Raw genomic sequence first — 140729 nt, 5'->3', positions numbered from 1 at the left:
AGTCGCTTAGACGCTGAAACACACAACAGCTGGATTTTTCACAAATCAACATACAAGGGAGTCATCTGTAAGTTGTTTATATTATACATACAAATGTGTGTATGTGGTAATGAGCAAATGTTGGTGGTAATGCAGCTCTGGTGTGTGGATTGAGGTGAGAGGTTGGGAAGCTCGGGGGTATGTGCGACCTACATGTTGAGTTGTAATGTAAACCATCCATGTGTGGTTGGCTTCAGTGTGGTCATTTGTATTTCAAACAGCTAAAGAGGCCAGTGCCAAAGGGAAACATTCAAAGGGAACTGATGCTCGGATTAACGTCTTTTCGAAGTTTCACAGACAACATTCCACATTTATTTCTTCTTTTCAGAGTTAAATATGTTTTGACCGTCACTTTAATACTAGAAAAATGTCATCTTTTTGTCTGTTTCTCTTGCATCTGACATGGTAGTCTCACAGTCAACTTTCACCGAGATCTGGTTAAATGGACACACTGTTGAGTTAGTATTACATTTCCATAAAGTTGGAAGGCTTCTAAAAGACTAGTTTCTAGTAGAGGTCAAGCTACAAAAACAACTGGGTCAGTGTCGTAATGCATCCAGCAGCATCTTTTGTTTACATCACACCACAAAGACAAATTAGAGAGTCTTATTGCTCACCGTGCAAAAAGTACGGTAAGGAAGTAAGGAACTGCTTACTGATAAAATGGTCACAAAGTCACTGCATCCAAAAACATTAAAGGTAATACACAATTATACAAATTTCCGTTTGATTCACTTATTTGTAAGACGAACAATTGCAAATTTAAACAATGTAGAGAAATGACAGAAAAAGGATAAATGTTCACTTTTGGTGCTTGACACTAGACCTGCTCACTGATCATACTGAAAACTGTGCTTACAAAGACTAAGCATTAACTCATGGCTTTATCAGAGTATGACTCATGCACTCTCCCTTTCCTTGAATCCATTTTATTTTAAATTAATAACTTCCTTAATCACACTAACCTCCTCCCGATTTAGAAGCTTAATAGGCCTTTGAATCAATTAATGATCCAACCAAACAGCCATCCCACAAAACCTTCTCATCTTCTGCTTCCTTCCCTCCTCTCCTCTCCATTAGAGCTGACTGTCCTTGGGAAGTACTGATCTAGCCTACAGGGAAAAAGGCAGGATAGTTTGACTGCACCATTCATCCAACTGCTTATCACAACATTATCTCAGCATTCCGATGCCCTGAGCTGGAACGTGCTCATATTCTCAGACGACGCCTCCTGTGTTTTTTTTATTGGAGACACGGGTCAAAGTGGAGTGGCAGATGTTCCCATTTGCTCACCCAAGTAGAATGACCTGCTCCTCAAGGCACCTCCTTCCTCTCCTTCCATATCGAGTGACTGCCAACCCAAAGGCCTTTGTGGACGTTTAAGGAAGCACAGAGGAAAGAGTAAAAGGAGACAGTGCTTAGAATAAAGTTGAGATGAATTCCTAAAGGCTCTAAAGAGGAGGGATGTCCTCCATGCTCTGACAGTGGCCCCTGAGGCTGCTGAGAGCCTCCATTGAAAGCCACCTGTTGATTTGGTTCCAGATGACCCTACTGGTCTCACTGGTATTAGATGGGACAGAGAGAGGGAGGAAATGCAGAGGTGTTCGGAGGTGTGTGATCATGTGAAAAAGTGTTCATCAAAGTCTGAAAGGGGATGATCTCTGTTCATGGTCCAACCACTTTCTTACTGAATTCTTGATTCTTTATGAAATACAGCATCAGATCAGTGTGTACTAATATACACTACAGTTCAAAAGTTTGGGGTCAGCCAGGCAGTTTCATGTTTTCTGTGAAAACTCACACTTTTATTCATGTGCTAGCATAATTGCACATGGGTTTTCTAATCATTAATTAGCTTTTCAACACCATTAGCTAACACAATGTAGCATTAGAACACAGGAGTGATGGTTGCTGGAAATGTTCCTCTGTACCCCTATGTATATAAAATCACAGTTTCCAGCTAGAATAGTCATTTACCACAATAACAATGTCTAGACTGTATTTCTGATTCTTTTAATGTTATCTTTGTTGAAAAAAAAATGCTTTTCTTTCAAAATAAGGACTTTTCTGAGTGACCCTAAACTTTTGAGCGGTACTGTATATACACTAGTTGACCAAACCTGTCCCTCTCAAACTACATAAATATACTGAAACCACTGACAATAACTTTAATTTTGGTTTGTCAGATATTCGGGGCTGTAAATACATTACTCTGAGAATCCTCAGATCCCTAACCAGACATGTTGGTGTAGCTTAATACCTTCAGAATTAAATCAGTCCAATGAATAAATAACCAACCGACTAGAGCCGTATATTCTCTGCAGTTAATGGTGTGTCATATGAATGTTTTAATCCTCTCTGACTAATAAACTTCACCATCAACACATCACATGTATTCTTCACAGAAAAAAAACCCTCAGTATCAGACAAATAAAATAAAAATATCTGCAAATCAACTAAAATGAAAAGTTTCTGTCAAAGGTCATTTTGCTGAGTCAAAATCAAAACCAGATAGGATACGTGAGAGCTTCACTTCCCATCATGCCCTGAAGCTGTGCAGTCACTAGAAAGTTACAGCACTTCCTGTCTCCAAAAGTGACAGCCGTCTGGTATTATTCCCTGTCATCTTAACACCTGAGTAAGTTGTTTTAAGTCAGAAACAAATCTGACCAGCTGCATTGTACTGCAATCACAGGTGATTGATTCTCTACAGACCTGTAATGTTACAGTGTTGGTTGCTCATATCAAACGTGGCCAAAAGTTCAAATAACGAGGTCAACATTCATAAAAGTAATTCCTGTTCATCTGAATCTCAGGTTTCCAACTGTTCTGAATACATTTCCAGCATTTTTTTCTACCTTTTCAGTGAGCTGACATAAACTCAACAGCCATCTGCTGTAAGCACAACACCCTCACACAGAGCCGGCAGTGCAGCTCACGAGAACAGATACTGCACATCAGTAGGCTTCCAAAAAGTTGGCCAATCAGAACGAAAGTGGTCTCACAGAGATAGGAGCTAAACAGGCTTGTTTCCCACAGAGCTGCACTGGGGGACTGCATAAAGGATCAGCTTCAAATAAATAAATAAGGATTTTGTTTTTGAAACTTTGAATCATGTAAAGCTACTTTAATGAATTACCAGAGCAAAAATACAGAGCTGGAAATTAGTGCAATAGGTTATAATTTGAGTCTGGTTGTTCTCTTTCATGCTGTATGTCAAAATAAAGGTAACATTATTTTAAAGGTCATTCAAAGGTCAAAACAGGAGAATTGAACAGACTTAATATAAGCATGCAAGCAGCTCTATGGGTAGTACTTACTGCTTTGTGTGAAATGTTAACATGTCATTGTGAGCATGTTAACATGCTAATATGTGTGACTGTGTTAATAAAATGTTTATTTATGATGCACAATAGAAAGACAGAGAAAAATAGATAGTAAATGAGCTGACAAAATCTGTATTGTCTTTATTTTAGCCCAAATAAGCTATCTATGATGACTAAAAGTACCCATTATACACCTAACAATATAAATACTAAACTGAAATAGTAATATATTATTAGTAAGTATAATATTGAAGGGTTCTGTTTATTTCTAGCCTGGTGTTAGACAGCTACAGCAGTTGTTGTTGAGGTCCCTTTTAAATGCACTTTAAAAAAAAAAATCATCTTCTGTGTATATAATGTTGTCTGCGTTTTTTGCACTGTGTTTCTAATTTATCCTTGTGCTGCCTTTATACTTTTTTTCTCCTTTGGAACTGCTGCAGTGGTAAACATTCCCCACTGTGGGATCAATAAGTCTTATCTTATCTTATCTTATCTTATCTTATCTTATCTTATCTTATCTTATCTTATCTTATCTTATCTTATCTTATCTTATCTTATCTTATCTTATCTTATCTTATCTTATAAATTAAATTCCATGACATTTTCATTTCACATTTTTCTCTTTTATGGCATTCCACAAGGGTTTGTTTCAGGTCCCACTTAAATGTCCCCCAAACACCCGTTTCATTTCTTTTGTTCTGAGTACTCTGTTTTGTAACCCTGGCACTTTGCCATGTTTGGACTCCTCCTTGGAGTTTCAAGTATGTTCTTAGGTCAGATGCCAACTGTTTGCAGCATGCAAAACCCCAAACTCCCTCCAAGCAACCCAGATGTATTTTCATGGAGACACCCTCCATTCATCTCTTTCTCCAGTTTTTACATCCCTTATACCTTTCCTCGACTCCTGTCCTTGTGTCCTAGTCCCACCAAGGATGCTAGCAGAGGAGGCCAGGAAGAGACACAAGGAGATTGGAGTTGCTGCTGTCTTTCCTCCAGCCCACTGCTTCCAGCTGCCCATCCCCACCAATCTATTCTGCATTTGCCTTACTGTACATGATATACTCATATACAGTGTTTGCATCTTACTTACCAGCTACACACTACTGTTCAGAAATTTGGAGTCACTTAGAAATGTCATTATTTTTGAAAGAAAAGCATTTTTTCAATGAAGATAACATTAAATGAATAAGAAATCCAGTCTAGACATTATTAATGTGGTAAATAACTATTCTAGCTGGAAATGGCTGATTTTTAATGGAATATCTCCATAGGGGTACAGAGGAACATTTCCATCAACCATCACTCCTGTGTTCTAATGCTACATTGTGTTAGTTAATGGTGTTGAAAGGCTCATTGATGATTAGAAAACTCTTGTGCAATTATGTTAGCATGTGAAAAAAGTGTTAGTTTTCATGGAAAACATCAAATTATCTGGGTGACCCCAAACTTTTGAACTGTAGTGTATTTGTACTACATTTAATGCCAGAGCCTTACACCATAACAGTAAACTTCTGAATCAGTTTCAATGTTGGTCTGTTCTGTATATCCCCAGTCACTATGTATTCATTATGCATCACTTTGTATGTATCATCTATGTTTCTCATATGCCAGTGTGTGTTATGTGTTTCCTTGTTCCCCACATCCCCTCTTCTCCCGTCCCTCCCCCACCCCCTCTATCTCTTCTGTACCTCTCAACCCAACTGGCAGTGGCAGATGTGCCTCCATATGAACCAGGTTCTGCTCAAGGTTTCTTCCTGCTAAAAGGAGGTTTTGTTCTGGCCACTGTAGCCTTAGGGCTGCTCTGGAGGTTCAGGTCATTTGGGTTCTGTAAAGCGTCTTCAGATATTCTGAATTGTAATTGGTGCCATATTAATAAAATTGAACTGAAATTAAGGAAACAGATGTTCAACAAAATTTAACAATCCTGCCTCAATGCCATTGTTTAAAAGTAGCATCAATGCATTAAGTGTGGCTCAGTTGCATCATCTGTTTTGTGATATTTGTCAGATGAGCAGAACAGTGTTCATGCTCATTTACAGAATATACTGTATTTACTTGTAATTCAAAACATGACAGAATGTGACAAAAATGTAAGAATATTATTCTTTTTAATTTAAGTATAAATGAGTAATGACACACAAATTAGTAATATAGAAATAAGTAGTGACATATTATGATTGAGTGATATAGATCATATACAAACATTAGTTAATCCTGCTCCCATCTGTATATCCATTATTCAGCTAAATTGTAAATCGACTGGCACACCAAATGCTTTGTCTTCAGCCTTAGTTCCCAATTCACCACAACAGCAAACTCCAGCATTGCCAGCTACACCGAACTACCATAAAAGCATGCACTGCATCTCATCCTCGCATCATTTACAAAACAGCATAACTCCATAGCTAGTTGCAAACACTTGCACAGACCTCCCAGCACACCACAACGTGCTGACAGTTTGTGTGAACACACTCACAGCTGGATCTGTCTAAGTCTGAAGTTACTCCCTCAGTCGAGCTAAATGTAATCTGCAGTCGACATGAAAAGGGGCCTCAGATGTGAAAACTGTGGTAGGTAAGTTTAAAGATCAGCAGTAATATAAACACAAGTCATTTCCGCTCCCCTCCTCTCTCCACCCGCCCTGCCACTAGCAATTAGCAGCAGGTGATTGACAACACTGAGCACAGCTCTCAGGCTTCATTGTTGATCCCAGCTGATCATACGCCCAAAATACTCAACTTACTCTGAAAGCAAACGGAGGACTGTTCACTCTGCCAAGATTCTGACATATTAAACTGCTTTATGTTCACACAACATGGGATTTACTGAGCTTACAAAGTATCAACTTGTGAAACCTACCCACAAGAACTTACATTTTCCAGCTAGAATTCTCAGAGTGCTCTTTGGCAGTCATGAATAATTTACTAAATGAAACCAAGGTTTCAGTTGATGTAATTTGCTTTCTTTGTGATCCCATGAAGTTAAGCCTTCCTCATAAATCTGTTACAGTTTATCTCCACTGCTGCTGAACACTGTAGGTCTGATGCCATAAAGAGACTACAGAAGCTATACTGTTGGTCATATTCTATTTCTACATCTCTATTATTTTGTAGTTGTATCTGTCACCAATCCTTGGCCCTGGATATGTGACAGCTTTTCGACCAGCACCCACAGTTGGCAGTGATGTCACTTCAGCAGCACCTGTCCTGGTTGGATCCCACCTCCCCATAGTGGTTTCTGGTTTGCTGAGGTAGGCATGTCAGGCATGTCCAACTCTCATTCCAAGTAATGAAGGGCTGCTGTGCCTATGAAAGTGTTGGGACAGCTGTGTGTGCAAGTGTGTGAGTGTGAGAGAGAGTAACAGAGAGAAAGAGCCCCTCAGAATTAAGTAATTAAGAGCAAACACAAAATTGAATCACGGGATCACTTAGGTCCAGTTTGAAATTCACACTCCTCTCATTTCACAGTAACGGCATAGAAACATAGCGAAATGTGAGAGTCCCTAATGGGAAATACTGGGGCAATACAGCTTTAAAAATATTTAACACTATATTTGTATATGATTAGAATCTAGATAAATGAAATAAAGGGATAAGTGTAATATTTTAGTGCTTGCAACTAAGTAATTAAAAAACCAAGACAAGTATGGATTTGTATGGGTAAAACAAATATATTAAGTGGGTTAAGTGGTTTCTCTTGAAGAAAGTTAGGCTACCAATTCATTTTGTGTTAAAATGCACAGGTAGACGTCAGACAGGAATGCAGGTCACGTCTTGGAATGTTTTTATAAAAAGTTAATATTTGTGGTTATAGTGAAAAATGCCTAAAAATAAAATTTTCTATTTCACTTCTGTTTCAGCAAAATGACTTGAAACACATCCGCTTTGTTGGTGTACTTTGACAGTTCACTTTTGGTAACGTAGGGTGTTAGCATTCATGTATCATGAGAAATAAATTAAACTGTTCAGTTTTATTTCTCTGTTATTGGTTATAAATCAATGAATTTATTCATTGAACTTTTGAAAACAAGGCAAAAGTCAAAACTAATGTTCACAAAATTGGAATTTTCTGAATAAACCCATTTATGCATGCTCATCAAAAACTGTGGTCAATGAGTCCACTTGTCTCCATGTAGATGGTTTCAGCATTATGTGGTTTAATGTGAACCAAACAATCTGACAGCATAATTTACAGAAGAAAAATCTTGAAAGTCTTCAAGATAACTGACAGCATTAAGTTATCATTCATGACTTTAAGTGATGTTACTTATAAAATAAGCTGATTTTGTTCATGCTAGAGTGGTGGTCTGAATCCTGACCAAATGCTCTTGTAACAACAGCAGCAACCGTTGTGAAGTCATAGAAATAGTAGCAGTGATAATGGCTGATCACTGTAAGAATTTGAAAGTTAGTGTGGCAAAATGTTTGCTAGGAACTTTCGAAAGTAACAGGACCCCTCAAAGTTATGAGTTAGGTGTGCTGATGAGAATGACATAATTGTCCAATCAAAGTGAAATGAGGTGATATTGCAAGGTGAGGCATGTACATCTGTGGGCAAATCTAAAATGGTAGCATAAAAGATGGTATCACTTTACTGATGCGATTGTAAAGGAACTCAAGTGGGTCTTTTCAGAGTTGGAGGACTTTTTATGTCCCACCCATCAAATTTCAAACAATCCACGTACAAAATACTAAAACATGCAGTTGTCGTGTAAATTTACTTAAAAATAAAAATTTAAAAAAACTAGGAGAAAAGAATGTATGAAAATAATTTTTAAAATACCAAATAAATCTGGAGTTCCCCCTAAAATGCCAGTTTTCTCTTGTCCTTCCCCCCTGATGACCAAATTGAATCTCAAATAGCAGTTAAAATGAAACCTAAACCTCCTTTTTTTGTATAGCTTTTTTCATTGATGTCTCTTGTAATTAGGAAAATTTTTTTCAATCAACATAATATTTTAAATAATAATTATTATGCACGGAATATGTGTCCCACAACAACCCTGTTAGCATAACCTTTTTAGCTGGTAGAAGATGAAGAAAACAGTGAATCACATGATACGTTGGAATTTACATAATCAGTTTTCCAAAAGAATGAGTAGAGCAAAGCTGTTTCCTCTCTTCTATTTTTCATTTTTTCATAACATTGTCATCTGTGATTGAATGTCTCACTGTACCTCATGCAACCCTGTTCAGCATATTATCAAGAAAAGACAAATTCTTTTTACTTTTTGACTTTTTTCCATCAGGAAGTTTGTCCTGTTGGTCAGCAGTAACAGCTCACTATCTTGCTTCTACTCCTGAGAAAAAGCTAACATTAGCACTAATTAGCAACCCCGTTACTGTGATTAGAGTAGGGTTAGCAAACAACAAATAAAACATGGAATAAAAATGGTACCACTGATGTGTAAGCTGAGCCAGTAAAGCCACTGATAGTTCATTACCTCATATTAATGAATATGTAGCAGAAAATTGAAAAAAAAGAAGGTTTATTTTTCAAAAAATTGATGCCCACATGTCCTCCAATTCTGGAATGACCCAAGCGTTGCCATGCAGCTGCTGCCTTTGTCAGACATGTATGAAACTTCCAGTCTTTTAACCTTTTGCCACCATAAATACACCTAAAATGACCCTCCAGATGGTAAATTACTAGAAACGCACACACGCTCACTTTCACTTGCAGTGCTGTCAGAAGTGGCTGCAGCGTTGCAGTGTTTAGACAGCTTGCCTGCAGCAGTCAAACCTATAGAATCAAGGGTGGGAATGCATAGTGTGTATGGATGTGTGTGTATGCATGTGCGTGTAGAGTACAGGCAGCTGTATTCATGTACCTTCTTGCTTTTTTGCCCATATTAGTGAATGGGCACCAGCTTTGAGGGAGCTGCTGGTGCTGGTGATTGTGGTGAAGGTGATTCAGCAGAGCGATGCGTGTGACAGCTGTTTGTGAAATGACGGCTCATTTCAATGCCTGTCTGTCAGGACCGCTTTTGCAGAGAGCCTGTTCTTGCTTGTCGATCTCTTTCAACAAACTCAAAATACCAGAGCAAGTTTTTCGCTGCACCTGTGAGGCTGGGGAGGACTCAACCAGCACATGGGCGTGAGATGGGAATAAAAGAGAAAATAAGCTCTGTAATGACTGAGAGTTTTTGAGACGCATAGTTCTGTTCTTTGTAACACAAGTCCATACATGTTCTTGAGAGGATCTGTCAAGTCTTACAAACTATTTTGTTACCAACAGAAGACACCAAGTCAATCTGTAATAGAGGTATTTCCGGTTACCGGCATAACCTGATTTCTCTAACTAAACATGTGTGTAAACGTATCTGAAAAAGGATCTAAAACCACAATGTACTTGACAACCCTCTCAACTCTAAATAGTTTCTGTGCATTTATTTGGTCCTGCCACATTTTTGTTCACTGTGGGTTCATTTTTCACTGTAACTCATAAGTCCTGCACCTCCATAGAAACAGTACAACCATGACTAGAAGCACAGAGAACTCAGACATGTCTTGTGTGCAGTTATAATGCCATAAATCATGAATAAAGACAAACCTAATGTTGAATTTCTTTGATTATGCGATTATGTCCTTTGAGTGTGATAATATGGGGCTGCATGAGGGCAAAAGGTGATGAGGAGATGACAAGTATGGATTGTACCATGAATGCATATGGATGCACCAAAACACTGGCTGACAAGATGATTCTCAGTCTGTAGAAGCTTGGCAGAACAGGAATATTCCAGCATGATAATGACCCAAAGCACACTGACAAAATCACACAAGAGTTTCTAAAAAAAAGAAAAAGGTTAAAACTCTGACCTGACCAAGTATGTTGCCAAAACTAAATCCAATAGAACACTTTTGGGGTGTTTTAAAGAGAGAGGCAACACAACACAACAGCTCCTGCAAAGAGCAGCTAATAAAAATAGTCTCTGAAGAATGGTTTAAGGTCTTTCCACAAATTTGGTATCCTCCATAAGTGAGAAGGATTGAGTCTGTCATCAAAAGTAGGAATAAGGTGGACAGTCAGTAAAAAAAGAACAAAAACGGTGGACTGACTGTTGTTGCATTGAATTAGTACTGTCTGGCCTGTATTTTTAATTTAGTAAACCTTAACTGTTGATTTTTAATTTGACATAAGAGCATAACTTATTGTTTCACATAGAAGTGATGCAATTACTGTGAGGTGATACAATTTAGAATCCCTTGACATTTAAGTGACATTACACAGGGGTTGGCTGTTGTACATTGTATTCACGATATTGCAAGCATTGAAGAGGAACAGATGATGCTGTTTCCAGAACTGTGTCTTGTGTAATCAGAATATTCGACATCAGATGACAACCCAGACACAAGTCAACTAAGTAGACTATTTAAGCCTAACTTAATGAGGAAAACCGTCGCGTACATTAAATTTCTACGAGGAAATGGGGACTTTTAAAGTGCCGTAAGTTTCAGTGGAAAGAGACATTGTAGAGCCAGCATCTGCTAACCATTAGAGGTGCTGCACCTTAAGGCAGCTCTGCAATGACTTTAGTGCTCCATCGGCCCAGATGTAATTCTGGTGTCAGGTATGATGAACCGTCCTCTGTTCAGAAATGGCCATATGTACATAATTAGAACTTAGATCTCCAGCCTTTCTTTGGTGCAACACTCAGGAGAGGGCCTGGTTTGGTAAAAGTAAGCGTGTTTTGTGTAGATTTCTGTAAGTAAAATTTCAGACTTTTCAAATCTTCTGGTGCCAGCTTTAGTGGCCTCAATACCAGATGATCAAGTGTTGTGCTTTCTGAAGCACCACTGAATGTTTCTAAGTTCACATGGAATTGTATGGTTTCTTTTTCTACTTGGTCACTTCAAGCCACAATAGGGTGCTTATTAGACTGAAAAATATGAGATGAAACCAAAAAAAAAATCTTTGAACAAGTGAGAAACTGTTTGGTCTCCATTCAGAAATACTTATTCTTAAGGAAGAAATTAAAATGAGATAAATAAATTCCATCTGTGAAAGAAGACTAAATTTAACCTGCTCCCTTTAAAAATGCCAAATGGCCAAATATTACTATTGTAAGAGAAACAGGGTTCCAGTTTATACAACTTAAAAGGCTCCAGAGTCTCTCACCAAGACATAAATCTAAGGGAAACTAGACTTTGGTAATTGCCTAAATCTCTGGTGAGACCACAGCTTTCCATAAATCATAACAGGGTTGAGGTTTGAGGGCTGCAGTACTATTCCTGTAAACAACTTATAGCTTATTAGAGCCCTGGACGCCTTGTAGAGGAGATTCACAAACCAGCAATGAAGCGAGAGAACAATTCACTGTCCAACAAACACAGACACACAAAGGCTGGTAAAACAAACAAACAAACAAAAAAAAAAAAGAGGGTCAACACATGTTGATTTAACATATTTATCCCTCTGCATGTGCACTTGTTTGTTTGATTTTAAAACCACTGGTGTAGCATATGAACATAAAAGTCTAGAGTCTAATTTATTGTGACCTTGGTCTCATATTGAGGTTTTTTTTTTTTTTGTCACCAGTCATGTTTATGATGACTTTTTTATTCAACATTAATTACATTAAATTAATTTATATGTTTTGATGATGTCACTTACCAGTTGTTCATTCACTAGATTGAAACATTTTTCTGCCAAGGGTTTCCTCACTTCTTCATCAACTGTGAAACATTGCCTTTGTTTAGAATTATAGGATTTGTCAGATAGATGATGTTTCTGAAAGGAGAAGATTTTTGTGATTGAAAAGTGGCACCGAATTGTTGACAACACAGTGCAGGTGCACAGTGGTGTGCAGATCCTGCCATCATACAGACCAAGTTAACCCTTATATGCACAAGTAACTGGACCCTACACTCTTAAATAGTGGGTCAGAAATGACCCGTATAAGAATCAATGTACTTTTATGCCATTTATGTAATCTTGATTGAGAATAATCATTTATATCATTGTTTGTATTATATTTTTTGTCCACACAAGAAGGATTTCATGTTTGAAATATGTTTATTTTTCATTTTATAACAGATTTTGAGCATTTTGATAACTTTGATAATTGAAAAATAAGAATATTACACAGAACAACAATAGAAGAATGTCAACATCCATTTTGTTGACATTTCTCAGCTCTTTTCCTCCAGCTGTTGCGGCTCTTCCTCCCTCCAAGTTTGTGAACTGCATCAGCTCTTGTTTGATATTACTACTGATAAAGAGCTTTGGAGTAGTAATACAAGTATTGCAAATTCATTAAAACTATAAAAGGTAACTTAAAAATTGCAGTGATTACAAAAACATGTTTTCTGAGGAATTGCTGCAACATGAAATGATGAAAACTTTTCATTACCTCACCAGGTCATTTTTGACCTACTTATGCATTTAAGGGATAAAAGTAATCTGAGTATCCTCTGAACATTTGTGTTAAACTGACACAATAGAGTTACAAGTACTGCTTATATCCTTACACATGCAAGGAGACACATGCATTTGGGTGAGGAAAATTTCTGCCTCCAGTTTTGTGTTATTCCACTGATCGATAGTTGATGCCAGTAATGCACAAAAAATCACAGCAATGCAGTCGCAAATTCAGTAAACAAGGAGAATGCAAGCTAGTATACATGGATGGAGACAATGGGGATTTAAGCTTTGCAAATATTTTAAACGGATGAAAATACATTTAGCATTTTTGCTAGAATCCAAGGCAACACATGTTTTAGTAAGTAATACTGCACATGGACAAAATTTTAAAGTGAAAAAACCTGTAGCCCACTGTTAATTGCTGAGCTTCCAAAGTTAGTCAGACTTTAAGTAAATATGATCCTAAACCATGAAAGCAAGCAAAATGTCCATTTTAAAGATCCACCAATTACACATACAAACATGTGAATCAGCTTCACATTTTAATAATCAAGCTATCGGTACCTTAGCACACTGGATTCATATTGATTTGCTTGTATTTCTTTAAACCAATCATAGATGTCTTGGGTGGAGCTTAGCCCAGGATGTAGTGATGGTGCTCCTGCAAAATAGTGACAGGTCAGACGTTACTTACATTTACATATTCATATGTATAGGATGCAAAGATAACATGAAAACAAAAGCATTACATCACAGACGTCAGATTGCAAATGGGACATGGAGCTGATGTCAGAGGAAGGTGCTGTGTTTATGAGGCCTGAGTCACCAGGGTGAGGCCTTACAGCCAACCGGTCCACACCCAGTGTGTACTGTGACCCCATCAGCCACTTGATCTATTTCTGACTGTTGTTCATTGTAAAGTGGAGTGAACACATAATTGCATTTCATTCATTGGTGTTTGCCTAACACTGACCTTTCATATTGAGCCTGGAGAGGCATTCTCACTTTGCATATGTTATAAATCAGCCGTGTGTCATTTTGACACACTGACAGCTTACTTACAGGGCTACAGAATAGATTGGAATTAAAGTGCATTTAGGAGTGTTTGAGTTTAAGTTTCATAATGAAGTGGAAATTTATAGAGAACCTTGCAAACATTTGAAATTAATTCACCGAGTCTTTGTATTAACAGTATAATATCTACATGACCATTGCTTCGTTTTCTTCTTGGTTGTCATGCTCTAGTGGACTTACTAAAACACTAAAACAGCATCTTATCTAACACATTCCAGGCTTTAGTTTTTTACAGCTCATGTTCACATCAAAGCATTTACACTGCGGCTCCAGTTAATGTTTACCACCCAAACATTGCCCTCATAATTACTTTTACCATTTGCAAACAGGAATGTTAGCACAAGCAAGGGTAGAAATCAGCCATGTCTGCTGGTTGTTTCATTATGTTTCTTGTTCCTACATTAGTGAGCAGTCCTTCTTTGGGACCGATGAGGTCAGTGGACATTTAATGAGTTTGCTCACTAAGTGACAAGAGGGCACTGCTAAAATTATATCAGCACCTCAACAATAAAATGTGTTATTACTTGTTACATTCATGCTAATTACAAAGAAAATCCAGCCCTTAAATACAGTAACTTTTAACACCAATACGGCATATATATATTTTATATCTAGTATTTTTGTTAAGCTGCTTTTGAAAAACAACGTTTATAAAAAATATTCAAGTTTTTTTTGCGTGTAGTACCATTGAAAACCAATGTTAGGTGGTGCTTTATGTATAGTAAAACACAATGATTTGCTATAAGCAACAAAGACAGAGTGATGCGAAAAATAAATACAGAATTTTAAAAAAATGTTAATGACAATAATGGAGGTAAGTTGATGCATATAAGAATTCCATTGGCTTACAGGCTCAGGCGTAAAAAAAAAAAAAAAAAAAGGAGCTTAAGAAATTTGTGATTTACTAAGCAGGGGAATCATTCCTAGTCTCAGATGTGGACCCAGGAAGAAGTCAGCAGGTTCTTATCGGAGGATCTCAGACTGCAAACAAGTTAACAAGAGAATAGCAGCGCTGAAACCTGTCCTAGAGCCTGGTCATACATAGGTTAAAGACAATCAATAAAATCTTAAAATAAATCTGTAGCTGCTGAAAGTGGCATGGTTTGATCTGTTTTCCTGCCTTTAGATAAAAGTCTAGCAGCTACATTCTGTATAAGCTGAGTCTGTTTAGTGGTTTCTGTAAAACGATCATTGCAGAAGTCCAGCTGTGATCAGACAAAGGCAACAGAACCACTTCTGCACCTTTAAAATACGGAACAGGCAAAGTCTTGAAAATATTTTTAGACTGTAGAAACAGATGTGCAAAAGCTTCCCGATTAGATCGTTTAAAAGTTTGGGGTCATTTAGAAATGTTCTTATTTTTTAAATAAAAATAGTTTTTTTTTTTCAATGAAGATAACATTAAATTAATCAGAAATCCAGTCTAGACATTGTTAATGTGGTAAATGACTATTCTAGCTGATTTTTAATGGAATATCTACATAGAGGTACAGAGGAACATTTCCAGCAACCATCACTCCTGTGTTCTAATGCTACATTGTGTTAGCTAATGGTGTTGAAAGGCTAACTGATGATTAGAAAACCCTTGTGCAATTATGTTAGCACATGAATAAAAGTATGAGTTTTCATGGAAAACATGAAATTGTGTGGGTGACCCTAAACTTTTTAACAGTAGTGTAAACATCATAAGAACTCTTTCTTCAGTAACAAATCAAAGAAAGTTAGTGTCCAGGCTTTACATTCATCTTTAAAGATTTTATCTTTAAAAATCTTATCTTTTTTTTCAGTGCTGCATAGTGGTGTTATGGTTAGCACTTTCATCTTGCAGCTAGAAGATCCCCAGTTAATGTCCCGGCTTTCCTGGGATCTTTCTGCATGGAGTTTACATGTTCTGCTTGTGCACGCATGGGTTTTTGCCAGGTACTCCAGCTTCCTCCCACACTCCAAAACCATGCTGAGGTTAACTGGTGATTCTAAATTGTCCGTAGGTGTGAATGTGAGTGTGACTATATCGATATGTAGCCCTGTGATAGACTGGTGACCTGTCTTAACCCTAAGTCAGCTGGGATAGACTCCAGCCAGCCCAAGACCCTAATGAGGATTAAGTGGATGGATGGATGCTTTTATTTAATAGTAATGTGGGTTTTAAGCCCAATGTATAGTAGGTATAAAGGATTTATATTGCATTCATTACAATGAACACATTTCTAACAAGTTAAATTAATTTCAAACACTCAATGGATTTTTTAAAGTAGTATTGACCATTTACCACCAATCAGGCTTACTTACTCAGTATATAATTTGAGTATGTTCTCATCATTAACTGACATCTATCCACACAGATATTGACAAAGGTGATGTCTGCTGTAAGTTCTCATGCAACTTAAACAAAATTATTTTACTTTTTTCCCCCTGTGATTCTGAAACAAAAACATTACCAAAAACACAAAAATCCACCAGCTATGTAGAAAGTCTGATTTATGTTCCCAACAGCTAACTGCTGCAATTAACTGCCCAAACCTCAGCATCATATGAGGAAGTCCATGTCCACAAAGGAGTCCGCATGAGTGTGAAAAAAGCCTCCAAATATCTGCGACCTGCTAAAATCATAACACTGTTGAATCATGGGCAGCGGCTTCAGGAAACGTGGAAACGTAGCTGGTGAAGCACCGCAGGACTTTCTACAGGTGAAAGGCTGCAGCCTCTGGTGGGAAAGGTTTAGGCCTTTACTGGCTTCTGCAAGAAATCAGCCTGACGACCATCAGAGGTTCACTGTACCACCCTAGGAGCCATCTCTGTATTGTCACTTTCTGAAAGTTATGACTGCTTAAATAAAAGCATGCATGGCTGTGTGCTTGTCAAAGCTGATTTTTACAGCACTTGTGCCTTCACTATGTTGATGCATCTCACATTTAACTTCACTGAGTAGCCACGTAACCAACCATCTTGTTGCTTTTTGGCAATCCTTCAACTGCGATTGAAAGTTTAGGTCACTGGATGAGAGTTGAGCAGATTTAAAAAATGAACTTCAAACAATTTTACAAAGGTGCAGTAAAGTGATCAGAAAAGTGTTTTCTGTTCATCCAAGTATCCTCTTTAGCTGGTTTATTCTGCGTTTTCATGTAAGGACAAATTGTTTCAACACCAGTATGGAATGCAGGAAGCTCATTGCCAAAAAGACACAAACCAGAAAACGAGCACTTATCAGTCTCTGAAAAAAGAACCTCTAAATTTTCAACATTCTTCTCATTTTCTGGCTAAAATTGAGCTTTAAAAATGTCATCTTGTGGACAAGAATTCAAGAGGAGTCCAGCTCGGAAATATGAATGAGGTCGACTTAGAAGGACAAAAGCACACAACTGCTCCTTGACTTCGCTTCGTGGCTCAAAGGCAAAGTGTAATCTTAGAAGAGCTATGAATCTGAGGGAGGGGGGAGCAACATGAACGGAAGTCTTCTTTGTCTTCACTGTCATGTACCAGTTTGATCTGCTTCTTCTCACGATGAGAGCAGGGTGTCAATTAACATTCCAAGTCTTGGCCTGTCAGGGCACCATAAATCACTTGTGCCTCACCTCTTCTGGTCACACTCTTTTCCCTCTACTGTAGGCATAATGATAGGAGGGAGCAAATGAGCAAAGCAAAGGCATGACCCTCTTTACCCTTCTTACCAGCTTGTGTAGCACCAGCTGTCATCCTTTTAAAAGGGAAGCTCTGAGCCACTGCGTCAGACCTGTGAGATAAAGATAAGAAAACTACATAACATAGCACATTGCAGAGAATTGTTTTGTTACACACAAATCTTTTAACAGCAAAATTTACAAAGTTTACTCTTAACAAAAGGTTGTACATTGTGTTACAGGGTGTCCGTTCACAGCCTGCTTGCATTTTATTCTAATTATTTGCATTCTAAGGAGTATATTTCCAAAACTAATAAAAATATACTTCAGTCCTGACCACCAAATGTTCCCAAGTAGGATTCCAATCGCCTCTAAATCCCAACAGGCCTCCCTCTGGGGAATTTGTCAGCTAGTGTACTTGAATTGGACGGGTGCAGCCGGAAACCCTAATGTTCAAGCCACAGTCTTAAAATTCCCAAAACCATAGAGTTGTTTGCCTCAGGGATGAGACTATAGCTGCAGCTTTGACAGTCATGGTGCTCATTTGTCTTGCTCCATATCCATTTGAACACTGCTCTTAAAACTGAGCTAGAGACATTTTTAGACTCTGTCAGTGACTTTCACATTTTCTTTCACGTACAAAACTGTGGAAACATTTTAGAAACTAAAAATATAGTGAGAAGGATTTCAGTAATGGTGCAGTTAAAAAAAAACAACAACAAATCAAATCAATATTTGCAATGAGCAGCCTCCTCAGTACAATACTTCACTATTTTAAAAGGATTCCGCAGGTGGTTGTTTCAAGCATCTTTGAAAACAATGGTGGACAGTTGCAAAGTACATTTACTCAAGTACTTGAGTATTTCCATTGTACATTGCTTTATACTTCCACACCACTACATTTCTCTGGCAGCTTTAGTTACTTTTAAGATGATTTTTTGCACAGTGAATAATAATATAAAAAGGTTTGTGTACCAGAACTTCTCCCATCAATCATGCTCGGAGCCCTGAGATTTTTCTGCAATTTTTGCATATAAAACTGAATGTAAAATCTTCAAACCGGCAGCAGCTTCACCAGTAACTGCTGACACACCGATGCTTCACTATTAATTACCTAATCATGCCACGTATAATAATATATCAGTCAGAAGAACCAAACCAGGACTTGTACCACATTTTGTTGCTAATACTTATTTTTCCTTTTTTTTTCGTTGCTGTCTTGGTACTTTTACTTTTACAAAGGGTTGGAATACTTTGCCCGCCTCATTTCTGGAACCTCAGTGTAAATGCTGTACACATACAAAACAGGCAACAACAATAAATATGAGCAAAAAAGCAAAACAGAATGAAAACTTTTCAAAACAATTTGTTAAACTAAATAAAAAATATTAAATACAGGGTGTCCCCAAAAAAATGACATCACTTGAGATAGCCATATCAGAGTGACTACATCGTCAGGAGAAATTATACTTTACACGACTTTTGGACATAATATGTTTTATTCTACAAATTTCAAATGAAAAGTTCTGGGGGACGGTAATTTTATAATGTTCCAAAGTTATTACAAATGTTCGATGTGGTCGTCCAGATCCTTTTTTCCAACACAAACAGCCTTCCTCCTGAAACTTCTTATTATCCCACGTCCAAATCTGCTTTCCTGTTGGCGCTTGTTTATGAAATTTTCGAACAAATTCACTTTGCGCATTCACATTTGAATGAGTCTGGGCGTATTTTAATACACAGAACGCCTTCTCTGTTGCAGTAAACGGCATGTCTATTCCTAAAAGCAGAAAAATAAAAATGATTACACTTTTTTGAGGAAAAAGAGCAAACAGATTTTTAAAAAATTATTCGGTGATGTAATGATGTCAAATTTTTTTTTGGACACTATGTACAGAAACATTAAGAACAGTATGAGCAAGCAAAACCCATTGAAAACACCTTGAGATTTTTCTTCAGTGTCAGTGATGGAGGAACATTTGACTGAAAGAACTGAGAAGCTGCTGCCACAGGTGCTGAAATCAGCCTCTGTGGGGGCCATAATCTGGACTCCTTTACTGAGTTTTTTTAAATCATTGTTGCTTTAATTTGATCAGTCTTACACTCACCTGAAGTATCAAAAACATTATCACACTTCTGTACATTTGACGCAATGCTAAAGTGTATAGCTAGAAAATCTTGAATGTTCTGTTGTGCACACCTGTTTTGCTTTTAATTGTAGAAATGCTTACGTCCGTTTTCATCAGCACTTGTTTATAATCATAATCCAAATGGACATGATCTGAGTATTCTTCCCCAATATGTGCAACAGTACAGAGAGATACAGTGAGATACAGTGAGACAACAAGCCAGTGTTTGGACAGACATGTTTATGCATACAAGATCCACAATTCTCTCTGTGGCAGACCAGAGTTTAACTCGCGTTTTCCTGCCTGTAAACAAAAACAATACAACTTACATTCACAGAAGTATTTTTTTTAGTTCTTAGCAAATTCTTCTTCCTAAAGAGCTCATTTTCTTTGACACATTCCAATTAAAAATGTAGGGAAAATGGATAACTGTGTTCAAGGAAGCTTAGTTATGTTAGGGGAAAGTCAGGATCAAAACATCTAATAACAAACCATTTTCAGTGCAAATTTAAATGGCAACTGTTTTCTTAGCAGTTAGCCTGATGAAAGCTCCTAAAACTGCACCCTGGCTGGAACCGCAATTTGTATTTTAGTCAGATACTGACATCTTCAGACGGCTGAAAGGACTGCAGCACTGATTGTGATAAGCAATAATCTGCCAAGCAAAGAATTTTTACTACTAAATCTGTTGCATCTCTTTAAAAATGTTTCAACATATTGCTGAAGCATGCAATTAAAGCATTAGGATACTGAACAGACTAGATCCTGTAGCTTGTAGATAATAGATTGCAGTAAGAGAAATCTTTTTTTTTTTTTTTGTACCAGTTGGCATCAGAGTATCTTCAGCTTCACAAATCACAAAAGCACAAACACAGAGTTACGGACCATTTAATGATCTTCAGAAGTAAGTTAAACAACCATTTATTTTACAGTTTAAAATGTCCTCATGGAGGAACAGCAAAATACACTCAAAATGAAGATTGATCAAAAGACAGTTTTCATATTAATCACTGTTTAAGATTGGGCTTTTTTTTTGTATTTTCTTCTCATTTGTTTATCAAAAATTATAAGTGCCTTCAACATAACCATGAGACTATTCAGCTTGCAGTCATACAACTATTTACACCACAAAACTGACAAGCATGGTTTTACTTTCAGCATCGGTTTCACACACCTCATCTCCTGTCTCTTTCAGACTGCTTTGTTTTGTTGCACAAAACAAAAATAAAGACCCTGAAGAAAGACAATTATAAATGGGAAAAATACACAAGAGCACAGATAAAGGACATTATTATTTACAGCTTGGCTCAAGGAGACAGTTAAGGGGAGGGATGGAGACAGATGATAAACACATCCATTAGCGGCATGATGTCAAGTTTAGGTCACATTCTTTGCCTTTATGATCCTACTTCACCCCTTAAGATTGCAAAATAAAGCATGCGATGGCACATCTTGCACAAAGTGGCAGCGTCAACCTCAGGGTGCAGTCTTTAAAAAAAACTGAGTGATTTTCTGACAGCAGGGGGCAGTACAGGACCACATAGGGGAGAATGAAAACAGGAATACGTAAAAGAAATGCAACCCTACAGTACAATGGTTCCTACACTTTCATAATGTAAAAGCACTGTAGTAACAGAATTGGGTTGACAAACAATACTAAAAAAAGGAATCAAGTCTGTCCTCTGAATGACAAATACAAAGTCACATATGAAAATAGGTTCCCATCAAATGTAGTTTCAGATACATTGCGCGTGTTTAGCATATGCAAAAGACATTTTGGCACAATCAATTTAAAAAAATGTATAGAACATCACTCAGGGATCCCGTACAGATCCGTCCCACTGTTTCCCATTCTTGCCCCTTCAGAAAGAAAGAAAGAAGATTTGATGATCTGTCTTGTAAAATAATTCACTTGGTCTCTCCACATTGCTTCAGTCTTTAAATATTTATAATATTTACAGTTTCACAATTGTCCACAATACCCTTAGGCTTAAAGAAGATGCAAACAAAAATAAACAAATTAAATATTCTTTATATAGTCCCCTGTTGAGGCATTGAGTGTAAACTGTACAACTCTAAACGTCCCCTCACGAGTTCCTGGGGCAGGGAACACTTCGGGATGGAGAGTTGAGTCCGGGAATGAAGTAGAAATTTGCTGATGGTGACGGAGCAAAAGCAGGATGATTGATCAGGCTGAAATGATTCTTGATCATTTTCCAGGCAATGATTTTCTATTATCTTGCACAAGCATGACTGATCACGAGAATAATTCCATAACATGTATCATTGTATATTCAAATCTGTACAGAGTTCACAATTTTTGCTTAACATAGTGCAATGACTTCTCACATCATCTTAAAAAAGGAGAAAAAAAAAGAAATCACAATCACTTTTATGAAGGTAAAAAATATCCCATTGTCAGGTCTCCATCCATAGCTTTGTGAATGCTATGAATTAGAAAAGGCTATGCACAACACCTCCAAAAATGGCAAAAATGAAATGAGCAATCAGAAATGATCATCAAAAATCCCCATTCGACTCTTCATATCCTCCTCGTAAAGGTAGAGTTTTTGGAATTCATCATCACTGGGTGACTTAAGGACTTGGTGAAGTGAAGGAGAAAAGGTGAGTTCATGCTAAATTAGATTTTTCAAAAAGTCAAACTCATAAAAATATGAGGCAATTCCAGTTTACAAACTGGCTGAGTCCAAAAGGGCTGGTGTTGGCTTTGTTTCGGAAAAAGTGAAAAGTAATTAAACAGAGGCAATAACAATCATGAGGTGAGGGGAAATGCTGGAGATGCTGTTGAGAAGGTCTGGGGCCAGGCGTGAAAGGTGGCTCTCCGAGAATTCACAGGGTGGGAAAATCTGCACCACATAAGCTGGCTGAATATGCAAAGATGAAAAAAATATGATGAGATAAGGAACAACATCTTTATGACACAGTACTTCATTGTGACACATGGTTAAACACGAAGAAGGCAAAACAGAAGAAGCTGAAATGATCACAAACCTGATTAGAGCCAGGGTTGGGCACATTGATGATACCAGCTGCCTGTTTAGCTTGCAGGTAGGTGATGAAGCCACTTTTCAAAGCTTGGGTTTGACCAAGGACATCTTCTTGGTCTCGACCACAGGGTAGAGCCAGTAGCAAACAGTAGTCATTTTCCACCTGCCAGAGGAAAGCTTTTTTGATTATAGATGTAAATGTAGAACAAACCCCAAAACAAAGATAACTGCATTATTGTAATTTGGTGTAATCCATGTATTTTGATTAATTCTTCATACTGATGACTCATTAACTATGTTTAAAAAATAAAAATAAAACGTCCTATTATGTCTGCACTGCCTGTAGGCACCACGGTCTTATTATCACACCTGAACTTGTTTTATGGAACTTGATCAGGTTGTTTAATCTTGACTAGATCCTTGCTTATGTTGAATCTACTCTCAGTTGTATATCACTTTGGATAAAAGTGTCTGCTAAATGAAACCGTAGAATTGCAGAATTTACCGGAGTTTTAGACTGAGCTGTTCAGAAGTAATAAAAAGTAAGCACTCACAGTCATTCTGCGAGCCACACTGTCCAGTTGGGAAGCCTCAAGCCTCATCCTCTGGACAATGCGGAGAAGAGAACTTCCCTCTGGGGGTGGCAGGGAACGCTGGGCCAGCATGGTGTTGCCAGAAACAAAGTGCAACTGGACAGCAGCCTGATCGTTTTTCAGTGCCAACAGGCCCTGCCATACAATAGGATATTTCTGCACAAAAGAACACAACAAGCATTAATAAGCATATTATATTATTGGTATTGTCTTGAAAGTGCATTCCATGTACATGTGCACTTCTGGTCTATCAATCTTCCTACCGTCAAAAGCTGCACCATGTCAATGGAACGATGTCCTGAATGTTCTAGCTTAGCATCAGGCCGTGGCTGTAGTGAACTCGATGGGGGTACTGCTGGAGGAGGAGTAGGTAGGAATGCTGGAGGGCCTTTCTGTAAAGATAGATCTGGCTTGTGAGTAAGACCCATAGGGGACATCAAAGGAGACTGGTATGAGGGCGAGACCGTATCCCTTGCTATTCGGGAAATGTGTGAGAGGTCCGAAGAGGTAGCGTGGCGAAGATGGGAACTCTCAGGCTTGGAATCACCTCCTCCCCCGTGTGACTGAGACATTTTACCCCTGTTACCCAGCTCAGGCTCAGGAGGGACCTGATTAAGAAAACAAATACCACTTTTAAAGATCAATACATCTTTTGCATGAGTATATAAATATGATCCTTAACCTAAAAATGTAATTATACTTTGATGCTTCAGAAAAATTATCAAGTATTTGTTCATATAATAAAAATATATCTACTAACCTGTGAAGATGTAATGCCTTGGTTAGCCAGGTTGTGTCCTGGAAACTGGGATGGGAAGCCCCGCAAGTCCCGATAAACTGGAAAGGAGCCTGCACCTCCAGCATGCATCAGCTGAACCCCATGAGGGTGGGGAGACACCATGACAGGACTAGATGCATGGACTCCCCGGATTCTACTTTCATTGGATGCTGAATGTATCAGCTTTCCCTCTGGTGGTTTGAGAGGTTCTTTTGCTGAAAGTTCAATGTTCTTCCCCAATATAGGACTCTTTGAAGGCCCAGCAATGTTGCTTGAAGATGCTGCTCCCGTCTCTGAGTTGCGTGACTGTCTTGCTTCCACAGCAGCGTGTTCTCCCAATTGCTGGTGCATGAGGATGCGCTGGTGCATATCTCTGTACTGGTCCATGCGTATGTTTGGGTGGAGCCCTCTGTGATCACTGTGAATCATCATTACATCGGACTGGAGCTGGGGAACTGAAGATCTATTAAGGGCTTGGTTAAAATGTCTGGGGTCTTCTTCACTTACACTGTTGCTACCTCCACCTGACACTGGACCTTGGGGACTGGAATGAGACTGTAGTACCATATCACGAATGACATTAGGCTGCGGTGTGTTTGAGCGCTGCGGCCCAGGGTGGGGTGAAGAAAGGGAGTCACCTCGCCTTCCATAGTTTATCCCAGACATTGGTGGGGTGTTCATCCTGGCTTCATGACTCATTGACTGAGTGACACTGTGTGGTTGAATTATGACAGAGGACTGCTCTGAGTGTGAATGATGCATACTAGAATGATAAGTAGACATTGGTGGCATGCCATGACCCAGAACAACAGACGTTCCAATAGGCGAACTGCTAGAAGGACAGGCTTTGACAAAGGGTGAAGGAGAGTGAACAGCTGTTCGTGGAGACTGGGGTTCTTGCTTAAGGTGTAGAGTTGACCGATCATTTGCAATGCCAGGGCTAGGGCTCATGCGGGTTCCAGACAATGACGGGTGGTGAGGACTCATGACTGGGCTAAGGTTAGACTGCTGAACAGTTTTGCCAATGTCCATCTTTTTTGGCAGAGGTTCTGTCCCCAGCCCTCTCTTACCATGCTGCTGTTGTATCACAGCTTGGTTGTACATCAAGACTTGGGGGGAACTAACTGGCTGTTGAAACATCTTTACTACGCCACCCTGGGATGCTGTGTGATATGGAGCTTCAGATTTGTCACATCCAAGACTCTCCTGCTTGGTACTGGAAATAACTGGTTGAGAGTTATATGACTGGCCAGTCAAAAGAACCCCTGTGTGCCCATAAGCTGAGGGAGTTGAGGCTACTTTTGGTGTAGGTGACTGAGACGATGTGATAAGTGGGTCTTGCTTAATCTGAGATTTAGACACAGATTGCTGAAACTCTATATCACCGGCACTGGCTTGCGGAATTTGACTAATTTTGGCTCTCATCCTGTGAGGTCCTTCGGTTTTCTGACCCGAGTAACTCAGTACAACAACACCCTCTGATGTAATGACTCTTAGGCCAGGACTGGCACCTGCATTATAGGGAGCGGTTTCAACGACAGAGCGCCCTCTTGCACTACCCTCTATATCCATGCCATGGCAGCGATTATTCTCATTTGAGTTGGATCTAAATTTTTGCTTGGGAATAGATAGGCCAATGCTTCGGTTGCTAAGGGAAATTCGTGGAGCTTCTTCTGTATCATAAGGCATTGGAATTCGACTTATTACTGAGGTAGCAGGAGAAATAACTGTATGCTGGGTTTTGTCTCCACAGTTCTGTTGGGACTCTGTCAATGGAGATGGTTTATGGTGTGTGGGCTGAGGTGGTAATGGTGGTCTCTCTTCAGGATGTAACTGTCTTGAAACCACTGTATCAGAGGGATTTTCATTCTCTGACATCCGTGAAGGATCTGGCAAAGCAGATGTGACCATAGTGGTAGGAATAGAATTGCTGTTTGATGCAGATACATATTTAGGCTCCATTAGGATTTTTCTTAAGGTACTAGAACTAGGATCAATATCAGAGGCCTTGGTGTCAGGGGGCATTGGGGGATTTGTTGAAGTAGTGCCAAGTGAAGTTGATGCTGGTATAGAGGGAGTCACCACTGTGACATGACATGAAGGAGCGACATAGATTCTGCTTTCTTCAGATCTTTGAGGCCAGTCAGGTGAAAGTGGCATTTTGGCAGGCCGCACCAGGGGTACACTAAACTGGGATACAGGCTGTGGGTGAGCAGCTGGAGCAAATGTAGGAGTGCATGGTTCTGCTGCTTGGGAATGCTTTTTAGAACTGGAGCTGTTGCTAGTGCCTGAATGAAATGCAGATTCTTTAGGTACAGGCTGTTCAACCTCTGGCTGCTCTGCCTCTTTGGGCGTGTCCACGGTTATAGCACTTGTAACATCACGCCTACAAGTTGCAACAGCAGTGACCACAGAAGCTGCTGCAGTTGCCCCAGCTGTAACAGTAACTGCTTTTGAATTAATGGTTTCTGGGTCCTCTGGGATTGACTCAGGTAACTTTACCAGGGAAGGCTCTGATTGTGTAACCTCTTCAGCAGTATCCCCTTTCTTGTTAGCTGCACCTTTACGACTTCTCGACTTCTTCGGGGTTTTGGCTCTAACTTTGCCAGTTTTCTTAGGTGTTTCAAGTAGAATGGGTTCTTCAGCTGCCTTAGACTCTGTCATTGGCCCTTTTGGGCTTGGTGTTAGAGGACCATCATCTAAGTCCCCTGCAAGTATATTGTTGATCACCATGTGTGTTTCAGGTTCCATAATCTCATTGGAGGAGGAGGATATTAGGGATTCAGGGGTAGGAATGAGAGCAGTGTAAGTAGGAGGGGATGTGAACCCATCTGCATCTCCACATGTTTCTTCAGCTGTTATCGAGTCAATGGCAGCTGCAAGTTCAGTTTCACTTGCGGGATTTGCCCGCTTCTCCTCCTCAACCTCACCTTCTGGTTCGACCACGACAGGAGGCAGTGTAGTTGGTTGCCCTGACGGTGGTTCCTTATACGGTCGAGGAGGTTGTTCAACTGTTAGTTTGGCAATATTTTCTACTGCCTGCTCTAGTTCCATCTGTCGTGCTAATAGTGCAGCTGGGTCAGCAGGTAGTTCAGATTCAGCTAGCATATCTTCTTTCTCCTGTGCACTCAGCTCTTCGGATTCTTTTGGAAAGCCTATTATCTTTGTTCCTTCACTGACTTGTATTACTGTCTTGGTTTTTGTAATAGCAGCACCTTCAAAAGTCTCAGACTCATGCTCTGAACGAAGTAAACCTTTTACATCATCAACGCTTACACGGATCTCAAGATTTTTTAAACTGTGTGATTTTTCTTCAGTGAGCTGCTTGGGATTTCGTTTCAACCTTGGTGTTTTTATTTTAACAGTCTTTTCAGTCTGTTGTCTCCTCTCTGAGGAGCTGGTATCTAGCTTTTCAATATCTTCATCAGCAGATTTCTTTCCTCCAGACACTTTAAAATCTTTTTCTTTTCTATGCACTGGTGAGCTTGCATTTTCCACTCTTTCTGGTAGCTTGCCAAACAATTCAGAATCAGCTTTAGGCTTAAGATCAGACTCATCACTACTTGCCATATCAGCTTGTTCAGCTACCACTGTTGTGCTTCCAGATGGTTTGTCTATTCTACCTCCTTTCTTGCTAACTGGAGCAGATGAAGTTAATGGTGTTTGTTGAACTTTCTGAGTACGAGGGGAACGCCATCCTTCAGAGGCTTTCACAGCCTCTACAGTACTTGAGGCCTCTTTGACCTCTGAGTCTTCTTCCGTCATTTTCTTCTGATCCCCTTTTACTGGTGATGCATCTTCATTCCGTTTAACACCTCTCTTAGGGGGACGTCCTCGCCTGGCACTGGTAGAAGTTTGAACTTCTTGCTGTATTGGTTCTCTGTCAGCACCACGTTTGCGCATGCAGCGTGATGACTCAACCACATCTTTGCCACCTTGGTCATCTTCGTGTAACGTGGCATAGACTGACCTTACATTTCTCCGACGTGTTCTGCCATGGATCAAACTTGACTCAAGGTTTTGTTCAGAATCTGAAGCATGTATTGGTGACTTAGATGGGGTTTTAGACTCAAATGATATTTTTGGTGTTTCTGCTCGAGGGGATAAGGACCTTTTGAGTTTCTCTCTATCAATCCGTTCACTCTTTCGTGTCGCAGGTTTTTCAGCGGCAACAATTTGAGAAGGTTGTGAAGCACGTAATACTGACAGAGGTTTCGCCCTTTTACTCTTGGGCTGTCTGCGGTTTGGTAATGGTTTTCTCTCAGCCTCTAGCTGTGGCATACATGCCTCACTATCTGTTTCAGTTTTTTCAGATTCTTCAAAGTGTTTTGTTTCCTGATTTTCGATTTCAGGTTCTGTCTTATCAATTTCAAATTTTTCTTCAATCTTGGAACAGGCTGAGTAAGCAAATTCAGTGGTCTCTCTTTCAAAACCACTTAAGGAACCACCAGGAGTGGGAGGCTTATCTTCCACAACAGAGTTACGTCCCACTGTCAAACTATCACCACTTTTCAATTTGGTTTCACTTAGTTCTGTTTTAGTTTCAGTGTCATGTTCTGGTTCTGAAAGGACAATTGGAGGTGTTATGGTGAGTTTGGGAGCAACTGCTTTGAAGTCTTCCATAGGAAGAGTATGAGATGGGGACACTTCAAGAAGTGGCTCCACTTTCTCCTCTTTGACAAATGACACAGGTTGATCAGACAATGGAGGCACAACTTCTCTCTTTTCTGGTGAAGACAGTGATTTAGGGAAGGACACAAATGGTGCAACTGTCCAAGTTATAGGAGAGGTGGCTGATTTGTCATCAGCCTTTAGTACTGGCTCAGATTCCTTATCAGTCATCTGATTATCACAATTCTGAACTTCCTCTCTTTTAATCTCCACTACTGTTGAATCATTCTCAGCGTCAGGTGGGGAATGGTCCTTGTCTTTTTGTTGTTGAAGCTCCAAAAACCGACTATGGAAAAGGACTATGGGTTCTTGTGGGATGTCACCTCCTCCAGGTTCAGGCTGTGCCTCAGTAGCACCTGGCTTGGTAAAAGGTTTTCCACTTCCAGTTTCTAAATCTTGATCTTTGCGTTCAAGATGCTGCAAACGGCGAGAATCTTGTTCAAAGATTGAGCTGTGCAGGAAACGGGAGGCAAACAATTCCTGACGCTCTTGGTCCTGTGGCTTAAGTTCCTCCTTTTTATCATGCAGCTTTTCATCAGAGTCAGTACGAATCTTTTTCTTTATAATATACCAAGAAGGAATAGGTCGAGGTGCTAGCTCTACCTTGTCCTTATCAGAACAGCTGTGGGAGGCTGGAAAGCGCGATGGAAGAAAGGACCAGTTATCTTCCCTTGATGAATACAATGTCTTGGCTCGTTCAAGGAGGGCCTTTGTATCAGGAGTTATTGTTTTATCTGAAGCAAATGAGTAAAACCTGTTCTTTTCCAAGGAGCCTGAGAGCTTCAGATCTGTCATCCTCTCGTCACGATCCCTGAGGATGTAAGACAAAGAACTACTGGACTTGGGAGAGATATGTTTGTTTTCTCCATCATCATCTGAATCAGACTGCACTTCACCAGGTTCCAAATCCTGGCCAAGACGTTTGCGGATGCTTTCATGTTTTGAGATATCACTTGGGAATGTCATTTCCATTCTGAGTGAATCAGACTTTATCCTTCGTTCCCAATGTTGCATTAACTCTTCATCACATCCAAGCAAGGATGTCTTACGCTTCGGGAGTTCGTTGTCAGATGACTGAAAATGTCTGCCTGTCAGGTCCAAGCTGTTATTCAATGACTCTGTGTGTGAAAACTTATCATCTGTTTTTGGAGAGGATTTTCTGACTTTGTTTGTACCTGACACAGATATCTGGACAGTTTCATTGTCTTCATTTTCAGAAAACTGACCAGCTCCTATTGAAGATGGTATACTGTAAATGTCTTCGTTCACCTTTTGGGAAACTGCAAAGGTGCGCTCTCTCTTTACTCTGAGTATTTCAAAGTCAAAATTCTCTAACTTCTTTCGTTTACACCAAGTAAAGTCATCACTGGCCATATCCTGAATGGATTTTCCAACATCATGCAGGACATAATCCTTTTCAAAATCATGAGTCTCATTACTTGGTGGATGTTCAAACTTGAGTACCTTTTCAGGATCGCCAAGTTTGGATCGGAGCCATCGACTCTGTTCATTTTGTATTGTGCAAATATTAGCCTGGTCAATGTGCACAAAGTGTTCTTCTCCATCATCAGAGTCTCTACATTTCACCCTCCCTTGTTCAGTTTCAGACATACTCTGTTTCTGTTGTTCTTTTAATTCATCCATATCAAGGCTGCAATCATCTGACATCTTTATGTGACTGGAGCTGTTTTCACTTTTGGAGCCCTCTAAATCCATTCTGAGGTACAGAGAGTCTAGCTGATCTGTAGAATCTTCAGGCAGCTCGTCTAGCTGTGACTGCCGTTGCAGAGGAAGGCCTATAGAGTTGCTTTCACAGTCTCGTCCATCTTTAGGACTGTTAACTGTAACCATCCGGACACATTTATCCTTGTGGTGCTCTTTTTTATGCAAACCTCTTAGCAAAAGATTCTTATCCATATCTGTCTCCTTTGTACTGTTCCATAGTTTATAAAGTCCAGGTCTACCGAGGTCCTCTTCACTATTTCTCTTCTGTCGGTCCGTTTTCCCGGAATCTTCAAAACGCCTTTTCCTTGCAGCTAAACGGTCAATATCCACACATACACCACTGTCAAATTCCATTTCGGATTTCCCATGTTTTTTAGATTTGATTTTACCATCCTTGTCAGTGATCTCGACTAAACTGTGCACATTTTTGTCTCTGGGCACTTTTCCGTGCTTAGAGATGTCACCTTTTGATGATTCTGTGCGGAATGGAGGACTCCTCTGGTCAGCTGTAGGTGATGCCAACCTAGGACTGTCACTCCCACCTCTTGGTATTTGTTTTTCTTGGATAGCGTGGCCAATCAGTTTTCCTTCCTTTTCTTTAACACGTGTTAACTGCACCACACATGGCAGAAGGTCTAACCTGCCTTTGCTTGAGCTTTCTTTTGGGATTTTACTGGTCTTAGTTCGAAGAACAGACTCTGGGCTAACATCTCTGTCAAGTTCAGGTTCCGTCTCACAGGCCTGGGTAATAGGTGATGCAACTTTAAGCTTCTTCAACCTCTGTTTCTCACTTTTGTCCTTGTCCCCTCGATCTTTTCGTCCAGTCCTCTTGTCCTTTTCAACCAAATTTGCTCTTTCAATTTCAAAAACTCGTTCTTTTTCAAGTTTTTCAATTTTATTATACCTTTCAGAACGTGTCTTTTCAAGTTTTTCAAATCTGGGTGGAGAGATTGAACTGCAGCTGCCGCTTCTTTCAGAGGATCGACAACAAATACGTCGGTCTGAATCACTTGGTATCCTCTCAGAGAGAGAAGGAGATGCAGTGGGGCTAGCAGGACGACGAGTGGTAATGTGAGATGGGCTTTGGCTACGCTCAATGGTCCTCCTCCCATGATCACGTCCACGATCTGTTTCAAAGCGCTCCCTCTCTCTTTCACGTTCCCGCTGCAAATAGCTGTATTTGCGAATGTCCTGCTCATAAGGGTCTGCTCTGTATTCCCGATATTCCCGAGGGTCTTCAAAGTACTGTGCATCATAGTAATCTCCCTGATATGGGTCCCATTCACTGTAGAACTCCCGGCTTCTAGCAGGGTATTTACGACGTGGATCCTCGGTATATGTTCCTGGTGTTCGTACGTTCTCATAATATTGTCTTTCTGCTTGAAACTCATATTGAGTTCGTCGATCATCCCTGTCAAGAAATAATGAAAATATTATTTTAGCTTTAGTACTAGATAGTACAGAGGTAAAATTACTGTTCTTTAAGTAAACTACACAAACCTTCTTTCAGAAAGAATGTCATAAAAGTCTCGAATATCCTGCCCAGATGCTTGCATTGAACGATAGAAAGCCATCTGACTTTCCTGATTTGCAAAGTCCACCTGAAGAAAATAAATGTACATGAGTTGCAATGTTACAGCTTATCAAGCTCCGAGAACATAGACATTAGAGGACATAATTTCAGAGCAAAGCTATAGTTTAACTAGCCTTAATTTTACTGCCTCCTATCTTCCATCCTTTTGTGTCTTTGACAGCAGCTTGAGCATATTCAATGTTGTTGTAAAGAATAAGGGCCATTCCTTTCATCCTGTCGAATACAACCTGCAAACCACACAGGAAAGAAAAGTAGAGTCCAAGGTTCCACAAAGTAAACAACAGACAACCATAATAAAATAAAACAGGAATACCTTGACAACATGTCCATAGCGGCAGAAATGACGAGTAAGAAACTGCTCAGTTGTGTTTGATGCTAATCCATCTAACCAAACACAGGTCGTAGGCATACTCTTTCCAAAGCCCAGCTGAAAAAAAAGAATAAAATGTCAGAAAGCAATTATTTTATCTTTAAAACAGTTTCTAGAAATACTTCTCATTCATAATACTAAGTATGGTTGAGAAAGACAAGAATGTGTTGGTGGTGTAAAGTAATAATTGCAATTAAATCAACGTAAGTCTCACCTTTAGTCTGTTGTTACCAAGATACTCGCCATCCATCTTCTTAATGGCCTTGCAGACACTCGCAATGTCGCAGTATTGTAGAAAGGCATACTGCGGCGCTCCATTCACCTTCTTAATGTCAATATCCTTTGGGAACAATGAAAACAAAAAGTATGTTGTCAGTATGCATGACCATCTCAAAGTTTGCAGCATTGAAACCACTGAACACAGCCTGATTTACAACTACTTCACATCAATAACCTACCACTATTTCTCCAAACCGCTGAAAGATGTTAAGCAGGTCATGGTAAGTAGTGGTCTTCTCCAGGTTTCCAATGAATAATGTCCGTGTGGCCTTTGGATGAAACTCATCAATCCTCTCATCCAAGGGCCGAAACTCGTTCTCACTTTCTGTCTCTGAAAAGTGCTGAGCATGAGCTTTTGGATTTGACAATGTACATGTTTTCTTCAAAAACAGTTCAAGATTAAAACTTACCGGGGCCATTCCAGGCTGTGACTTCAATTTGCATGCCAAAAAAAAGCTTCCCCTTTGATGCTCCAAGTGCTTTCTCTTGGTCCTCTTGCTGGCGAAAAAAGACAAGCCCATAGCGCTCTTCTGAAGCTCCGTGGATTTGTACAGATGTAACTTTTCCATGTTTTTTAAATTCATGGAACAAACCATCCTTCAGGCTTGTATCTGAAGTAAACAAATTACACGTACCATTAATTTAAAAAATTAAAAAGTAACATGTTATTAAAAAACAAGTGATCACACACTGCTGGAGTACCACACAACTAACCTGTAGAGCGCACAGGAAGATTTTGGACCTTGATGCCAAAGCTTTTACGTGGTTCATCCTTGTCAAGGGAGGATAAAGGAAGTGCTGAGGGTGCAGGAACAGCAGCAGACTGCACTGAACGTGCTGGAGAGTCGTCACTGGAGCTGCTGCTGGAATCACTATAGTAAAAGAAGAACGCATCTTACCTTTAACATCAAAGATGTACAGTAAAAAGGTGGTTATTTGTGTCCTGTTGTTGCATTAATGTAACCAAGAAATAGTTAAAATATATTAAAATTATCATTTCATATGATCTAATATTTTATCCAGACAAATTTCAACAAACCTAAAGGAGATCTTGTATTTTGGAGTGCTACTCCCTCAAGCTACATGATCTGCCCCTGAAAAATCATGTAATGCATGTTATATGCTATATTTCAGTTTGTCAGGAGCTACTAATATGACTAGATTTTTCATAAACATTGACTTGAAGGTGGAAAAATGTGTGTTTTTCTTCATCTAAACTTCAAACAAGGAAGGACTGTTAAATAACATGTGATTTGAAAGGTTCTTTTTACCGTTTAAAAATGCAGTGTCTCTCTATTGCGAAGGGGAAACACACCCCTTTATTCCCCATTTCATATTCATGTGGTGCATCTGGTTATCAGTGCAAAAAGATGGATTTTCATGCAAGTGGCAAATGCATGGCTGCCTCATCCACCTTTTTTCTCAAACGATTCCCATGTCTGTCTTAGCTTTCGAGGCCCTCTGCTGTTTGTTTCCTTCTCACTTTCTCCGCCTGTGCTCAGACACTCCCGGAAGTGCTGCTGACGGAGCCTGGCCTGTGGGAGTGGGCAGGCAGCCAGCACTGGCCAGAAATTTCCAGTTCCAACTGGATCTCACGGAGGGGGGGAGTCATTACCCATACACCAGAGGTAGGCAGTGAGAAAAATATAGCAGCCGTCTCCTGAAATTCCCCCCATAGCACTTCCTCATCAAACCACATGTGTCGCTACATGTCGTTCAGAGCTGTGGACTCTACTGTGTCCAAAGGTGATGCAGTGAGACACAAAATAAATAACTGGAGAGAGGTAAAGGAAATTTACATAGTAAATCCCCATGGAAAGACATGCTTAAAACTGAGCATTTCCGCTAAAATTGATTATTCCAATCTTGTTATTTTTTAGGTCTAGGATCTTAGATGAACATTTAATTATGATGGATGATGGTGACACAGCTCTGCACAAAATAACCATGACAAATTCTAAAGAAACCAGATTCACTGGCACGACAAAACAAACAGCCACAGTTTGCGATGACAGACAACTGCTTCTAATGCCGGAGTTAAAACCACTCTCACAGTATGCCTGGAAAACATCTGAATTACATATATCCAGTGCAATTACAGTATTAATTTTGGCTGTTGTATGAACCTGACTGGTTAGTGCTTGGGTGTCTAAGACCTTACTAGCAACTAAACCCTTATATTATATTATATTATATTTTCAAACTACCTCATAGAATGTGTTTTTTGGATGACAGACAGTATTTTTTCAATGGATGCATATTAAAAACAAAAACAACTCTAACAAAGGCAAGATAGCTGAAAACTAAAACTAAGCACATTAAAAGGAGTTGTGCTACGGGTTCTAATTTACAGACTACGTCAAGTGCACCTTAGCCCAGTCCAAAGTATGTAGAGTGGTAATAAATCAATTAAAATTTTAACACAAAAGTGTGTCATCACAGCAGTTACATGTATCAAAGGTCATTTTCTAGGCTTTTACTCCTACTAGCAACTGACTACTCAGTCAACAACATCGTCATTTGACAACTTTGCTAATGATTATATAAAAGGGCAAAGTAGAATTTCCTTGAAAGAAGAAAGAGGCACATACATACTCTGTCGCAGTGTGTCTTCTAAAATGATTTTTATAATGTGCAAATACTTGTTGGGTGGAGCCTTAAGAAGTACAACAGTATTGAAAACAGAAAAAAATCAGCCCGGTGTTCCAAATTAGGTCATGTCATTGGACATGTAAGTTCTTTTATAATCCTGTTCAATGATCAGATTCTACAAATATTGATAGTAATTTGTTCTGGGCAACTGTCTGCAAAGATCTAAATGTCTATTCTTTGAATATTTTGCTTCTTTTCCCATAAAATATGATACAGGACTGCAGAATGAGCAGATATAATGACAAAGTAATAGGAGATATATTGTCCTGGAACTGCTTCCACACAGAGTTATGCTGAGCAACAAACCATTGTTGATAGAAGTCCCTGCTTACCAATGACAGAAATGAAACGCACATATCTTGCACAAATCTGGAATGGTTGGAAAAACTAATGTTGACTTAAAAACAGTTTTATAGCTTAATGTGGAACAATACAGCTGATATAAATGTATGCTAGGGAAAGGGTGTTATTTTAAGACCATATTAAACATATATTAAAGCAGTAATATTCTGTGAAATCTCAGTTCACTTGCCTGTATAGCAGTTATTTTAGATCCAGACCGCCACACACTGGGATGCCAAATGTAAACAACAGCCATGCACAAGAGCAGAAATCCTGTCAGTGAGATTAGGCTTCACTCACCTGCCACTTGTACTGCTGCTGGTACTGCTGACTGAGTCTGAACTGGAGGAGCGGCTGTGGGAACCCGACCCACTGTGGGAGCGTGGAGGACGAGCAGCCTGACTCACCAGTCTTTGAGGTGAGGGGTTTCGCGAATGCGTTGAGTGTGGAGACCGGCTACGACTGTGGCGGTACGACCGTTCCCCACGTCGACCCCTGTCCTCCCGGTAAAGGTCCCTGTGAACCACACTGGCCAAAGTAAAGGGTTCTCTAGCACGAGACTCATAGCGAGGCTCTGGCGTCTCAAAGCGGCAGGGGCTCCTGCTGTGGGAGCGGTAGAAGCCAACCCCACTGGATGCAGATCCTCCGCTTCCTCCCGTTGTTGCTCCTGTGGATCCACTTGTTCCTGTGTTTCCAGCAATGGCGCTAACTATAGTTCCACCGACTCCCGATGACACCGTTGTACTGCTTCCACTGGAGGTGCCAGACCCACTGCCAGCTGTGCTAAGAGTCCTCTCTCTTGCATCGCGATAATAGTCTGTTTCATAGTGCCGCTGACGGTCAAAACTGCTACCAGCACGCTCATGATGTCCATAGGCACCGTGATCATACGCCCGATCTCGACTTTCAGCAGTCCTAACAAACACGAAGAGAGAGCAAGTTATAGCACTGGTACATTTAAGACATTAAAGATAGCTGCTGACATTAAACAGTGGATAAACAAAACTATTAGGTGTCTCTGGTGGGTTTGTCATAATTAGACAAAGGGAAAGATGGGGCAGTGTTTTGAGAGGTTTAAGACAGATTTTTGAATCTAAAGAGAAGAGAATGTTGTACTGGCGTACACATATTACTACAAGGGGATTTAAATACTGACTGGTCAAGACAAATATGCACCATAAATTGAATATTTTATCTGTTCCTTTTACCACCATGCGGGCAACATATTACTACTACAAAAATTCAGTTTTTCATGCATTGATAAGAATGCTGAGGTGGTAACACAAGCTTTAAGCTTATTATGTTTAGAACTGTCTTTTTTTAGGGGGGATGCAGATGTGTTTTTATTAACAGTTTCTCAGTTGAAGCATCAAAGAAGTACTTACTTCCACAGTAGGAAGTATTTAAAACACAGTCAGCGTATGACACTAAGATTTTGACCAAAAGGCAAGCATTTGGTACATAGGAGAACAGAAATCTGCAGCTTCTTTTAAAGCTTATTTGGAGAATGCAACAGCCTTGTGCAAAGATTATATTTATTGAAAGGACTGACAGATTATGCTTTCATAGATTGCAACATGTAGCAACTATGACAAAAGGCATTTATTGAAGCGTTTAATCATTCATCTCAGTGGCTTTGTTGAAGGTTTTTGGAGGTGACTTATGACAAGCCAATTGTCTATAATGTTACACAATCTGACACCACTCGTTCTTCCGAAAAAAGCACTTCAAAGCATCTTTTGTGAAGATGCACATTAGAAATTGTGCTAATAAGGACATTGTGTTCAGACCTGAACATCCTCTTTCTGAATAAAGCAATCAGAATTTAATTTGGTAATTCAGCTGCTATGTCATTACAGTTTTATTACCAAACTCACCATAATGAGCAGGACAGGACAGCAATTACCACTTTTTGAATTCAGATCAAATTATAATCAGCAAATTAGCCATGATGTTACAACACAGGGCAGAACACGGTTCAATACAACAAGAAATACAAATGCTCATTATACTGCTACTTTAAAGAAGGGACTGTGTTTTATTCTTTATCCAGTTCAAACACAAGCATGGAAAAATACTGAGTTTCTAGAAAGAGTGGGACTTTAGTGGAAAACAAGCCACAACCTTCAGATATTTTTATCATTAAGTGAAAAAACATAGTAGATCTTTCAACCCGTGCAACACGACTATACAGTCAAGATTGTGTGCGTATGTATTTACAGTGGACTGTATAAGCTTTCTTTCAATTGAGGGTTATCTTGCGTGAGAATGAGCAGTGAAGCTACTACATGCTCTCTCTGTATATCTGTATATATCTGTGTGTGTATATATATATATATATATATATATATATATATATATATATATATATATATATATAGTTATAGTTATAGTTATAGTTGGCAGCAGACGTTGATTAGTTGATTAGTTTTTTAATACAATACAAAAGAGAACACAATGTTTTTGGCCTTGAATCTCAAGCAAATGTTTGTGATTTGTCCCTTCATTGAGATATTTTAGACTTGCAATTGCACATGATTTCCCAGTTTTCTTTTAGTCTACAGCCATGAGGTGTAGTGTTTTCCCACAATTTGTTCTATTAGTTGATTTGGACAAAAGAATTTGTCAAGCACTTCATATGAAAATGGATTTGTGTATGAAATATTTCAGTGTATAGTTAGTCTAGCCAGTCTAGTCTAGCTGACTCAAACCAAACATCTAAGAGATTATAATCTTTTGTGCATGCACCTCAGTAAGCTTTAGAAACCAACCAGAATACACATGGTGCTGCAGAAGACTGCTCCTGACATTTCTCTGAAGATATATGACACAAGCATCTTCCTCTGCATCACTGGTGTCCTGTGATGTCCTGAAAAGCTATTTGGTAAATGATCCATAAGATCAGTTTCTTAAAATGCCCAACTGGCCTTTACATCTGACAAAAATGTGTTATGTATATTTACAATAAATATAAATAAATAATTATTCTCCATAAATTTCAATGAACATTCACACTCACATTTTATTGCCATCTTACAGGGAATTTTAATAGGCTGAAGACATCCCCTAAGCCTTACCATGTGAACTAATAAACCCTTCTTAAAAATCCCTCTCTCTGCTCTATGTTACTGAGATATGGTCAAACTGTAAATATTCATCATAAAACATTTTACATCAATATGACCTTAAGACACACACAATATTGTCTGTCATAAATGAAAGTCTTGCATTAAGTTTTTCTAACATGGTGCACAAGAACAAAGACTGTATGGAATGTACATATTGCTCTGGATGTTGAGACTAAATTGGCTCAGGAGACAGGGATGTCTTAATTTTACTGCACTATACATAAAAGTACATCAGGTCAGGGGCAAATTCTGTTTCAGCTTATTTGATTTAATCATTATGTGTGCTGGATTCATGAATAACATCTATGGCATAAAGACATCTGCTGTGAAACTGATGGATTACCTTCACCCCTAGATGCTCTCGAAAATGCTAATTTGGTGGTACAGGCTCACTGCTCAACAGATACCCTCCAATTTCACTTCAATTTCACTTTACACAAATCAGGTTCTGCATTATTCATAGAGCTTAAAAATAATTTGGTTAGACTTTTTGGAGGAATTTCTATCAGTGTTTGATTATTAGTCTACTCTGGTGTAGGCCAAGCACATCAACTGTTTCGGGAACTGATTCCAGCCGCATGATAAATAGGTGCCTTATGTAGTGGTTCAGTCATATTGGAGCAACACGTGCAAATCCATTTAAATGCATTTCAAGTAGTTATCTGGGAAATATCCCTTTGCCATGCAAACAAACAAATTAACGAAAGTTGCTGAGCCCCTAGCTGTCCGTACAAAGTAAAACAAACCATGGAGCAAGGGTTTAGCAATACTGCTAAAATTTTCCATAGATGTGTGCCATTCTACATAACCATGCTGACATGTGCTATGATAAAATAATCTACCCTAACCTAATTGAAAGAGAAATTGGAAACAAAGCAACCAAATGTTAAAAAAAATACATTTTTGGTTATCCAGTAAATGAATTCCATATGAAGGTAATTCATCACACTAATGCAACAATAGTGCACACCCAGTATTGCCACGAACCAATCCTGCTCACTGACTTGCAACATTACTTGCAACCATATAAGAAAGTTTTGAATTAAGGGACCAGTCACCACAGTTAAAACAATGGTAGAGAAATTCTAGAATCTAATATTGCAAATGTATCTAATCTAAAATGCCATATAAATGCTATTACGTTTATTATATTTCTCAGGCGTTTATGCATAAAAATCGAATTTTGAGTCTGTACTCCTTGACAAGATTTACAGTTTTCAGATTCTATTCCTGTCACATAAAAAGAAAGCAGAGAACATTTTTCAAAGTGCAAGGTGAGAACACAACACAGTAGTAGCAGATTTTTCACTTTTTATACTACCTTTTGTCTGAAATTTTTTCAAAAACATTTAAAATTACATACAGCAGGGAAAAGTAGAAGATCCAGCACATGTTGCAAAATATTTAAATCATTAATTGATTTTGAGAATCATAAATAATTATCTAATGTTGAAAGAACTAACCTTTTTAGGTCATAAAAGATGTTGAACTATGTATTTTATGAAATTTGAATTAGAAAACGTAAGACATTAATTTGATAATTATTTATATAATTTATATTTTTTTCCTAATCCTTATTTTTACTCTTCTTCTGGTATTGCACATTAGCCTTTTAGCACATCCGCCAGACAATCCCACATCTGCATTTCACTACAGATATTGCGAATATGACAAATATTTGAACTTTAGAAGAGTTTTTAAGATTCTAGAGCTCAATCTTTTTCTTATATTGGGAATGTTTTGCCTATTAAAGGGGGACATTTTACAATATGATCATTTATCATGAATAACATCTGCAATATGGATCTATTAAAAAACAAGAGCAGGGGACACGAGCTGAAAGTGGGGTTAGGTGAGAGGAAGAGAAAGGAAAACAATACAAGGTAAGGTACAACTTTCTGCATATAGACATATAGGCAGTCATAATAACAGTCGATGCACCAGCTACTTCAGTTAGTGGGGAAAATGGAGAGAGACAGGGGTTCAAACTAGGGGGTTAGAGAGGACAGCTAAAATACACAGGGCAGGACATACCAACCTTTTGAGAGAGTGGTAACTTGACCTATAATTCCAAATACAATTTAGGGAGATAGAACTTTGTGAGCAAAAAAATGGACAAAAACGTTGAGTAGCAGAGGGAAAAAACGGTTAGCAAAAATGTTAGAAAACGTAATCCTCATCCACAGGGCAAGAGACCTCATGTGCATTGATGAGCTGGAGTGTCCAATTTAGTTAAAAACAGTGAAAACAAACTTGGCCTTGTACAGATCCAAGTTAGGGTGTCTTAATGCTGGAAAATGTCGTATATAGTTCATATATCCATTAAAATATGTGGGTGGAAAAAAATCATTGAGTCCAGTAGAGTAAATATATGATATCCAGGAGCCCATCTTCAGTCAGCTGACCGCCGATTCCCCGACAGCATTAACAGGTGTGAGAAACTGAGTTTTGATCTTTGTTTTTTTAAGTCTTGCACATTCCACTTTGGTCATACTGTGAACAGCAACAAATTCCTTCGGTAGAGGGAGGGAAATCTGAGCGTGACAGATAAGCAATAAAGAAGATGTCTCGCAAGAGTAATCCAGGTTCTTGGTTTGAGTAGAACTGTTCAGGCTGAGAGTGGAGAACATATGTACCAGTTCTGAACCTTACAAGTTTTCATGTCTGTTCTGTATCCATGATCTCCATGCTGTCCATGCCTTGGCTGAGTCAATGACAAATGCAGTTCACGGGTGCAACATAGTTCAACTTGATTCTGTGCGTAATTATATCCAAGGTTTAGTTATAGTTCCACATTCAGGAAAGGATGAGGTAATCCACAGACATGAGGTAGGTTATCTCCAGTTGTGAGGCTGGTACAATATTCCAGTCACAATTTCCAGCATTCTTCTTTGATTTGTACAATCCAATGAAGACCTGGCTGGTCCTCAGCAAATCTGCAAGTCTTGGTCGTTGAAAAGTAAAAAATAATCTCCACAAAAATAGGCAGAAAAAAAAAGTCTTTGCTCACTTGTTTTTGTTGACTCTACTGAGTTGGATCACCAGTAGAGGTCTCCCAGCTCTCAATTTGTAATGCCCTGATTTTAGATATAATCCCAAATAAAACAACAACAAAAAACAAAGAACCAAGAAAGCAACCCATACCTTTAGCATGATAGCATATCCTTTGGGTGTGTGGCCCGTGTTAATCCAACAGTGGGGAATAAATATCCTGTGTAGGTTATCCACATGAATCCAGCCCACGACAAAAGTGAACACCTCCACAAGGTGTGCACGATAACTGAAAACCAAATTAGACTAATCCAGACAATGGTGTCTTATACATATAATGTGTGCTCTTGGTAGTTTTGTTACATGAGGAAAACTGGGTGATATTAATCCAGCGAGCAAGGAACGTAACTCCAGATTAGGGGGAATCCCAGGATGGCCTCTTGACCACTCTCTCTTTTTTTTTCTCTCTCTCTCTCCCTTTCTCTCTCTCCCTCTCTCCAGCAATCTCCAATAATCCTGGGAATTTTTACGATATCCAATCTTTGCCCCGTATTTTCCGCAAATGATACATCCACCTCAAAGACAACCTTAAACTCACAAAGATAATCCCCAACCAGCACTGACTATTCATCAAAATAAGGAATACACCTGTGTACAAACATCTTTTAGAGCCTATCTCAGTTTACACCTGTAAGTATAAATTTGGAATTTACCTTACAAGGGATCTCGATTACATGTATTTTCTTGATCATGAACTCTTTTTCTCCTCTTTAAACCCCAAACCAGTAAATGAATAGGTGGTGGAAAGATGCTTGGAGGTAAGGTGTTTATCTGAAACCACGGTTCCCCCTGCCTTCAGAGAAACTTTGTCCACTTACCCGTCTAGTCTGCGTTCATAGCGTCCATCTCTGCTGTGAAGCGACGTGGGGGGCCCATACACGGCCCCCCCTGCCGCCCTTGTGAACCCTGATACATCCCGGCCACGAGAGCCTAAGGACAGACTATCGTCCAGCCCCCTCGCTGCACTAGGAATTGTGCCTGGTTCATTGTAATCAGTGCGCAGGTCTCTGTCCCCCATCTTGTTGATTGCATTGTGAGCCTTCTGAGCACTTTTAATGTCCACAAAATCCACAAAGGCTGCGACTCCACCTTCTGAACCCCGCTTGGGCAGGACCTTGACACTCTCCACTCGTCCATATCTGAGGACAAAAAAGAACAAAAGCATTGGGATCACTATAGGTTTGCAGGGGCAAAGATGCTGCATCAGGTTTTCTGAATTTTAAAACAAGGGCATTGCTTTGAATTCTTGATGAAAATGTTCATGATTAATATTTTAATTAATAATTTCCCAAATGCGGATGCTTTTATCAAATTACATAGCACTGAAATTGTGTGTGTGTGTGTGTGTGCGTGTGTGTGTGTGTGTGTGTGTGTGTGTGTGTGTGTGTGTGTGTGTGTGTGTGTGTGTGTGTGTGTGTGTGTGTGCGTGTGCGTGTGTCTGTGTGTGTGTGTGTGTGTGTGTGTGTGTGTGGATGGAGGGGTGGGAGGAAACATGGTTTTGCTGCTCTTACTTTCCGCTCTGTGGTACTTTCTTACAAGGCAACAGTAACCCAGCAACTGGACTTGAAACCTTGGCACGTTAATAAATGCATATAGCAGGTTTTCTAGGAGGAAGGTGCTCTATAAGCATATAGCTGCTGGAAAGTGTGCAGAGAAAATGTAGGCAGCATACAAAGAGATGTGACATTTCCTGATGGTGCAGTTCAAAAATGCCTTACACATTTATGTGGCCCCTTTGGTGTAGTTTTACATACAACATTATTATTCTTCTCTTTTCCCTATTTTTAAAAAAGACTGCTTAAGGTATAATGGAGTTTCAACCCTTAGATACATGAGTGATTGGACCCTACACTCTTTCACAAGTGGGCCAAAAACGACCCGTGTAAGAATCATTGTGTTTTTGTGCCATTTTTGCCATTTTGATAAAGAATAATCATTTGTATTATATTTTGTATTGTATTTTTGTCCACACAAGAATGATTTCATGTTTCAAATATGTTTATTTTTCCCTTTATAACAGATTTTGAACATTTTGCTAATTGAAAAAGAAGAATATTACACAGAACAGCAATAGAAGAATGTCAGCATTCATTTTGTTGACATTTTTCCCACTCTTTTCCTCTAGATACTGCTGCTCTCCGTCCCCCCACTGCATCCCCTCTTGTATGATATAACCAGTGGTAAAGAGCTTGGGGTAGTAATACAAATATTACAATTTCTTCAAAAGTATAAAGGGTAACTTACAAATTTTAATGGAATGATATTAAAAACATGTATTTCTTAGGAATGGCTGGAATATGAAATGATAAAAACTTTTCATTACAAAGACAGCAAGAACACAGGTCTTTTTTGTTTTACCCATTTGTGCATCTAAGAGTTAAAAAAATGCTGCTTTAGGTATAATGGAGTTTTAAATAGATGTATATAAGGGCAAGCACCCCATTGTTTCGTTAATAAGCCTGTAAATGACAAAATAGCTCGTTAAGTGATGCTTCAATTGACTGATGGGAAGCCTCTTACACAAAATTTACAAGCCCAGTGTAGGATTACAAAGCCTGCTATCATCGTCCTGCACAGAGCCCCACCGCCTCTCCCAATCCTGAGGAGTGTGATTTTGCTGTGAGAGACAGGAGGGTGCCTATAAATTTATTGGCACGCCAGTTCCCAACACTGAACAGCCCCCGACGCCATTTTAGAAAAGCTGTTCACACTGCTTACTCATTCTGCCGTCCCCCATCTTCAATGACTTCTATCACACATCGGGCTGTCATGCACCTGCACACTCTGACTACCTCTGGGTTAACGCCGGAGCTGAGGCAGCAGGAGACGCGGACCCTGGCAGCACAGCTTCCCCCTCTGCTAATGCAATGACAGGCTGCCAGTCACCATCCCCCAAACATAACGTTACGCACGGCTTTATGGAGAAAAAAAATAAAACACTATATAGGTAGCCCATTATTGCGCGTTGTGCAAGGCTGCATGAATCAGACATGTTTGTAGTTCTCTCGCTGCAACGGTCGACCGTAAATAAGAAGACAAAGGAGCGCCAAGCACCGCATTAATATCACATTCTGTATTTTATACACTCGCATGTTGGGGTATGCTGCGTGATTTTGTTGCTAATCTGGTAATTTTGGTAATTTGGCATCTTTTGTCCGATGTGGCGACGCCTACACAGTTAAAAAAAATGAAAAAAAAGAATGAAAAAAAAAAACGCAACGTTGCTCATATAGGTAGACTGATGTTTTCAGCAGTCTGGTCTCCAGCACACATGAACGGAGACCGAGCTGCTATTTCCTTGACAGCCCCGAAAAGAGAGGCGAGAGCGCGCAGACAACCGTGATAGCCACACACACACACGCACACACACATACACACACACACACACACACATCATATTTACATTTTTTTTCAGCCCAAGGAAGACAACAAAGAGCTAAAAGCCCATAAAAGGTGCAGGGGTTTGGTCTGCTCCAACCGCCCAAACGCAAAGTACGAATGAACGTGAGTGAGAAGAGACGCATTAAAATGTGGACATGTTGTCTGATTTGCCTCGATCACGCTGCAGGCTGTGCGGGAAGCACCGCGGGTTGAATGTGGCAAAGACAACCATTTTCTGTGTTCCACAAAGTAAACACAAGCAGCCTCCTACAATGTTGCACATTGGTGGACTACAGCAGCCCGTTGAATCTCAGCCAGCTCGCTACAGTGTTGCAGCCTGATGTCGCGTCACCTTCCAGGTTCCTCTGACTGCTGGTAGATGGAGGTAAAAAAATAATAAATCTGCTCTTGCACTCTGTTATACGGCTGCACGGCTGAACTGGCCACACTTTGTGCACATTGTCCGATTGGAGGCAGTTACCTGACGAACTGAGAGTCAGGTGAAACAGCAGAACCTCCCAGAGACACCAAACGCACGGCGATAGCTTGTGCCAAAGATGCAGCGTGTAAAATGCACAGCTCGTCCACGGCCAGCGGCTCGGCAGGTAGCTGAAGTTTGTTTACACTGATTGTAGCTGACAGCGGCTCGGCTACAGGAAAATGTGCTTTCTGACGGGCAGCTTTAGAGTCAACTGGTCTCCTGGTGGGAATGGACGAGCACATAGGAGGAAAGGACGGGTAAAGTTATCACCTAGCCGACAAGTTAGTGTCAAAATGGCAAAAGCATATGTCCGCTAGCTAGGTGCTTGAGGCGTGCTAGCCGTTTTCTTTCTCATCTCAGCTCAGATGCAGCACAACGTTGTTGCTTAGCTGACAGCACAGTTGCCAAATGGGACTTTGCTACAGGGGAACCTCCTGCTTCATCCCGACTTCACTAAAATGTGACACAACAGAGAGAGATGCTGGCCGTGCACCCGTCGTTACATTACAAAACGCACACACACACATACACGCACACACATTTGTACTCACCGCTTGAAGTGCTCAATAATTTTCTCCTCTCGTACATTTTCGGGTAAATTTCCCACCCATAAATGTCTGGTTTCCCGGACCATACTGTGTGCTCCTGCTCCCCGATCATACAGATGAGTTTGCTATGTCAGTTTGTCCCTGTGCAAAATACAAAAGGTCTGCAAAATAAACGCTGGACAGAAGAAAGACACTTGGCGCAAATCATTGACTGGTCGTTGTGACCCAATGTAAACCATTAGGTTGGATCCCCGCACGCTGTTTGATACTCTTCACTGTTAAAGCGCGATCTTGCACCTCACGAACGCGCTCCGGTCTGTTCCCGTGACTAGGCGCGTCCCTGACACCATGCGACCTTTGGGTGTCGAAAGAAAGCATGTAGCTTCCTAAAAAGATGCAGCAACTTCGTTTGTAATGAGAGGCACACCGCGCAGGCGTGGCTTTGTGTGTGAACTTCTTTTTTTCTCCCCGATGAGATCGTCTTCCACCCCTGCGCATGCGTGAGAAAACCCCTGGTTGAATGGTGGTGCTTTGACATCTGAGAAGCTTTGACTCACAGGAGGATCCCATCACTGTCAGTGAAGTATGGCAAGGTGAGGCACTTTGCATACAGTCAAAGAAGATGAGACCAAGTTTGGTTTATTATAATATTGGCCAGCATTTTTTGCTTTAGCAATGTGCAGAAAAAAAATTGTCCCAAAATTATCAAATGAGCCACAGGGACACATTTTAGAAAATGAACAGATAATTTAGGATTACTCTCTCTGGGCTCAATAGTTCATTGACAGTCATTGACCATAAAAAGAGTAAAGATCAATAGTTACTACAGGGTGTAACTGGGTTGGGCTGCAACCTGAACAGAATAAGCAGTTGGAAACATGGATGGATGGACTAATTACTGATGCTCTATTAGTCATTGTAATTGCTTCATTTTTCTGCAAACTTTTTAACAGTTTACATCAGTAAAACAATTACTGGTGTGAAATTCAGTCAAGGATTTAGTAAGTTGATCCTCCTCCATCTAAACAGAGTCTATACCTGCACACAGGTAAGAGCAATTTAAATAATCACAATCAGCCTTAATGGCCAAGCACATATACAACATACAAAGAATTTGGTTTCGGCTGTTGGTGTCACCCTAGGAATATGGAAAGAGAATGATAAAAATAAAGAAACTATAGAAAGAAGAATGGGGGGGGTAATAATAATAAAATAAATATAACAATAAATACAGATATTTACAGATATGACATTTGTAGGCTACACTGAATTCCAATGGTTTGATGTGACGAGTCTCAGTACAGCAGTGTGCTATGGCATAAGTTGAAATCTGTCTGTCTCTGTGAATAATATCACGCTGTCACCCCTGTTCAACAGATGAACTCCCTAATTACAGTAATAGAACTTCATGATTCTCTAAGTCATAATAACAGAATAGACTATAGTCCAGACTGTTTATTATTAAGTTTAAGAGAGAGTTTCTTTTCTTTAAATGTACTTTTTGGTACGTACTGTAGGACTGAGAGCTATTATATCTCAATGGAGGTCAAATGAAATATCAAATGCAGTAGCTTCCATGCAGTATCTGAGGACTCACTGATGGATTAGTCAGTATAAAAATAATGGGACTTATACCCTATGGCTGTCATTACATTTCAGCCCAACCCAACACCTATGGGATAAGTTAGAGTCATTAAAACACTAGACATACTGGGTATTTGCAAGAATGCTGTTTCAGCACTCCAGTAGGACTTGGAAAATATATAACAAGCATTACATTATGTTGTATCCTTTAGTTTGCCACCTATCTACAGGGCAGCGGACTAATTACTGTGGCTTGTAAACCGAATGATTCCGTTCAGAGGCTGATATTAGGCATAGTTTTGAGGAAATGGGAAAACAATAGAATTCTAGGTGTCACTATAGAGACATTATAAGGGAGGGACGTGCCACTTAAAGAATCTTTAATAGAAATCTATGGGAGAATCGTGGAGTGCTAAAGATGGTGGTTGTATTGCATATCCTTCCCCTCTCACCAAAAGGCCAACCATTTGGTTTATAAGATCTGAACCCAGAAACATCCAGCTAATCTTGTTGTTGCACTGACTTAAGCATGATTTAGTAAAACTGTGCACATGTAGTAGTAATAACCAGTGAGGAAAATACTGTTTAAACCCTAGCTGGCATAGTCACCAAACTTTATAAACATATTTGATTGATGATTCTAGAAATGCAGTTTTTATGTCCACTGAAATTGCAGTTATGACTCTCTCGGTATTAATTTTAAATGGCACCTTGCCTTGTTAGCCTGAAATAACTGCTCAGGGACGTTACCAAAATGGCTGCCAAGGGGCAAGACTTGCCTACAGGAACTCTGGTATCACCAAAAATGATATATTCATTAACCACATAACCACAAGAGTACTGCCATGAAAACAACAACAACAAAAAAATCTACTACTTATACTTTTTACTAACTAAAACTTATGAAAGTGTCAGTAATCCTATATAAAGTGGCATTCTCAAAAATTAAGAGAGTTTGGCAGATGTGGATTGGCTTGTGGGAAACTGGTTGTATGGAAGAAGCATTCAATCCCTTAAACAGGTCTGTGAGCGAACTTGATATTCAGAAGAGTAAATCCTAACCAAGATCAGGGCATTGTTAGATCTGTTGAAAACTGATATAAATATCTGTCAAATGAAAAAGTTAAGGTATGCCACAATTAATAGAATCTCCAAAGTACCCTAGTTTAACATAGGGTTTAGCATAAGAGTAATGCAACAATTTAATTTTGTTCAATTCATGTCGTGCCAGTTCACAACATATGTCACCGGGCATTTCACATAGTGAGGTGAAGACCTTACACAATTATACAGAGAATCTAAACTTTTCTTTGGATTCCCTTTGAGCAAGTTCTTGGCAACAGTAGAAAGTGACATGAGGGAACAGATATCAATCATAAAAAAGTCCCTATTAAAATATGTTATCACAGTGAGGTGTGTTGAAATTAGTCTGATTCTCTCACGCATATGTTAGCTCACTGTTACCATGTTGGTACTAGTATGCTAAAACATGATGTAGAGGTGCTATTAAATCAAGAACTTTGACCTGGTCTGAGCTCTGCTTTAAGCTAATCAGTAACATGAAACAATCAGGCCCATGTCCAAAAGTCCAAGAGCACAGTGGTGATAAGGGCTGATGGGAGGTAAATAAAAATTGCATCTTTGTGAGTTTTGCTTTAATAGACTGTCTTGTATCAGTATTTATTGTATTTCCTCATTGTGTAGACACCTTAAACATATCACCTCCAAAATGGGGTCAACGTGTAAATATAACGGTGGGATTAATTCAGTCTCAATTTCAATTCATTCTCTCCTCGGTACATTTTGCTCATACTCATTCTAAGGCGTAATGTGTTTTTTTTTGCCAGGGGAAAAAAAAACGATTCTTGCATTGTTTGGTTCAGAAAAGCTCTCTGACTACAGTACAGCATCATTCTGCTTTTGTTACTATATTAAGCATGCATGCAGAAGTGCGCTTGCGTTGAAATGCGGGGGGTACGCGAAACCGCTCTGCGCATGCGTTCAGTGTGCCTATCAGAGGAGGGCAGTCACAGAACAGTCTGGAAACATCCGGAGGAGGAAACAAGCTCTCAGTCACTTCAATGGGCATTTTCACCTTATTCGGGTGGCCGTGGAGAACGTCCTCCCATGTCTACTGATTTCGTCCCGATGTGGAACTCTATTCCATTAAAAATCTAATAAACCCATGGAAGTACAATTTCCTATTTTGGTGGATCGCCTAGACACCAAAACTAAATTCATCTTTTGTGATTTTCAGACCTGGATTATCCTGGAAACTGGACTGGTTTGCCCCTTGTAATTTTTTGACACGGAATGATGGGACTGACATAACAAAAACCCTCTCATGGAATATGTGTCCACAGCTCTCAATAAAGACACATCTAATGGGCATCACATCGGCGTCAAAGTGTGGATTTAATTCGATGTGGGTGTCAGAGAACTGATAAAATGTCACAAGAAGTCAGGCTTTAATGTTGGGTAATGTAGCCTAGCAAAGACGGTAACAATCATAAATCTCTCATAAAAGCCCCTCGGAAGTTATGAAGCGAGTTTTGTGTTAATACGAAAACTGTGTGAAATATGACTTCCTAAAATGTCTTTGTCCGCATTATGTCGGCGGAGCTCAGGTCAGTAAAATCAAGGAACGTAGCCTTTTCTTTGTCTAACGCCATTTTGTGTGACTTTACTGCACTAACGTTGTTGTCAGCCATTTTGCCTGTTCTTTTCAAGCAGACAACTTAGGAAGATGAACTAAACAGAATAGGCCCATAAGGCATGAGGGAAATAATAAGACACAAAGAAATAAGCTGTTTGGAACAGAGTTAATGGACGTTTGCAGCCGCATCGGTCGCTGCACTTTGTTCTGCATACAGTACATTTATATGCCTGACTTAGGTTTTAATCTGCGGTAAAACACGATCAGAGCCGCATGTTTGAGCATTGTAGCCCATTTCATATTATTGTAATCAGTTCGTGTATTGTGCAACTGCGTGGTTACCTTTCTTTGTGTGGACACCCTTTGTGTTCATGGCATTTATAGGCTGAAAAAGTAATTCTTAGATGGCTGAAAATGAATAGAATGCATTTAGTTGTGAGTTTTTGGTCTCTCCTGAAAAGGAGCATTGATTAGTGGGATGATAAGAATCAGCTCTTTGGACACAGCTGGGCTTGATAATAGCATTAGCATACATAATGTAAAACCTCAATTATTCTGACCTTCATTTGTCAGTAGAAAGGGATTTATATGGACAAAATCTATGTTCAAGAAATCACACAGAACCAAACATCCAGAACTGCAGGCTGAGATACTGTCAGTAGACAGAAAGAAAATTTAATTTAAAACAGAACATCACTTCCTTTAAACTATGTAAACAGACCCCAAGTAACATTTTTAAAATAAAACCTAAATTAAATAGGGCATGTTACTATGTGGGTCCTGTTCACAGGCATTGGTTGTTGATAACCCTTTTAATCAACTGAGGTTGAGGAACATGTTGTCACTTGACTGAATTCCCAAGAACAACATTTACAAAAGAAGCTTTGTAAAGTATTTAATGAAGAAAAAAAACATTGTCGGTACAAAAGCAATATGGTTTCCATGCGCTGTTCTATCTTTTATTCTCCTTCTCATGTGCTCGTGGTCTGTGCTGACGCTCTCTCTTTACGTAGTGTGTATAATCCTCTTCCTCCTATGTGCACACAAAAAACATGACAGATGAAGTTTGTGTAACGGAAGGTGATACGCTGCATAACCAAGTTGCTGGCCAGGAGCAATATAGAAGAGTGTGACGGTCACAATATCTACTAACTGTGCTCCTGCAGGTAATGATACAATCGATAAAAATAAGAAGTAGTATAATAAAAATATGTCCAACATGTTACTTGGCAGCATAAAGTATGTATTTTATGTTAATCATAAATGTATTCATCCTAATTTAATTAAATATCATCATTTTATTGACACAATAGATCCAGTCGGCTTTCTAAAGTCAATATAAATGCATGAATTGGAACTTCTTTATTTGCTCTGCATCAGCTGATAATACTTCATTTGAAACCCCCAACTTTTTATATAGGCTAACTCAGTGAAAGCAAAAGTAGGCTCAGTATTCTGAGTCAGAGATTACTTTGACCTGAATCTGTCTTGGGGGTCTTAAACCTTCTCCACCTGGGATACAAGTTTGAGAAGTTCAGTCTCATCTTGGGACTCAGTCTAATGAACACATTGATATTCTGCCCCAGTTTTTGGGTCTCGATAGACAGAAAGTGCTTTCGGCCCTGTGTGCTGCTTCCAGGGAGACTCACTGACCTGTGAGGCTGCTGCATCCAGCAGATCCTTCGTGGGGATTAGACAGCTGGCCTCACCCAGGAAACACATTAGGATGTGGAGCACGTCAGCCCAGCGCCCAACAGTCAGCATCAGGACCATCAAACCTCCGAGTCGCACCATCACTGCATTAAGGACAGCCTGGCTGCTAGGCAGACGGTGCTGCTCCTCTGCAGCACCAAGATATTAGAGCAACAGTAGACGGGAAGATCTGATTTAAGTTTAGATTATGTATAGTTGGTAAAACATAAAATGCTTAAATTCATCACTGATGCTTAAGTGGAGTCAAGACCAGAGAGAAACAACAGAAGTGATCATTTATTGCTGATTTCTTCCCTCTGTAGATGGGCCTTTACTGTTAGTGCCTGTGGCATTGTTAGAGGTCTCAACCGCATTTATTATTGTCTGATGAGTTTGCACAATTAAATCTGGTGTGATTTTCATATTTGCTGTGTGCTTCTTACCCTGCATGTACACCACCAACAGTGTGTAGCAGATAGTCAGTGGGGTCCAAAACCTAAGGGCTTCTGTTGCAGAGAGGAAATGTTGGTTGATGATTGATACAGCAGCCAGCCCAGCCACAGAGAAGGTAATGATCATAGCCCTGCACAGCATGGGCAGCACAGAGCTGCCTGATGTGAGGAGGCTGATGCAAATGCCGCAGTAGCGCTGTGAGCTGTGGAGTTTATATAGAGCTATGACATGGTGCAGCAGCCTTGTGGCCTGCCGAGCCAGGAACCAGCTGAGTCCCGCTGCCAGGAGCAGGCAAAGCCAGCGCTGGGATGACCCCTCGTGGAGGAAGCACAAACTGCAGGTTAGTGCACATCCCAGGGAGAACTGGCTTTGAACCAACAGCTGCTGTAGAAATTTCCTGGACTCCTGGGAAATAATGGAGCAGATGAACAGAGGTGATGATGTATCAAAGCAGATTACGATCAGTTTGTCATAAACAATATCATGAGTCATCATGACATGATAATATCTTGAAATTATCTCTACCAGAAGCCACAGGAACGTCAGGCTAAACAGCTGAGCATCAGGCATATTTTTAGCACATAATTAGTTTCTTACTGGTCCAGCTGTGACTGATCCAGAGACAGCTCGAAGAGAAAATTCTAGTACCACCAGTGAGGCCACACGAGAGCCCACTATGGCCAGTATCCCAGTCACAAAGAAAAAATGGAGCATCTCAGCAAGTCCAGTTTTAGGCCTCGTTTGATGACTGGTTTTCCTCTCACTTGATGTATTTTTATCATGTTTTTCACTCCAGCTGTGAGTTACATTAAAAGACATAAAATTAGAAATTAAAGTCTAAAGATTCTGAGCCCATTCTGATGCATGACTATGTTAATGAGAATGATGAAAACATGAAATCATACAAAGTGATGAGAATATTCCACTAAACACCAACAATTCACGTCTGTAACAACAATTTCCTTACCTCTCCTCTAACAATAAGTGCACCCTCAGCAGGGAGCACAGCACAGAGATCCCACATGCACCCACCAGTCCTGCAGGTCACATAACACTGAATTTGCATCACAACCAAAAACGCACAATTCACCCGTCTACACCATTTAGACACACCTGTAGCCATGTTGATGTGAAAGAATCTGAATAGATGAGGAGCTCACCTTGGAGTAAACTATCCAGTGGATTTGCATCTAGAGTCAGCCACCCGGGTATGAAGTAGGAAGTCGGAAGAAATGATATGATAAAGGAAAACATAGTTCTACTTTTAAAGTACGAGAAGACAACTCAATATCAATGTCACAGGTCTACAACATCACATGGAGGTGCAGCTAATTTAAGCCACGCTTAAGATCCATATTTTGTGGTTCTTTGATTGAGTTGCACTCATGTGGAGTATCTTCTCAGTCGTTGTGTTTGTTTCTGTTGCTTCAGCGCTGAGCTCTGCTCGACCTGAAGCCTGTTCTGCGTTCTATCTATCAAACACATATCAAAGGTCAGCTTAGTGTTGGTGGAGCAGAGGGCCTCAGTCGACTGAGTCATATTAAGATAATGGAGGTTATTGCACTACGGGAAAGACTTTGCACTCTCTATAATAGTTACGCTCTCTAGTGGTCTGCAAGCAACAACATAACATTCTTCTGAAAAGGGCAAGATGTGTATGAAAAAAAATCCTATTTTTCCGAGAGTAATATTTTCAGTCCATATTCGTGTAGCCCGAAATCTCAGAGAGCCTTAAAATCTGTATAACCTACAACACCATCTACTCTTAGACAGAATTTAAAAGGAAAAATGTGGATAAACATAAGTAACTATACTGGAGCTGCAATAAGAAAAAAAAATGCAATATAATATGTCAGTTCAAAAAAACATTTGTAATTGTGTCATTTTCAGAGTTAAACTGAGAGTACTAAATTAATGCATTTTAAGAAAAGTCTTTGTAAAGATGTGCTTGCAGTGGCTGCATGTAAATAAATACATTCACTCAAGTAGTATACTTGGACCATCATGCTACAACAGTGACATACTGCTGACATACTGATGCTGAACTGATAATAATGCAATGATGTCACATATAATATCAGTCAGAGGGACCAAACCAGGAATTTTACATTGATGTGTAGGTGCTTTTACTTAGTAGATGATTTGATTTAGTAATGATTTGAATACTTCTTCCACCAGTGAGTGTTTATAATTATACATGTGCTTTAAAACTTCTTTGGAGGGGATTGACCAGATAACTTTGGGTAAGTCTTCAGCAAGATGTTTTTTTCTTCTTCTTTTTTTGCATCACTGATGTTTGGCATTAAATACACAGTGCTTAGCAAATTTATTAGACCACCACCCAGTGTAAGGTGTTTGCCAATGATGCACTAAATTAATAGAATTGCCGATTACCAAAATATTTTTAATGGTTAATCCACCAGAGTGTACAAGCTCTTTAATCAAAATGATATAATTAATGCTTAAATATAATTATTGTTGTTATCCATGAATTTTCTAATTTACTGTTTTACAAAAAAGCATAAAAATAGTAAAGCACACTATTATTTTTTGATTGAGATGCCAAATTAAAGTTATTTACTTGCATTCCTAAACAGAAAAAAAAATTGTATTAGTGGTTTTATGTTATTCGTCATTCATTTCTGACTTCTCAGAGAATTCCAGTGCGCTGGCTCAAATTTAGGGATAAAAACGTGAATTCAGTTTGAAATTCTTCACTCCTGTTCAAAATGATGAAGCACAGGGAACTCACTGAGAAAGAAAGAGTCTGAATTAAAGCATTTCATGATGCTGGATGGTCTTTGTGACAAACAAGGCAAGACATAGTGTTCTCTCAATGTGGTCAAGTACACCTTGGTCTGGATTTGCAGAGACTCATGCTTACTAAATGCGCCAAGGAAGAGACCAAAAATGAAAGCTAACTGAAGCAGATGTCAAGCACCTCAAGATTTTAAGTACTAGAGACAGAAGGAAGACCACTGCTGATCTTCTGATAAAGATTAATGCTTCTAGATCAGAATCTGAGAATGTCTCCAGAATGACTGAAGGAACCAGGTTTAAATTGAAGGATAGCTGGTAAGAAGCTATTATTGAGGCCTGCATACATCCAAAAATGCCAAAAAATCACCAGGGAGCACAAACACTGGACTACAGAGGACTGGAAGAAGGTACTCTGGACGGAAGAGGTCAAGTTTGATTTCTGGTCAGCATCATCATGTTTATGTCTGCAGAAAAGCTGGAGAGCGTTTTGATGCTAGATGCATTGCACCCACAGTGAAACACGCTGGAGATTCCATTATGGTATGGGGTTACATTTGTTGAAACAGCATGGGCAGATTAGTTAAAATGGATGGTATCATGAACAAGAAGGTCTACCACAACATCTTAGTCCATCATGGAATCCCTTCTGGATTGAACCTGATTGGCCATGGGTTCATATACCAAGAAGACAATGATCCCAAGCAGACTGTGCAGAGACTACTGGACCAAGAAAAAGAAATCTGGAGTACTGGAACTGATGGACTGGCCAAGTCAAAGTCCACACTTGAATCCTATTGAACAGATCTGGGATTTATTGAAATCAGAATAGAATGCACATAAGTTTCATCCAGAGAAAGTCTCTGTGAACAGCTAAAAACTATCTGGAGCTCAATAACAAAAGAGACTGTCCAAAAGTCCATAAAATCAGTGGTAGCAAGAATGGAAGCTGTTATCAGGGCCAAAGGAGGTCAAATGAAATATTAAGATTTTTAGTTAATATGAATAAGGACTATTTACTTGTTCCAGTTTATTTGCCCAATAAATAACAATACAACTTTTAGTTTGAAACATGTTTTTGACAGATTTCTAAAATATTTGTGTTTTCTCGTTTTTGTGACCGGTAGTGTAATGAATTCTTTTTAAGCACTGTATATTATTTCAAGCGAAATGCATCAGAGAATGAAAGGTATAGCAAGTGTTCCATGTTGTAAGCCCAATGCTTGTCCAAAAGGTGGCAGCAGTGTACAACATTGACGTTAATAAAGTGAGTGATCACCTTCACCAGGTCCTGCAGTGACTGAAGGACAGCCAGACAACATGGGTGCAGGCTGCCCTCTTTCATTTTGGAACCCACTGATGTCTTGCAGGTTCTGCCCTGCAGTCAGCTGTAACCCCTTGCATTGATAATGGTGTACTTTGTAGTATGTTTACCTCCTGACTGGAAAGATGAAGTGATATGGATCCCAGTGTAATCTGAATGCATGTTAACTCAGCACACAGGTAAAACGTGCCAAACAACTGCCTCTGCATGCAGGGGATCTCAAGGAATAATTCTCCCAGCTTAACATGTGTATGTGTGATAAATGAAGATGATCACCTCATTGACTAGGAGTTATATTAGCAGAATTTGGTGTGAGCAACTGAGATTGCTGAATTGCTTTGTGTCCATCTCAGAATAGAAGTAGGTGATTTTATATTTCATAAAATTAACCTTAATCTTTGTGTTGCACTCTTCTGTCTGCACGGATTGTGATGAAACTGGAGGATAACAGTCCATACGGGGCTTGAACTGGGCTTTATCACTGAGAAAGAGTCATAGAATGAGGTGAAGGACAACAGCATGATTAGGATGAGTAGGTTTATGACAGACTGTCCTCAGTGAACACATGAACTATGGCTAAGACAGGTCAGTCGAGGATTTAAAAATGTTGGGGAGCAGAGCTTTCTGAGCAGGTTGAAGACTGGTTTCAGACACATAAAGCTCAGTGCAACTTTTACTGTGATGTAGAGATATGAAATGAATTTCTTCTCAGTCACGGCATTTTGAGCCAGATTATTTTAGTTCAGAGGTTCGTTTTAGCTCTAGGCCTCATCCAAGTGAGGCTTAACTGTCAGGATAGATTTGTATCAAAACCAATTTTAAAGACTTGCTGAGGATGGCAAAAATGGCCAAAGCTACTCGTCTATGTCAAACTTAACACTGCACTTGCTCCACATCCCAACAGTACACATGCCAAGTTTGAGTGGATTAGAAGTACAGTTGTCAAGATATGCAACGAACAGAGACACACTTAATTCATTAGGCGATTCATTGTGCAGACACTGCATTACCAGGTGCCAGGGAGTAAAACATATCTGCTTTGTGTGGGGAAAAGCTACTCATTGGCTGTTCAGTCTCAGGTGAGACTACTTGAAGGCATTTAAAAAAAAATTCTAAAAAGTGAAGTTATGATAAAGTATATTGTTAAAGTGGTGAAGACTTTCAGCATTCCATTCCATATTGATAAATAAGTTTACTTTATTACAAACGGTCGGTCTACAGCAGTTTTGCTCTAACAGAAACTAAGACCAAGATTTCTAGTGCTGGTGCTTTAAAAGGGTTTTATTACAATTTGATAGCCATGTTTTTCATATTTAAACACATTGCTGCATTTAAGAAGTAAATATAACTTTGCATTTGTCACATAACAGTGGGAGATTGTTGCAACTGTACACACCGAGATCCATTTATTGCACAGGTATCTAACCAAAACCTATACATTGAAGCTCTGACACAGTATTCCTGATGGATGCTACTGTAGACACCACATAAGGAACTACTATGGCTCAGCAGTTTAATAGCATTGGTGAAGACACTGTACATTAAACAGAGAGAGATGGACTGACCTCCCTGTGGAGGTAAAAAGACGCCTCTCTATGGGGATCAACAGCAAAACAATTGACCAACAAAGACAAACAAGGTGTAATATTCTTACAGTAACAATACAACACAGATTGGGGTTTGTAGATTGAAGGTGCTGGTGGGAGATATTGTTACTCTTTTCTACTGCCATAGATTTCAGTTTCCCCTTCAATTTTACTATCACAGATTTATAACTACATTGTAATCATGTTACATAAAAAAAATCTGCATTTATGAACACTAACACACAATACATGCCAATAAAAACAGAACCATATATGCAATATATGGAATGCAGTCAATCAACTGTGTGGCCCAGACTGATGATAGATGAAGATTTTGCACAAAATGACAACACAGTGCATCAGTCTGATCCTTAACACTGGCTACAGCAAAGTGAATGACCTCAAAAGCACATACCACCAAGAACATCTCACACTCGATGACCCCGCAAAAATTCTTCGCTCCGCCTCTGATTGGCTGTATAAAATATTCTGTTCAGGATTCCTTGTTGTCACAGATTAGTTAATGCAGACGTAGCAATCCTTTCAGCAAAGTTAACACCTACGTTTTCTGGGTTCTCTCTTCCACGTAGAGCTGCATCTGTTAACGGAAAACAACCAGATGTCAGTAACAGTCATCACAGGAATTTAACATGACAGCAATATTTCAACATAGTCAGGCACAAGTGTTCATCTAAGCTACAAACTTAAACCTAATTTCAGTGTCTATGTTTGTCTTTGGAGAGTTAAAGTAATGACTGAGTGGGATCTTTCTGCTCACTTTTACAATGTCAGAGGTCATGGTTTTAAGCGGAATGAGTCGAGGCTCCTGCATGTGGACTTCTTGCTCGTCAGCAACTATCCACGGAAAATCCTGCAGACGTAAATTCACAAACATAAAATGATTCTTCCTTTTTTGGAGCTTACTGCAATAGTTTTGACAAAACAAACCAGCGGCTGTTTTAGTGCACTGTGCATTTGACAACCTCACCTTGATAACCTGAACCTTCTCCATGTTGCGTGTAGCAGCATCTCTGGTATGCACTAGTACAGTAAAAGAACACCCTATGGCAAAGAAAAAAAGCAAGATTATTAACCCTTAGATGCACGAGTGATTGGACCCAACACTCTTCCATACATAAGTGGGTCAAAAATTGCCCGTACAGGACTCAATGTATTTTTATGCCATTTTTGTCATTTTGGTTAAGAATAATCATTTGTATTATTGTGTGTATAATATTTTTGTCCACACAAGAATGATTTAATGTTTGAAACCTGTTTATTTTTAAATTTATAACAGATTTTAAACATTTTGATAATTGAAAAAGAAGACTATTACACACAACCAGAAGAATGTCAACATGTTTTTTGAGGAATAGCTGGAAAATGAAATGCTATAAACTTTTCATTACAAAGACATTACAAGAAAATGACCATAACAGGTTATTTTTGACCCACTTAAGCATTTGATGGTTAATTAAGGTCCAAGATCACTTTAGAAGTGGAGCATTTGACTTTTAATAAGTGATGTGACAAATTACGTGACCTGTCAGACACAGGCGGAAACTTAGCTTAAGTTTAAGATGTTTCAAATGATATCTTGGTGTTATCATAACTGCATTATTATGACAATGACAACAAAGTAGTCACAATAATGAGTTCATAGTATTCATTTCACCTGTGATAATACTATTCTGGGAAGTCAAAATGTCTGCTGTGAATAGAAATCACTTTAAAACAAAAGTACTGTGCTTCCACAGGTAACTACTGCACTTGCCCTTGTGGTTGAAAGTAGTCTTTATTCTTTCATTTTTACTGTTGATGTTATCCGATAATGAAACCCTCTATAACTCAGGGGAAGTCAGTCAATTTACCCACTTGCAGTCTTACAAATAATGGCTGGACTGATAAAAAGTTTGGGAACTGCAGCCACAGTTTCATTTTGGGCTGAATAATACCAGGAATAAGAGGTAACCATTTAAAGATCCTTCGAAAAGTTTAGTGTCCTGTACTGTTTAAAAGTGATACGTAGGAGACGTGGTGTAGCAGGGCTACACGCTATTGAAAAAAAAAAAGACAATATTTAATTTTTCTGCAATATATTTTGTGATATTACACACAATCTGAATCTGAAATAGTTCTTTGCTTTGGATGGCATTCAGAACAGGCTTTGTACTCAGTATACACAACTCTGTGGTGCTGATTAAATTGGACAAACTATTTAATTGTGTTGTCTCATGTGGTGGCAGGAACTGTAAGACACTGCCAGCAGAGTACCTGTTTTTGGTCAACATCATCCCTCTGTAGTCTCTTGTAGTTTCATCAATATTGAGATCGCTATTACACAATTTATCACAATTATTCATTGATTTTAGAGAAAATATTTTTAATGTCACTTCCACTTTAAAATAAACAGAGGACTCTGTGCACTTCCATGTTGTGTGACATTCATTTTAATGTACAGATCTGCATTAATATGAGACGTAAAATAAGGTTCTTCTTCACCTGAACTACATGATGTACTTCCCCTCAAGTAACCATCCATAACATTACCTGGTGGATTATTATTTAAGACAGCATCGCACACACTGATCTTCAGGATGAACGCCCTCAGCAGCTGCTCCACATGTGACAGTAATGTGTCTGAGCTGTGGCAACAAAACAAAGTTAGTGACCATGATCACTACAGAATCAGGCTGGTCATTATAGCCATTTCTGATTAAAAGAGGGGAGGAAAACCTGATAGAGAGCAGTGGAGGTTGGGAAATCTCAAATACAAATCTCTCCACTGGGTGATGCTCTTTGTCCATGATGACCACTACCACCTTCTCTGCATCATTCTAGGAAGTAAATGGAGGACTTCAGCAGTGTATACAAGTAGACTGAGGTGACACTTTCCCCAATGTTAGCTGTCAGCTTAAGGGCACATCTTACCTTCTCAATCAGTGGTTTTACACAATGTAGGGTATCTTGAATATACTGATTCAGCTCTGGGTGGCATGACATCTGGAAGTGAACATACCAAAGACAGCAGACCACCAATGAGATACGAACAGGTAAGCACATCCTCAGAACTACAACAATGTAGTAATTCCACATAAAACTCTACCTGCACGGGAACATTGTATTTCTTTCTCTTCTGAAATATGCCAGAGGGATAAACTTCACGAACATACAGAATGAGATGTATAGCAACCTCCAGGAACTCACACAGAATATCAGCAACCACTGGAAAAGAGGAATAAAGTGGATTATTAAACCTCTCATATGTGAAACCATGTATTCCAAAATACCACCGTGTCCAATGCAAATACATGTTAAGTGAGTAAACCTCTGTGAAACATCACTCAAATGTCAATGATTCAAGTTAAACAGCAAAGTATTTGCTCTTATGTTAAATTACAAACTGACAGTTTAGTAGTTACAATATTAAAAATGCAGACCACACAGTGGGAACTCAATGCAACAAAAATGAATGCACCTTTTCTTACTGTGTTTCAAATCTTTTATTTTTTTCCAATACTTATATGCCCACATTTATTTCTAATGTCAGACTCAGTCCTCCTTGGCATGGAGGACTGAGTCTGAGCGAGGCAAGCCTTTGAAGGATCCTCCTTTGTTGTACCTTTGCGACCACTTCTACATCCAGCAGACACTTCTGCCAAGGGCTGACCAGTTTTTCCTGCATTTCAAAGAGCAATGGCCTGTGCACATATCTCAGACTCTGAAAGAGGAGCTTTTCCACCCTTACTCTTGGCCATGGTAACAACGCTTCAAAAATTTGGTTGAGTGTCATGCATTTTGGTCAAGCAAGAAATGTATATACTGGGACCTGACAGTTTGACCAGAAAAACAACCAAACAGTTTCTGATTGACCAGGTGTAACCAATTTTGGTGACAAGCAATCAAACATGTTGTCCAGTGGAGAAAACAAACTTTTGGGACACGGTATGTGCTCTATTTAATTCAAGTAAAGTGACATTACTGTCATAGTTTGAAATTTTTTCGGTTTAGAAACACTTGTGCAATTTTGTCGGTGTGCTTTGGACCATTTTCATGCTGGAATATTCCTGTTCTGTCAATCTTCTGCAGACTGTTAGTCATCTTGTCAGCCAGTATTTTGGGGTGTCCTCAGGTATTCATAGTGCCATCTGAAAATGTCATCTCTCAACAATTTTTGAACTCATGCAACCCCATATCATCACATTTCCAACTCTGCATTGCATTCAGCATGGTAGTCCTGACCAGGTTTAAGCCAAACGCATTAGACCCCCACCAAACAAATTCATCTTGGTCTCATCCGTCCCAATATTTTATATATTGGGAGCACATATATTATTTACATTTATAAGGCTTTTTTTCATGTTATTTACCAAACTTTCATCTTGCAATTTTGTGCCATAGAGCAAGCAAGGGTTTTCTCCTTGATTGCCATCCACTGAGGCTAATGCTAAGCACTCTCGCAGTTGTCAGAGAAATTCTGCTTTCAATTTATAACCTCTCTGCTATGTCGAATGGACATGCCACTCTGTTTTTCAGAAGTAGATTGTAAGTGTAGCGCACTCTGGCATTTCACGACATTTCGAGGGGACACCACAGCAGCTCTGATTAGTCATACTAAGCCTTCCATACCTATACCTACTGAAACTGTGTTTTGACTGGGTTCTAACAATTCTCTTCCATGTGAAGAATTGAAGAACATTTTATAACCAATGGTAATACAGTTGGCCTGATTTGGAAATCACAGATATACTGACTTGATTACAGGTTTTCTACCTTGTGTGTCAGGGATCAGAGATGTATTTACTTTTGTTGATCTTCTACTTTATTACGTGTATTTTCAATCTCGTCTTTCTGAAGTATTAGTTTTTGTTATTTCATATTTGGAAATACTAGACTTGTCAACTTAGGATGGAATTATTGAGAGTCGATGCAGTTTTAAGTCATTTGATGTCTTAAAGCTGACATTTGACCAACATATGCCGATTATTCAGCAAATTGTTCGGGTCATATAAGATAAAAGTTTATCTGTTTGTAAGCAGACCCATGTGTACTGTATTAGTTGTACTTTGTCAGAGCTGGAGAGAGCACAGCTACCGAAAGGATGTTTGACTGCTTCATGCCACCGATTAGTATGCTTATCTTACCTTGTCCAAAATTGAGGTCTTGTCTCGTTAAAGTCGTCATGTTTTGTTTCCCAACAGCTGTACAATGAGACACACGGTACAGTTCTTCCTTCCGCTAGCTAACGTTGGCAAAGAGGGTGTTTTTAATTGTGTGATATCCTTCTGTAGTCGCTGTCTAACTTGATGAATAGAGACGTAAGATGTCAGCAACAAAGCGTACAAAGATTCCCCGTAAAAATGCAGCGGAACATTCTGAAACGAATTTCAGGTATGACCCATTTAACGCCGCGGTGCTCAGCTCTTTTTTCGTGCTGTTACTAAGGCGCGTTTCAGTCACGTCATTCGTTGTTTACTCTATGCCGGCGACTGGTGATGACGTTATGTACAGGGCCCAAATCAGAATCAGGCCTTTATTGTCAAAGTATGCCAAAAACACACAACGAAATTCAGAGTGCAACTCGCTTGGTGCTTAAAAACGCAGATATAGACACCAATACATACACCACATTCAGCAATGAATGATTGTTTATTGTTTAAAAAGCACTAATAGAGGTGTTTTATATATATATGAAGATAATAAATTAAAAATACATTAAGCTCAATCTAGTGCAACATTGCTCTAAAGTGCATTGTGATTAGCAGCACTTAAAAGAGTCAAAGTGTTTCAGAGTTTAGTGCCAAGAGGAAAAAAAGCTGTCTCTAAATCTGGTTGTTCATGCCATCGTTGTCTGGTAGCATCTGCCTGAAGGCATCTGCTGAAACAGATTGTGATGTGTGGAGTCCTTTATAATGTTTCAAGCTTTCCTGAGGATGTGAGTGGTTGCGGTGCTCTCCAGGGAGGATAGCAAGCAGCCGATGATCCTCTCCGCAGATTGAATTATTTGTTGCAGAGTCTTTTTGCCTGCCATTGAACAGCCTACGTACCACATTGTTATACTGTAGGCTATAAGGCCCTCAGTCGCAGTGGTAAAAGGCTACCAGCAGCTTCTTCTCCAGATTGTTCCTTTTCAGCAATCTTCAGAAGTGGAGGTGCTGCTGTGCCTTTTTGGTGACCGCAGTGGTGTTGAATATCCAGGAGATGTCATCAGATATGTAGAGCCCCCAGGAACCTCAAGGGATGGACCCACTCCACGCAGGCTCCATTGATTCACAGCAATGCAGGATCCACTTACTTCTTCCTCCTGAAATCCAGGATGAGTTCTTTCATCTTTGTGGTGTTGGTCCAAGCTGTTTTCTGTACACTACTCTGTCAGTCTAAGGATCTCATCTCTGTACCCCACCTTGTCTCCTTCTGAAATGAGACAAACTACTGTACTGTGGTGTCATCAGCAGATTTAATGAGGGTGTGCTGGGGTGCAGTCGTGAGTGTGCAGAGAGTAGAGGTGGAAGTAAAAGTGGACTCAGCACACAGCTCTGGGGAGTGCCAGTGCTTAGTGTGATGGAGGAGGAGCGGTAAGGGCTGAGCCTGACAGACTGTAAACAGTTAGTTAGGAAGTCTGTCATCCAATTGTAGATGGAGGGGGAGAGACCCGGGTGAAGCAGCTTGTTGACCAGGATGCATGGCAGGATGGCGTTAAACGCTGAGCTGTAGTCTATGAACAGCAACTTCACATAGGTGTCTTTGTGCTCCAGGTGGCTCAGAGCAAAGTGTGTTGCCATGGAGACAGCATCCTCAGTGGGCTGTTTGGCCAGTATGAATACTGGTGTGGATCACAGAAGGGGGGAGACTAGCTATGATGAAATGTGACATGCATTTTTCAAAGCACTTCATGATAATTTGAGTGAATGCAACTGGTCTGTAATTGTTCGGGTCAGCAACTGTCATCATTGGTACTGGTACAATAACAGCTGATTTTAGGCAGGGTGGTATGATGGCCTGTGACAAGGAGGTATTAAAAATCTTTGTAAAGACCCCTGACTACTGTTTAGCACAGGCTTGCAGTACCTTGCCAGCCTTCCTTTGCCTCACCGATGCTCTTCATGTCAACTCTAGCAGAGCTGTACTGCTCCTTGTTCTGTGACCGGAAGGCAGAGTTGCGTTGTTTCAAAAGTCTTTTTACCGTAGTAGTCATCCAGGGTTTTTGGTTGGGAAACATCATGATGTGTTTTTCAACTGTGCTTGATGTAAAATAAAACAATCTCTATGTGTTCCACCACATCAGTGTGTGAGAACAAATCCCAATCAGTCTGCTCAAAGCAGTCCTGGAGCTAAGAGGTGGCAATCTCAGGCCAGGTCTTCATGATCCTGGTGTATGGTCCCATTTTCCATTGACCAATAGCTATTGTGAAGAGCTGAAGTTCTTCAGTAAAAATGCTAATACCACACTGTAGATGCTCTCTATTACAAGTATAAGTCCTGCATTAGAATTTTACTTATGTTCATTATAGAGCAGAAGAATCACCAGAGTACTCGATAAAACAGATTTTGAGGCTTAAAAAAGATGGAAACAGACTAGCTCGATAACTGAAAACTCTGCCTCGCGTTCTACTTCTGGAAGCTCTGAGTGTGAAGGACTCTGTTAGGATGATATGGTACAATAAAGTCTTTAAGGTAAAATGGAGATTGGTCATTAGCAGCTTCGTATGTGAGGAGGATTTTAAAATCTTTGTTGGATGCTGTAGAACTGATTGGTGCATTTTAATATGACAACGAGTGGTTCTGACAAATCATGAGCAGGTGAAGACTCAGGAATGAGAACAATCAGGTCCTCACTATGTCTGCACTCAGGGTGGATGCAGTGTCTGCTGCTTCTCTGTTTGATTTTAATCTTTGTAAAACTATGAGAGAATTATATTTTGTTTGTTTTGTTTTAGTAAATCTACCTATTGGAACAAAAGGCTTCTTGCAGCAAAATCAGAATTACAGTCACAGGACATCATTCGACTTTACTTTCAAAATAAAACAGTAACAGCAAACAAGTAACACATCCCACTAATGGAGTCACGCTTTAAATCTTACCCGGGGATTAGTTCCAGTCCAGTAAAAGCCTTAGGGTCCTATTTAATGGCACCCTGAAATAAATATTTCCTGTCCATTATGTAATAAATACTACGCGCATGCTCAACATTATAACCTAGATCTTAAATTACCTTAAATAGCTACATACGTAAACTGTTAGTGAAGTTAATGAAAAAAAAATCAGAACTGAAAACAGAGTTATACTTTACCTTTATGTGTGAAACTCTAGAAACTTAGTAACTGCTTAAGATCCACCTCTTTTCGGTGGCAATTCAAGTAGAACTTGACTCCATCTCTTAGTGTGTCTTTTTAATCCAGCCATCCATTATCTATACACCACTCAATCCTCATTAGGATTCACAACTATGGACAATTTAGAGTTACCAATTAACCTCAGCATGTTTGGACTGTGGGGGAAGCCAGAGTACCCGGAGAAAACCCACGCGTGCACAGGGAGAACATGCAAACTCCATACAGAAAGATCCCAGGAAGACCGGGACGCGAACCAGGAATCTTCTAGCTGCAAGGCGAAAGTGCTAACCACCATTCCACTGTGTCTTTGATTCCTGTGAAACACTTTGGTTTGACTCTTGTTGTTTTTAATATCACTACCGTCCTACAATAATTAGACTAAGTCATTTTTTGACAAAGGTTTTTTAATTCTTTTAGGTTTAGTGCGGTGTGGTTCAGCTACGGTATTTCCTGAAAAAACCTGAAAAATGACTTAGGTCATTATTTTAAGATGGTTTCCATATGTGCTTTACAAACAAATTTGACTTTGACTCTGAATAAGAATGTGGGGCTTCAAATTTTCGATCAATTGTTATTTCTTTATTTGCTTGCTTGCTCGCCTGCCGGTTTATTGCAGCTACATAGTCATTAACGTACAGTGACGGAGCTTTTATTGTGGAGGGGGCGCTGTGGAATATGATGCAGACTGTAAAATGTTATGCCACAGTCTATGGCTACTTCCGAGCTGAGACACTAGCGGAGCTGTGATTTCTCAGAGCCGGACTGTGCAGAGAAACAATGAGGTGACGCAGACAGAAGGTAAGCAAAGTGTTCTCATGTAACAAACCTGTTTTTGAAAAATGATAATGGGCCACACGGTGACCTGCATGAACCATCATACACAAGAAATGTAGATGCGAACGATAAGCACATCAGTGGAGGAGAGTGAAATGAACAGTTGTGGAAACTGCGCCTCAAAAATTGAATTCCTCCAACCATTTGATGGGAAAAGCCTTAATTTGTACATATTTGTTTCACCTTGGACTAATGGCCACAGTCATATATGTACTGTCATTGGCTGTTAGAGCTGCCAGTGGGCTTTATAGCAGCTGTAAAGCTGACTGTCATCTATTATCATTAACAGCTCACACTCTTTGGTCTGCCTACAGGTTGTGGAACTGCACAAGTCATGCCTTTCTTGGAATTCATAGCCGGAAGCATTTCAGGTAGAAAAACACCTGTGTGAAATAAGATAAGAAATGCTCTGTAAGCTGTATACATGTGGAGAAATGACATGTCCTTCCTGGTCACTGTAGGTGCTGTTGGACTTGCAGTTGGACATCCTTTAGATACTGTGAAGGTTGCAACACACTGAAAACCATAAACATGACGGAATGCAGGAATCTTGCCTTTTCTTTAGATTTACCCGAACATTTCAGTTAGAGTAATTTGTATTATGTATAATACTGTTGATTATTAACTAACTGTTAATGAAGAACAGATGGTCTTTGCTATAGTTTTGCTTTTTTACTTTGGTAATTTTCAGTGTTACATAATATTATAGGATATTAACTGTAATATTTAACTCTGGTGAAACTAGATCGTGCACTGATCTGTTAATGTCTTATTTGACGGTTGTTTTGAATGTGTTATCTAAATAACTTTGCTTTTCTAATACTTTGCACTTCATTTTTAGGTGCGCCTGCAAGCCCAGTCTGCGTATAAGGGGATATTTCACTGTGTGGCTAAAACGTATGCTCATGAAGGGGTAGGTGTCATGTGTTCTTCAGTTGTTTTACAAGATATTGCTGCATATTCAGTCTTAGCCCCAGCCTTCACCAAAAAACCCCTGACATGAAATAATGGTGTGCTTATTTACTATGTCTTTATTACAACAGCTCAATGGATTCTTCAAGGGCATGGCATTTCCGGTGCTGACCACCGGCATCACCAACTCCGTTGTATTTGGCTCTTACAGCAATGCTTTAGATTACCTCACTCAGTCTCCGCGTAGCGAACGCAGTCAATGCAAGCCGGCCTCTGCTGCACAGGTCTTTGCTGCCGGCTCCTTCTCAGGACTGGTGCAGGTAAGATCACCTGAAGTTCACTAGGTCCTTTCATCCAAACACACCTTACAGAACATAGCTGCAGATGTTACCGGCTTGTTGACTGTTGATGTGTCTGGGATCCATAGAACCCCATGTGCCACTATTTTGATGGTGTTAAATACCATACATCCATAGTTTCATGTAGAATGTGTAATTTGTTGAAGAAATCACTGAAACTTCTGTTTGCTCTAATAGGAAATGTTATTGGTATTCTGGTGTACACTGGACAAAGGGTGGGTTTGGGAAGGTTAGCAGACCTAGAAGATTGTCAGATTGCAACATGTTCCACCTCTCCAGATGGTTAAACTGTAGGCAGGGGACCACATGTCAATACCGTGGAGATCAGTGGATGGTTTGCATGTAGGTATTGAACAATGAAGGGGTCAGGTAGGCAACAGAGGGCTGATGAGATCTATAGAGTCAATTTTCTAAGAGGTTAGGAAACAGTTTTCAGACGTTACTTGATTAGTTCATGTTACACTCATCACATGTTGATTCACACCCTTAACGATTAGTGAAACTGTGGCAAAGACTGTCTCTTCTTCATTAACAGCAGATATGTGTTGGTAAAACCTGTATTCACTTTCAAATCCCCACCTAATACAAGGCAGATCAAGAGAGGAGGAACACCAAGGAGAATTCAGACGTTGTGTTTAAATAACACTTAAAGTATAGAGTAGGGCTGCAAGACATTGGGAACACTTGATATTTAGTTCTTCTCAGATATACAGTATATTGCAACATGAAAAAACAGGAATTTTCACCAGATGATGTGAATAACTATTTGGAGAGAATTAATGATTGTAGAATGATTTGGTTGTTTTTGTAGGGTACTGCATTGGCATCAAAAATGAAAACAATTTTTAAAAAGCGGATAAAAGGCCACTTGGACCCTTTGGCATATGGCGTAGCTCCTACAAAAACAACAGGTTTTTTCTTTGCATTGCATGGCATTTAGATCTGTCTTTGCCCTCATCATGCAGAGCTTTGTGGTGCTGATTTAAATGGTCAAACAAATTCATTGAGTTGTCTCATGTAGGGGCAACAACTGCAAGACTCAGCTGACAGAAAGTCTTATTGGTCAACGTCATTGTTTCTGTTGCCGAAATATTTCCATATAACTGATGTCGCCTTTCATTTTGTCACCAAATCTTCCTTTTTATGTTGAGTCTGCAGCAAATTGCAACAAACTGTGTCTTGGAAATGAAGTAAAGAAACAAAACCCTCACAGTTTCTGCAGTGTGACTACTGTGCATGCACACATCCAATAGTGGATGTTGAAACTATATATTGTGGAGATCTAGTATAAAGAGATACTGGGACCACAAAGATTTCTATGGTCATTACACCACACAGAGGTTTGACCTGAGCTGGGCAACAGAGGCCAAGATACCATGAGAATCTAAACCACATCAGTCATGTAAATTTGCACATTCTGTGTACTAACTGGAACCACAAATGGTTCTTTGAAGTGACGCCATTGAACAGCCATTTCACTTTTTAGAAGGAGGTTTTTCAAACAATCATTTCTTAAAATAGTTCTTTAAAGTACCCCCAGAGGTGGCTCAAAGAGCCATTAAAATGTTTCCTTTAGGCACCATAAATGGTGCTCCAAAGAACTTTCGCAAAAACTGTTTTTCAGGAACTATTTCCCAGATGGTTCTTTGTGCACTCAGCTGGTTTCATTTTGATAACAGGCAACAGACAATCGTTCAGGTGATTTCTAAGCGACAAGGTCAAATGTTATCCCTTCCATTATTATACACTGAGTATTTTGAGTTCTTGGTCAGACAGAAGAACGTATTACAAGATACCAAGGTGGGATGTGGGATACTGTGATGGACATTTCTCACTGTTTCTAATAATTTACAGACGAAATGATCAACTAGTCATGAAAATAATTAGAACTTACAGCCTGTAATTATATGCTGTTACCTGCCACCAAACCTATTAACTCCAAGAGCAACAAAAAAAACTTTAGTACTCAAGAATCACATACAGGGGGCGCCTGGAGAGCTCAATTGGTTATGAGGGTGACCCATGAACAGGGGCTGAGTTCAATTCCCGCTCCCAGCCCTTTACTGCATGTCTTCTCCCTACTGTCCTCTCTGCCTCTTCACTGTCCCTATCTAAAAAGGCCAAAAAAAAAACTTAAAAAAAAAAAAAGAATCACATACAGTAATTATCCCAGAAATAAACAAGTTCTTCAATTGGTGATGGCACTTTGAAGAATCAGATCAGAGAGCCTTAAGAAGTAAGCTCCACTTTCATCAAAACAGTGCTGCTTATTGGTTATGTTTTATCATAACTTCAAAGAAATAAAACCTTTTTTGAATCTATCAGGTCTAATTTGGTTGGGCTTTCATGCACTCTGCTTTCAGGTGCTGGTTTGTGCACCCATTGACCTGGTAAAGGTGCGCCTGCAGGGTCAAACAGCCGCTGACCGTTACCGCGGACCCTTCCACTGCGTTGCTGTCATCCTGAAGGAGGAGGGTCCCCGGGGTCTGTTCAGAGGAGGGCTGGCCCTCGCTCTGAGAGATGTACCCTGCTACGGACTCTACTTCCTGCCTTACGAAGTGACTCGTAGTGCTCTGAGTGAGAGCGGTCAAGAGCCAGGTCAGTTACAGAGCCTGACTCACAAAGTCAAAATCATGATATATTTATCTGTATTGTTAGATAATAAGAAATTAACTTTGATGAATGAATAGAATGGTCCAAACTGCTGTGAGTGGAGGTCTGTCCACACATTTTCTATGATGTGAGGGTCATTGTGAAACCTTCAGTTTGCACCTCTCAGTTTGTTCCCTAGCATCATCCTGCTGTAGAAACTTTCCTCTTTTCATCATCAGCTTTTACAGATGCAGCGATGTTTTTTTAATTGATTCTACTCTCCCATTCTTCCCTCTACCAATGAAATGTGACTTGTTCCACTGGCTGCAGCACAGGCCCAAAGCATGATAAATGAACCCTGTGCTGAACAGTTTGAAAAGACGTTCCTTTCATGAAATTTTGCACCATTTTGCACCATTTTTCCCCTTGGCTCACCGTAGCCACAAAGTTCTATTTTAACTTCACGGGTCCTCAGCGTTAGTTTCCAAAAATTGCATTAGGCTCATTTATATGTTCACGTACAAACCTTTGATGTTGAATTTAGCGGTGAGGATGCAGGAGACCTTTTCTGCTGTTTACTGTTCAGTGAAGGTCATAATGGTGCCTCTACAGTGCAGAACAGTGAACCAGCAACCCTCCAGAGTCTGATGAAATTTCTGAGTGCTCTTTTGCAGTCAAACCAGGTCTCTGAGCACTTGTCATGGACCATTTTCTTGGTCTTCCAGACCTCAGCTTGACTTCTATTGTTCCTGCCATTTCTTAGTTACATCAGGAGCTGATTAGGCAGCTACCTGAAAACACCTTGCTATCTTCTTACAGCCATATACAGCTTTGAATTTTCCTGATGATGACTGTGAACAAGCCAAAATCCTAACAAATGAATTAAGGTCTGAGAGCTCAAATGTCATGGGCTATTCAAACCTTTGCATGGTCCTCCTTTAATTTTTAAAATTGTACAAAACATAAAGAATGCAATAATATTTCTTAAAATGCTTTTGCAGATTATCTTTTTTTTTAATCTATTTTTTGTCCAGTGCCCAAACTATTGGATGCCACTTTATGTAAACTAGAAGTCACATGCAAATAGCAGAAATTTGGACTTTGTGATATTTAGTTTCTTATAGTTTTGACTAACTTTAAAATGTCTTCATGCTGATTTAGTATCTTTTTGACTGTTGTCATTCCTTTCTTAGCTTCAATACAGGGTGTCCCTAAAGTCTGGAGCATAGGAAATCTCTTTAACAATAATTTTTTGGCCTCGACTGATTAAATATGGCTTTGTCGAAAGACGAAAGAGTTGAACTGGTGAAGGATGGACATATCGACAAAGCCATATTTTATCTGTGGAGGCAAAAAATACATAGTTAATGAGATTTCCTATGTGTCCAGACTTTTGGGACACCCTGTATAATCTTCCATATAGAAGACCAAACAAACAGACCAGAAAAGTAGCGCTTCTAAATGTCCTGGTTTTATTTAATGTACTATTTTTAGCACTCATGCTTTCAATGACTTACATTCATTGTGAATCTCTTCTGCCCTCAGGTAGTTTTGCAATACTGATGGCGGGTGGTGTAGCCGGTGTGGTGACCTGGGCCTGTGCCACACCCATGGACGTTGTGAAAGCTCGGCTCCAGATGTCGGGTGCCGGCGGCCGGCTGTACAGCGGGGTCCTCCACTGCATGAGAGTGAGCATCAGGGAGGAGGGAGTGAGGGTCTTTTTCAAAGGCCTCCTCTTGAACTGTCTGAGAGCCTTCCCTGTCAACGCTATCACATTCCTCAGCTACGAGAGTCTCATGAAGATTTTCTATCCACCAGCAAAACCAACTCATTCTTGAGTGTGAATAGAGGCAAAATGAAATGACCTCTTGTGGAGATTTTATAATACAATTTGACTGTGAGTTTCATGTTCTTATGGTTATTTTGTTTTCCACTGAAACGGTGATTTAAGATGATGAGTACTAAAATACGGTTTAAAGTCTTCATGGAATAGGTCAACTCTCATGTGGCTAATGTCAGAAACAGAGACACTTTGAAGGTGACATATTTTGCCTTTAGTTAGGTGTCCTGTGACCTAATCAGCTTTGATTAAATATATCAGTGTTAAGCTGTTTAATAGAAATCACATCCACTATACTTGACAAAACGAGGATGGAAATTATTACATTTGTTGCACATAAAACACAAACATTTACCATTTTTTTTTACTAAGGGGAATTAAAGTACAGTAAAGGGTTTTCTTAATAAACAATACAAACAAATGTAGTTGATTTTATATAAATCTTGACAGTCATGGATAAATAAATGAGCAACTAGGTGGAAGAGAATACCCGATCTTTGGTGTTTAGTTTAAAATAGTTGAGATTATATAAAGTAAAATCAAAACTGAAACATTCCATAGGGCTCAAAGCTCTGGACATAATAGAGAGTAGACAGATTCTGATGTGTTGTCACACTTTTGAATTCCATTGAACTGTATATACATGTAAATGTTTTTAAAATTGCATTGTATTGATTGTACAAAACTATCACAAGCACCTTTTGCCTTTTTCCACATGCATATTTTCAGTCGCGAGTAGCATTAAAACACCTCAACACCTCTTCGCTGCGCTCATGTCAGCAGCATGCCGTAAGTGCTTTACTCTAAACTTCTAACTCGATGTAATTATTTCAATACTTTGTCACTTTTTTATGTTCAAAGCAATATTATAAACTGACATTCACACTTAACACAACAGCAGAGCCATATTCAGAGCTTTAGTAGTAAATGCTTCTATATTATCATCCACAAATGACGGATGTATTCATCTCATTCGTTCATTTTTGATACTTTGAAGCACATTGTTGTTCGTTGTGTAAATAATCTAGTCTACTCTAAGCAGTGGTAAAGACCTGAGGTAAAGTCATGGGCTTCACTACAGAGGCTACAGAAGACTAAACAAACCAGTGTCGACCACCACATTAATAAAATTCGACACCATGTTTGGAGTCCATCCCAGCTGACTCAGGGTCCAAATCAGTTTTTGTTTTACTTCAAGTACGCACTACATCCTGAAGTTTTTGGCATACAACTACTACTGTACTACATTTCACATACTATGTGGGACGATACTGAATTGTCTTCTCACAGACTAAATATTATGGAAGTGTGGATGTTGGCATGCATCCCAAGTAGATGCTGAGAGTTGTGCATTTGGCACCACTTCCTGAAGAGGGTGCAAACAGCCGCAGCTCAGTTGTATTTAAATCTACCGGACACTAAAAACAATCCTGTCTGAACAGGTCTAAAACCAGAGGTATTATTGTTATGGGAGACTTAAATTCTGTGCAGTATTTTAGGTTGGGGTGCAATAAGGGACCTTTTTTTAAGAACACAAAATACAAGGAGGTCAAATATGAGTATTGTCTTAGACAAATGTAACTTACAATGCGGCTTCTTATCCAATGCCAGCGTCCACCAGATGTCTCATTTCTTCCAAAGTTCTTTCCCTTTGTCTCTTTGTAGATGAAGGGTGTAAGTCGTGATTTCCATGGAGCGTATGTGGTTGACAGTTGTTATGAAAAGATCCACAGTTGGGGGTTCTCTCTGCAACCAGCATTTGGTTTGGGCTTTTTGGATACAGCACAGAAGACTTTTTGGAGGTAAATGTCGCTTTTACATAAAACTATAGGAGGGACACTGAGGTACATGAAGAAGAATGACACACCAATATTTATTCTCAGAATCCTGGACAGCAGACGACTCAAATTTTCCCAGAAAGGTCTAATATATGGACTTAGCCAGAATACGTGACCATGGTCTACTTACATTCATCTGCACGAGTTGTGAGCAAGGTTTAGATAGCAGATCTCTGATCTCATTATGAAAAAAATTTCAGACTTGTATCTATAGAAGTCCTGACTGTTGAGTTTGTATGCTTGGCACATACTCGAGAGGCTCTCAATTTCCCCATTTGAAACAATTCTATAAAATGTAGTGATACTATGGCGTGAACCTAAATAAGTTTAGGTTCCGTCTCACTGCTCTCATCAGAGTTTCCAGGTGCAGCCTTCAGGTGTTTTCAGAGAAACTGATCCTGCAGGTACGTTGTACACTTCCTGCCTCAAAATCAAACAGTAATGTTAGCAATGAGCTGGCATTTGGCACATAAAGCCACATGAGTTGGAGAAGACTGGAAACAGAATTAAAAGAGTAAATATTGGACTTCAGTTCATCAGGTGGATTGAAATGTTAATTCATATTTGCCAACACATTTATTTAAGTTGCTATGCCAGTGTTCTGTTTACAGCTTCAGTTTGAGTAGTTAGGGCACATGACCTGAACACATCCCAGTTGGGGACCATGTGCTGTGTGTTATTCCCACAGTTTATGATCATTCCCTGCTGTTTCTCACATCTCCTGCCTTCCTCTCAAATGTCACTTTATAACTAAGACAAAAATGCCTGAAAACAAATCTTTGTTCAAAAAAAATAAATAAAAAATTTTAAAAAACTAAACAAGAACATCTAATAAGAACATTTCCCTTTAAGCCTTAAGCTCAAAAATGAGTTGCTTCCATGTGCAAATATAGAATAAATGAGATATGAACGCTCTCATTAGGATCTTTGTGTGCTGTATGTAGATCATCAACTTGCTGATGACTGACACTTACACAATATGCTGAAGACAAAATATTTTTAATATCTGTGCAGTGTCCACCAAACATTACATCCACACTAATATTTTTACATCTTTGATTTGCACATTCCCAAGCATACAGTTCATAATTACCTCAACACTGATGAGCCTTTAAACAGAAGGTGCATTTTAAGGACACGGAAGATTAGTATAAAAAGATGTATTGTTCTAGTATCGACGCTAAATCATGATGTACACTTGTGTTTTTTTAATTAGCACATGTTGAGATATAAATTCTCAAACAGTAACAGGAAACAGTCATGCAGAATGAAAAAAATAATAATGGAAATGTAAAAAATGCTAAAGTCAGTTAACTCCTACGTTCAGGCTCTGTGGTCAAAATTAGGGCACCAATACATGTTGCAAAAGAAAAAAAGCTGCTTCTTGAGGCACAAAAACTGCAGCAAAAGTAGAGCATTAATAAAATGCTTTCCAAATAATGAACTGACAGCTGATAGTTAGAATTGACAATGATTAACACAAACATGTCATATCAGACAACTGATGGACTTTGTCATTGATTCAGTACAGGTAGAGACTAGAAGCAGTGTAACTGAAACCATATGGTCAGAACAAGGTTAATATGTATGTTCAATAATTGGCACCATGCAGCTGTTTTTGGCAACGTGGTTCATTTTAATGAAGAATCTATGGAAAAAGTTTCACTTTCACCACAGAAGCTGAAATCAGACTCAGTGAGGACAGAAAAGGAAACACTTACTCTCAAACTGCTTATGTGTGCATGAATGAATGTAAGTTTAAACGTCAAACATCTCAGTGATCATGAATGTATGTAGGTTTCAAAGTTTACGTTGGAACCTGCAGAGCAGGTTTTTACAGGTTCATTACAACTTAGGCTTTGTTGTTGGGCTATTGATCTTGTTTGTAATGAGAGAAATACAACTGAGATAGTGAAGTATTACAACTCTGCAACAAAAGGGTCCAAGAAACAGGCACAGTCAGGCAATCAGACCACCTGTAAATGAGTGAACAGTTTTTCTACACTAGTTAACACATTATTTGTTGATAAAACCAACAGTTTTAGCATCATTAAAGCATTTGGAACAAAGACCAAGTCCAAAGAACTGCAGTGAGTACAGTAGGTCAAAGTTGAATCAGGAAGTTGGTTGTGGTTGCTTACAGTAGTTCATTTGTGTATTAACCCTCTGAACCCTAAATCACACCACCATGTTTGAAAACCATTTATCAGAGCCAGAAAATGTTACAACAGAAGGCATTGTTGGATTTTCCACATTCAAACAATCTGAACTCTTCATGAGTGATTTGCCATTAGGTCAAAAAACTTCACTAAATCTTAGTGTAAAACCATGATATTTACTCAAAATCACTTTATTCTACAGGTTTCACTTAATAATTTGACCAAAATAATCAGATTTTTAAAAAAAACAAACAAATGAAACAAATGTAAAAAATACAAAAAATTAAAAAAGAGAGAGAGAAATTGTTTGGTGTTCAGAGGGTTCATTTTTTTTCTTTATCCTTATTTTACAAACTTGGGCTTCATCTAAAACCCCTGTGATCGTCTGACCGCTGGATATAAACTTACAGTGCTAGAGGGCCGAACTACAAAACTAAAGCCTAAGGTGTAACAAACAGGTTTTTTTTGAAAAAGTACGCATGTGTAACAAACAGCAGCTTGTTCATTTATTCCTTCTCTATGCCCATCTGTTTAGGTGGATAGGGCTGGCATCCCAGCATGCATTATGGAGCAGTCAGTTTACAAAGACTAACAAAAATACTACATGATAGAGGAAGAGCATTCCCAGAATGCAGTATTGGGTTTTCCAATGTTTTAAATGTGTCAAACGGCCAGTCTAAGCTTTGCCTGGACAAGCCTCAAAAAAGGCCTCAAACCTCAGACACCGGTGCCCAACTTACATCTTATATTGAGATGCAATTAAGATACATTAACTTTGAATTACACCATAACAAAATTTAAAAACCTACAACGTCAATGATTTACAGACACAATACATTTAGTAGCTGCTGTACCACAGATAAGAGAAACCAGCATACTCTGGAATGCAAATGTTAAGTCACTTCCTTAAAAAAAATCTGACAGACGCCCTGAGCTTCTCCTTTTAACAGACCAACACAAGACAACTAAGGATCAAGTGTACTTTGAGTGGTCATCGAGTCAGTGTGTGGACTTTTTCAATACCTTTCACGTCATTTCTGGCAGCATTGCAGCCTCTAGTGCTGAGTTTTTAGCGAGAATCAGAGGCCTGGAAGTCCTCATCCTGCAGTAGTGGTTTCTGGCTCTGTTCGGCAGCCATAGCCTGCAAGGTTTCCCTCTGGATCTGCCTGGCCTTGTTGTACAAGAAGACTCCGATGAAGACGAGGACGGTGCCGGCGGCGCTGAGGATTGTGATTTGGTTGCTGAACACGATGATACTCAGCCACACCGACAGGGCGTGCTTAACAGTACTGGCAACACTGAGGAAGAAATAGAATTGTTGCTGCTAGGATTACCATCAGATTCATGCAGTTTAACCCATTTGAACCCCAAAACCCATCGGTCGGTTCCAAAGACTTTATGTTAGGGATGTCCGATAATGTCGGCCCACTAATATTATCGGCCCGATATTGGCAGAAAGATATAATATCGGTTAATATCGTTACTGTTTTTTTTTTGCCTATCATGAAGATCGATGAAGTTATGCCTGGATTTTGCCACCATTTACTGGCGTGCAAATGAATCATCAATAAACTGCATCGTGAAGTGTGTAAACAAGTCGTGGCTGCAGTAACAAGCTGCCTGACTAACAATATGTCTGTGGTTTGGAATTATTTCCAAGCCCAAATATCATGTATCAGTATCGGTTGATATCGGAATTGGAAATTGAGAGTTGGACAATATCGGCATATCGGATATTAGCAAAAAAGCCAATATCGGACATCTCTATTTTTTGTTTTTCTTTAATAGAAAAAGAAGCAAAATGACACTGCTTAACAGAGGTAGATACTGTAAAAACAGCAAGAATAGCTGGGTTTTTTTATGACGGTCTTGGAACCACTCATCTGCGACATGCTGTTTTGATAGAAAGATTCAACAAATCTAAACCAAAAATCAGATAGTTCATCAATATCACTTGGTCTCATTTTAAAATCTGCCAAAAATATATCATTTGTGCGCACCAGATTCTGTAAAAAAAAAAAGTTTCTGTTGGCCTCAGTGTAACCAGGAAGCTCTGAGAATTCTGAGAGTTTTCGACTGTGCTAGGCTGAACTGCAGGCTGTGTTTACACAGAGCAGATAGGAGACAAGTATGGAAACCAATAAAATGTAATGTAAAATGTGCAAAATATATATATATATATATATATATATATATATATATATATATATATATATAGAGAGAGAGAGAGAGAGATAGATAGATATATATATAGATATATAGATATATAGATATAGATAGAGTAAGGTATCTATGGTACGTAAAGCAACCCTTTCTTCTACTTGGAAAAATGTTGGACACGTTGATTCCATGTATTTCAATATATGTACAATAAATAATTAAAAAACTTTTGGTGCTGCTTTTCTATGATTTATGACATTGCAACTGTTACACTGCACAGTAGACATTTCTGAGTTCTCTCTCCTTCCAGCCAGAGTTGTGCTGTTTCCATAGAGGCCAAGAAGTTTGTAGTGAAAAATTTGCACCCACAGTGTAAAATGTGACACGAGCAAATAAACCCAGAGAGTGCTGGGAGCTGAGAGGGTTAAACTGGTTTCACATACAGCAGCAGCCCACTTTGGGAAACATGCACTCAGTGGTCCACATGCTCATTAACCATTTCTCAGCACCTTCATTATGTGGCTGTGACTCAGTACATGAGACTCTGTACTGCTTGCAGTGGGAATCGAGAGTTTTGGCTCCTGTTTTCAAAGTGTGACAGTATCCTCCCCTTCAATCCCTCACAGTTATAAAACACGAAAACGTACGCATTAGAATCAAAAATCCAGCGGGGCAACAGTGTGTACAATTATCTCAGTTTGATCAGACGACTTGAATCTGTGGCTGGTATAAGGAGCAGGGACACAACATAATGAATGCTTACACAAGGGACCAGATAAGTGTCGGTACAAAGTATCGCTGTAGACTTTGTGCTGTTGTCCTACCTGAAGGTAACAGGGGATATCCTTCCCATGAGAGCATAGGCAGTGACACTCTGCAGGTGAAACAGGCAACCATCGAAAAGCAGCAACAAGATAATGTCTTGACTTAAGATGAAGCTCTGTCCACTCTTCCCAGTCACTGGAATGTCCTGTAAACAGAGACAAAGTGCAACAATCATGAACGTAAATAAACTATTGTCCCCGTCGTAACATCTACCAGAGACTGTCATTCTGCTTTTATTTTGAAAATATTCCATAAACTAGAAAAGCACTCAGAGAACGCAGTACCCCGCCAAGGCTGCTCAGTTGTATGATTTCCGACGGATGACATCTTTAATAAATTTGTGGTCTGCAGTGGTGGATTTGTAGTAGGATCGCAATCGTGTGATCATCAGCAGGCAGCTGATGTAGTGTTCACTTGCTGTCATAGTTACAGTGACGCCATGACAATATCTCGCAATGATACAGAAATCATTAACAAATCCGTTTATCCAGACTATAAGCCGCATCACTGTCAATCTAATCACTTGATCCTTGTGTCATTTCTGACTTTCCCTGAAAATTTCATCCAAATCCGTTAATTTGTTTTTCAGTAATGTTGCAAACAAACAACGGCGATCGTCACGAAACTCCACTGCGTTCCTAGGCGGAGCCACAACTACAGACTTTTGGTATAGTATACACTGTAATTGCATTTGTCTAGCTGTAACAATAATTCAGTACACAGGGATTTAGCAGTTGTGTGTTGACCTACCAAGAAGAACACCCAGGCAGGTATAAGCATAATGATTGCTGCTGCACTGGTATAGAACTGCAACTCTGGAGGGCTGACATAAGACAATGAAATTAGAGTTGCATGTATACTTTTGCAGTCGCAAATAGAAGAATGTGCAGCCTTTTACCTGAATCTGTACGTGTCTCCACTTAGCAGTTTTTTGGAGAATACGTTCTGCAAGCTGAGATCAGAGAGACAGAGTTAGGTAAAGCATCACGCTGCTGTGGAGTAGCTCTACTGAGTGCTGCAGTACCAGTCCATGATGTTGGTGGAGAGAGCGGCAGAGAAGCCGAGCATGTTGAAGCTGATCTCAGTGGCTGTGCAGAGGGCCAGGCCTGCCATGACGGGGAACAGCGAAAGGTTTACCCACAGCCCTGCAGATTGGAGAGCAAACAGTACACACAATGAAGCGAGTCACTAAGCTTATCAACACAAACCCATGATTGATTTCCCTGTGGCTGTCCTTTCAGTATGGCCTTAGCTATGCATTAATATGAAGTGAGTGATAGGGGTGTTAGAAGCATTCAGATTATGAACATTGGTTGATTGTATTTCAAGATGACAGTGGACCGGATGTTGACCCTGCACAGAGACAGCTGGTAGTTTCATTCTGTCAGTCTGGATCTCTACAGTGCCTGTTTCAACTAGCCTATGAGGCAGCATGCCTTGGCCTCACTATATGCTGTTTGAGTGACAAGGAAAAAAAAAGAAAAAAAACAACACACTATACTGTCTTATCACTTCATCGTAAGTGCAATTTCAACAGCAGCATATTTGCTCCTATGCAGTATTAACCCTTTGATGTGGAACATGGGTCAAAAGTGACCCAAATCCAATGGAAAATGGGTCTCTGATGACCCAATACTGTCCATCAAAGGGTTAAAAACTGGAAAGGTCAAAAATGATAAACACAGTAGGAACTCAATGCGACAAAAGTCAGTACAGGTTTCATCACTGAGGTTCAAACACTTTATTTTTCCAACAATTCTTGTCTCCACCTTTATTTTCCAAGACAGACTCAATCCTCGTTAGCACAGAGGATACCAAATTTCTAAACAGATGTTCTGTCCTACTTCAGAAACACGTTTTTTTCCAGCTAATTTTTGCTGGAGATGTTGTGTTGTTCTGTCTTTGTCTTTAAAATACTCCCTAAAGTGTTTGATTGGATCAAGTCAGGCAACATACCTGCCCAGATCATAGTTCACTCTTTCCTTCTTTAGCAACTCTTGTGTGATTTTGTCTGTGTGCTTTGGATCATTATCATGCTGAAATATTCCCCTTCTGCCAAACTTCTGCAGTACTGAAGTCATCTTGTCAGCCAGTGTTTTGGTGTATCCTCAAATATTCAAGGTGAAAATGTTATTTAACAAACACCTTTTGCACTCATGCAGCCTCATATCATCACACTCCCACCTCGGTCCCTCATTGTGGTAGTCCTGACCGGGTTCACACCAAAATACAGGACCCCATCTGAGCCGAACAAATGCATCCTCTCATTTGACCAAAGAATCAGCTCTCAATATTCATCAGGCTCCTTTTCATGCTATTTAACAAGTTTCATCTCGCGGTTTGGCTGACCAAAACCAACAAAGCATCTGACTTCCCATCAGAAGTGAAACACATCCTCTGGAGCCTGGGTATGTGTGTGTTTACCTGTGTATTCCCCAAGGATCAGCCTGGACATGATGACAGTAAAAATGGGTGCTGAGCTCTTCACTGTCTCAGCAAACGACACTGCAACGTTCTTCAGACTCACTAAGCCCAGAACCACAGTGGTGAACCTGACAAAGGAGATGATGATGTCAATTCTGAACTTACAATAACGCTGATCTCCGTTAGTATTTGTAAATCTATGAGCTACTAGTAGCGATTTACTAAGCTAGTTCTGTGCCTCAAAAATATGACGACCGTTCAATAAAGCCCTCCTTGAGTTGGTATTTTACATGCACACATTAATGAACATGTGTTAAGCGTAGTTATGTGGAACGAACTGTGAAGTTTAGAGAGACATAGGAACTCACCTCATGAGTCCAACAAACAGCATGATCATGATGAAGTTGGGGGGATAATCTGATCTGGACTTGTGCTGATACAGGCAACAGGGGACAAACATCTTCAGACAGCCTATGACGGTGGTGGAGAGCATCTGAACAGCACCTAAGGAGCAGAAGACAGACAACCAAATAGAACTTCAGCAGCAAACACACCCATTTTAATAACCCACTGACTTGGACATGCTTGAGTTACTTCATTACTTACTAGTACAACTTCTCTGAGCGTTACATTATCATCAGAACGAAAACACTTTTTAAAAAATTAAAAATGTGGTTACTGTGAAGAATTTAATTTAAACTGGTTGTCTCTGACATGCACCAGGAAGCTCTTAGTGTGTGTCCGTAAAAGCACCTGCAGTTACTTTAAAACTGTATCTGTTCATAGCTGCATAATCAGTTATGCAACCTTTTCCCCTCAAACAAGTTTGGTGTCTCTGAAAGTTGTTTAGCATGCCAGGGAGGAAGTTAGCCTAAGAAGTCAGCAGCATGTTTCTTTTATTGCTTCTAACTTTTTCTCTGAGCAGTCATTTTACATGGAAATATCTCACAGCACAACTGTTGTTTTTAACTCGTGTTTGGTAGGTTTGTCAGCCATTGTTGCACAAGTGGTATAGAATTGCAGTCTGGAAATGGCTTTGAAGTCATTGCTGATTAACATGTAGCCTTAATGGATTGAGTTATTTCATATTCCTTCATTCTCTACAAGCATACAAAAATGGCAGGTGTAAGCCTCTTCATGTTCTCACAGCGTGTAATTTATACCTCCAAGTATTACGACATAGAAAGCACAATAAAAATGCTTTTACACATATGAGACTTTTAATATTAGTAGTAGCAGATTATTTGTTCTTACCCAGCATGCTGGGTTCCCCTTCCAGCAGCGACAGGATGTATTTGTTGAGGAACAGAGTGCAGAAGCTGAAGAAGTACCAGAGGCCCAGGTAGGTCAGGGAGCGCCAGTTCCAGACCCCAGACTCTGCCTCGATCACTGTGGTCTCTGTGACCGTGATCTTCAGCACCTGCTCCCCTGGCAGGCTCTCACTGCGGGCCAGGACCACCCGCTCCTGCCGGGTACGGAACGGTGACAGGAGGCGCCACAGTGAGTGGCGAGCAGTCTGCCTGCTGCCTGGCATCACGCCTGCTGCCTGAGGGCCCTCAGGGGCCCAACAGGCAAGTTACAAGAGACGAGATGATGAGCCGATGACTGTTTTGATGGTCAGTCCATCTTCTTGTGAGCCCAGCAAAAATCTGTCTCTTTGTCTTGCTGTGGCTACCAGGAACAGATCATGTACTGATGTCACCCGTCCAGGAGCTGGAAAGAAAAAAGATCGTCTTCTGTCAGGTGAGAGGAAAAAAAGGGAGGAACAAAGAAAACGCTCTTTGCGACTCAAAAAAAAAAAAAAAAAAAAAAAAGATCACAGGCAGGAAATTCAAGTTGTGACACAATACTCCATCCACGTTTTTCACGTTTCTGAATAGCTACACTACCGTTCAAAGGTTTGGGGTCACCCAGACAATGCCATGCTTTCCATGAAAACTCACACTTTCATTCATGTGCTAACATAATTGCACAAGCATTTTTTTAAAATCATCAATTAGCCTTTCAACACCATTAGCTAACACAATGTAGCATTAGAACACAGGAGTGATGGTTGCTGGAAATGTTCCTCTGTACCTCTATGTAGATATTCCATTAAAATTCAGCTGTTTCCAGCTGGAATAGTCATTTACCACGTTAACAATGTCTAGACTTTACTTCTGATTAATTTTATGTGATCTACATTGAAAAAAATGCTTTTTTTTCAAAAATAAGGACATTTCTAAGTGACCCAAAACTTTTGAACGGTAGTGTATATATATTTGGTCTCATGCTGCTCTGATATTTACACAGAATAACAACTGCACAGAGCACATCTTTCATTATCATTACTTCATGTACTATTTTTGCTGTTAATCTGTTAGCTGTGTTCAGTAGCAGACAGTCGATATAGTGGTGGCCATCCTGAGAACATTACTCACACTGGAGTGGCAAAATGCTTCACTACTACTATTTTGTTTTTAAGCAAACCTCTGCACGCCAAACAGTCATCTTCCAGCTGCAAGGAAAAAGTGATAACCACCAAGCCACTGTACAGTCCTATATTAGAACTCATACAGTATATTAAGCTTTTTTCATGTAACCCACAATTGATTTAACATCTGGAGCGGTTGCTTTCTAATTGCTGATAAAGCTGATAAGTAAATGGAACGCACTTAGGTCAAAAGCCTCCTTGTTGGGGTCAGAACACCAGCCTAGATGAGACATCACAGTGTGTCCATCCAGCCCGTTGTTTAGCAGTTTTTATCTTTCGGCTGCAGGTTCTGGGTCAGTCTTGCATTGTTCAGCAGTTTGTCTCCAGAGCTCTTCAAAGTAGGTTTCATCCCTACAGTCTTTAAGAGTCAGTACAAGAGCTTCAACTAAACCCGCAGGTAAACCCAAGTCACACTTTACCTCATTAAAACATGCACAAACACATCACATATTTCCATACAAAACAGTTGCATTTCTGCAGGTGTGATCTGCAGCTACCGGTCCCACCAACATGTCCAGTGTTTGTGCTGTCTAGTTTGTCCTCTTGATGTCTTACATTATATACTGTCTTTTTTTTTTATTGTAATAGATATCCACAGTATACTACCACATGTTGACAACGCTTACACAGTTTCATATTGATAATTCACATCTGGTACACTGACATCAGTTCTTCAGAGCTGTTTGTTGCTGAGGTGAACGTGAGTCTGCACAAAGTTCCCTTAATGTGTGGATATGGTGAATTACAGTTCAACAGCGCCTCGGTCATCTTCATGCCCCGCCAGCTACAGATCACTGCCACGGACTAGTTGCTGCTAGCTTCTGCACACAGGAACACAGCGGAGCACGACCGAATGGTGAAAACGTTAGTGTGAAGATGAGCTCTTACCTCTGTGTGTTCTGGCTGCCTCTGTTCAGATCGACAAACACCCGGAGCAGCTGCTCAGCGGACTTTATGGAAGGAGGAAGTTGCACATCGGCGTTAGCTAGCTGCCGTCGGCTACAACATGATGGGAGGTGAAGGAGTCCTGAGGAGCTCTGTCACTCACACACACGCCGGTACACAGCACAGTGTTTCATACTAGCGGCCCTGTGAACAATCATGAAGCTATCTGACGGGCTCACAGAGCTGCACTCCTGACTGTGAGACGTGGGTGCTAACGATCAGTGCGCAGCGTCAAGTTAGCCCAAACACACGCACAAGGAGGAGCCTTCAAATTAAAACCTCTGTTAGGAAATTCAATTCCAGCTCATGCCTGATGGACTCCGAGTTTCTATTAAAATAACTTCCCAGAAAAAAAAAAATAAAAATAATGTGTCCATATACACACAGACACTACCATTCAAAAGTTTGGGGTCACTTAGAAATGTCCTTATTTTTGAAAGAAAAGCATTTTTTTTTTTTAAATGAAGATAACATTAAATTATCTAGACATTGTTAATGTGGTAAATGACTATTTTAGCTGGAAACGGCTGATTTTTAATGGAATATCTACATAGGGATACAGAGGAACATTCCCAGCAACCATCACTCCTGTGTTCTAATGCTACATTGTGTTAGCTAATGGTGTTGTAAGGCTAATTGGTGACTAGAAAACACTTGTGCAATTATGTTAGCACATGAATAAAAGTGCAAGTTTTCATGGAAAACATGAAATTGTCTGGGTGACCCCAAACTTTTGAAGGTAGTATATAAGGGTCATTCCAGAATTGGAGGACATTTGGGCTTCAAAATTTTTGAAAAATAAACTTTTTTTTTTTTTTTATACAATTTTCTGCTACATATTCATCAGTAATGGCTAAACGATCAAACACTTGATTAGCTCAGCTTACACATCAATGGTATCATTTTATTCCATGTTTTAATTGCTGTTTGCTAACCCTACTCTAATCATAGTAACAGGGTTGCTAATCCATGCTAATGTTAGCTTTTTCTCAGCAGTAGAAGCTAGATATTTAGCTAGCTGTTACTGCTGACCAAGAGGACAAACTCACTGATGTAAGAAAAAAATAGTAAAGAAAGAAGTAAAAAGAATTAGTATTTTCCTGATAATATGCATAACAGGGTTGCATGAGGTAGAGTGAGACATTCAATGAGGGCTGACAATGTTATGAAAATATAAAAAATACAAGAGAGGACACAGCTTTGCTTTACCCATTCTTTTGCGAAACTGTTTGATGATATTATTTCCAGCATATCGTGTGATTCACTGTTTTCTTCTTCTTCTACCAGCTAAAAAGGTTATGCTAACAGGGTTGTTGTGAGACACACGTTCCATGCATAATAATTATTATTGAAAATATTATGTTGATAAATAAAATGTTCACACAATTACAAGAAACATCAATGAAAAAATTATTCCACAAAAAGGAGGTTTAGGTTTCATTTTAATGGCTTTATTTGAGATTCAATTTGATCATTATTGGGGTGGGACAAGAGAAAAATGTAGTTTTTGGAGGAGCTCCAGACTTATTTGGTATTTTAAAAAATATTTTCAAACATTCTTTTCTCCAGTTTTATTTTTTTAGGTTTGATCTCAGGACAAGTGAATTTACACAACTGCATATTTTAGTATTTTGTACATGAATTATTCAGGACCATTTTTCAGTGCCTTGTTGAAATACAAATATTTCATGTTCAATGTTTCCTTTTACAGTTAAAATTTTACATTTTATGCAAACCTATGATCTCAGTGTTCTAGTTCCATAAACATGATGCAACACTAAACTCTCAGTTCAAAGGTAAATATTAAATAAGCTATTTAAAACTTAAATTAAATGAAAAATAATAAAGACTGAAGCAGTTCTGTCCTGGGAGTGTTGGCGCTGGTACACATCTTGCACTGTACTTTCTGACTGTGACCAGTGGAGAGCAGTGAAAACAAAGACTCGCTATTCACCCAGTACTTTAACAGTAGTAACACTAGAGCTGCTTTTTCATGCAATTCAGAGTAAAGGGAGGTCCTACAAATTAATCATTGTTTAAGTTTACCACAATAAAATTCAGACAGCAGCATTTACTGTGGGGAAAGATCACAAGTAAAATCAGAATGCTTGCAAGATCATTGTGCTTTTATTTAGCTTTAAAGGCTTCACAAAAAGTGTCTGGTGGAACCTCTCCAGTCTGTGGTTGGAACTGCAAGCAACCATCGAAAGGCATTAAGTTGGAAAATCACTGGTTTCTGAAAAAACTACTACATACCCTAAATAAAATTTTAAAAACTAACTTTGTGATTTAGTTTTAACTTGCAAATATTATTCTGGGGTTGACATAATAATTGTGGTCGTAAATGTATTATTGCCTTATCCCGACTTTAATTATGCTCTGTATTTTTCTACTGAGAACCATGACTATACTTGAGGTGTCTTATATTACACCTGCTTGTTAGCCACAACGGAGCAGAGACGGTATCAGAAACTCTTGAAGGTCAGTCGTATCCTCCTGACCACACAGTGTCCATGTGGAAACTGCTTTAAGAATCACCCTATAGCATCGCTGTCAGACCTCTGAACACACTTCAGCGGATAAGCTGCTAAATATTGGGTGTAATTTAAACTCAATTAGCTGAAAACTATTAGTTTAAAACTAATTTCGCTTGAGGTAACTTCATGAAGATGGCTGGATAGCTTCATTCTTTTTTACACTTTGAGTTCAGGATTTCAAGTCCCCCCACCTTTTTTCTCCAGCTCAATGCAGACAAGACTGATAATTGTATTTGGCCTCAAAAATGAAGGGTCAAAGATCAGTGCTCAGTTTGACTCCATGTCACTAAAAGTTATGAATCAAGCCAGAAACCTCGATGTCATTATTAACTCAGACCTGAATTTTAACAGCCACTTTAAAGCTGTTACTAAATCTGCCTATTACCACCTGAAAAACATCGCTGGAATCAAGGGTTTCCCGTCTAGAGAACACACAGAGGAACTTGCTCATGCATTTATGTTCAGTAGGTTAGATTACTGTAATGGTGTCTTTACAGGTCCTAACAAGAAATCGATCAAGTAGCTGCAGCTAATCCAGAATGACATCAGTCCTCAAATCACTACACTGGCCTCCTGTTAGTCAAAAGACAGAGTTCAAAATCCTACCCCTGGTCTACAAAGCACTGAATGGTCTTGAACCAGAATACATCCAGGACTTATTAGCTCCATGTGAAGCATCCAGAGCCCTCAGGTCACCAGGACAGGTTTACCATGTGCTCCCAGATTTAGAAACCAAAAATAGTGACGCAGCATTCAGCTATTATGCTCCTCACCTGTGGAACAAACTTCCTGAATGCCTGAGGTCTACTCAAACTGTTGGCTCTTTTAAATCGGGCCTGAAAGCCAGATTGTTTACTGCAGCTTTCTCTTTGATACTAAATCTATTTTCTTGACTTTTAATGAACTTTTCTGCCTCTATAATCTTGGACTTAATGCGCTTTTATGTATTATTTCTATGATTTTATTGTATGATCGTAATGTCTACTTTTAAATCATCTTTATAATTAATTTTCTGAATGTATTTCTTTGCCATTGTGAAGCATTTCAAACTCCCTTGTGTATGAATTGTGCTATAGAAATAAATTTGCTCTGCCTTGCCTCTCCTATCATAATATAATTAAGAATACCTTTGACTGAAGAAGAAAAGCCTATCAGCCTGACTCAGTGTGGTCCGTTGGTTGGACATAATTTCATTAGAAGTTTTTATCACTCAAAGAGATTTATACAGGCTGTCATGTTTGTTGTTTTTGTTCAACCCAAGCGTTATTTGTTTAGTGCTCAAAAGGATGATTCAAAGTGGGAGAAGTTCTAATGCTGACCTGTGGGGGGCAGCAACACACCTCTGCTGCGCACATTTCATCAGAGGAAGAAGAAGGAAGAAGGAAGAAGAGAAACTGGGCAGGTTTTTCCTGTTTATATCACAAAATGTGAAAGTGAAGTTGTGTTTGCTGGAGGAGGAGACAAGCTGGAAAGGTTGCAGGAATGTAAGCCACGGGTCCGGCCGTTTTGTCAGCTGGGAAATGGACGAGATAAGGTCAGGAGCATCATTTGTAGATTTATTTACATAGGTTTATTTTTTTCCGTCATTTAAAAATGTCACGACAAACTGTTGATGCTGTTCAGATTATTATCTCGTTATTTCCTACACAGAGGGCAATACAGAAAACAACTGGACATTTAAATGAAACAAATTGTTAAAATGTTTTCTTCCCACAGGCTGTTTATGAAATATTAGTTTAAATTCAGTGTGTGGGTCATTATCTGACTGCCAGACTCTTCTTCTGTGGAAGTAAACATGTTAGCAGGTGGGACTGAACCTGACAAAAAGTCGACAGGCAGCTAAATGAACGGAGAAATAATGTAAGCAAGACATGCATAGTTTTAAACACATTTAGAATTCATTCAGTCTTTATTTAGCTACAGTCCTACACCTGAGAGAAAATGAAAGTGAAATATAAACCTGTCAATATGGTTTATGGATTATACTTTACTTTCTAATGGAGGCGATTTTTATGGTGGAAAGAGTTGAAAAAATATTCTTGAAGTTAGTTTATTGTTGTATGTAACATGATATTAATATTTTGCCATTTTTTCCTGTACATTTTGTTTATTTTAACAATTAAATATGTGTCATGTTATCAGTCCCCTTTTTAATGATGTGCCACGGTAACAGTTAAAGTACAATCTACTATAATCCTACTTTTGGCTGTACTGTGTGTTTTATGTGCTTTGTCATGTGTTTTTATCGACCTGTACACCACTTCGGCGCCTTAACCCTCAACATATTTAACATACAGGAATGACTGACTGTGAGAAAGAACCAGCATAGCAAAATGTTAGCTTATTTCTTCTCGAAACATTATTAGTCATGCAACATCATTTAAAAATGTTAGAGCCCATTAGTATTTTTAGGAGAGTCCTCCAGGACTCCGATACATTGGTATTTTTAAAAGCAATTTTTAAAACCGAGTGATCGGGAACAAAATGATTGACAGAGTTAAGAAAAATTATAATGATAGAACAAGGCGCTTGTAAGATATGACAAAAAATGCACCTCTGCAGTCTGCAGGTACCCCAGTCAGTAGGGTTACCTGCAAAACTAAGTTATGAAGCCTTTAAGTTATGAGCTTAAAGGCTTCATAACTTCTTTATTTGCCTACTTTATCACAAAGTCAGTCACTTTGTCTGTCAGGCTTCTGTTTTAGGATGCCTTTAAACACTGTCTGCTATGATATAAGTTTGCAGTACCTTCAGCTCGGTTCCCTTCACTCTGGAAACAACCTACATAGATCTATTCTTCTTTTCATGTGTAGTTCTCTTCATGCTTGTGAACTGTCTGATGCTTGCATTTCATCAGTTTTCTCATTTATACACCTTAATCTTATATGTATGTGACAGTAAATGAAAATAACCCACATAGCTTATTTATAATTTCTCTGTTCATCAGTTGTCATTGTCTTTGGCAAATAAATGTAATAATATAACTGTATTATAATGATTGCAATTTTATACTACAAGTATTTATTTGTTAATATGTAGAGAAACATTAAATTACTTACGTTTTTAATTTGGTTGGGCGTGGACAGTTGCCTAATTTAGTGCTCAAAATGAACATTAACTTTACATCAAAGAAACTCAACCTTTGAATGATTTTTTTCTTCAGTCCTTTGTTGGGCAGCCAGCCACAGCAGGGCCCAGACCTTCTGTCTCCAAACCTTAGGCCAAGACACCAGGAACTGATCCCAACACCATGTGGACCGGTGAGATGCCCAACCCTTTATCCCAACAGCATTCATCACTATTGTGCCCTGAAAAGACAAGTAGAAATTAAAATATGTAAAGAAACTATCACGACCTGAAAGTTAAATATTTAAGTGTCTCAACCCGTTGTGCCTAAATTTTCTTAGTTCTGTTGCCTTTTTCGATTGTGAACCTGGTCTTTAACTTGCCTAGACACACAGACCCCTGAACACAGGCTTTTTCACGTTCTTTGTCCCCTGTCTCTACCATCTTGCAGATCAAGCCCTGGTCAGAGCTGTCGGGGCTTTTGAGGCTCTATTTCTGCTTCACCATAACGTCTCTACTGGTGCTGCTTGGCCTCACATTGTCCAGCATCTATAAGCAGCACATGGACACAGACGTGTCTGATGAGGACAACTTTACTGTATCTCTCATCCAACTGATTGGAATATGTGAGTGTCATCACCATTTACTGTCAGTGTCTTCAGGAAGTGGTTTTATGGCACGCCTGTTAAGTGGTGATGAGCAAATCATAAACGTTCCATTTAATCAAGTGATGAACACTGAGGGTGTTCTGTGCGTGCTCTGATGAAATGATCCCATGGTGCTTGTGGGTTCCTGGTGATTCAGTTCCCCCCAGATAGCTTTACTTCCTCATTCTCTACGTAAACCATTACCAAGTAGCAGGGGCAACAATGGAATGTCTGAACACAAGAAGAGAAGCAGCTTCTACATTCACTTTGACTTGTGAAAGTTTACACGTCAGAAAGAAACCAGCTCACGTTCTCAGTGCTTAATGGATTATTAGTCATGTGAGCTGGAATGACTATAAAATTCTGAAACCTACCAGTCGTTTCAAACTGAAGAAGCCTCTTGGATGAAGGTGAAATGCCTTCAAAAACCTTAAAGAGAAGTCCAGTTGATTTTTACTGAAGTTCCTAGGATTACCATGACCTGGATGACTAAGAATCTTCATGAGAAACAAATGCTGTGGGTCATTTCAGTATTGAGTCACATGGTGATCAGAATAATTTATTATTATTTATCTGAAGATTTATAACACTGTAGAGCTCTTACTTTTTATAGCTTTGCTGGTGCACAGATTAAGATAAGGATAACTTGTAGTTTAAATAAAATAAAATGAAATAACTGTTGTGAAATTAGATCAGAAGAGCAGGGAAGTAACTGATTAATTGGAAACTAACTTTGTAAGACATTGTCTGTAGTCAATGTTTGTCTTTTGTGCTGCAGCTGAGACTAGTTATTCAAAGATGTTATAATACACTTTTGCCAACATTATTGGCATTTTATCACCTGAATGCTTGATAAAGCATGAAACATCTTCGATAACTTAATCAGTATTAGGAACATTCAATCAATCTTTATTGGTCATTACACACTTTCTCTGCAGCCTTACATATGCTGCACAATACGATAGCCAATACAGACAACCATAGTCCATCCATTATCTATACACCGCTGGAGTCTGTCTCAGCTGACTTAGGGAGAAGACAGAGGACACCCTGGACAGATCACCAGTCTATAGCAGGGCTACACATAGAGACAAACAGTCACACTCACATTTACACCTACGGACAAGTTAGAATTTCCAGTTGACAACCATTATAAAAAAACCAAATGAATGAAAATAGTATTATAGTAGTTTTATAGTCAGAAATATGTACCGAAGGTGATAGGTTGAATAATATGAAGCATAAGCTAAAATATATGCATGTATAGAAATACATTAAAGACATAAAAACATTATATACAAGAATATATTGTATATATATACTAGCATTCAAAAGTTTGGGGTCACTTAGAAATGTCCTTATTTTTGAAAGAAAAGCATTTTTTTAAATGAAGATAACATTCAATGAATAAATAAATACAGTATAAATAAATACAGTCTGAACATTGTTAATGTGGTAAATGACTATTCTAGCTGGAAACGACAGATTTTTAATGGAATATCTATATAGAGGTACAGAGGAACATTTCCAGCAACCATCATTCCTGTGTTCTAATGCTACATTGTGTTAGATAATGGTGTTGAAAGACTCATTGATGATTAGAAAACTCTTGTGCAGTTATGTTAGCACATGAATCAAAGTGTGAGTTTTCATGGAAAACCTGAAATTGCCTTGATAACCCCAACCTTTTGAACAGTAGTTTACATACACATTATATAGAAGTATAAAAGTCAATCAATATAAAGAATGCAACACTGGAATGACTACTACCATGTGTGAGATTTGCATGATCTTGTCTCCTGCAGTGTTCTGCATCTACTACATCAGCCGTGGCGTGCTGCAGGAGAACAGGCTGGAGCTGGTGGCATTTGTGTTCACCATCTTGGTGGTCATGATTCGATCGGTGGTGAACTTCTCCGTGCTGGGGTCGAAGGGAAAGCAGGAGCTGCTGGTGGGTCGCTCTGACACAGAACACAGCATGATGAGATGTTTATCTGAACTCTCTTTGGAATTATAATGATGGAACATCTGCAAATATGGATTTGGAAGTGCAGGCACTGAAAGTTGCACATTTATTTTAATGACCTTTTGTGTGTTTCTTTGCTGATTTACAGATGTTTTTTTTATGGATATGCAAAGCAAAACTTTACAAAGCAAAATTAGGATATAATGCACAGGATTACATTAGACTTCAGTACACCTTTGAATTCATCCTGTTCACCAAAAACTGAGTGTCATGAGGTAAAAGTTCTGTCTAATACCAGGCAGAACTTAGTCTTATTAGGCAGCCCATACTAGGAACTTTATTAGCATTCTGCCATAAGGGTAAAAACACTCACCAATCACAGTTGCTGCTGGCAGAGCTAAGCAAAGGCTGCAGCTTTGGTGTTCCCTCAAAATAGTGGCGGCTGGAATTATTGTGGTGAAAGATTTACATGCAGGGAGATGAACACTGTGTTTAAAATGGAGCTGCCTTATTGCTCGAGCCAAATCTTAGGCAAAACTTTTTTCATTTTCATTTTCAATGTGGTATGTTGCTGCGAGGAGGATGTTGTTTTCTGAGGAAACGGTAACACAGAGATAGTGGATGGAGGGTGAATGCCAACAGAGATTACCTGTAACCACAACCTACATGTAGTGAGTAGGACTAGGCAGCACTGGGCTTTGTCTTATTCAGATTCTTAACTCTCTAAATATGCTTCTTTCTATCCGTAAATTTAAATAAATGGAGACTAATAGACAACAGTCAAGGTTATATATAAATCATCATATGTGACACTTTAATAATGACAGACACTTCACTTCAAGACTGAGCTTTGACCTCACCTTAACCTTGCAAATCCCTCACAGTTTCTGGACAGTTCTTAGTGCTGTCACATTTTTATTCACTGTGAGTTTCTTTTTCACTACAATATAAAATCCTGCACTTTTACAGAAACAACACAACCATGGTTAGAAGTAGAGAGAACTCAGAAATGTCTTCTTTGCACTATGACACAGTTGCAGTGCCATAAAACACAGAAAAGAATAAATTAGAGTTGAATTTCTTTCAATAGTTCTAACAAAACTTTAAATGAGAAAATCAGGAATGGAGGAAGGAAGTGTCCCCTGGTTGGAGGTTCCATATGCTATGGACAGACTATTCCACGAGGCTTATTTACAGTTTTACAACCTCTACAAACTAGGTGTGTTTCACACTACTCTGCAGATCGACTGTAGAAAAATATTTCACCATGCTGAATGTATGCTTCAACAACTTGCTGACAGCTTGCTCCTCTGTATACTCTTTTCTCTTCAATATAGCAAAGTTAAAATGCCATAAATCAGGAAAATGAAGCAAGAACAAAAGTTGAGTAAATTTAGTTAAGGACTTAATTTACAAATATTGAAAAAACAGAATCCACATGTACAGTACATATTTTTTCAAGTGCCCACACCAGCAGTACTGGAAGAAATGGCAGCTCTACGTCAAACTGTCCCTGAGTTTTGGTTACATGACTTTTGGTGGTAGTTGACACACTAATGACTTCACAATTATGTAGAGGAGCACAGGGTTTTTTTCTTTATAGATTTGCTTTCAGAGTTTTTTTTTTTTTTTTTTTTTTAACCTGTAAAAAAAAACCAAAAAAACCAAAAAAACATTTAAATGATATTTTAACCTACTAAGATACTGATAAGGTAAATATCATGTCAGCCATGTGTTATGTCTGCACTCTTTCTCTCTGGCTTCATGCAGCTCTAACAACCTTAACAAGAAGAAGAGGCAGAATATGTGTTACCTGAGAGGCAAAACCCAATGGAAAAGTCAGCTTTCTTTCTGTTGAATGGCGTCATGGTTCCTCCACTTGATGTCACTGTTGTATCAGTCCCACCTTGTTGTGGTCATAGATTCCTGTGTCTTGAGGGAATGTAGAAAAGTGCACATTGATGCTTAAGGCTGGATTTCATGGCTGTTAGCTGCCGTTTGCTCCACTCAGTCCATCCATCCATCCATCCATCATCTGTACACCGCTTAATCATTAGGGTCATGGGGGCTGGAATCTATCCCAGATGACTTAGGTGAAGGCAGGGGACGCCCTGGACAGGTCACCAGTCTATCACAGGGCTACACATACAACAAACAATCACTCTCACATTCACTACAGACAATTTAGAATCCCAAATTAACCTCAGGATGTTTTTGGGACTGTGGGAGGAAGCCGGAGAACCTGGAGAAAACCAACGGGGAGAGCATGCAAACTCCAAAGATTCGAAGAAGAAAATGATTTTGGCTTTTGCAGAAAGAGAAAACATCCCTGTTAGTGGCAGCAGTGTTTCTTCTAGTTGAAAGAATGTAAAACCCAACAGTGTCAGTGTAGCCTACACAGTCTGACACAGCCATGCCTATCTCCCAAACACAGCGCTGGAGAATGGTCTGGCTGCACCTCAGTGTCATTCTACTACAGGAGGGGAAAGGTCTGGATTGTTTGTTTTTCTTTCAACAAGTCACAGTCTTCTTGGGTGAGGCTAAGCAAAGGTTGCAGAGATGATGTTCCGGTAAAACAGTGAAAGTGGAATTGTTATGGTGGAAGATTTATACGCAGTGAGATGAGCTTTGCCATTAAAAGGGCTTTTTTTTTTACTGCACAATCCAAATATTCATCAAAACGTGCCACTTTCAGCATGTTCAGTAGGTTGCTGTTTGGAGGTTATAGTTCTTGTTGTGACAACAGCAACACACACATAATGGAAGGGGAGGAGAGAGCTGCATGAAATGTGCAACAGTCTTATACTTAGCGTCTGCATCTGTTGAGTCAGATTATCCAACAAGTAGCTGCTGTATCACTGGTTAGGTTAATGGTATGTAGACTCTTGATTAAGTGTAGTCACTGAGTCCTGTCTGAATAATGTCAGAGAGCTGCAGCAGACCCTGCATGTTTGTTTCTCTCAGCAAGGCTGTGTGGATGTCAGTGTGTCCACCCTTTGGTGCACACTAACCTGAAAATAACTGATTGTTAAAGTAACTAATTAAACGACTGACATGACTTATGGTTTAAACTTGTGTTTAGTTAGGATTTCACTTAGAAACATCATCTAGTTGAATTTTCAGGATTTGTCCACTAGTCTGGTAAATGACTAAATTCAGGCAACAATAAAGACATTACTGTCAACTTTACTATACCTGTTTGCCAATAAATGTCTATGTGAAAACATAAAACACTAAGAAAGTGACATATACTGAACAAATATAGAAATGCAGCAGGTTGTAATTCATTCAGCTACATTTTCAGTTCCACCTATTCTTTTTATCACTGAGGAATAAGTACTTGTTGTTCCAGCATATAGTATCTCTCCAACAGAATGGATGGCAGGTGGAGAGTGGGGTCAGTAACAAGTGCATCCACCTTTTGAACTGTGTAGTGCCACACATCTGCAACACATAGAGTTAAAGAGCCTCAGTGTAAAACCAGATGTTAAAAAGGGGATGAGTTCAGCATATATGCATTTGCCAGATGTCGGTTAGTAGTTAGATGTTGTAGCCTTTCACATTAAGTTTAATTAAATTAAAAAGTTACCGGCCGTGATGTGTTTGTGTCGCAGGTTCGCTTTGTGTGCATCATGAGTTTGGGCGTAGTGCACGTCTTTTGCACTCTTCTGCTCATCCAGAGGCCCAACATGATGGCGTTCCGTGTGGGTGGGGCCTTGGAGAGCCTGCAGGAGCAGTATTTCCTGCTCAACCTCTGTTTCTCCATGGTGACCTTTGACCTCCAGGCTCAGGTACGTCTGCATTCATCTACACCAGGGGTGTCAAACATACGGCCCGCAGGCCAAAACTAGCCCGCCAGAGGGTCCAGTATGGCTCACGGGATGACTTTGTAAAGTGTGAAAATTATGGAGAAGACTTAGACTTAGGCAGACTTTATTAATCCCCAGAGGGAAATTCTGTGGTTACAGCAGCTGGGTATTCAACAACAAGGGGGTAAACAACAAGACAACACAGAATATTAGGGTCAGGTATAAAGTGAACGTAATCCAAAATACAAAAAAATAAAATATAATAAAATATAATATAGAAAGAAAAAAAATAACAATATATACAAGAATGTACAAGAGTGATACAGAAATGTGCAAATGAGGATGTGCTTAATGTGCAATGATAGAAATAGGTGCAGATAGTTTACAGATGTAATGAATAACATTTAGAATGTAAAGTGTCCAGTATGTACAGGAGTTTAGTCAGCAGGCAGGGTCTGTGAACTGCCATACACGGACACTGCAAATTGTAAATTTGTAAAACCGTGAATTTAAAATAATTTCTAGATCTTTACAAGTTGTTTTGCTCAAAAGATAAAATACTACATTGTTCAGTACCGGATCCCTGTTACTGAATGTTTTGTGCCTTTGTATATACAGTGATCTCTAAGTTGTAATGTGTAAATGATAAACTGAGGCGTAATATTGTTGAAATTTAACTTACTTTTCTTAAGGAATTTCAGGTTGTTCATAATGTTTTGTAAAAAGATAGTTTCTTAAATGTGAACATTTTCAGGATGTACTGTTTTGCTCTGAAACAGAGGGACAAATTAGGATTTGTCATTATTGAAAGGTTAGTATGATGGGATTTTACTGGTCACTTGAGATCAAATTGGGCTGAATGTGGCCCCTGAACTAAACCCCTGATCTACACAAATACATGACAGGCAACCGCTCCTGTGCAAGCAACAGTGAAAATTTAGTTTGGTTTTTTTTTGGTTGTTTGTTTCAGTATTGGTTCCAACAAATCACTAAAGCCATACTTGCTCGGGACTAGAATTACCTGTTGACCTCATGTAATTTAGAAGTCATTCCCTCACATCTGTGTTTCGTGGGGCGCATTTACAAAGAGCAGTTTTGTCTGTGTTGTACTTGAACTAACATTATCTGTGGATGTGATTTGAACAGGCTTCCACATAATAACTGCTGGGCCTGCTGAAAAACAACAAAATGCTCCATGCTGCCATGCATGTCATCCATCTAATCATTCTTCAGAGTTTCACTCTTCTGATGAATTTGAGCTTTCTGTGAATAGGTCTCCACACTGTTTTGTGACTTGAGGCTCCGGAATTTGCGCCCAAAATGCTGTTCAAACTTTTACTTGTAAATGCCAACGCAGCTTCCAGAAATGCGAGAGTGATGCAGAAAAAAAGTGCAGAGAAAATACAACCAGAACTTTGCAAACATCTCTTTTTAAATCACAGCAAATCACAGAGATGCCAATTCCCACAGAACTATTATTATTACAGGACCTTTGTGTTTGCCAAATCACGGAAACGTGGATTTTGGCAGTGGAATTTTTACTTTGCAAATTACAGACATGACAGATTCACAGACATCCTCCAAAATGATTACAAACAACTAGGAGTCCCCAAGTATACCAGTTCCGAGTGAATAGGACTTAGGATATAAAAGTTGGCTTTGCTGCCATTAATGAGATGTTTGTGGCTGAACTGTTGTCTGTTTCTGTCATCACAGAGTTCATAAGGTGTGAGAGCTTTACCACAGTTCCTGGAAAGACTTTAAGCAGTTGCCTATGGCTGCATTTGTTTTGAAGAAGTAAAGTATTTACATTAATGAGAACAGCATTTTTTTTCTGGTTGTGTCAGATATCATGCTCCTCACTGACGCACAACACAACACATGCGACTGCAGCAATTTCAGGTCTGGTGATGCTTCTGTTGTTGGAGAAACTGGTGCCACTTTTCTCCTCCATGCTATTGGTTCAAAATGACTGACTTGATAAAGGCGGTCTGGTTTTAGAAGAAGAGAGACAAAAATACAAGAACTATAGACTGGATTCATTAACGTCGTATTGTTGTGTGGCATTTTCAGCTGTGTCTGTGTATCCTGATCACAACGACAGACTCAGCCATGTCCACCACCAACACCATCATCCTGGCTGTGGGAGTGGTCTGGGCCTGCCTGACTGCTGCTGTAGGCGCTGTTGCAGTGAGTGCTGTTCTATCTAGTGCTGTTCTATCTTCTGGTCACACCAAGAGACAGTAAACTGACTAGTGACAAACATATTATACAGGGTGTCCCTAAGGTCTGGACACATAGGAAGTCTCATTAGCTATAATGTTTTTGCCTCCACAGATTAAATAGGGCTTTGTCGAAAGAAGAAAGAGTTGAACTGGTATTTCTCAGTGGACGTGAAGGATGGACATATGGAAAGACAGCAGATGAAGTTAATGCACATCATTCAAGGAGGATTCCACTTGGCTTTTCCACAGTGACCAAAGTGGTTAAAAAGTTTAAAGAAACAGGCAGTGTCATGGACAAACCCTGTTGTCAGCAGAAACTAAAGAATTGGTCATGACCCCCCAAAAAATCACTTCCCTAATCCGAACCCTATCTTTCGATATGTCCATCCTTCACATCCACTGAGAAATAACCCGTTCAACTATTTCTTCTTTCGACAAAGCCATATTTAATTTGAGGAGGTAAAAGCATTATAGTTAATGAGATTTCCTATGTGTCCAGGCTTTAGGGACACCCTGTAGAGGATACAGTCAAAAGCATATGTGGTTGTAACCCCTTGTTGTTTTGCAGGTGTTAAAGGAAGCCAAAGTGTTGGTTGGAGTCTTCATGATGCAGAACCTTCCTCAAGTAGCCTTCTTTGTGTATCTGATGTACACGGTAGGCTGACAGTAACGTTTCTCTGAATCCATATTATTACTATGTGCTTTTTATAGTGGACTGGGTTATACAGATGCTGATCCATGGATGACTTAAGTCCTTTTCAGACATTAAATGCATAACGTAGATATGGGCCACTTTATTGTTCCTCACAGCATCATTCAGACGTCCCCAGCACACTGATGGAGAAAGCCGTGGTGCACACACAACATTTAGTCATGCGTGGAAGATTGGACATGACATTAAGTGCTGTAACATACAAACCAATGCCATAACAAACAGTAGACTATATCTAAATCTGCTATGTATCAAATGATAATGTAATTCAGGTGTGAAATAAATGCACTTAGTGTTGTAAAACATATATTTTTTAGAGTGCAGAAGAAGTATCAGATGGCATATAAAATAATTGAAAGTTATATTTAAGTGCATTGCTTGAATACTTAGTTACTTTCCACTGTTGCAGAGTGCCGCCACCAACACACAAATAGATGCAACGTAAGCAGCACTTCAGTTCATGACCTGTTTAAACTGCTGCTTGAACGAATCCCCTTCAGTAAAACACACTGAAACGTTGACACTGATATGACGTTCACTGTTTTGAAGCACTTTGTACACTTAGAAATGGATTTCTGCAGTGAAGTAATGCGGTTTGCTTTAATCCCAGGTTATAGAGAAGTGGTTCCATGACAACATCTACACTCTGGAGGCAGCTGCTGTCACTGGAGCTGCCATTTCACTGATGATCAAAGTGGCTTTATTTTGGGGCCTTATCAGACTGGTTCACAGCTTTGGACAAGGCCTGAGAGAGAGAAGTGAGTAAACTGGCTTCACTGCATTTCTGTTTCTGGGTTTCAGTCCTTCAAAAGTAACTCTGAGCATGAGGGGAATATTTCCATGGCAGTGTGTGTTCACCAATATATAAAAATCCTGGACCAATTTTCTTAGTATTCCTGATTGTAAGATTTTTTTCTGAATCTGCAGATACTGAGTGTGTTTATGTTGGCTAAAACGATATTAGAACACTAAATGCTACTTTTAACCTGACATTCTGTTGATGCTGTTTTTTGTTCTTGTTTTGTTTTGTTTTTTACAGTGTTTGCATCCAGCTAGTCTTAAACCAGGTCACGGCTGCATGCTGAGTGCCTAATAAGAGCATTAAGAAACTTTAGCACTGTAGTGCTAACCACAGAACTCCAATTTCTTTTCAGCATTAACGCCACCAAATCGATCACTCTACATTTTTTTTAACGTCTTTTTTTTTTATCCAAATGTGTTGTTTACTGTATTGATTTTTTTTAGACTTTGGCCTTTTTATAGAATTTTCTGTAAATCAACTCCTCATTTCCACCTGGTATTAGCACTGATCTGTACCTGAATACATAGTCTGGATAATGATATCTAATCCACGAGTCTTTGTGTTTACACCTGCTAATAAAATGCATCATCTTGATTGTATACAGTTTGTTGCCAGTGCAATATGAATGATAGTAGCTGTCGGTTTGTCAACAAACTTGGCTCATACCAGGTAGCTGTGCTGCTGTTTGCACTATATTTCTTTTCTGTTGCCAAGCAGACATGACTTTTGCTACCTGTAGCTTTTCTCAGACTTTTTTTGAATAAATTATTTTCTTCAGAGTGTGGTCAAACTGCATAGATTTACCCCTGGCTGAGATCTTATCACAGTGGGAACCTGACCAACCCCAAATGTGGTCTGACCAATCTGATCACATTCCAGTCTCAATGTGCATTTACATCTTATCCTCTTACCCTCATTTATACAGATACAGATCACACTTAACACCCATCCACTCACCCATCATCCATACATGCTTAATTCTCATTAGGGTCATGGGGCAACTGGAGTCTATCCCAGCTGACTTAGGGGGAAGGCAGGGGACACCCTGGACAGGTCACCAGTGTATCACAGGGCTATACATAGAGACAAACAATCACACATCTACAGACAATTTAGAATCACCAATCAATGCAGATAGATCCCAGGACGTGAACCAGGGATCTTCTAGCTGCAAGGCGACGGTGCTAACCACTGAGCCTCTGTGTAGCCCCACTTAAAGACCAGGTATAAGAAATATTATTTTTATAGATTTCCATCTAAAACTACATAATATGCTTATCATCTTAGACTGGGTTAATATGAATTTTTAATTTGTACTTTTACTCTAGTATATATGGTGTCCCTAAAGTCTGGACTGATGGGAAATCTCTAACTATATTTTTTGCCTCCACAGATAAATTATAGCTTTGTCAAAAGAAGCAGCAACTGAACTGGTACTTGTCACTTTTCCTGTGTCCAGACTTTAGGAACAACCTGTACATTGTAATACCTAACTCCAGCAGAAATCCATTCATAATGTAACTTTTTCATCTCAAAAGGTAATTTTTGTTTGTTTCATGGAAATAATATTCAGAGTTTACTGAGTTAAGTGTTCTTTTTAAAATTGTAATTGTCTAAATGAAATCATGTGCTCTGTAGACTACTACTTTGGGCAACACTGGAATATTTTCATTAACAGATGTCTTTCACTGAACTTTGTGCTGCACCTTATTGCAAATGTTTTTTCATCCAAAGTTCCTAATAAAATATTAAAAGAAGATTGCTGCTTTGATGTATTACTCAGTGAAAAAGAAAGCATTTGGATATAACCCCAGTTCCATGACTGGCTTCTCTGTGGATCTCAGAACTAGTCCTTCAGGCACCACATTCCCACGATTCATAGCAAACATGATCTGAAGGACAGTTTTCGGGTGTGAAGCTGTTTGATCAGACAGGACGACACACACTTCCTGGTTAAACTCTCTGTTTATTAAAGTGTTTTGGGGAAAAAATATTCATATTAGAAACATTAACAAACTTAATACAAAAGTTAGAATGACAGGTTCTCAGAGTTACAAAAGTGAAAAGCAGTACGAGAGCTGACAATGCTGAAGGTGGGTTTTTATGTGGAACTGGGGTTTAAATAGTTCAACATTTAAAACAAACCTGCCAGCATCTTTCCTAAAAAGTAGACTATTCATGTTGTCCTGGAATGCATTTTGAATAAACTTGAATGTAAAAGTACGTCACTGTATCTCTTTACAATTACAGTCGGTTAAATAGGAATTAGAGTTGTTAACACAGACTTTTTCCTCATAAACAAAAAGAATCAACAACTGAAGAATTTATTAATGTAAAAAAGTACCAAATAGATTTATTTCCATTAATACATTGTAAACCAGTTAATAAACATGTTGACTTTACAAAATACATTTTATACAAGCGTTACATTTATATACATACGCAAGAGTTAAAGGAATGATTGCCTTTTAGAGCTGAGTCTGTTTTGCAGAGTTTCAACTGGTGATGCCACTGCTCCTCTTTTCACTCTAACACAATTTGCAGAGCCAAATTAGAATGTATATATTAACATCTGTACACTAAGTCCAAACTAACATGTCGGGTAGGCCACCTTGAAGTGTTCACTTGTCACAAACTGATTGGAAGTCTAATGATTCCTCCACATTCACACATAGAACAGTAAACCACCCACAGACATTGGTCTAGAAAATACATTTTCAAAAGTTCAGCTATGGCTTAAAGGACATTTTAAAAAGCAGACATGAAAAAAAATAAAGACATCTGAACTGTGGTCTGCTTGGAATGAATCCCACCTGTTAGCGTTTACCAACAGCTGAACACAGAGATATAATGCAACATTAAATAGAATTCAATCAAGTGTCATGTGCTGCTGATGGAGAAGACGGTCAACATGGGGTTATAATGCGCACGATACAGATATGTGCAAGTGTATGATAAAAAAATATGACAAACATGATGTAAACCTTGAAAAATAAGATTTATCTATGTTAATGATACCAGTGTTTAAGGCACAGTCTGTACAGTTGGGCTGCTGCTGCCGAGTAGACGTGCTGAAAATCTGCTCTTCCCCTGAATGCGCCTAAAAACATTAGTTGACGGCATTACAGCGTTTTTCCTGACCTGTTTAACAGAATTTGAAGCGTCTGATTTGACAGATTGCTTTTCTTTCATGTAATTTCCTCTAAATAGTGCAACTTGGCCTTCACCTCCAATGAAAAAACAAGGCTTTTGCCATTTATAAAGTAGCAGTCGTACCCCTGCCGTCTGTCTCAAGGATTCGCAGACCTGATGACACCCATTAAGAGTACTGCAAAAACTGCCGTCCACAACTGACCTCTGTGCACTTTGGTTCAAGGTCAACTCAAGTGTTGTACTTCCATTTGATTACTAGTCAAAACATCTTTCTCTACAAGCTGCTTCTTGACTTCAAAGGGACAGTTTTCACAGCATACAGATCCTTCACCAATGGGGGGCCAAACTCCATTCGAAAATCCAACATTTTAATAAGCCAACACAATGCAGAACTTGACGTGTGTTTTTTTGGGTGGGGAACTTGACAGACTTTTTATTAAATGCGTTTTTCTCCTAACATTTAGTCTCTGACTAGCGTGAGTTAGATTGTCACAACGTTCAGATTTGTTTTGTATTGAGACCAAAGTGTTCCATGTCTATTAATAAACTGTAAATTATTCAAATTTGTTTTTTTGGAAAAGTTATTTAACAATCTTATTTGTATTTTTCTTAATTTTTGTTTAATAGTATTAGTATTAATATATATAGATATTTACTGTAAATGCTTTCATTTCAGTAAGTCCTTTCTCAGGTCTGTTTTTATGCTGCCTTTTTCTGAACAACACATGACAATGTAGTAGTTCCCATTCTCTGCAGACTCAACAACTGTTAGCAGCCAACACCCAGCTAAAAACAACCAAAATATTTAGTTTCACTTTGGGTCTTATTACTTCACCTTTCTTCCTGTAAAATACAGCATTAAGGCCCGCAATAGAAGCATTTTTTGGATCAGTATTCTGTGGAATTATTTCAATCCATGTGAAGGGCAACATTATTACAAGAGACCTTTTTGAACAGAGCTTGGTTCTACCTTCCATCCATAAAAAATAAAATGGCAACAGAGCATGGTCAAGGTAAAATGATGACTTCAGAAATCCTTGGAGACCTTAGAAAAATCTTGCAGCCTTAGAACTCCTCATCCTCTGAGCTGAGATAGTTCTGTTTCTTCCTCACGTTCCAGTGCAAACACTGAGCCAGACTCTCAAACCAGTCATTGACCGGGTCCCGGAAACAGATGGAGGGAACAGGGAAGCAGGAAGTGGTGATGGTAATACTGGAACAGGGATGGGGAAAAAAACGTCAGATAAGGTTTTCTTTGTCTCACACAGGCTGAATGCAGAGTGATGAAAGAAAAGCCCAGGTATTTGCAATCGTAGAACAAAAGGACGTGTTGACACCATATGCAGTAACACCACTTCCTTGTGATGAAATACTGGCAGCTCATTTCGAGAACCAGGAAGGTGATTATGATTGGATGAGTTACATAAAGAAAGAAGGTGGATGTGGCTCAGTGGACACTCACGGCCTAAAGCGCATTAAGCAGGTTGATAAGGTTACATAAGAAAACCTGTAAGTGTTGAGGCAGCAGGTGAGGGAGTCGCTCACTCTGCGGACTTTGTTTTGCTTCATTTACTTTGTTTCACCTGTGTCACCTGTGCCGAGCAGCTCGATATGTGGACTAACCTGTCTCCGTGGCAGATCTCTTGTCTCTTCCTTCCATCAAATGATACCCAGGCTGTGTTTCTAGCGTCACATGACAGCATTATCTGACAAACGACAAGGAAAAAAGGCGTGCTATTTATAAAGGAAAAATGCCAAACTTACACCATTTATCAGAACAAGAAACTTCCCAATGGTCATTGAACTACTCATCTGATATTTTTTTGTAGTTGATGCATTTGATAAATGGATTGACAACATACTAAATAAAACCAAAAACACGTTTGTGACATTGCATGCTGCAAACTTAGCAAACTCTTAAAATGACATGCTGCAAATTCGGATCTGTTGTCAGGGTTAGGGTTAGCAAAGCAAACCACTTGATCAAACATCAGTGCGGATACCTTGAGTTCAACCCCAGCGGGCACCACGATGGGTCTGAAGGACAGCGAGTGTGGGCAGATGGGGGTGATCATGATGGCTGGGACGTTGGGATGGATCATGGAAGCTCCTGCTGCCACAGCATACGCTGTGCTGCCTGTAGGTGTAGATACTATCACACCTGAAGGGGACAAAGAGAAATATTCACTGTTTCACTGTGTCAGCCAAAGAAACTCCAGTACACAAGATATTTAACTGCATCTTCCAGGTAAGAAGTCCCCCAGGCTTACTCACTGTCCAGATCTGCTTCTATTAACTCTAAATTGTCACGGCAATGAGCAAAGAAACAAATGTTAGCTGCAAGAGTGAACATAAGAGTCTTCATGCACTCTGTATCACAATACAGCCAAATTCTCCAATAAAAGCTGGTTTCATTTACATAATTTTGCCATGCGGCCAATTGTTTATCTCTGAACTTTCATTTGCAGATTCCTTCCTTCCGGAAACGAATGAGGACAGCAGCAGCTCATTGGTTGTCACAGTTGAAACAGTGCGTTTAGAACAGGGCTAAAAACAGGGGCTATACATAGTAAAATCACCCATCCTTGTAATATTTTTATATGAAAACTTAAGATGCATTGTGGGGCCACAAAATGAAAGCTTCAACAACTTTGGAGTTAATAAACTAAACTGCATTGTGTCATCAGAAGGTGGTGCTATAGGCTACACCTGGCGCTAAAGGACCAGAAACAAAACCACCACTGCGTTCCAAATGACTTCCGTTCACCTTTCAGTAACCACTGCAGCCGCACTTACAAGTACATACAACTAGGACAAAGTACTTTGTCATAATATTGCGCCTTTGACCATCTTGCTTGCAGTGTAAAATCTCCTCTCTAAGTGCTCAAGGGACAGTACATTGGACTTGATGACCTCAACAGCATGCTGGCTTGCAAACTGTAACATCAGACCAACGATGTCAAACATCCTGGCATTTTTGGCATACAATATATTACCCACTATGCCACAGTAAAACTACTCTATTGTCTGGTTGTATGGATACTGGAACGTACTCCAGTTGTTTATCAACTGTCAAAAAACCTTGAGGAAGAAGAAAAACTAAATTTACATGGTAAATTTCACATTCACAAGATAGGAAGAAAAAGGCATTGTTTTTAGGCAAGTTGTAATAATTCTTTCATGTTAGCTGGTATTGGTCATATATGCTCCTTATGTCAGAACTTACTTAGAAAAGGAGTGTTAATTATCTACAAAGCATATTAATTGTTTTTCAGGAAAAAATTGGAAACCATTTACCAGACATAATTTTTTAAATTTTGCACAACTGGGGAGGGTTTTTTTCAAACTGCTTTTACTAACCTGACTGAAAATATGGCTACTCAAATTTTTGACTACCTTTCTGGATGGGGATCTTTGCATGCTTTAAATATTTTGCTGCAATTTTCTATAGCGTGTGTACAAAGTACACCAAGTACCCTGCTGTATGGGATGTGACAGCCAACGAGAGTCGCAGAGACTAAACTTTGACCCATCCTCAGACCTTCCTGTCTGGGCTGCTATAAAGTTTTACTCAGAGTGTATTAAATAAAGTAGCTCTCAGCCCAGGAAGACAACATACAGCAATGACCAGATTTATGTATTAGCACATTGTGACTCTTGTTTGAAGGAAAGAGTCGTACAGCATTTACCCAAACCAGTGAGTGTAAAGACACTCTGCCCACTCACCATCTCCCTGTACTGTTGTAATGAGGTGTCCATCCAGGAAGAGATCGACATTGGAGAGATAGGAGGAAGGTCCTCTGTCCACCACTACCTCATTCAGAACCTGAAACACACCAAATCAAAACTAATTCAAGTTGTAACTTGGAATTTCCAAGTTGCGTTACCCTGGTGACCTCCACTGCTGGCATGATTTCACTAACAGGCTCAGACCAGACATTGTTGGATTTGTGCCAGTAAAAAAAAAAATACTTGTTGGAGACCATTAACCTCTTTCCTGCAGTTGGAGCAACATATCATTCATGACAGCAGTTGTGTTGTTTATCAGCACGTTCAAAGCCTACAGGCAGCAAGGTGAAGACGGTTGAGTCATGATGATCACACCACATGGATGTGCCTTTGACCTATTTACAATGAGCCGAGTAGAATAGAGCTGCACCCTGTAGCCGACTGATAAATATTTTGGAGAACCCAGGTCTATAATCTAGCAGGGCTGGTATGTAAATCACTCATTGGACAGAACTATCAGTTCTACAGTTCAGGTCTTGGCAATCAAAGGGTGAATAATAATGTAGAGGTACTGAAATGGTGTTAAAGGTGTAGAGATTACCTGATACTGCAGGGCTTTGCGGCTACTTTCGATGTCCCCATTGGTCAGGATGATACCCTTTTCGTCCACTCTGGCTTTCTTCTCCCAGTTCTCTTTAAGCACCCGGACTTTCAAGCGACTTCGCAGGACAATGGCAGCATTACCTTTTACACAATACATATAACCATCCATTATCTCCACACCGCTTAATCCTCATTAGGGTCTCAGGAGGCTGGAGTGTATCCCAGCTGACTTAGGACACTCACATTCACACCTATATAATATATAATATTATAATATAATATAATATTCACACCTGGATAATTTAGAATCACCAATTAACCTCGGCATGTTTTTGGATCGGGGATCTTCTAGCTGTAAGGTCAAAGTGCTAACTACCAAGCCACTGTGCAGTCCACAGCACATATAGTCTTTGGCAAATTAAAACTGGAGCACAACCTCTGCTTTACAAACCAAACAGGGATGCTGAGTGTGTGGCTGATAGACAGGATAGAGAACATTTAGTTACCTTCAATAATTTGGGTGACCTGAGACTGGTAGGTGTCAAACTTGAAAGGTGTCAGAAAGCCCAGAGAACCCAGGTGGAAGGCCATAACTGGTGGAACGCTCTCCTACACATAAATAAACGAAGGAGCTTGTAGCAGTACATGTAAAAAACACACAAAATGCTGCATTTAAAGTGACAGAAGGAATGCCGGGCTGAATACCTGGAAGAGCGAAGATGCGTAAAGCAATGTTCCATCTCCACCAAGACAGATGATAAAGTCTACACGATTGGAGATGTCATCGAGATCTGACAAATATAAAAGACAAGAAATCACTTAAATCTGCTATAATAAAGTCATTTTTTAAAGACAGACTCCCCATATAATTGCAGTGAAGGTGACTGATTATCATACCTTCTCTGAAAGTGCAGAATTTCTTAGTAATGGCCCCGAAGTTTTCATCGTCTGATATAGCTGGGTCCTCCAGAACTTTTTTTTCCACGTAAACAATCATATTTTTTACCTATAGCAACAGCCAAGAAGACAAAAGCTTAGCAACAGCCATTTCATTTATCATTTTTTAAACAAATACTGACCATGTCCATGCTAGCAATAAAATGTTCAGTTGAGTCTGAATGGCTGTTGAAGCCTGATAATCTCTGTTAGCCAATTATCATCATGGTTGACACAGTCCTTTGCAGATGATAAAGTATTCAATTTAGGGGTGGGAACCATACATTGATCAGAAGAAAGATGGTATCATGATACAGTGATTCTGAGATGCTTGATTCATTGCAAGACAATCACCTACAACATAGAGCAATGTCTGTGGGGAAAAAAAGCAAACACCATTGCATTGTGGTGTCAATTTGTATTATTACTCTGCCAGGGAACGTGGTGGAGTTACGTGACGATCGGCGTTGGTTTGTCTGTTAGCAATATTATTCAAAAACAGACTAACGGATTTGGATGAAATTTTTAAGGGAAGGTCAGAAATGACACAAAGACAAGTGATTAGATTTTGGCAGTGATGCGGCTTATAGTCTGGATCCACGGATTTGTTAAAGATTTCTGTATCATTGCGAGATAGCAGCACAGTGTCACTGTAACTATGACTACAAGTGAACACTACTGCTGCCTGGTGATGATAACATGATTGTGATCCTACTACAAATTGACCACTGCAGACTTATCAGGACTTATCCATCGGAAATGACACAAGGAAGGAGCAGCCTTGGCAGAGTACTGTGCTGTCTGAGTGCTTTTCTTATTATTACTATTATTATTACTGTCAAATTTTAATGCTGTGTCAATGCAAACAGTTAGCTCTCAGATGTGCTTTGCTCTGCTACATAAGGAAAAAGAAAAGTTTGTTTGCATTAACAATCTGCAAGGGCTCGATCCCTGGTTCATAAACAGCCTACTATACAGTGACAACGGAGCCTCTTCACCCGTTGCTCAACCTGCAGGTGTACAGGTCTCCTGAGGAATGCTAGTCTGAGGCCACCTGAGCCTTCTGTCACCCTCAAACCTCTGCTGATGAAGGCTGAGGCCTGCTAGGACTGGTGGTTGTCCTTACAAGATGGGCTTTGTGGTCCACCATGTAAACAATACACTCCGTCCTGCCTGCTCCATGGGCTGACGGACTTGTTGTTGAATAAATAAATAACAAATAATCCTAGGTTTTACCATCTTTCTATATTTAATATGTATCAGGGGGAGATGATTCATTCATTCTTTTTTTTATATGTACATTTATTCATTTGTGTGTGTGTTTTCACTGCTTTGATGAAATGAAAATGATTATTTGTGCGCCTTGATAAACAGCGGTTAATTCAAATGAAATCTTTTCCTGTTGGTCTTTATTTAAAACCTATCAGTAATTGTTAATGTAGACTAAAATAAATATTAATTAATATTTTTTTTAGCTTTATTGCCCACTTCTAGTCCCACCCCTTATTCCTATCTGTGTAGCATCAAGGAAAAGGTCATGTATCACCATTTGAATACTGAAATTTTTGCCTAACAATAATAATAATAAAGAAGAAGAAGAATACTGACACCAGTGCTGATAGATTTTCTACTTTTTTTTGGTTGATCTGACAGGAAGGGGACAACATACAAAAAAGGTTCATGCTAATTCCACACCACCAACAAACACAAACAAGCTGCCACTGAGTGGTATCAGTCTTGGTACATAGTCTTACCTCGGTGAGAAATATGCAGAGCTCTTTGAAAGGCTGAAGCAGACTGGCATCTCGGATTTTCTTGATGACAAGGACACTTTTTGGTGGCTTGTTCCACGTCAGTCTCTGGCTGGCGGGGTCCTGAATGTGCCTGAATGTACAAATGGAACTATTACAGCTGGAGGAAAAAACAGACTTCTTCCTTTCAGCAAGAATTCTCCATAAAAAATTTAAATTAAATAAACTGGTTGACAGAGAGAGAGATGGATGATAGGTAGATTTTTACTTCAGTGAAGTTTTGGGACTCGAGCCACATACGTTAGTCAATGTACAATCTGTTAAGTGACTGAAGATTCCTAATGTTTATTGTCACCAGGATTTCTTAGTACCTATCCAATTAGAGGCGCAGGCTTACAGTTTAACATTGTTTCCACACACTTCTGACCCCACATGCTGTGTGCAGGGCCCTCACCTTAACTCAACTCCTGACAGTGTTCACAAAAGACAAAACTGTGAGACAGACAAGGTGGAAAAAATAGTTAGATTGCTGTATTGAGAGCAAAACTTAAACACAACTGATTTTAAAAAATGGCTATTACAAAAAAAATCCCGACAGCAGGTGAACATTGTGATGATGCCTCAGGAAAAAATATGCTAAAAAGCTTCTTCTTCAGTCACTTAAAAAAAAAAAAAAAGTGACTGAAGAAGAAGCATGAAATTCAGATTTCCCACGTGTTCTGAAAGGAAAAAAGTGACTCAGTTCAAAGGTTATTTAACAATACCAAAGTCTGTTGACTTTGGTTAGTTATGGCTGTCATTAGTTGCAGCACTGCCATACATATTAGGGAATTACTGACTGGATAATAGGCTGATTCTAGTTGCTGATACAATACTTCATTCTTGCAGTTCTCATGCAAGAATTCAGTTTTGAAACAGCCATGATTTTAATATATAATTCGATTTACAATTGCAAACATGCTTTTGTCTTTGTCACTTTTATGTAACAAATTTTAAAATGCTGCAATGTTAATGTGCTAATGTGTTACTACACATTTCCTTAGTCCCGCTACTTAACTTTCACATGAAAACTTAAGTAAGTAAGTAGGTAAATGAGGCAATGAAAATTTTAAGGTTTGTGTAATAGATTTACAGAGAAACTTCCTCTAGTACATATACTGTGACTTTTACACTAAAAACATGCTAAGACAGAGCAGTTTCAAGCTTCATTACAATCCGTTGTACATATCACTGAGACTAAATGAGAGCATGAGGACATTATTGGTAATCTGCATTTGCTCAAAGCAATTCATCCATTTAATGACATCTGAAACCAGAAACAACTTAATTTGTCAATTAAGTCGTGTGAATGCTTCAAGCCCATAATGCCAGAGGTTATATTCAATAAATGCTGTTAATAATAAACACAATTAATGACAACAGGCTTTGAAACTATTAAATTTATGAATATAGGGTTGGAATAGTTAAGAATTAATTATTAATGCATGTAACTAAATGATTAATTCTCTGACACAGCAACATTAACGATACATATCGTCTGTGCAGACTGTCATTCATCCAGATCGTGGTATATCTCAGTGCTACAACAGAGGCAACTGGACTTGCTTGAGTTTCTAGTCAGGGGACTCACCCCCACTCAGCCAGAATGGAACACGCCTTTAAGGATAGAGGTGAAACGCCTTCATGACACTCAAACAAGTCGGATGGCCTTTGTTTTAGCACATAAATACATCACACATGTTACATCATCTGGTGTGAATTCTTTATTGGAGGTGCAACTGAGTCTCTTCATAATATAATGTAACCAATTATGGCCCCACCTCATGCATTCAGGTCATATTACTTCTATGCTTCCATTACTCTTTTACAGTGATTTACTGTACTGATTAGTTTCAGGGCTATTATAATGTGACTAATAGACTGCAGCAATGTATCCATACCAACCGCGCATGTGGCCTACCATCTAATATAGTAGTCACTGGAAATCCTACAATACATTTGACTGTTGATAAAAATGCAGCGATTACACACTCACGCTGACAGTGATTACTTCAGGCTGCCACACTACACTTTAACCTGCCTTTGCACTTCTTCTGAATGATGCGACACATTGACAGAAGACCACACGGGCTTTCTCTCCCCCTCAACACGCTTCCATCCCCGCAAATAGCATAAGAAGGCAGCATCATTATGACATATCCAGTTCCTGTTTCTTTCAACACAGATTTAGCCAAGCAGTAATGGCTGTAGACCAGTCAAGTGTACTAAAACATCCCCAAAATGAACTGGATCTGAGTTTCCCAACAATGAACAGGTGCAAACATCTAAAACTCAAACTGTGCTGACCTGGTTTCAAATACAGTTGCATGAAACAAAGCAAAACTTCATTAGCATTTGAAACGGCGACAAGCTGTGATCTATTCATGAACAATTTCTCATCTGACCACTCAAAGCATCCACACCCCGACCTTCCCATTCATTCAACAACACTGCTCTGTCCCAACCACAGCGCCATGCTGTAACAACAGCCGGCCTGTGATAACACACAATCACGAGCACTTTTAAAACGTTGATACAACACAATTAAACCTTGATATCACGCTGGAGTCCAAATACACAATACCCCAACCTTGCACTCTCAGGACAAATATATGTTTTTGTTCTATGTTCCAATTACTTTAAAAAAAAAAAAAAAAAAAAAAAAAAAAAAAAAAAAAACGAAGAAAGAAAGAAAAAAAAGGAAAAACTATTCTCTGCTTTGTCTGAACCTATGAAGCATAGCCTCGTTGTTACATCAGTTAAACATTACCATTAGCTCACGGCAGTGAAACTCTGCATCTGGCTGGCAGTAAACTAATGTGTCAGTTAATACTTTACCTATCAAACATATTCTCTCTGCTGATACAAAGACAGGGAAGATGCTAGAAGGTCTTCTCACCATTTCCAGACTCTGTTCTCACTGTGGCTCCCAGAAGCCTCCTGCAGTCCATACGAGTTGATCTTCATGGTTGTACACATGTAAGGAGGATGCTGCTTCAGTCTGACTCAGCTGGAGAACGGGGCTCTGTCCTGGTGACCCGCTCTGACAAAACAACTCATTCTGTCTCTAACAACTTCCTCGAATACTACACATTATAGAGCAGCTTTAGCAACAGAGTCACTTCTTGCAGTCAAGCTGTGAGTCAGCCTCAGGCTGTCTGAGAGTCTCTCCATGTGCTGTGGTCAGGCCCTGCAATCAGCTAATAACCCCTCGAGCTGGATTCACTCGGGCTATATTTGTCCCCGTGAGGACTTAACACTAAACCTTCCTGGTTGCATTCTGCTGCTGAATTAACGCTCTCACTCATCTTAAGGTTGACTTCATCTCAGCCCCGCCCACTCAGCTGTGCTGAACCCGCCCATTTCAGGGAAGGGCTGTCCTTGTTTGACAGGTATGATTCACTGAAATCCAACACTGAAACAACGCTGGCATAGCTGCTCCTAAAACTAGTATATTCACTGTAATGACAGGTATTTTACCACCAAGTATAGCAATTATCAAAGCGTTAAAGGTGACGCATGGTAAACAGATATACCTTTTTTAAGGTTTACATTTCAGTATAAAACAAGTTCAAGTACACCTGAGCTTGTTTTATGGCTCTTATCCAGGTTATTTTCTCCTGACTAGATCCTTGTTTGTGTTATATCTACTGTCAGATGTACGTCGCTTTGGATAAACGCGTCTGCTGAATGACATTGTAGAAATGTAGCAGTACATCAAAAAACAAAAAAAAAAGATCCCTGTCAATTACCTAATATTGTGTGCAAATAATGTAATTCTGCGTTATGGGAATACATCATGATGTACTTCAGCTTTGTGATGTTTCATTACAGTAAGAAAACTGACTTGAACATAGCCAGTTCTGTTCATATACATTACGCAGCTATTTCGGATAATAAACTTCCTTATTGGTAGTCTTTGTCTGGAAAACTAAAAATGCATAGTAGCATTACATATAAGATTATCCATGGTATAATGGGAACATGCATTGCAACTTCAGTTTATCATGCATTAGAGTAAAATAAGCAACATAAAACAAATAAGGTGTGGTATTCAAATGTAGTTCAGATATCCCCTAGAAAAACTGCCCTTTATATCCCAGTGATAATTTGACATTACAGTGTATTCTTGAACATTCAGGACAACCTGAAGTGGAACCAGTCTTTCAGCTGTTTGATGAATGGTAACTGCTTCAACATCATTTCCACAGATCAGATTGTATGACACTTTTTGTTCTTGCCTTAAATGAGCACACAAATATGTTCAGATGTAATCAAAGCCACTGGTGTAATTAGTTTTTGTGAAAACTCTGCAATCAGGAGTAAAAACTTAATTAACTAGACAGAAGATATTCAACAAGTTGCAAGGCTTGATTTATTTTTCTGCAAATAGGCACACATGGGTATGAGATTGCCGGACATGAATGTGACGACGGGGGAACATTCTCTTCTTAGTCAAAAACAAAGTGTCCATCTAGCCAGAGCAGTATCACAACCACACCCTTCCACAGAGGATCACATAAGTGGTGTGGGTCCTGTTTGGAGGGTCTAAATTGTGGCTATTTTACTTTTAAACCACCTTTCTATTGCCTCATGCACTAAAGCACAATGGCTATTGCCGACAGTGACTGCACATATAAAATCGAATTTATTTAAAATGTAATATATTTGATAACAGGGAATGTGTGGAACTAGGCCTAAAGGTACCATAGTCTGGCCTTTATTTGGAACAAAGACAGCCTGGTTTTACTACTTTTAACCTGTCTAGCCGCTTTAAGGGAGCTAATCCTTCAAATACAGCATCCTGAAATAGTCAGGGCTGTGAGACGCTTACATGACTATGAGAGTCAACAGACCAACAACATTCTGGCCAGTCTTTGACTGGAAGACGTCAAGAGTGTTTCATAACTCTGACATGACAGAATGTGTGTTATCTTTGACACAATAAACTAGTCCTACAACAAAGATCTACGTACCTTTATGAGGTCATCAACTTGTGTTGACAGTGTGTCAGAATGGTGGCAATATGATTGTGTGTGTAGGAAGTTGTGTTGATGAATTGCATTGTGTTATATACTTACCGGTAAACAAGATATGTTACATTGCTAGTTGCATAGCATTACATCTAGAGGCTTATAACTGTATGAAGCGAACCAACGCCTTTCTTACATTGTCTCAAAAGCTGAATGTTAGAAGCTTTATAAAGATAGTGTTTATTGTATTTGATTAGGTCCTATGTAACAGACAGAGCTTTGGAAACAGCTAGTAACATTATGTCGTCAAAGTACAATATTAAAATATTTCCTAATGTTTGTAGAGATTCAGAGACACAACACACTGAGAAAAAGAGTGATTTCCTAATTATAGTGAAAAAAAAAATCACAGAACTATTTAAAATCCTTCTCCTTACATACAGACATTAATAGTTCATAGTTTCACCTCATAGTTTCATTTTATTGTATCATCTTATTCCAATAGAGCACTCAGGTTGCAGGCTGACCTGTGGTTCTTCGAGTACACAAAACTGGAATTGGATGCAGAGCCTTCAGCGATCTGATGCCTCTCCTGTTGAATCAACTTTCAGTCTTAAGATTAGACTTAAAGCGTTCTTTTTTGAATTAAGTTCTGCTCAGTTGACTTTAAAACATCCCTAGTCACGTTACTTCCATGATGCACTGGGCATTTCTCCTCTACTCTTCTCCATACATATATAAGCCTCTTTTCATGTAATTAACTTTGTGTCTCCTCTCTCTTCCCCATAGTTTGTGTTTTATCATCTCAGTCCTCTCTCCTCATACCTCTCTGCAGGTGCCTCTGGCTCTGGAGCTGCAGGTTTCTGATTTATGGCCGTCAGTGCTGCCAATCGGCCCAGTGCTTTTATTTCTTTAATGCTAATCTTTTCTTTCTTACTTCTCCTCTTATCTCAGCTGTTTGAGGCAGACAACCACCATCCCCGAGTTTGGTTCTATCGGAGGTTCCTTCCAGTTAAAAGGGAGTTTTTCTTCCCCATTGTCATCAAGTGTTGCTCAAGGGGAAATTATGTAGTTTCTCTCTAAAACACTGTAAGATAGTGACCTTAGTATAAAGTGCTCTGAGATGGCTGATGACTAAGTATAACATAAATAAATCTGAAATGAAGTGAAAAGCCAGGATTTTTCTCTACCCCATAATACTGAGCAGTAAGAAAGTTAATTCATGTGACAGTGACAGTTTTCTTTTCTCATTCTGGCTCTGTACTACAGCATATTGGAGTTATTTAAGGTGATCATGAGGTCAAAAATGTTAGCGTTGTGCTGTAATACGAGGGGACAAGTAAACTGTTATATATCATAACATTACAGTTGTCATATTTACAACCTGCTGGCAAACACAAACAGCAGCATACATCCTTAAAGTCTTCTGTCATTGGGCTCCTTCAGGCCTTTACTATTGGATGTCTTCCTTTCTTGCTTTTTTCAGTATTTATATCAAAACAATTCTTTTAAAATACCTCAATTTGAGACATTTTTTAACAAAATCGTTTTTGATTGTTAGATATTGTTCAACACATAGCTGAATGTACACTTATTAATGTCTGTAAGAATAGATGTGTAGCAGGACACGCCTTCTAAACATTTACGCAATGTGACCCAGGAATCTGTGAAGCCAAATCGTGGAAATTTTTTGACTGGTCAAATCAGTCACCTGACCTCAAACTGCCCGAGCATGTCTGACTTGCTGTAGACCAGAATGAAAGAAAACAGCCCCTGAAACCTGCAGCTGTGATACTTACTGCAATGTGTCTCTTGCACCAAGCATAAAAAGTTGTCCAGTAATTATAGCTGGCAATATATGCCTTATCTTGTTTACTTCTTTTTTTTTTTTTTTTTTTTTTTTTTTTTTTAAATCAGAAGTGATAACTATTTGATTGTACATTTATTTCAATGTGAAGCCAATGCGGAATGTAGGGCAAAGTGTACTGATATGGCTGGCTTTAAAACTCCTTGGCACTCTGTTGAAATTGATTCAAGGGTGTGTTTAGGGTGTCGCTGACCATTTTAACGATGACTGGACATTATTTTCTGCAGCCAGTCCTTGTACCTGGAGCAGTATCACTCAACACATGAAATTCAGTTTGAAGAAGATGCTGTGAACCCCTGTATGAGCAACCTTAAACTATCTTTATTATTAACCGCCTCTATGATGATGCAAATTAACTGACAATGTTAATTTAACATAAAAAAAACTGTTAGTGTATCCATGAAGCACAACTTTGGTTTCAATTTTTCACCAAAACAAAAGCTAAAGAATAAATATATATTGCCATATACTGTATTTTTTTTCCTGACATGGAAGTTACACAAGAGGGTATTAGGACATTTAAACTGAAGACTGGGCTTCAAATCTCATAAAAAGACAGTTTAGGAGAAGCAACAGTACATATTCATAAGTTATATGTAGAAAAATACGCAGGTGAGCATTGGTTTCACTGGATTTGCTTCTTTGAGACACAAGTGATGTACGTTTGCCCCAGGATGCTCAATATTTTTATGGACAAAATTAAAAACAGGTTTCATTGTTTGTTTATGCATACTGACATTCTCTCTGTAGTTTGGTTTAAATTACTCAGCAAGAGCCTAATATAGTTAGCTGGTTTCAAAGGGGTTATGGCTGGTTAGCATGTTGTTCTGTCATGACTTCCACTGTATGTTCAGCTACTGTATGTTAAAGGTTCCCACCAATCATGCGTGGAGACATTTGAAATGACTCTGCTTTGCATATTTAACCCTCTGACCTCACAGCAGTTTCTGGATGATTTTGCTGCACCTCAAAGAGACTCTTGCTTTACTAAAAAAACAAAAAAAACCCCAACAACATGTGTCTCCTATCTGCTCTTCAGTTCAGTTCAGTCCAGCTTAGCTAAAAAGTCCTTGAGTATTTGCTCCATGACTGTTGGTTTCAACCAAGTCACTGGCTTCATGGTCGTAAATCTATAAAGTGCAACTGAAAGCGTGCATTAACAGGAGCTGGCAGTGGGAGCTGCACGTGTGAAAAATAAGTTATTTTCAAGTTGATGAGAGCCATTGTAGTAGAAGTGTATGCTGACAGAAGTGATATAACTGTTTTAGCCATTAGGTGTGCAGGTAGGCTTCAATTTCAGTGTAATCTTTATCCAAACGCTGCGTACCCCAGGATAGGAAACGTTAAAACATTGTCTCTCTGGCTCTCCTCGGAAAAGGCTAGTTAGCAGCTATGAGCCAAGCTCAAGAAAAGACACTTGATCTAAAACCAGAGGTCATCTGAGCCATGGATCCAGAAAGGCATGCTCTTGTTAAGCCAACACAGGCCCAACGGCAACACCAGCAAGTGGTTCTATGGTTTTTTTGGTGATACACAGATTAAAGTCTGAATGCTATTCAAATTTGTACCCTGACTCATGACTGCAACAGAAAATGTGATTTAAAAAAGAAACAACAAAACTGTCTGTGTGGGACTTACATTACTGCGTGTGGATTCTGCAGCATGCATGCCTTCGGGCCGAATGTGGTCACGGGGCTTGGTCCATGAAGTGACTGAGTCCTCCTGACAGAGAGGAAGACAAACATACCGTTTTAAGGAACCTTCACAAATATGCAAATGATGACAAACTATTTTTACAGTGTAGAAAGTAAAAGTTACAATATACACAGTACAGAAGGCTATGTACATGACACAATGTTGTGCATAGAAGTTGTTCTCCTGCATTTAGTGTGTTATACTTATCATTTACAGAACATTGTAAGCTGAGAACAGCCAATGCTATACATCCTTGTTTGGACATGAAGGTCTCTAAAATTCCCAAATTACTGAATGCATGTTTTTGTCAAAATTCTCATCAAATAAATTTCACTTTTCATTTCTGTTTTCAAGAAAAAAGAGAAGTGATACATGTTGTGTTTGAGACATACAGAAACAACTTACAGCTTTCACTATTTAATTCATCACCAGGCAACATCAGATTATTTGGTTCACTGTCGGTCACGTTTTGTGATCACCTACCTGTGACAAACTGCTACACTGTCTAATACATTACATCAAATTAGAATGTGCTATATGCAGTGGATCTAGCATTTATGCTGCGTCAAGGCCCTTGGAAAATGGTAACAAGGTATTGTGAAACATCTGAAAAACAAATACTTTTATCCATCATAGCAGCATGGAAGATACCATATCAGTAGAGGTTGAAATGAAGTCAAACAGTTTTAATAACCATTAATATTCACAGAACAGGTATTTTTATCTTGTCTGAAGCTCATGACCACAGACGAAGCTGCTCTTACAAAAGCGGAAGAGTTTGACAAAGTGTGTCTCTATTGGGCTTTGTTAAAACAACGTGACTGTAGTTGGGGACTGTTTAGCAGCTCTTAAAGCTGCAGTAATCAATATCGTCATATTAATACTTGAAGAAAAGGAGATTTGCTCACAGTGACAAACACAGAGAATCATCACCACCTGTGCAAGCTCTATAGTGTTTGTTTACCCTGGTTTAGTTCAGTGAATTGGTATGACAATGACAGAAGTCAGCAGTCTTTAGTGACAACACTTGTACTGCGTGTCTGTCAGCTTGTGTTGGAGTTCTTTTTCCCTCTAGTGGAGAAAAAAACGTTAATGCACCTTTAACATTGCTACATTTACCCACTTAACCAAAGCGGAAGGAGAAATAAGAGGAACTCTGCCGCTACAGCACATGAAGGACAATAAAAAGATGCACTGCACAACTGATTTAATGGGTTTATTATACAAAGACCTGATACAGCTATTAATGTATGTGTATGTCTATGTATGTCTATATATGTTCAAACATATTTGAGAGAAGAAAAAGCCTGCACATTTACCCACAGAATCCGAATCCAACATGGGATCTCCATTAGGTTGTGTTTTAGTGCTCCTCCTCTGATTTGGTCAAGACAATGACACATCAAATACTTTGTTAAGTTATGCTAACTCTATTTTTATCCCAGGGTTTAAACTAACCTTAGATGAAGAGTTTAAAAACCTGTTGCCAAATTAAGATAGACCCAATTCTAATGTATTTGTGGGAGTGTATTTCAACATCTTGGACAAGTGTGGTCTTTTCAGTGACTTCTCCTTGTAAGAAACCTCAAACAGTTGCTAAAACATACATACAAAATCCTTGCAACACCTACAGTGAACAAACGGGTCATGGTTTAAATATTATGTTTCCATGAAGTCGCTTCTGTGATGGCTGCAGGAACTGAACCCACACATGCACATTTCACAAATGTCTGAGGTGGTGCAACACAGATCATGTCACAAGGCTGTGTCCAAAACATTTCTCACGAAACCTGGGGCAACTGCACTTGTTCTTAAACACTGCACAACAGCATCTCTGTCAGGTTACTGTGGACAACTTGAACAGTGGGGCAAAAATATCGTGCCATCGATCCTCTGCATTGCTGCTCACACCTCAGTGTGTGTCAAGAACTCTTTACCACTAGGGATGTTGGCTTTTTTTCCCCCAATAACCGATATGCTGATATTGTCCAACTCTCAATTTCCGATTCAGATATCAACCGATACCAATATATGTTGGCTTGTAAATAATTCTAAACCACAGACATATTGTTAGTCAGGCACAGCAGGCTTGTTACCGCAGCCACACTTGCAAGGCTTAAAGTGAAAAATAATCATAAGCCTGAATTTTTTTGCAGATTATAAAGCTGGTTATAGATTATAGTAACACCGAAAAAAGGCAGTAGGTTGTGGTAGGTACTCCATCTGACTACAGCATGGTGCAAATATATTGTTTAGCAACCAATCAGTAAAAGACATGGAAAAGGACACTGATTCACCTTTAAACAATATGTACACCATTGGCACTATTTATTCTGAAATATAGCTACAGGGCAAAGCAAAAAAAAAAAGAAAAAAGAAATAAATAAAAAGTATAGTTTATAACAGCAAACTATAGTTCAGTTGAAATAATACCAAAAAACTTTAAAGTGCTCTAAGAACTGGTAACTTAATCAGAAATAAATAAGAAAATAGAAAATAAACAAATACAGTTTACTATAGCTCAGTTCAATTAAAAAACCATTTACAGTGCTACAAGAACTGGTACGCTGAATCTTTATTTTGTCTCATCTATTTCTTCTTTCTTTCTGACATCTTCTACTTCTTCCGTAAGTGTTGAGGCAATGTTCACTCTTCCGTCTGCCAGATGTTGAGTTACTCTGGCCGCATCATCGTCAAAAAACTAACAAGCACATTCAGAATTTTGTCCAGGCTCTGGCTAGTGGTTTCGTCAATATACAATGAAAACATACATTTTTGCGCTTTTCTTAAATACTGGTGCTATGCCATGTATAATTATGGAACCAACACGCTGATCTGACACGGACAGTTTTGACAAAGCATTTGTATCTTCAGCACAGATGAACGAGTGGCTGAGATCTGGTGAACGAGAAGCCGTGTCCTGCAACGAACGTGCACACGCGTATTTTTAAAACTCACAAACCCGGTACCTCAGCGGTGGATGTTGCTTCCGGTAAACGAGTTGTGAGTTTCAGAGCGGACTGCAGCTCTGTGGGTCTGACTCCTGACGTGACACCACTGTTCTGCCGCTAGTTGCGTACATCAGTTTTTAGGAGCACATGGTACAGAAGCAAGCACCTGGCCCCTTCAGTTTTTCGCACCAGCAACCAAAGGGCTTGCCGTCTCTGTTTAACTCTTCCAACCACGGGAAGCGCCATTTATTTTTACTCTGCCAAGGAACGCGGCGGAGTTCTGTGACGGCGTACATCTGTTCCTCCGTCTATTTGTCTGTGAGCAACATTACTCAAAAAAGCGGAATAACGGATTTGGATGACATTTTCAGCGAAGGTCAGAAATGACACAAGGACTAAGTGATTTTGGCAGTGATGCGGCTTATAGTCTGGACCCACGGATTTGTTAAAGATTTCTGTATCACTGCGAGACAGTACCACGGCGTCACTGTAACTATGACAACAAGTGAACGCTACGTCAGCTGCAGACGATCACATGACTGTGTGATCCTACTACAAATCCACCGCTGAGGACCCATCAGTCGGAAATGATACAACGACTAAGCAGCCTTGGCGGAATACTGCGCTCTTTGATTTTCTTGTCAAGTCCTTTATCTAAGAGGACGTCTTTCCCTGGCTTCAAAAATCTGTTCTCCACGCTCCTGATATCAGCGTACAGAACTCCGTGAAATCGCGTGGCACCCGCTATGGACTCACCTGCAGCTGAAGCTCAACGTCTTTCTCAGACCCGCCCCCACTCTACTTCCCATTTATTAGTTTGGTTGAGAGCAAAAGCTGCGTTCCCCTCATTCCATTGGTAGACGAACTCAATTGGCAATGTGGTCCTATCTTTTTTCCCGAGCCAAAAGCCGGCGCCGCGTGCTGGAATACTTTAAGTCATGCAGTAAAATATCGGAACATCAGGAACATCCACATCTAGACATGGTGGACAAGGTGAACAGTGGAGCAAATGTGGATTTCCTTAAATATCGTGATATCGGGCCTCTGCATTGCTGCTCGCACCTCAGTGTGTGTCAAGTACTCTTTACCACTCAGGTGACTAGTAATAAAACGTCATCTTAAATCCTTGAGGCAACACACTGGGTGACGATGGCATGACTGGACAACAGCAAAAATACCAATAGTGAAATGGAAATACAACAACTCCAGGCATGGCTGCTTTGCGGTTAGTTCATACAGGGGTCACCAGTCTAAGAAGAAAATATCTACGTAAGGTGGTGACGAGTAAAGACAACAGCTGATGGCTGGTCCGGGTTAATGCAGCTAATGTCCAGCCAATTGCACATATACCAGTGAGACCATGATCCTATATTCAAGGGCTGCAGGACATATGGTTTCTTCAAACTTTTTGTTGCTTGATTCTAAAAGAAGATTCTACTGGTTCTCAATTTTCGTGGCTGATTTATAAGAGAGGTCTATCTGACAGAACATAATTGACTCAGAATTAAGGGTTCTTGGATACACTGACTTTTTCAATTTACTTGCACTGAAATAGAAGATTTGGCTGTAGCTATCATTACTATCATAATTTTGGCTTTCCACAATTAAATGAACACAATTGGCAGTGATACTGATGTTTAAAATGCTCCGCTCATAGGAAACCGTCCATGAAGATAAAAATCCCCTGGTTTCACCTTGGCTATATACTACAATTCAAAAGTTTGGGGTCATTTAGAAATGTTCTTATTTTTGAAAGAAAAGCAGTTTTTTCAATGAAGGTAACATGAAATGAATCAGAAATACAGTCTAGACATTGCTAATGTGGTAAATGACTATTCTAGCTGGAAATGGCTGATTTTTAATGGAATGTCTACATGGGGGTACAGAGGCCCACTTCCAGCAACCATCACTCCTGTGTTCTAATTAAGGTTGGTCCGAATAGCAGTTTCTGGGATTCGGATATTCGTCATTAATTGGGGCAAATATTTGGTTCGGTTCACTATGTCCGACGGTAGGGGTGTTGTGGGGGCGGGGTTTAGATCCATATTTTCGGATCTCTAAATAAATATTTGGATACCACCGTCACAACCAAATATTCGGATATTCGGGTCCAGCCCTAGTTCTAATGCTACAAGGTGTTAGCTAATGGTGTTGAAAGGCTAATTGATGATTAGAAAACCCTTGTGCAGTTATGTTAGCACATGAATAAAAGTGTGAGTTTTCATGGAAAACATGAAATTGTCTGGGTGACCACAAACTTTTGAACATCGTGTATATGGCATTAGAACTCCTTATTCCACTCTTTTCAAAGTCATTTTTGATCACACACGTCTGATGTCAATATTGATCAAAACTAATGGTGATTATCGTTTTTGCCATGATTGTGCAGCCCTAGCCAATGATGTTTACCAGAAACAGGTACTCAGTTGTGTCTTGCAACTGTTGCCACCACGCAAGATTACAAGACAAAGATTCAAAGCAAGAATTATTTCAGGTAACTGCCTGTATTACACCATATGTTTCCAAATGGTTTGCACTCAAACAAAACATCTTCAGCTTTTTAAATCAGTTTTTTCTCATACAAATGCACTATCCTCAGGGATGAGAATGACAAATGGAAAAAAACTCGGAAAATGTCTGCCGAAGCCCCCTTACCCCTTATCGTAATCACCCTTTTGTTTTTCTTCCAAATATCAAGCAGCCCCATTTAGAATACGAGTTTACAGGTTTTATTATCTAAGAGAGGAAGGAAATCAAAACAAATACAGAAGAATTGGTTCTTCTGACCTTTAGTGTTAGACTCAACAGGCATGTCTGCACCTTTATAAATCCTGTTTACACATCTACCTGTACTCAGAGGAGTTGCAGGCTGAGGAGGTGCTCAGGCTGCGGGTCTTTCGGTTGCGTCGAGCCAGGTTACGGCCGGAGACCTCCCCTCCGTCACACGTGGAGCAGCAGTATGGGGCAGCCTCCACTTGCATTTCTTGTCCACCATCCATCTCGGCGTTTACTGACAGACAAATCAATCATTCATGAAGCCAGAGTCATATATGAATGAGCTAACAGTCATCTGGCAGCTTTGCAGAAGCACAGCTATTAATGTATGTGTATGTCTATGTATGTCCATGCACAGCCCGATTATGGGGCTGTGCATGGATCAGACGCTGTTCCAAATTTCATGGGGAAAAAAATCTATGTAATAGATTCTTCAAAAGTGCAACTTAGACAATATTCTGCATTCTGTATGAATAGCCCGTGATTTACAGCATTAATTCAGTAGTTGGGGGGAAAGTTAAAGGAAACTAAGAGCTAGACTAGGCTAAAGACTCAACACAAACTCCGATGAGTGTAACAGCTGTATCCTCTCTGAAATGATCTAGTCTACACCAGTTTAGATATGGTGGTTTTTGATTCGGACCTGGTTAATGTGGTTTACACAGTGTAATCTGCCTTTTTAACATTAACAAACAGAATAAAGATTGTACAAATGTGAAAACAGGCTTAACATCCTATTAAGGCTCTACTTAAAACATCTAACATGATTTTACATAGCTAAAATGTGGGACGAAAGAGGGAATCGGTCGCTTACAATCTGTAATTAAGTTTCCCTCAACTGTGAAATTGGACAGTAACGTCCGTTATTCCAATGACAAGAGGTCCTGTGCAGTTGAACCAGCATCGATAAATCTGTACTGCATTTCTGGAAATGTGTTATGTTTAGAGGAGCGTACAAGTTTCACTAAATTTAAATGATATTAGCTGAAGTGTTCTCTGTCACGTGAGGTCACCGTTGCCAGCTGGATAAGTAGCTGTAACTTAGCTTATCCAGTTTCATAATTATGCTACACGGCGGTAGGCTAGCAGCCTCGTTATCACCAAAGCTAGCTCGCTTTGTAAATTCTCCGTTTTTCAGAAAGTCTGAGCATTAAACGCCACGAAAAGTCCTGCTCTGACATGAGCGGGTGAATGGTGACGGGTCCAGATGGTAGAATATTCTGAGTGAGCTAACTAAGCTAGTATTGAGCTAGTTAGCCGGCTAAGCTAGTAGTCAGTCGTGCTCAAGATAAGCCGTAGCATCCTCCATTCCCAACACTACCTTTTAGCCGCAACGTTACGGGGGAAGACACGGGTTTGGAGAGCAGCAGCCTGCCGTGGGATCAGAGCCTCGCCATTACCAGGTGAAATAACAGCGTTACACCACCTTACTTCACAGTCAACAGTCAGCTCATCGCTTCCTGATACTGAGCGACCAATCACAGGCTCCCGCCTCCATGATGTCATATCGTAACGACTTCAAACCAAACACAGCTGTCAGGTTGCATCACAACTAACAGTTAACTAACGCTGTAATTACAGCATTATGTCACAGGCTTAAACTCGCAAGCTGCATTTCGCATTTAAATTAAACTGAAGCCATTTATCTGTTGATTGAGTAACCTGATTATTCCCTACAAACATACTTTAACAGACATCATGTTAGAAGTTCTGTTTCGAGATATATATATATATATATATATATATATATATATATATATGTACACAACACCAGTCAAAACTTTAGACACCATTTCTCATTCAATGCTTTTTATTTATTTGTGTTATTTCCTACATTGTAGATTAATATTGTAGATTAACACTTTTCGCTTTACAACATAATTCCATATGTATTCTTTTCTAGCTTTAATGTCTTCAGTATTAATCTACAATGTATAAAATCATGAAATAACAACCACAGAATGAGGTGTGTCCAAACTTTTGATACATACATACATACATACATACATACATACATACATAAGTAAAAAAAAAACAAAAAAATTGAGGTTGTATTTTTGCAACAGTGAGTTTTACAGGGTTTTCAGAAACTACCGCATTACCTATGTTTCTATTTATTCTGATATATATTTTTCATAATATCTAATTGTTTTGCATAAATATTTGTTTATTTCATTTACTTTCAGTTCTTACTAAAGCCACCTTTTGGTTCATATCCACTCTTAATATCTTTTTGTCGCCCTGCTGTTTTGTATTAATTGGTTGCCTGATATCACTCAATATTCTCTCTTAGTCCTCTGCTTTGACAGTTCTACCTCTTTCTACCTCAGCTTATCCTGTTCTTATGGTTGTCTTCATAGTTTTCTATCTTCCATATTTGCATGTCTGTGCCTTGTCTCTCTTGTAGTTTGTTTTATCCTCTCTGTCTGTACATCTCTGCAGGTATTTCTGGTTCTGGACCTGCACAGGTCTGATCTGCAGCTACTGGTCACAGCATCCTTTTCAGAGTTTCTCTCTTTATACCTTATACCAACTAGTTGAGTTAATGGTAATTTGAATGTATAATATTGAAGCTTCAAAAATTTAACATTTCAGTTAGTCAGGTTAATTTGTAGTATATCATTGGATCTTAAGTAAATTTGTTGTAACTACTTTATTTCTCTTCTGGAAAGCACTTTGGCCAAGTAGATATTTTTTAAATTTACTATATAAATAACGGTGACTTGACTTGAGAGTGACTATATTCTACAATCAATACAAGTGTTTTTCTAGTGCGCTTGTTCTTTACGGTTAAGCCAAAACGTCAGAAAATGTATTGTGCTCCTTCTGACCATTTTTATGCATGATGTTGAAAGTGTTTCGTCATTCTCGGGGCATTTCGCACAGATGAAGACTCTGATGCAGAATGACTGGATGTGATATAATGGCAGAATTGCTCAGGCTCCATAAGAGAACGTCATAAATTAACAATATAGAGCGATTCTCTGCTAGTTATGACTACAAGCGAAATTGAAATTGCCCCTTAAAGGGAACTATTGCCCGTTCAGCATCAAGTGTCACAGACCTACAGTCCAATGCTGTAGAATAAATGTTATTAAAAGAAATGAGTTTTTAATTGCTAGAAAAAGGTTTTATTTGCATGATGTTTATTTGGTTCTACATGTTAAAACAAAACAGATCCTCTAAAAAAGAAAAAAAATGTGCAACCTTTTCATAAAAATAAAAAATCCAATTTGCCTGAAGACATTCCCTTTATGTAATTCACACTTCCATCCAGTAGAGGGCAGTAAGGCTCAAGGAATAGTACCAAACATAGGCACCAATAGAAGTGTAGAGCCCTGGGTGGAGCAGGGACCTGCACCTGCACCTGTGGGGGGGATTAGTGGTCTGGCAGGGAATATGGTGTTAGTGAATGAGCTACAACTGACTGAGATGCCCCTTTTTGCAAGCCATCCAAGTATCGTCAGCCCAGTTAAGTGGACAAGTGTGAGCATGCATGCTGCTTCCATTCAAGTCAGTTTTCAGACAAGATGCAGCAAATACTGGCAATGTTCGGGGTTTGCAATTTTATGTTCAATTCTCAAAATAAACAGTGCAAATTAATGGTACTATGTCAGTTCATACTCCGTGTAAATATTGATAAAAAGCGACTACGTGTGGACGACTGTACAGAGGAGCCAGGCCGATTCAACAGTGGATAAGAAATTGTTTATTTGACTTAAACATAATTACAAGGAAACCAAACAGTCTGCAACATTCTAGCTTCAGTGGGAATCGCTCTAAGTGAATCACACTCAACACAGTAAGTCATCTCAAACTGCTTTTTATTACATCTTAAATAACAGTACATTTTAATATAGTTTCTATCTTGCATCCAGCTTTCGGTTGTACACTGACTGACTTTAAAATTAAATACAAAAGGTGAAAAGGGAACAGTGGGGGTGCAGAGCTCTACAGTTATTTGATGGAGAAAGAGAGAAAAGGAAAGGGAATTTAATTAATTTTTAATATTTTTTATTTCGTTTTATTTTTTGCCAACTCCAGGCCTAACGCACAATTACAGCACATTTTTTTTTTGTACAGAATGTCGCAGAGAAAAAACAGAATGGAAAAAATGTCACTACTGCTAAAGAAAGAGCGTCTCTGTTTACAAGGAGAAGGGAACAACAGAAAATTCTGCCATTCAGATGCTGCAAGATTTTTTTTTTCATTTTTTAATAAAGGACAGAAAAAAACCTGTTATAAAATGTTTTTCTTTGTAAATGGAGTTTCATTTGCTACAGAAGGAATGAAAATTTATTTGTTCCATTTGAGATTGTGTATGTTTAGGTGAATGAATGTACGTATGCATGTGTGTACAATTTAAACATTGATGTTACTCCTTAATTTTGTGGAATCCCTCCCAAGTATGGACCAAGTAACCATTTATGTTGCAGGGTTTGCTTCTCAAGTGCATAGCTTTGACATTTTAGTTGAATCATGTATGCACGGAGTAGCCAAAAACAAAAAGGAAAAAAAAAAAGAAACAAGATAAAAGAAAAATATAAATACCATCGTATTGATATATTCAACAGGTTATTTTCTTAAAGAAAAACATCAAAAGGACTTAATTCCATATGCACCTTTTAAGCAATTCTACAGCATGCGATTCTAAGAGATAACCCACCCATGGCAGACAACCAAAATCTTTTTTTTTTCGTTTTTAACTTAAAAAGTTTCAATATCATTATTTTCAAACATTGATTTATACAACATGTCATTCACAGAGTAGTAACTGCATTTCCAAGCACGGAATGGGCACCTCTGTTAAAAGAGAAATGTCCGGATTGCAACCGGCTAAAGTGGAGGTACTCCCTACCCGACCAATTCACATCACCGGTCCCAACCACGGGCAACAGAAACAAGGGAAAACTAAAGGAGAAACAAACGAACAAAAAAGAATTTAAAAAAAAAAAAAAAAAAAAAAAAAGGGTGGGGTGGATTATGATCCAATGGGTTAATCTTCATTTAATTATTCTACATTGTTGCCAGACAAAAAGGTGTAAGAATGGTTAAAATGGTTTGTTTTTTTTTGTGTTGTTTTTCGTTTTAAAAACGAGCATTCATTATCATAAACAGCATGTGCTTGGTTAGTTAACTTTTTTCTTTAGACATTATTCTATATATGCAAAGTTTAATTTTTGTGCAAACAAAGATTTGTGGACTACACTGGAAAAAAGAAACAGTAAAAGTATCATGGGGCTAAATATACAGAAGGGCCAGAAGTGGCTTGAGGACTCCCTGTTGAAGCTGAATTCTCTCGCTTTGTTCTCCAGTGGAATAAAGCTGGATTTAAAATGGCGCGATCTGGAGGTTCTTTTCTTTTTCAACTTAAAAACATTCTCTAAAATGTGTAAAGACTAGGAAATAAAACAAAGCTTTGATCCTCATTTTAAACATTAACCGACAGTTCACTGATCTACCTCTGTTCAACAAAGTATAATAATGAAAACAACGAAGAAAGAAAAATAAACATGGCCAAAAAGCTATTAAGAGTTAGATCACTGTCATGTAATAACCTTCACTCAGACCTGTGCATAATGAGGACCCAGGCCATATTTGCTTGGTGGCACCAGCAGCGGTGGTGGGTTTTTTGTATTTTCACTAACCCTGACCATGGTCGTGGGAGGAATGCACAATTTCCCCCTCCTTTCCACTTTAAAACCACTAAATTCCTCAAGCTTTTTTTGTCTTTTTTTGTTGTTGTTGTTGTAGCTGAATGAGTGACAGATAATTGTGCTCTTTTAAATGAGAAGGAGAGAAAGAGAGAGAGAATTTTTGCCCTTGATAGTTTTTTGGGGGTGTTTGGAGTCAGTATCATGGTGTTTTCGAAAAGATTGGATATGCAATAAAATTGAACATCGTGATGTTGGAATGGTCTTCCACTCAACTTTGGAGTCCGGATGCCATCTGGAAGAAACAATCAGAAGAAAAACTCACTATTTGACAATTACTATTCAGCAACATTACTCAGTGGCCAGACAACTGTGAAATTATTATATCACAAATTGGTGCCCAATTTTGATTTAAAGTGTGTAATTTCATAACACCATAAAGTGACAACAACTTTCAGATGCAGGTCACAGTAAATTTAAAACACAAAACATCAAATTGGATGAAAAATCCTATTTTAAATAGAGAAGGCAGTAAATGCAAATTGCAGATAAGGCGCCATGTAGCTGATGCTGACACAACAGTGACTTCATCAGCTATCAATTACTGCACATCAGAAAACGTCACTCTCAGATCATCGTTTACCTTCAGACTCTAGTTCCAGATCTTGAGGAAGCTGTCCCAGGACCCTGTTGCCACTGCCATGCCGTCATCGGTCACACCCAAGCAGCTCACCCGGTTATCGTGACCAGCCAGGACACCTACAGAGACAGCAGAGACTGAGACACAGCAACAACCTGCCCTATCTGACGGATGCCACATGCTATGGCAGACTTGCATATGGGGACATAAAACATGGTGGAACAGGTTTCAACCTACAAAGAGCAGCACAGGTAGCAGCTTAGCTTTACCTCATTATTGAAGACTGATACTGACCCAATAGGCTAACAACCAATAGTCCACCCACCAATGGATCAAATAAGTGTATGTGTGTGCCTATTTGTAAATGTCTGCTCAGATGTGTGCCTGCTCTGATCCCTCTCCCACTATTCAGTCAATAACTGTAAAGTATTCATGCCTCCACAGGGGCCCTACACTGCTGGAGCAGGTGACGCCTTGCTGCTCTCCCAGATGTATATTAATGTCTTTTATTCTCTGACAAAAACAAAGATCTTCTTGTGTTTTGCCTCATACAATGTGTGCAATCTTATCTGCAAGCACTTATGAGTATTTGAATGAAGCTCTAGTCCACCAAGTACTTACATATAGACAGAAATGTTTATACAGTACTACATATATACAATCATACAAGGACCTGTACATTGCATTATGTCCACATAAGTGGCACACAGTGAACGTCTGGCTCTTCGGTGAGGGTCAATCTAAGTGGCCGTTTGTGGGGTTATGTGTATTGAACAATGTGAATCCCAAAGTCTCCTGTGGGGGCACTTTATAAAAATACTATTAATAGAAATACAAATGAAAAACTACAAAAATGGCAATATTCTTAAACTCACATATTTTACCAGTTTAAAAGTTTAGCCTATAAAAGTAATAATGTATCCCCAGGTCTCAATGAGTATTTCTCAATATTTATTTTAACCCTAAAAACAAAACAACTCCCAAATTCCACTGTTTATAAGATTCACAATCTGTTAAAAAAAAAAAAAAAAAAGGTTGGACAGGTTTAATCCATTCTCCCATTCCAAAACTCAAACCTTGTTCATGTTTCAGTATTTATCTAACCATAATCCTGATGTGGTCTTTCATGATGACTTCATGTTGAACTAATTTGTACGTTTTAATACAAACCTTACCTCACTCTGCAGTAAAGCTAATTTCTGCAACAAAATGCTCTTGTGCCTATCAACCTGCGATGGGAAATGCAATGAGCTCTTCTGTGATCAACAGCGGTGAACAACATTTTGGTACACACAGTTTTTCTCAACACACCCCACTTTCATCAGATAGTAGTTTTCAACCTGTCTAACAAAAAAATCCTAGGACATTGTTGAGATCTGTAATGAGGCTGGGAGAAAAGGTTGATGTGTACCTTAGTATATTACACTGTGCTGTTTTGACAGTCTGAATACAGTAAAAAGCTCCTTCAAGAGGAGTTCTGGTGATGTGGTGTGAGAGTGGTGGACATGGTCACCCAATATTTGAAACTTTATGAGACATCATTTGTCTGCTTCTCTCACATTCTTGGAGCATATTTGCCCAGTTTGTATGCACAATATCTAATATAAGCCAATGCATTAACAATTTATTTTTGGTATGTAACATATCGTTTGTGCTTTAGTGTGGATTTTTGCTCAAGTAGTTGCAAATTCACCTTTGTGGGGTAGCATACCTGCACGGTCGGCCTTCAAAGTGTCCCAGACATTGCAGTTGAAATCATCATAGCCAGCCAGCAGTAGGCGGCCACTCTTGGAGAATGCAACGGAGGTGATACCGCAGATGATATTATCATGTGAGTAAACCATCAGCTCCTGGTCAGCACGCAGGTCAAACAGCCGGCAGGTAGCGTCGTCTGAGCCCGTGGCAAAGGCGTTGCCATTAGGGAAGAACTGCAAAAAGGGTCAAGGTAGAATTTTAGGGAGTTCATAATTCTGTTTATACATCTGCTACCTAAGGTTGATAACAAGAAATTATGCAGATGTGGCAACGTATTCAATGAGCTAAAATTGGAACTGCACTGAACTTGTCAAGGTTAAACAGTAGCCCCTACTCTGTACAACTGTCATCTCTGTAAAAGCAAAGTCTGCGAAAAGTAATTTAGTTACAATTATCTAATATGCAAACTCATTGTGTTTCTTTTAAAAGAGAATTGTAATAATTCCATTCAAATGCATCTTAGTTATGTGAGAAACACCATAAACAAAACTTTGAATGAAAATAAACATTCAAATGTAGCGTCACCGCAATGTCACCATCTACAGGGCAGAAGATCTGAATCTTGACTTGCAATGTGCTAGTGAAATGTATATCCAAGATAAGTTGAGGCCCTATTAAGATTGGCATGCTAGTAGTAAGTCAGGGTATGTCTGTGTGTGTCCGTACACAGATGGCGTTGATGTCTGACTCGTGGCCAGTGAAGGTCTGTCGGCACATTCCTTCTCGGATGTCCCAGAGCTTGGCTGAGGCATCACAGGCTCCAGACACAAACAGCCGGGTGTCGGGCGCCAGAGAGAGACTCATGACATCACCAGTGTGGCCAGCAAATGTAGTTGTCTGCTGACCAGTCTCAATGTCCCACAGAGCACTGCAAGAAAGAAGAGAAAACATTGTTATTTTACTGCTGGTACACACAACAAGAAAAAAAAAAACATGTAGAACACTTTGAAATACTTCAGTAGGGTAGAACTTTATCCCCATGTGGTGACTGGGGAATTAAATAGGTGACCTGAGAAACAGGCATTGCCTTAGTGTTTTCATAAATATTGTTGGAAACAGTAAAAATCGGGTAACTAGCAGGAACACCTTGCAGTATAATGCTAATAAATATGCTAACCCTGTGGCTAATGCAATATTTTAGGCTTCTGAGTATTTAAACTTTGATGAAACACCATTAAAAAGTAATTTTTAAGGTTCTAATTTGTGGTGGAGTTGTATTGGATTGTATTGGTTGCAATTTCACAACTCACCAGGTGGTGTCTCCAGAGCTGGTGACAATTTGGTTGTCATCCAGGAAGCGACAGCAGGACAGGTATCCTGAAAGGAATGAAACACACGGATTGAACAATGTGTTTAACGTGACTCCCCTTTCTATAATAACAAACTGGTGCAGGTGTCTTCTCCTTACTCTCTGCACACAGGGAAAAAATCTAATTCCAAATAATCTTTACATGCTCAAAGAATCCCAGGTGAGCTAGATGTGAGGGAGATGAACTGACTAATTCACTACCAAACTGAGGAAAAAAGCTGTAAGGCATCTCCTGCTTTATGACTTGCTTCCATAATTCATCCTTTACTAGCCGGCAGTGTGTACATACCCCTCCCTATAGCAAGGGAACTGGAACTAAAATGCTGACACACTTCCTGCATCATGTGACACTGATCAGATGAATGCTCCTTGCCCAAGAGCTCAACACTTTCATTAGTTTTAGCTCATACATTGCTCGACCACCTTCTGTTTTCAATAGAAAGAGATATAGAAAGACAGTATGTGGCTGGCATCTTTTGCATAAAAATTATTTTTTTTAAACCACTCTGTGGTTCAGTTAACACAGCCATATATCGTGTGTCAATAAAAAAAATAAAATAAAAAAGCAGATAAATAACTTCTGTTTGACTGTCTGTAGGATGATGTGTAAAATATACCTCTTAGTGTTCCATGCTCATTACCTGATGCAAGCTCAATTAAGACAATTTTCAAAATTAATTATGATGGATATGATCTCCTCTAGATACAAAGGAAGATAGAAATTGTAACTTCAATGTAAAATGCAAACAGTCTAAAAAAATGCAGCAGTTGGTGCTCTGTAATGACACTATTATCACAGTGATATTTTATACCACTGTTATACTTTGGACATTTTTTTGGTCAAAAGCAATTCACAGTAGTTGGGGGAACATAAACTTGCCAACTGTGTATTGATGTTTCACATAATCCAGTTATTTCTTACTGCTATTAGGTGAAGCTAATATGTCCAATGTGTCATACAGCACATTTAACACAAATCCATTAAAATCAAAAAATCTTTAATGCATAGTATTAGAAGTTAATATCAGCAGTGACCAATCTTAATGCAGGAATGGTCAAAGTTGTTGTTGCTGTTTTGTGGTTGTTGAGCGTCCTCTTCTCCAGCTTGTGACGCTCAAACCTGACAGTGCTACATGTTGTTTCGTAGCTGACCACAGGTCAAGTTACATTGTACAGAGTGCTAAGTGAACTTTCTACCAATGTCATTATACTCCTTATACCTTTCTATGACCTTCAAAAAAAAAAAAATTCCTTTCACTGATGTGTAAATAGGTGCACGCTATTGGAAATGTCAAACCTACCTGTGTGTCCAGCCAGCTCACGGCTGACACGCACATTTCCTTCACGGGTCTTCAGGTTGTAGATGGAGCAGATGTTGTCCAGGCCACCACAGGCAACGTAGTTCCCAGAAGGGGCATAGGCGCACGTCATCACCCAGGAGGAGCGCAACGGGATAGCATGGACCTGGAAGAGAGGAGGAAGATTTAATATTAGATAGCATACAGTGACAGATGGAAGAGAGCGAGGGGAGGGTTTGTGACAAAGTCTGTCTGCAATATTAACTTAACCTTTCAAGGGCACAATATCCACTATAAATAACTGTACTTGGCTCTGTCAAACACTTGTAAAATGCATTATAATGAACTCTTTCTCAATCTACATGAAACTAGCTGCTGGAAATCCGGGGGTAATGATCACCGCTGATTCAAGTTTTGATAAGGAGGTAAAGACAATGATTCACTGGAGAACCACTTATCAAACAATGCCATTTGGAAAGTTGGTTAACTCTACACATTTTTTCATGTTTAGGCAACCTAAACCCATTACTTTAGTCTCAACTGAGTTGTATATCTCTAGTGTGCTTCATATTTTTCAAGTGGTACAAAGACACATCTGATATCTCCTGCCCTCATTTTAAGACTGACTGTAAAATCATTTTAATTTCATCAGTTGACATAAATTTTGCTTTAGGTTTTTTGGTTCTAGAAAAAAGCCCCTGGGCAAGCTAACCAACCAAGTGATACTTTAAGATGTCATCTTTTCACTTTATTTGACCCTGTCTTGGTGTAAATGCTTTCGTTTATTCTTCCACTGGTGTATCAGTGCAGCTTACTTACTGCTCACTAAGGAAAAACAGACAGGAGAATTCATAAGGTTTGTGTTTGTACATTCAAGCAGCTGAACGCCAGGAATGCTGTTCCAAACTCAGGACACATACAAGCAACGCATATGATAACCAACTGCACGCAATATTTTTTTACATCCAAAGATAAAAGAAAGCACCAAAATTACAGACAATTGCAATAGTTTCAGTTATTTGAACATGATGATGCATTTACCTTGTTTGTGGTGTAGCTGTCCCAAATAATGAGTTTGCCATCCTGGGAAGCACTGACCAAAAGCCTGATGAGAAGAAAGACAAGATTACCTAAATTATGCTACAGAAAATGATTAGTGTCTACAAACAAAGAAAGTGTTGTATGTCAGTTTGAAACTGCAGAGAAATAAAGCTGGGGTTGGTTGTTGTGATAATCAACAAAGACGTACACAGTTATGTTGTGCATACTCTACTTAAATCTTCTGTTGCTGCATTCTATAGACAGCTCCAAGGTACATCTGTGACTACTGCTATCTGGGTGAATTGAACAAGTGTAACCACAGTAATGGTCCCAATGCACCGAGGAACAGGAAGAGCAGTGAACACACCAAGGACTGCTGGGACTATGCAAATCTTAACTACTGTTCTGACGGAAATGTGCTCACGTGTGTGTGTGCCAGTAGATAATAAGCCAGGGATGAGAGAAAACTCCTCATCAGCTTTCTGGCCATAAAATTAACACATTAAATGCAACAAAAAACTTTGGCGTCTGAGATAATGTCAGAAGCACAGAGATGTATTAACTTCAGATCAGACTCTACATCAAGTTCCTGTGAACTGTGAGAGCAAGTGTGTCACCTGGGACTACGACGCAATACTTTGAGGTGCTCACCCTCTAGTCAAAACAGAGCATTAATGTTTTGCAAGATGAACAGATCAAACTATATTTCTTGTATTTATTCTCCATCCTCCACTGAAAATTTTCAAAACTGTACAAAAGTCCAATTTTGAATTCACAATCAAATTGTGTTTCACATTACTGATCAGATTTGTTTATGTAACTTGGAGGCTATCAAGTGACAGCCAAGTGCAGAAAGCAGTGTGTTTCTTTTTAAGCTGTAATAAATAGTAGCATAACAAGACAGAGAAGCGTAATATGAAGTCACACTTTACTTTAATGTCTACTATACAAATTTACTTAGCTTCCACACAAATCTGCTTGGATACCCACACCTCATTTACATAAATTGCACAATCATTCAATGAATTAGGCCTTTGTGGAATACAATTTTGAAGGTTATGGGGAAAATGAAAATTCCGAGCTTGGTGTGTACCAATAAAAGACAGCCAAATGTTTTTCCCCAAATGTCAGTCTTTAACCGTAAGTAAAGTTTTTGTCCGTCAAACATGGTACTTCTGGTGCAATGCAAAAGTTATATATGATGAATCGAAAGCCAGAAATTCCTAAAGTAACCACGACTGATTTGGAAACTGTAACAAGAGTACTCTTTTACTAGGAGTATCACAGAACAACAATAACAACAAAAGGCAAACAACTTCTGAATCATGTGGTGACTGTGAAGAAATCTTTTCATGTGGGACATGAGTTATGACTCACTGAATTGAAGCCAATATAAAGTGTTATTGTAACAAAGTTTTGGAAAAACAAAGAAAACAAAAAGATTTTTCCCTATAAATAAAAAACTCATGTACATTATAAAAAATAAAATCAAGAATTAGCTCTTTCCTTAATAAATTAGGACTACTATAATAATCTGAACAGTGATTTGGCGAGTTATTAATTTTCTGTGCTAAGCAGTTGAACCCAAACCTGCTTAATGTCATATTAGAGAGGTGATGACGTAAGAGCGGTCAACAGCTGAGATGCTACACTAGGATGATCAGCAGTAACTATACACCTAAGTAATGCCAAAATAATTGTTAAAATTATTAGGAAAAACCCTGACAAAAATGTTTCTATCCATTCTCCATCCTTGCATTTGATACATGACTGTGACATTTCGCTTGATAGATTATTGCTTTGGAAGTGGAATTAATGAAAAGGTTTCTTTCTCAAACTGTTAGAGCTCTACCTTGGTCTGAATTCAAGTAGTGTCTCCATATGGCTAAAAATAGCTGACCTAGCCTAGACTCTGGGTCAAAACATCTTTATGTGATCTTCTTTCTGGGTGACTGGTTCTCAGCAGGTAGTCTGAGATAGTCTAATGAAAACTCTTCTGGAAGGTGAAACATTAACAGATGCAACAAACAAACAGTAAGAGCTGACACTGGGTAAATACAGTGGGTAGACTTTTGTATTTATATGACTAGGAGGATGATGAGGTGACTGAGCAGTTTGCAATGGTATCTCTGTGGACTGACAGTGATTAACTTGTTGTTTGCTGAGGTGAGAGGTGTCTACAACTCTTGGGAAAAGGCTTCATATGAAGTGCTTCACTCTGCCGTGGCTATCAGCCTCAGCACTCGCTTTCACAAAGGCTGACTCCATTTTGAATATTTTCCCTACCCACATACCCAACCCCCAATACACACAAACATGGCACACAAACACACAACACAGTAGACACACTCAAAGACCGAGTCTCTGATGCATGTCCGAGCATTTACAGCAAAAAAATGCATTAACTATTGTGCATGGGTACAAACATCCAACTGTTCAACTGATAGGACACTGAGTATATATGAATATGGCAGGTCACTTTGGACAGATATAAAGAAAGAACTGTTTGGAGATGCAGTCGAGTGAGCTATTGTGACATTTAATGACTTGAGACCCTCAGGAAGAGGTAACTAGCACAAAGCCAGTTAAGCAAGCTTTTATATCCATTTCCTGCATTTAGGAAAGGGGGGCTGTGTTGACAGACAAATATTTAGTTCTGGACAGCATGGAGTTGAATGAAATTACCTTGAGTCAGTGCCCCAGTGCATGGCATAGATTTTAGCCAGATGCCCCCTCAGTGTTCGTCTAGTACGCATCTGAATTCGGCCAACAGGGTCAATGTTAGCTGTGATCTAAATAGGATTTAGATGAAAGAGAAAAAAAATAAATCAGAGAGACCGCTCTAAATTTTTCCACTGTTTGCACTCAAACCTCATGTAGCCAAGTGAAAAACAAAAAAA

The 140729-nt window shown here is 39.2% G+C and overlaps 8 protein-coding genes across 11 annotated transcripts in view; 2 read left to right on the top strand and 6 right to left on the bottom strand.

The window, feature by feature from the left end:
• Positions 1 to 20420: 20420 nt before the first annotated feature.
• Positions 20421 to 46570, bottom strand: spen (spen family transcriptional repressor). The gene is made up of 15 exons (XM_023264497.3): positions 46153 to 46570; positions 42558 to 42878; positions 35861 to 36475; positions 33281 to 33438; positions 32977 to 33177; positions 32746 to 32897; positions 32502 to 32627; positions 32231 to 32344; positions 32031 to 32144; positions 31824 to 31924; positions 23910 to 31734; positions 23413 to 23757; positions 23111 to 23305; positions 22561 to 22719; positions 20421 to 22433 (listed from the first exon to the last, which is right to left on the bottom strand). Exons 1-15 carry the CDS (start codon positions 46233 to 46235, stop codon positions 22302 to 22304), a joined length of 10641 nt encoding a protein of 3546 aa, XP_023120265.2. The 5' UTR covers positions 46236 to 46570; the 3' UTR covers positions 20421 to 22301.
• A 4697-nt stretch (positions 46571 to 51267) lies between these two features.
• On the bottom strand, positions 51268 to 54003 carry tmem82 (transmembrane protein 82). The gene is made up of 6 exons (XM_023264551.3): positions 53695 to 54003; positions 53502 to 53571; positions 53132 to 53330; positions 52525 to 52939; positions 52043 to 52230; positions 51268 to 51422 (listed from the first exon to the last, which is right to left on the bottom strand). Exons 1-6 carry the CDS (start codon positions 53786 to 53788, stop codon positions 51342 to 51344), a joined length of 1047 nt encoding a protein of 348 aa, XP_023120319.1. The 5' UTR covers positions 53789 to 54003; the 3' UTR covers positions 51268 to 51341.
• Positions 54004 to 57878: 3875 nt separating this feature from the next.
• mad2l2 (mitotic arrest deficient 2 like 2) lies at positions 57879 to 63662 on the bottom strand. Its single transcript, XM_023264505.3, has 8 exons — positions 63346 to 63662; positions 61308 to 61426; positions 61133 to 61204; positions 60938 to 61038; positions 60752 to 60846; positions 59190 to 59263; positions 58980 to 59072; positions 57879 to 58799 (listed from the first exon to the last, which is right to left on the bottom strand). The coding sequence occupies exons 1-8, from the start codon at positions 63383 to 63385 to the stop codon at positions 58761 to 58763; spliced, it is 633 nt and encodes a 210-aa protein (XP_023120273.1). The 5' UTR covers positions 63386 to 63662; the 3' UTR covers positions 57879 to 58760.
• A 3530-nt stretch (positions 63663 to 67192) lies between these two features.
• LOC111564734 (solute carrier family 25 member 45) lies at positions 67193 to 74235 on the top strand. Its single transcript, XM_023264503.3, has 7 exons — positions 67193 to 67333; positions 67684 to 67740; positions 67831 to 67874; positions 68211 to 68282; positions 68413 to 68601; positions 71004 to 71238; positions 72778 to 74235. Exons 2-7 carry the CDS (start codon positions 67704 to 67706, stop codon positions 73068 to 73070), a joined length of 870 nt encoding a protein of 289 aa, XP_023120271.2. The 5' UTR covers positions 67193 to 67333; positions 67684 to 67703; the 3' UTR covers positions 73071 to 74235.
• Positions 74236 to 75890: 1655 nt separating this feature from the next.
• Positions 75891 to 86137, bottom strand: LOC111564733 (solute carrier family 35 member E2A). Its single transcript, XM_023264500.3, has 9 exons — positions 85840 to 86137; positions 83733 to 84191; positions 82847 to 82982; positions 82479 to 82606; positions 81079 to 81199; positions 80953 to 81006; positions 80805 to 80877; positions 80054 to 80199; positions 75891 to 78367 (listed from the first exon to the last, which is right to left on the bottom strand). Exons 2-9 carry the CDS (start codon positions 84010 to 84012, stop codon positions 78139 to 78141), a joined length of 1167 nt encoding a protein of 388 aa, XP_023120268.2. The 5' UTR covers positions 84013 to 84191; positions 85840 to 86137; the 3' UTR covers positions 75891 to 78138.
• A 3673-nt stretch (positions 86138 to 89810) lies between these two features.
• Positions 89811 to 103417, top strand: LOC111564756 (uncharacterized). Its single transcript, XM_023264542.3, has 9 exons — positions 89811 to 89967; positions 91597 to 91693; positions 91951 to 92125; positions 93952 to 94097; positions 97727 to 97903; positions 99995 to 100111; positions 100715 to 100801; positions 101469 to 101616; positions 101898 to 103417. The coding sequence occupies exons 1-9, from the start codon at positions 89954 to 89956 to the stop codon at positions 101912 to 101914; spliced, it is 978 nt and encodes a 325-aa protein (XP_023120310.2). The 5' UTR covers positions 89811 to 89953; the 3' UTR covers positions 101915 to 103417.
• A 189-nt stretch (positions 103418 to 103606) lies between these two features.
• nadka (NAD kinase a) lies at positions 103607 to 127613 on the bottom strand. Of its 2 annotated transcripts, XM_023264517.3 has the most exons (12): positions 127454 to 127613; positions 126205 to 126367; positions 120350 to 120433; positions 111836 to 111965; positions 110043 to 110151; positions 109851 to 109936; positions 109652 to 109754; positions 109144 to 109286; positions 108540 to 108639; positions 106817 to 106974; positions 106437 to 106519; positions 103607 to 106026 (listed from the first exon to the last, which is right to left on the bottom strand). In XM_023264517.3, the coding sequence occupies exons 2-12, from the start codon at positions 126354 to 126356 to the stop codon at positions 105879 to 105881; spliced, it is 1296 nt and encodes a 431-aa protein (XP_023120285.1). In that variant the 5' UTR covers positions 126357 to 126367; positions 127454 to 127613; the 3' UTR covers positions 103607 to 105878. The 2 variants fall into 2 exon arrangements, with proteins under 2 accessions (XP_023120285.1, XP_035801456.1); XM_035945563.2 differs by lacking the exons at positions 120350 to 120433; positions 126205 to 126367; positions 127454 to 127613 and adding an exon at positions 114771 to 120298.
• A 2326-nt stretch (positions 127614 to 129939) lies between these two features.
• The window catches only part of gnb1a (guanine nucleotide binding protein (G protein), beta polypeptide 1a), a 32975-nt gene continuing 22185 nt past the window's right edge, over positions 129940 to 140729 (bottom strand). For all 3 annotated transcript variants that reach the window (XM_023264499.3, XM_035945581.2, XM_035945582.2), the window contains exons 4-11: positions 140515 to 140621; positions 137830 to 137893; positions 136792 to 136954; positions 135432 to 135498; positions 134848 to 135049; positions 134138 to 134354; positions 132430 to 132545; positions 129940 to 132081 (exon numbers count right to left, since the gene is read on the bottom strand). In XM_023264499.3, coding sequence (XP_023120267.1) covers positions 132439 to 132545; positions 134138 to 134354; positions 134848 to 135049; positions 135432 to 135498; positions 136792 to 136954; positions 137830 to 137893; positions 140515 to 140621 — 927 coding nt within the window. In that variant the 3' untranslated portion in view covers positions 129940 to 132081; positions 132430 to 132438. The remainder of the gene's footprint in view (positions 132082 to 132429; positions 132546 to 134137; positions 134355 to 134847; positions 135050 to 135431; positions 135499 to 136791; positions 136955 to 137829; positions 137894 to 140514; positions 140622 to 140729) is intronic.

Source organism: Amphiprion ocellaris, chromosome 8, assembly GCF_022539595.1.
Source record: "Amphiprion ocellaris isolate individual 3 ecotype Okinawa chromosome 8, ASM2253959v1, whole genome shotgun sequence".
In the NCBI taxonomy this organism is placed as follows: Eukaryota; Metazoa; Chordata; class Actinopteri; family Pomacentridae; genus Amphiprion; species Amphiprion ocellaris.
The sequence above is the reverse complement of the archived record's forward strand: the minus strand, read 5'-3'. Positions and strand labels throughout refer to the sequence as shown.

What these genes read in the sequence shown, in the direction of transcription:
- spen (XM_023264497.3), bottom strand. Translation starts at nt 46,235, where the DNA reads ATGGTCCGGGAAACCAGACATTTATGGGTGGGAAATTTACCCGAAAAT. An exon ending in CACAGCCTGGAATGGCCCCG is followed by an intron (nt 32,898 to 32,976) that starts GTAAGTTTTAAT and finishes AGCACTTTTCAG; the next exon opens with AGACAGAAAGTGAGAACGAG. An exon ending in ACATGGTGCAGCTTTTGACG is followed by an intron (nt 23,306 to 23,412) that starts GTAGGAAGATTG and finishes TCTTTTGTGCAG; the next exon opens with AAATATCCTATTGTATGGCA.
- tmem82 (XM_023264551.3), bottom strand. Translation starts at nt 53,788, where the DNA reads ATGTTTTCCTTTATCATATCATTTCTTCCGACTTCCTACTTCATACCC. An exon ending in ACTGGATAGTTTACTCCAAG is followed by an intron (nt 53,572 to 53,694) that starts GTGAGCTCCTCA and finishes TGTGACCTGCAG; the next exon opens with GACTGGTGGGTGCATGTGGG. An exon ending in TGGATGCAGCAGCCTCACAG is followed by an intron (nt 51,423 to 52,042) that starts GTCAGTGAGTCT and finishes GTGTGCACATAG; the next exon opens with GAGGAAGAGGATTATACACA.
- mad2l2 (XM_023264505.3), bottom strand. Translation starts at nt 63,385, where the DNA reads ATGACGACTTTAACGAGACAAGACCTCAATTTTGGACAAG. An exon ending in CCTCCACTGCTCTCTATCAG is followed by an intron (nt 60,847 to 60,937) that starts GTTTTCCTCCCC and finishes TTGTTGCCACAG; the next exon opens with CTCAGACACATTACTGTCAC. An exon ending in AGAAGGTTCAGGTTATCAAG is followed by an intron (nt 59,073 to 59,189) that starts GTGAGGTTGTCA and finishes TTACGTCTGCAG; the next exon opens with GATTTTCCGTGGATAGTTGC.
- LOC111564734 (XM_023264503.3), top strand. Translation starts at nt 67,704, where the DNA reads ATGCCTTTCTTGGAATTCATAGCCGGAAGCATTTCAG. An exon ending in AAACGTATGCTCATGAAGGG is followed by an intron (nt 68,283 to 68,412) that starts GTAGGTGTCATG and finishes TTATTACAACAG; the next exon opens with CTCAATGGATTCTTCAAGGG. An exon ending in TGAGAGCGGTCAAGAGCCAG is followed by an intron (nt 71,239 to 72,777) that starts GTCAGTTACAGA and finishes TTCTGCCCTCAG; the next exon opens with GTAGTTTTGCAATACTGATG.
- LOC111564733 (XM_023264500.3), bottom strand. Translation starts at nt 84,012, where the DNA reads ATGCCAGGCAGCAGGCAGACTGCTCGCCACTCACTGTGGCGCCTCCTG. An exon ending in AGGGGAACCCAGCATGCTGG is followed by an intron (nt 82,983 to 83,732) that starts GTAAGAACAAAT and finishes TCTGCTCCTTAG; the next exon opens with GTGCTGTTCAGATGCTCTCC. An exon ending in TCCACCAACATCATGGACTG is followed by an intron (nt 81,007 to 81,078) that starts GTACTGCAGCAC and finishes CTCTGATCTCAG; the next exon opens with CTTGCAGAACGTATTCTCCA.
- LOC111564756 (XM_023264542.3), top strand. An exon ending in CATCCAACTGATTGGAATAT is followed by an intron (nt 92,126 to 93,951) that starts GTGAGTGTCATC and finishes TGTCTCCTGCAG; the next exon opens with TGTTCTGCATCTACTACATC. An exon ending in CTGCTGTAGGCGCTGTTGCA is followed by an intron (nt 100,112 to 100,714) that starts GTGAGTGCTGTT and finishes GTTGTTTTGCAG; the next exon opens with GTGTTAAAGGAAGCCAAAGT.
- nadka (XM_023264517.3), bottom strand. Translation starts at nt 126,356, where the DNA reads ATGGATGGTGGACAAGAAATGCAAGTGGAGGCTGCCCCATACTGCTGC. An exon ending in GGTCACCCAAATTATTGAAG is followed by an intron (nt 109,287 to 109,651) that starts GTAACTAAATGT and finishes ATTGTGTAAAAG; the next exon opens with GTAATGCTGCCATTGTCCTG. An exon ending in CCGCTGGGGTTGAACTCAAG is followed by an intron (nt 106,520 to 106,816) that starts GTATCCGCACTG and finishes GTCGTTTGTCAG; the next exon opens with ATAATGCTGTCATGTGACGC.